The 143,635-nt window shown below is 43.3% G+C and overlaps 3 protein-coding genes and 2 non-coding genes across 7 annotated transcripts; 2 read left to right on the top strand and 3 right to left on the bottom strand.

Annotated features, from left to right (window-relative positions):
- Window positions 1-61,742: 61,742 nt before the first annotated feature.
- On the top strand, window positions 61,743-63,345 carry Rraga (Ras related GTP binding A). Its single transcript, XM_052716351.1, has one exon. The coding sequence runs from the start codon at window positions 62,000-62,002 to the stop codon at window positions 62,939-62,941; it is 942 nt and encodes a 313-aa protein (XP_052572311.1). The 5' UTR covers window positions 61,743-61,999; the 3' UTR covers window positions 62,942-63,345.
- A 1,833-nt stretch (window positions 63,346-65,178) lies between these two features.
- Window positions 65,179-107,230, bottom strand: Haus6 (HAUS augmin like complex subunit 6). Of its 2 annotated transcripts, XM_052716349.1 has the most exons (17): window positions 106,836-107,229; window positions 104,719-104,814; window positions 102,340-102,418; window positions 100,425-100,557; window positions 99,531-99,675; window positions 98,412-98,477; window positions 97,882-97,930; window positions 95,794-95,964; window positions 92,595-92,788; window positions 91,615-91,741; window positions 90,436-90,538; window positions 85,704-85,785; window positions 79,873-79,939; window positions 78,195-78,380; window positions 74,782-74,917; window positions 70,462-71,451; window positions 65,179-69,675 (listed from the first exon to the last, which is right to left on the bottom strand). In XM_052716349.1, the coding sequence occupies exons 1-17, from the start codon at window positions 106,961-106,963 to the stop codon at window positions 69,626-69,628; spliced, it is 2,802 nt and encodes a 933-aa protein (XP_052572309.1). In that variant the 5' UTR covers window positions 106,964-107,229; the 3' UTR covers window positions 65,179-69,625. The 2 variants fall into 2 exon arrangements, with proteins under 2 accessions (XP_052572309.1, XP_052572310.1); XM_052716350.1 differs by lacking the exon at window positions 104,719-104,814 and having other exon boundaries at window positions 106,836-107,230.
- Window positions 80,017-80,147, bottom strand: LOC128098065 (small Cajal body-specific RNA 8). The gene has a single exon (XR_008214097.1). It is a non-coding gene; the product is annotated as a small Cajal body-specific RNA 8 (non-coding RNA).
- Window positions 107,231-108,446: 1,216 nt separating the features above from the next.
- Plin2 (perilipin 2) lies at window positions 108,447-130,081 on the bottom strand. Of its 2 annotated transcripts, XM_052717814.1 has the most exons (9): window positions 129,963-130,081; window positions 128,591-128,648; window positions 128,311-128,506; window positions 124,469-124,551; window positions 121,789-122,074; window positions 119,784-119,965; window positions 118,072-118,206; window positions 116,673-116,963; window positions 108,447-108,823 (listed from the first exon to the last, which is right to left on the bottom strand). In XM_052717814.1, exons 2-9 carry the CDS (start codon window positions 128,618-128,620, stop codon window positions 108,743-108,745), a joined length of 1,284 nt encoding a protein of 427 aa, XP_052573774.1. In that variant the 5' UTR covers window positions 128,621-128,648; window positions 129,963-130,081; the 3' UTR covers window positions 108,447-108,742. The 2 variants fall into 2 exon arrangements, with proteins under 2 accessions (XP_052573774.1, XP_052573773.1); XM_052717813.1 differs by lacking the exon at window positions 108,447-108,823 and having other exon boundaries at window positions 116,078-116,963.
- A 1,451-nt stretch (window positions 130,082-131,532) lies between these two features.
- Window positions 131,533-131,696, top strand: LOC128098112 (U1 spliceosomal RNA). Its single transcript, XR_008214137.1, has one exon. It is a non-coding gene; the product is annotated as a U1 spliceosomal RNA (small nuclear RNA).
- The last annotated feature ends 11,939 nt before the right edge of the window (window positions 131,697-143,635 follow it).

Raw genomic sequence — 143,635 nt, 5'->3', positions numbered from 1 at the left:
AATTCTTCCAAATTAAGGAAAAAATTAAATCCCTGAGAGGCTGCGCCTACACAAACAAGAGTGTGTCTGCTTAAGCAAGCGCTTCCCTGGAGGCCAATAGGGCTTCAGTCCAACCACCTGGGACAAAACAGGCCCTTGATTTAAACTGATGATAAGTGCAGAGCCAACAGGCGGAGGAAGCCTCCCTTCTCACACTCTGAAGGTGCCGGCAGCTGTGCTGGGCTTGTTCCCACATGGTCTCTCAGTATATCCTTCAGCCAAAAGCAGCAAGCCTACACGCTTGAATTTTACACTCTTCCCAAGAACTCCAGTACCTTGTGGAGAAAGCCTACAGCTATGCTAAACATACCTTTTCAAGGCTTTCTTATAGGCATCACAAAAGCCCACCGAGGCCTCTTTAATCCCTATTTTAAAAGGACTCTCCCAACCCACTCCCCCACCCCCCCACCCCCACCCCTACCATCCCACTGCTAACCATGGTTGCCTTGAAGCTTGCGATTACTCCCATCACAGCCTTAGTTCCGTAATATTAAAAGTGTTGCTTATGGGGCTGGAGGGATTGCTTCGTGATTAGGAGCACTGGCTGCTCTTCCAAAAGACCTGAGTTTGGTTTCTAGCACCCATGGTGGAAGGTTCATAACCACCTGTAACTTCCAGCTCCAAAGGATCCAGTACCCTGTTCTGGCCTCCACAGACACTTGCACATGTGCGGCTCACACTCACACAAACTCTCACACATAAACAAAAACAAAAATAAACCTTAAAAAAAAAGTGTCACCCAGACTAGGTTCCTTGAGTGGAAAAGTATCTTGTTTACTAATAACCAGCTAAGCCAATACCTAGGACACTCATACACTAAACATTTTAGATGGATGAACAATTTGTAAAACATGCACAGTTCCTACAGCTTTGCTATGCCATCTTGACTCGTTCTTTATGCAGTTCTGAGATCTGGGCTGAGCATTAAGCCTGACAGACACATGCATATATACTGCCACAACCAATATCCCAGTCAAGGAGGCCAGGCCAAGAGGGTTCATGTCAGTATCGGAGAACCATCAGCAACAAAACCAGAATTAATAACTGTCTAGCTGACTCCCAAAGAGATACCCCTTTCATCCCACCCAGGATCATTCTGCGGAATGTTCAAGGGGATTTCTCAGAATATGATGCCTTCCTACATGAGCACGGAGCACAGAGTTAGGGATGTACGGTCCCTGGCTAAGTTACGAATGAATGGGAGCTGGTGATTGGGGACTTACTTGGAAAGCAGGGAAAGCAAACAGTTGAATAAATGCCACCATCCATAAAACCCCAGATGTTTGGCTTGCTGTGTCAACATGTTAAGTGTCTCATATAATTAATTCAGGTAAAAAAGATAACAGTTGTGCTAAACACCATGTTCATCTCTGGCAACCGCTAGGCATGCGTTTATTTGTTTCATAATTTCTCCCACCCCATGGGTTTTTTTCCTTATCTTGCCTAAAGAACAAAGCACTGCCCTTCTGTGCCCCCTGGGGCTACACACAGGGACTGGAGAGGCTCACCCAGCGCTGTCAGCGCAGAGATCAGACAACCCCAAGCAGGAGTTCATGAGATTTCTCCTCGTCCCCTGGTTCCTGGGTTTGGACAAATAACTGGATGTTCCGGGTGAATTTAGAAATAAGCACTGGCTGTAGGCTGTCCTGACCATTGGCACCCTTCCCCATCCGAATGCATCTGTGCTCAGTGGATACACAACCTTCCAGTTCTGCTGGCAGTTTCAAAAGCAAACCAGCAGCAACCTGAGTAGAGCCCAAAAGTCCCAAAAGCGTGACTTCAGAGGCGGCTGCCACCCTCTTCTGAAAAGTGTATCACTCAGGGTCTGTGCATCCCTCTGTAGGGTGCCATCATGCTTGTGATACCCTAATGTAGTCACTGAACGGCCTGAGAATCTGTGGGTGCCTTCAGAGTTATTGATCTTGGTGCTGGAGAGATGGCTCAGCAGTTAAGAGCATTTGCTGTGCTGCTCTTGCGTAAGACCTGGTTTAGGTTCCCAGCACTCACACGGCAGCTCTCAACCATATGCTACCTCAGTTTGAGGAAGTCCAGCGCCCTGTTCTGCCCTCCTCAGGCATCAAACACACATGCGGTGTACTTGCGTGCAGGCAGGCAAAACATCGCACATAAAATAAAGACAAATATAAGTTACTGATTTCAAGAACTTTATCAGACACTTCACAGGCCATGGACTGAGGCACCCAACATGGTGTCTCATGGCCATCCTGTCAGATGTTCGTGTTCCCAATGCCTTTCCATCTCTGAGCATGGGCATGGGCTCTGTCTCATACTGTGGGCAATAGAGAGAAATGGCTTTCTCACCACACACACACAGACAGACAGACACACCAAGCCAATCTGATCATCACTCTTCTACCCAGCAAATGCCTTTTCTCTGACCAGCCACACAAACACACACACACACACACACACACACACACACACACACACACACACACACACACAAAATACCACCTTTCCAGCAGTCAGTGGCAGACTCGGGCATGCAGACAGGAAGGTCCAGATCTAGCAGCCAATGGCTAATTCTAACAGTGGGATTTCTCTACTGCTCATAAGCCAATGGCTACTACCATGAACTAAACAGTCCCCAGGCTCCAGGGCTGTTTGCTTCAATTCTCAAAACCTTCACAGTATCTATTGATGGTCAGATTTCAACAGCTGTTGTATCCACCATCAAAAAGTACTTAGCAGTGCTAATCTACATCATTTTCCCCTCTGCCTCTGTGAAGAGTTTCAAAAACTGAGCCAAATCTCCCATAATGTCATTAAACCGAAAGAAAAATAATTTAACAATGAATGGAATGATTTTTAGGAAAATAGTCTTACTTCACTAAATTTATTCCTTGGAGTAAAATAAATACTTTTAAACAAGAATTTGATTCTTAGGGATTGAAGTCACTGTTATAAGACACCCCCAAAAAGTAGGAGACTGGACTTCAAGTTTAATTATTACCACAGCCGAGCAGATGGAACGAAATTACTTCCCTGTGCTGTGTGTTCATAATTCAATATGTCAAAGTGGTCTCTGATTTCATTAAAGATTTTTTTCTCTATTTCTCCCCAAATGTTTTGCCTAAAGGGAATCTTTTTAAATCACTTGCTTCCAATTGTACCTTTTCAATATATTACCTCTGGAGATTAATGTTTACCAGTGATATAAGCCCCACTCATTCAACAAAAGACAGCATTATAAAATACAAAGGCAACCCACTGTCTTATCTGCACATGCCCTGCTTTGGGCTAACTAACCAATCTTCAATAGCAGAAGACCCAGGTTCTGCTTTACTTCACATCCCTACAGGATTCTGGCCTAAGGAGATGAGCTAAGTGTGTGTCTGTGTGTCTGTCTGTGTATGTATATACGTTTTAACTAAAATGAGAACTTGACAAGCCCCTCAGGTTTTTGAAAGAACATGGAGGATTTAAGAATATGTCTTCCTGGATCTCTCAGATGCTGCCAAAGTCCTAGGGAATAGGGAAGTATTAGGAGAGACCAGGGACACAGGTGTTTGTGCCACTTCTGATTTCTGGTAGAATATATACCTTCTTTATGAGAAGATTTACAGAAGTAAAATTCTCTGTTGTGGAATATTATTTTAAGATGTGCTGCATTTGTTTATGCTATGGAACATTTGTTTTAATGATGTAAAGATGTGTGGCTGTTTCATCTTGCCTGTTCAAAGAGCTGAACGGTCAATAGCTTGGCAGAAAGGATAGGCAGGGCTGGCGGGCAGAGAGAATAAATGGGAGGAGAAATCTGGGAAGTAAAGGATCAAGAAGAAAGAAAAGGAAGAGGACATCAGGAACTAGCCACTCAGCTACATAGCAAGCCATGGAGTAAGAAGTAAACAAAGGTATATAGAATAGAAAAAGATAAAAGCCCAAAGGCGAAAGGTAGACAGGATAATTTAAGGAAAGCTGGCTAGCAACAAGCCAAGCTAAGGCCAGGCATTCATAAGTAATAAGACTCTGTGTGTGTGTTTATTTGGGAGCTGGGTAGTGGGCCACCAAAGAGCAAAGAGCCAAGAGTTAATTTAAAAAAAAATTCTCATCGATCCATGATGTTTCCAGTTACTCCTCCTCTTTTCCTCACCTCAGACCACTGAAAAGGCAACCATAACCCTCTTCTATTAGATCTCTGGAAACTTCTCCACAGGGTCTTTGCCCTTTGTTCATAAATATATGTACACACCAATAAGTTTGTTCACCTTGGAGAACAGCACAATAAATAACTGACACTTATTTTTGTGTACCTGTCTGTGTACCCAGCATAGTCCTTAATCTTTTGTCTGTATTAATCTAATCACTACAATAAATTCCTGGACTAGAAGGCTCAAAGCCTGAAGCTGGGAACCATACAGTCTTAGGCTATAAAGGACTGTCATAGAACCAAGTCTGCTGCAGCTGTGAGGGTATGAACCTGGGGTATTCCCACTAAACCTCTAAGCAGCCCCGTGGTCAGGGTCCCCCAGACTCTACAGAACCCCATCATTTTGCCCATACTCTGCCCTTTACTTTTCCATTTACCCACTCTTCCCCCAGTCCCCTCTGTGTCCTGGCTACACTAAGCCTTGACTCTTTCAGAATCTACATATACCACAAGTATTTCCAACCTGGAAGGTACACAAGACAATGCCCATTTAAGAACACGGCCAGCAGCCTTGGGCTCTCAACAATCCCACCCCCTAGGAAAAATTAAGAACATCTCCACATTCCCCGGCTTGCTGGGATCAGAGCACAAAGACACTCCCACTCCATTGCAAGAAAACTATGAAATCAAGTGTTAGGGCTTGGATATAAAGTACCTCTCAAGAGGCTCATGTGTCCCAGCTGTTAGCACTACTAGGGAGGTCCTGGAAAATTTGAGAGACGGGATCCAGCCAGGTGTGGCAGTGCACACATTTGATCCCGGCACTCAGGAGGTCGAGACAGATGGATCTCTGTGAGTTGGAGGTCAGTCTGGGTTATGTAGCAAGTTCCAGGACAGCCAAGGCTACATAGGAAGACCTTGTCTTCAAAAATCAAAACAAAAACCAAACCAAAAAAAAAGGTAGGACCTAACTGGAAAAAAGAGACATGCTGTGTGTGGGATGTCTTTCTGTATGCTGTGAATATATGCTGTTCCCATTGGTTAGTAAATAAAGCTGTTTGGGCCTATGGCAAGAAAGCTTACAGCCAGGTGGGAAATCCAAGTGGAGAGACAGAAGAAGGGCAGAGTCTGGAGAGATGCCAGCCACTGCCAAAGGAGCAGCAAGATGCCAGCAGACTGGTAATGCCACGGCAACATGGCAACTTACAGATAAATAGAAATGGGTTAAGTTATAAGAGCTAGCTAGCAAGAAGCCTGCCATAGGCCATACACTTGGTAATTAATATAAGCCTCTGAATGATTATTTTATAAGCAGCTTCGGGACAACAGGGCCTGGCAGACTGGAGAAATATGACGGGCGGGGTTGGGCGGGAACAGAGAAACCTCTGGCTACAGAGATAGGCCACTGGGAGCAAGTTCTTAGAGGATATGTCTTGTCCTGCCCGCCCCCCCCCCCCCCACGGTCACTCTCTGATTCTGAGCTAGCTTAGGCCACTTACTTTTAACAATAAGAGGTTCTGCCTCAAGAAGGGCACAGATTGACTCAACAGAGACAAAGACCACTTACTGAAACCTCTGGAATCATGAGCCAAAGTAAATCCTTCCTTCTTTAAATTGTTTGCTCGGCTATTTCACCATAGTGACAAAAGTTACCAACAGAAAACAGGCAAGGGGCTGGAGAGTTGGTTCAGTGGTTAAGAGCACTGACTGCTTTTCCACAAGATCCAGGTTCAATTCCCAGGACCCCATATGGTGGTTTACAACCATCTGTAACTCTAGTTCCAAGAGATCCTACATTATCTTCCAGCCTCTGTGGGCACCAGGCACACACACAGTGCACATACATACATACAAGCAAAATGCCCACTCCCATTAAATTTAAATATAAAAAGTTTTTTCAAAAACAAGCAAGAGAAATGGGGCTGGGAAGTAGTTTAAATGATTACTCCAAAAAAATATATTCCCAAAATGATACTAACCTAATAAGGCATTTATTTTATCAACATCATACATGTAGCTGCCATGGCAAGAATTGGGAAAAATTCATAAAATGATGGCTACATTTAAATATGCATGAAACTGCATACTGTTAGAAAGGACACATCCATTCTAAAGCACTAGCTCCACGCTGTGCATCCTGCACAGTCTCCATAAAACTGCATATTACTGTAAGTTGGACAGAGAGTCAACTGAAACTAAGACATAGATGGACAGAAGCTAGCTTCTCTGATGCACTGCCTTTGTATTAGTTCACACACACTTGCACGCGCGCGCACACGCACACACACACACACACCAATATCACACAAAATGAAGCGATCAAAAGCTTTGCTCTTTTAATCATCATTCCATCTCTTGTGAAAGGCTCCCTCGGGTGCCTTGTGCTATACATGTAAGAAGCCATCCTACCTCATCTGTCAGCTGACTCTGGAGCAGAGTTCCTTCTGCTCATATGACCAGAGAAATATACCCACTCATGGATTCTTTACACTGTAAACTTTCAAAGCTATTTGCTTTTAAAAAAAAAATTGAAACTCCTTCCAAAACAGACAATATTTTTGTCTAATCTATAGTATGTCCTTGCATTTTAATAGTTCCTATATAACATTCCACAAATTAAATAATGCAAACTAATTGTGTAAATTTGTTCATTTTCCCATGTATTCCTTCATATAACATCCAAGAATTTCCTAATATGGGCTATGCACTGAGTTGGGAGCTAGAACCAGAAGAAAAAAAAAAGTAATGAACATTTCTATCAGGAGTCAAGGCATAGCTCAGTTGGTAGAGAGCTTACCTAGCATGCATAATGCCCTGGGTTCAATTCTCAGCATCATTTAAAACTGGTATGTGATGGACAACTGTAGTCCCAGAACGCAGAAGATACAGTGAAGAGGGCCAGATGCTTAAGGTCATCCTCAGCTACATAGGAAATTCAAGACTAGTCTGGACTATATGAGATCTTGTCTCAAAAAAATAAAAGTAAATATCACTGCCCATCTCCCTTTTTTGACCCTGGTGCCCAATTTCCAAAAGATATTGGCAGCAGTGCACCTCCATGGTCAATAAAGGAAGCAGTAAGGGGTTGAAGGCACACCATTGGAAGACAAAAAAGACAGGCATGTCAGAGAGACTAGCTACATCAATTAAGTAAATGATGGGAAATAAAAGGAGCCTTGTTTCTCACTCTAAGAAGGTATTTGTATACATGAGATGAAGAGAGCTGAAATGCTGGGTAAGAATTATTAGGGGGCACTAAGTAGATTTCAAAACACATATACTCAGATAAAGAAGTAGTTATAAAAATAATTCTTTTCCATGCAATTTATATATGCTGTATATATTATGTGCAGGTATGTTTATGTGTATAGTAAGGTTTGGATGAAAAGTATACTCAAAAATTTTGTGCGTTGCATTCATGGCCCCAGCTGGTAGATCTAATTGCTGAGACCTCAATTGATTTCACCATAATTTCACAGTATTGTTGGCAGGTGGTAGAAATTGGAAGCAGGGCTAGTCAGAGGACATGCATTTGAATGTCAGACTTCTCTCCAGACCCTTCCTCACTCACTCTCTGCATCCCAGATGCCATGAGGTAATCAGCCATCTCTGCCATGTTTCCACCAACACGAGGTTCTGCCTTGCCTCTGGCCCAAAGCAATGGAGCCAGCCAACCATGGTCTCAAGCTAAGAACAGTAACAACACACACACACACACACACACACACACACACACACACACACACACAAACCCATCTCCTTTTCAGTTTGCTTTCCCATGAAGAAAATATAGAGAGGTAATGAACATAACAAGCAAACATATATTGGTTTCTAAATATCACCCTCCTCTTAAAGGAATCAAAGATGCTAGAAGGATCATTAATCTTAGGATTAGGGTGGGGAATATGAAAGATGAACCTTGGGACAACTTATGTCAGAAAGTCAATAAACGCCCAATGAATGATGAACATGTGTCAGAAAAACATGGGAGGAGCTCTGAGAACAAGTTTGATGTTAAAATGAATAATGATGACAGGTTAGAACAAAACAGACTATGAGTCTATGCTGAAATAAATACACACGTTCATAAATGAAGGAAAAGGGAAGTGCTTCCTTACTGTAAAAGAAATGATAAGAATACTTTCTCACTGTTTGGCAGCCATCGTGGATAGTGTTAGATTCATGTAACCATAGGTAAATGCTAAAGCTGATGGTAAAGAACATTAATAGATTATCAAGGAAGTCTCCATAGTAATCAAATACAAGGGGAAAGTGAGAAGATTTCTCTTACTGGGGAGAAATCCGGCAGACTCCCACATCAGAGGATCAAGGGTAGTGTCTCCAGTGATAAGTCACTACCAGGTGCCTCTTGATTTGATGCTTAAGAACTCAGCATCATTTCCACGGTTTCCTCCCAGAAGGAATGGTCAAGACTGAGTCTGATGACAAGGAAAGCTGGGATGGATCTTGTAGATTACGCTACAGAAAGGTCTGACAATGCATGAGACACAGAGGACAGATTAGAGGGCTATTCCGGTTTAATGATGCTGGCAAGATGTGAGGACTAAAGCAACCCACGTGCCTAGCGAAGGCCTTGACCCAGAAGAGGAGAAAAGTGACTTAGAACCATGCAATTGGAATGACATCTGGGGAGTCTGGGAGCAGTGCGTATCTATACTGACTCTTACAGGGCAGATTAAGTGATGGCCATGCAGGAGAGAGGGCCTTGTTTTAAACAGGTTAAGAAATAAGTCACCCTGTCTTAAACGTGTCAAGAAATAGGTCACCATGCCAGAAAAATGTGTGGTGTGTATGTGTGGGGAGACATAGGGGAGGTGACCAGGGAACAAAAGACAATTAGAAAACTTGAAAGTTGTAGAGATAACCGAATGTTTTGTATTAACGATTTTGTAGCTTGAAAGTTTTGATGTATAATAAAAAGGAAGCCATTGGCCTTCGAGTTACACTGATGAGTTTAAACTTTAATTCAATTATTTATTGACCTGTGGCATTCATGAGATAATCTGAGTCTCCCTCTGCACCCCTTTTTTAAATGTTAATTCTTACCTCCTCACAGAACTAGTGGACTTACTACCATGTGCTAAGATTTTCCCATAAACCTCCAAACAGCCTGACAGCATGATAATCAGGATTCCTGGTTGACTGAGACTACATCTCCTCAAGGAAAGAGGGCAGGGCTAACACCAGAGCCAGCTTCAAAGCCCCTCACTCTCTATTCCACTGGGGCTTCCCTGATGGGTGTGTGTGTGTGTGTGTGTGTGTGTGTGTGTGTGTGTGTGTGTGTGTGTGTGTGTGTATGTGTGTGTATACACAGAGAAATGGGGGCATAATTCAGTGAGCTACTAGAAAGGAGCTGACTTCAAGGGGTGTGGCTGAGGGCAAAACTATGGGAAGGCTTCAGTGGCAGTTCTCATATCAGGCATTAGAGGACAGGACAGCAATGGAGAAAACAAGAGACAAAGGACATTTGGGAGAAGCTAGGCAGGTGCAAAGTCATGTTGGTGTGACAGCATGGGTAAGAGGAACAGCGGAGGGGTGGTAAATGGTTCTTGACAGGTAAAAACGATCCAGACCAGGAAGACTCTACTATGCCAAGCTTGGAAATTTAGATGGCATTCTCTCGCCTAAGATGATGGGGAACACCTGCTACGATTCCCTCTCCCACACACCAGACATCAGTAATCACAGACTTTACTACACTCCAGACAGCTGCCACCACTCACCTGGAACAGGCATGTGAAATGGAATCGATGAGGGTTTAGAGGGCTTGCGGTAAGTGGCCAGTGTGATTTCTCTCTTTAACACAGCAAACTTTATTCTCTTGGTGGTTGATCAAAGAATAAACTGCTTTCTTGAGTTTGAGGCACAGCTAAGTACTGACTATAGTGGAAGCAATGCCGAGTGGAATGGAGGTTATCACTTTACAGGACTCAGTTTCCCTGAATCGAAAAGGAGAGGGCTGGCAACAGCAATACTTGCTAAACTAGTAAGGCTGACTCTGAAGTCAGAGTAGCAGGGAGATCTGGGAGAGTCCTTGTGATGGGCACAGGAAAGCCAGCTAAAATCTGCGTGATAGGTCCATGAGGGTAGCAACTCACATCATCTCCAGAAACTTGGTTACATGGCTGAGAAAACCGAAAACACATTGTAAGTGAAGGCCTGGGGAGCAAGACATTCTGCTTTAAGACGCTGGCTGGTTTTGAAATAAAACTTTAAAACGTGCCATAAAAAGCAACTATTCCACTGGGGAAAGAGTGGCCTAAAGTGTCTTTGATTGTAACGATAGGAAAGACTTTCATCTGTACTCTTTACGAGGTTAATTGTAACTCTCCCCCAGCCCAGAAAGGCTTTTCTGAACCTTGTGGTTGAAATCTTACACTGCATGATAGACCTTCACTCCTCAGCAGGCGCATTCCAAAAGGGTGAACCCGGTAGCAATCAAATGAGTGAAAGCTGATAAGAAACGCCTTTTGCTGGCGTGCATTAGCCATGTGCTCACACAGCCTGCTGCCCTTCAACTGCACTGAGTCCTCAAGTTTCGTCAGCCAGGTCTCCACCAGGCCATAGACCAAAGCAAAGTGAGGACTTAACGCAAGGCTTGGCATGGAGACAGCCTTCTGTGGCACGTGCCTATCCTGTCATCTCAGCTTTTGTGTCCCCTGCTGCCGCTGGATCTGCTCCTATGCCGCCACCACCACCAGAGACGTAGTAAGGGCCAGGACTCTTTGGAAGCTCTGTGTATACATGTGAGGTCTCCACCTGCATGATTCCCAGCTAGCCATCCACAGCACTCACACCACAAAAGAGCAAACAGGACCCCTCCCACCTTCTCGACCCAGAAGTCCAAGCATCTGCACGTGCTCCCTCAGTGGCCTGCTGAGGGGGAGGTGCAGTGTGGACTGTCACGACACACCTATCCCATCCTGCCTGAGCTCAGGCTCTGTTTTCAGGATCAGTGACGTCATCTGATGACTTCCGTGAGACCCCCGTAGGATCTCGTGAGTTACTAAGGACCATTGTGCAGGGTGAGCAGTTGAACTCGTTTTCATCTGCAGCTTCATGTTCAGATGCCCCAGTTTTCTCACTGAACCCTGAATCATGGCTAGGAAAACTGGTGCACATTATTGAATTTTCAGCCTGCCCACTATGTGCCTGGTACTGCGCTAAATGCCACCATCCACAACCCACACAACGGCTTAAGCGGGTATCATTTGCTGAGGGAGAGCCAAAGTCCTGTGAAAGAGGTAAAATAATCTGAGCTAGAGTCAAGAATTGATGCATAAAATCTTGGTGGCAAGGACCTTCATACCCAAGGCATCTCACCGGCCCAAAAAGTACTTTTGAATGCCAACTACTCAATTGCATTCAGAAAAAAAAAAAAGAAGGTTTAAGATACTAGACTAGACATCAGGGAGAGAACAAGAAGGGGACACTCTTGCCCTCATGGGTCTCCCGTTTGGAGCAGGTTACTGGGTAAATTGTTTAATGTACTAGAAAAGTGAGAGGAAGAGAATAAGGCACAGTGTGTTTTGTTTGAGGGGAACTCACATGGTAAGTTCAGATCTCATAGGAAATAGCCTGGGATGAGTGGATGTCTGCATGAGCAAGAGTGGACAAAGGTGGTGGGGAGCAACCTTAGCAAAGATTTGAAGAGGAAAAGTCACAGCCCCAACCCCCAGGAGCCATGTAATGATCCACAGCCATTTTCTGCCAGATCCCTTGGTCTGAGGTTGGCCCAAGGTTCAGGGCTGATCTAATACCTACTGATTCTCTGCTTAATTATGGGCAATGGGAAGCAGATGAAGGTTGTGGGTTAGGAATGATCTGATGAGCTCTATTTTCCAAGAAGAGTAGCCTGGACTGAAGGGCCAAGAGTCCAGAAGTGTGGACTCAGATTATAGCTGTCCATTAGGAGATAATGGTGGAGGGTGGAGTTGGAGAAGCCCCCTGACAGACAAGAGAAACTGTTTCCACATGAGGTAGTAAGAAAATTTTCCTGACAACAAAGGAAAAGATGTCCGGGTTTTGAACATTCTGATTTGCTCAACTGTTGATGCTTTAGAATTAACAAATTCAAATAATTCAAAATCTTAACTTGGGGTTAGAGAAATAGCTCAGTGAGTAAAGTGCTTCCTATGTGGGCATGAGGGCCTAAATTTGGATTCCCATAGTCTGTGTAAAAAAGAAAGAGAGGAGAAAAAATCCAGGTGTGGCAGCATATACCTATAAGCCGAGCACCGAGTAAAGAGGAGCCAGTGGATACCCAGAGTTTCCTGGCCAGTCTAGCCAAAGAGAACTCACTAGCCAAACATTTCACTGAAAAACTGTCTTGTGAAAATTGATGACCCATAAAGTCCACCTCTGGCCTCCATGCAGATATGAACTATATACACACACACAGTAAACAGGTAATTTTTTAAAGAAAGAAACCAAGAGGCAAAGGCAAATGGATCTCTTGGGTTTGAGGCCAGCCTGGTCTACATAGCAAATTCCAGGACAGCCAGGGCTACATGGACAAACCCAGTTTCAAGAAAAAAAGAGAAAAGAAACCAGGAGGGTGGGAGGTAGTCAAGGGCCACAGCTGAGCATCCTTGGACTCTGTAGTCTGAAAGGAAGCTTCAGGAAATGCAGTAGCTAGATTTTAGCAGCTCAGTAATCCTCCACAGAAGCTGATGTGTGACTCATGAAAGCACCCAGCTCCCACGGGAGGCCTGCACCCCAGTGCTATCCCACAGCTCTGCACAGAGGCAGGGACTGGGAGAAGTACACTGTGCTGGGACTGAATAGCCCTCATCCTGGCTGGGTCATGCTTGGCACTGCCATGCCTGCCTTTTGGGATTTTCCATGCTCTCACCCTCTTTAGTTTTCTGGCCAGTCACGCATTCTTTGAAAATCCTAATTTTTGTATAATATTAAGTAGCAGCACTACATTTGCTTTGTGAGGGAAGATACACATTTTTTCCGAAAGTCAAATCCATCATTAAAAGCATAGAAAGTACAAGAGGGTGTCAAGAAACAAAGGGAAGACGTTCATTTGAGTCCCACTATCTGAAGTTCAGTTAACGCTGTGGTGTGTGACCTGCTAAGTCTTCCCACTGGCATTTTTAACATAGCTGAGAGAATTTCATCTCTAAAACACAGGTCTCTTGGTAGAGCATTACCTGAGAGCTACAAAATACATAGACTTGTGAAATGGTCTGATCTGATGCAACACCTGACAGCGGAGCAGGTGTACTCTGGTAAAAAGCAACTTCAGAGTCTTTCCAGAGACCCTCTGGAAAAGGCTGTGATGACATCTACATGAAATCACTTTAACAGAAGGCGTCCATCTGCTTCTTGCTTCCTGGTGCTTTGTGGTGTAACATTTAAATCACTTGCTGATGGAAAGAGAGAAAGTCATACCTACCTATGACCTTCTTAGTCAGAAAATACTCTATTATAGCAACACTTTCCCATCTCCAGGGTGATGGCCCACATCCATTTTCAAGTGAGTCTGGAAATGTAGGCAAATAGAGGGCAAGGAACTCTAAGGTCATGGGAAGTGGCCAGTAACACAGGACACCCACCCCCCAATGTCTTTCCAGAAGAATCCCTGAGTAGGTCTGGGGAAGGTGACAGGTAACATTCCTCCTACGGAGTATGGTACCTCCAAATGAAGTGGTACTAGGAAGCTGTGTGTCACCAATCTGTATGAAAAGGCAAGGCCCGATCTCCCTCTCTGGGTATCCATGTGTATCCATGCAACAGTGTCCCCCATCTGTATGTCCATGTATTCCTCAACTGTGTGGTCAGAATGTTGTGCACAGATGAAAATAATGACCCTGAGAGCCTGGCATGTGCCAGGAGTGCTATAATGCACTCCCATCCAATTATCCTGCAACCGTAAAAGGATGACGAGATCTATATCACAAGTGATATACAAAACAAGTGAGCCAGTGCCAGCATGAGATGCCTGTCCAGCTCTGCCCAACTCGAAAACCTTTTCCTCTGTTTTGTCACACTCTCAAAGGTAAGAGACATGTAGCTCTTGCAAGCTAAGTGGGCTGAGCCCTGTCACTGGAGAGGAAGAAAATCTAATACTAATACCAGCACAGACTCCTGGATCTGCAGAACTCTCACAACCTACAACAGCCCTGTGCCCTCACAGGCAGACTCCATCCCAGACACTGGGAGTCCTGGAGCACAGGGCAGCTTGAAGTGTATTCATTCACAGCCTGAAGTGTATTAATTCACAGAACTTCTCCATCCAGCTCAGCCAAAACCAGGCACAAACCAAACAGGATACAGTTGTTCCCCCAAGCTGGAGATAATTCAGACCCATTGGCCAATTGTTTAAAGCACGGGGTGGGGGGGATCACAATAAAACAGCCTGATGGATTTAGATGTCATCCCTTTTGGAGTTCCATAGCAATTTTTATCAAGCAACAAAAGTCTCCAGGCCAGGTATTGTGGCGCACAACTTTAATCACAACACTAGAGAGGCAAAGGCAAGCAGATCTTTGTGAATTCCAAGCCAGCCAGTGCTACATAGTGAGTTTTCTGTCTTGGAGAACACACACACACACACACACACACACACACACACACACACACACACACACACACAGCTCTGCCACCCCAGGAAGGTATGTAATGTCCTGGGGAAACTGTGTAATAGCTTGAATAAAATGTATCCCCCTTATTCTCAGACATTTGTATACTTGGTCCCCAGATGGCGAGATCATTTGAGGAAGCTTGCCAGAGGAAGTGTGTCACTGAAGGTGGGCTTTGAATTTTCCAGAGCCACAGATCTATGTAGAGATGAACAGACCATCAGCTGAACACTCAATGGAGCTATGTGAGCATCATCAAGGCCATCCCAGTCTCCTGTATTAACCTGCTGCTCAGAGGTGTCTAAAGCAAGTTTATTTTCACAAAACCAAATGGTCACTGGTCACAAAGGACTACTTTCAATGGCTCACCCCGAAGCACTTTGGTAATCTTTCCTTAATTCATCCATTGAACACCTACAATCACTAACAGAGCTACAAATTAAAAGCTATAGTCTTTGAGTTGCTCACAGTCCAATCAGGAGAAGCAAGTACTTACATAAAAAGTACTTGCTTTGATGACTGTGTTTACATAAGCCTCTTGGGCACATAGGATAATGAGTACCTATGGAGAGGTTCTCCGTAAGAGTATCCATGAGAACCAGGAGAGGAAGTGGGCAAGGTTCAAAAATAATGCAGCATTTGGCCTAAGCAGAGTTTAGCCCAATGGACCATTATGCCAGGTCAGATATTCAAGAAATAAAGAAAAACAAGCATGATACATAGATACCTTCAAAATTGCCTTATATTCCAAGAGCATGGAATGAAAGAGATAAGGATGAACAAGAAGGAAGAAACCAGGGGCTGAAAAGATGGCTTAGTGATCAAGAGCACTGACCTCTTCCAGAGGACCCAGATTCAATTCCCAGCACCCAGATGGCAGCTCATAACTGTCTGTTACTTACCCTCACACATACATGCAAGCAAAATGCTAATGAACATAAAATAATTTTTTTTTACAAAAGGAAAAGAAAGAGGAGGAGGAGCAGGAGAGAGAGAAGGGGAAGGAAGTGGGAGAAGAGGAGGAAGAAGGGGAGGAAGAGGGGAAAGAGGAGGAGGAGGAGGAAGAGGGAGAAGAGGAAGAGGAAGAAGAAGGAGAAGAAGAAAGATGCCAAATCTTGAAGGACAGGGCCTTAATGGAACATGCAAAGGAGTTTTTATCTTTAACTCTGAAAAGGCTAGCCATTGTTAAAAGATTCCCCCCAGGCTCAACAGTGTGGGTCAATAAAACAGGACAGGAGGTCTGGTTAGAAAGTTGTTGGCCAAGTTCAAGTAAGGGGTGGGATGCTGAGTCGGGGGAGGATCCTCAGGGTGAGAAAACAGAACCGAGTAGAGGTTCCATTAGGAAGGAAGTCCAGCTGTCAGGCTGGGGACTTAGGGGTTCTCTTCAGTAGCCACAGCTTTTCACAAGCCCACACAAGCCTCCCGGTGCTGGCCATGCGAAACAGGATGGCAGGAGTTAACTGCACAGTTGGGGCGATGGTAGCCGGATTGTCCGTGAGGTAGGTCTCATGAGCAGCCACGGGCTTGGGTGGCAGGCCTCCCCCAGTTGTGCTCTCCTGGCACACTGCCCACGGAGGCCCAGACAGTACTTCAGAACGGAGCAGAGCGGGCCTGTTGCGGGGCAGGGAGGTGAGAGCACTTAGCCACCACTCAGGCCCCAGCCCTTGCTGTTCCGGCAGCCACATTCCAGAGCCTAATGAGAACAAGGTGCAACCATTTTGATACATTTCTTAGCCAAACACAACTTCTCTTAAAAAACACATAGACTACATGGCAGCGACTCCCTCGCGCAAGACACATGTCAGGGAAAAAGTATGAGAAAATTGGGCAGGTACGTCTAACATGTCAATAAATTAAAGCAAGTTTATTTTCACAAAACCAAATGGTCAGAATGGCCCATGGTTTCCTACCAAGGAGTAAGAATTACTCCCTCGAGAGTACTCAAAGTGCAATTAGGCCAGTCCTGGATTTTTTTTAAACGTAACTATCCTTTCTTCACACATGATTGCTTCTTCGTTTTTTAGCATAGATCCTTAACTTGAAGGCACCGAAATGGGCTTTCTAAGTTTGGGTCCTTCTGTGATAACATGATCATAAAACAGACTTTTTAGGAAAACCTATTGATTTCCAGTTCAGGCAAAATGCCCCTGACAATGTGTCCTTTCATCTGTTACTATAAAAATAATAGCATTACTGTTGGGTTCATCTATTCAAGGAAGGCAAACATGTTCTCCTAATAATGGCAATAATTTTTAGCCCCTAGGCAAGAATGTATCAGTCTTGAGGATACTATATCCAGGTCTTTCTTAAGTAAAGGCTTTTGAAGAAGAAGAAGAACTATTGTAGCCCCAGGACCCTGTTTTCCAAGTGTTCTCAGTGGTCAACAGAGGAAACCTCACCAAATGAAGGTAGATGACGTTTTGAAACAAACAAGACTGAGGATATATGAAGCTCATCTCTGAAGCCAAAAATGGCACAGACACTCTGAAAAAGTTCACATTTGATGAAGCTCGGTGCTGGGCCACTTGCCCAACATGAGCAAGGCCCTGGGTTCAATCCCCAGCAATGCAGGCAAAATAATACTTTCTTCCCCCCGAAACCTAACAACTGAAATCAAATCCAAAATTAAAATGAACCCCACAGTGTTTACAGAGAGTGGGAGAGTGGAAAGGTTTCTACCTGAGATCAAGATACGAGTTCAGAAGGATTTGATAGCAGGAGGCAAGGAAGAAGAAGTTGTCCCATACGCTTGTGCAGATTGTACACTGCACAAGTGTGACATGTCTGTAACGGCCCTGTTCACTTCAAAGGCGTCATCAATTGGTCATTTCTTTTGACACTTCCAGGGGAGAGCAGTCAAGGAGAGTGTTCTACTAAAATCAGCATGACAATTTTCTGACAGACAGAAGTAAAAGACGGAAGGAGGGTGCCTGTTTCTGGTTGCACAAAGGTTGCACAATACCGCAGCTGATGCAGAAATTATGCTTGCTGGCCGAAACATAATTCAGTTGGCTTTTTAGTATGAATTATTGTTTTGAACCAACTTCTCAACCCACTGACATTGTATATAAGTATCCATAAACCTTTATTAAACAGACAAAAAGCCACCAAGCAATTGCCAGCATGGCTGGCTCTGGGTATTAACCAGGATGATACTGCAGGCTGGGCTATGCCTTCGTGGCTATAGAGGGTAAGCCTCAGCATGAGAGGATACAGCAGACTTCAGACTCCATGCCTCAACCCACCAAGAACCACATTTTGCCCCCCCCCCCCTTCTTGTGCCTGGAAAACATGTCAGGAAGCAAACCTGTAGGGTGGCAGCATCCCTGGCCCCATGTCACAGCATGAAAAGAGCCTCTGAGTTCATGTGCTTAACAAACAAACCTTTGCTAGAACCAACTCAATGTCCCGGGTTGTTACTGTAGCGTAAACAAGCATTACTCGACCAAGATGAGGAAATGTGACCCCATTTCCCGTTCCATGTGTTACTAGGACTGCCCACCTGCCCAGCCTACTGTGTCCCCCTCTATTCAACAGTATGATCTGGTGAGAGAGAGAAGATGCAGGAACTCCATCCTCACTGCACCTGCCCAGGTGCAGGCTCCTGTAAGGGCCATGCTTTCTGGCTTTGTGATAGTTTTCTACAACAGTCATCCTAACCTTGACTACTGCTTTAAGAGCCCACACGTGACTTTAAGAGTTTCCCCTTACTGGAGGGGAAAATGCCAGGCTCTGGGGGATGCACTTAACACAGCAAGCCACAAGGCACCAGAAAGAACGAGTTTCTTTTTGGGTTTCACAGATGCCTCCAGCAAAACAGCTAGGAAGGTTGCAGACACATTCATCAGCGATAAAGAGTGAGCCAATGAAGGGTATTTATCACCAGTGAGCATCAGCATCTTTCCCTCCAAAGTGGACATAACCTTAAATGACCTTAAATAACCTTAAAAGGTTATGTACAGAATGAGCGTGTTACGGGACACATGGGAAAGCACTTTGGAGCAAGCATAGAGATACAGTAACAAAAGAAATACCCATTTGAACTTCCTCTATGTCTCCTGGGTCACAAGTCAGCCATACCTAAATACTTCCAAATTTGAAAGTGAGCACAAATATTCCTAATCCAGTAGCTAAGGATGCATGTCTACCGTGGGAGGCTAGACGCACAAAGCATCTCAACACTCTACATTTACTTCTGTTGACTCATAAGAAAGCAGTGCATTTTATGTGCTGAATGTACCTACTATGTGCATGCCCATTGTGTGTAACTATCAGTATAATATTTTTAAATTATACTTCTGTATATATTGCTGTCTCTTTACTTTGATATTTGTGGCCACATTTATGATTGATATGATGCTGAATGTTCAAAAATAAAACTTCTAATTAGAAACTAGACTTGGGCTGGAAAGACAGCTCAGTGGTTAAGAACACTGGCAGCTGCTCTTCCAGAAGACCCAGGTTTGATTCCCAGCATCCACGTGGCAGCTCACAACCATCTGTAACTCCAGTTCCGGGGGACCCAATGCCCTCTTCTGTCCTCCACAGGAAGTCCTTGCATGTGGTGCACAGACATACTTGCAAAACACCACACATTTAAAAGTAAATCTTTTTTTAATTCAAAAATTATTTTTAAGGAAAAAAACTAGACTCCTGGGGGCTGAAAAGACAGAGGATAAGAGTGTATACACTGTGTAAGACAAATTGCTAAATGGTCTTATTAATTAAAAAAAAACCCAGAGCCAGATATTGGGGTAAAAACTGAGAGATCTGAAAAGCAGATAAGCTTTATTAGGGTGCACAACATATTGGGGGACACAATATATCACCACAACACTGATCTCCCACAGGACCCAAGTTTGCTTCAGCACCCATACGCAGCAGTTCACAACTGCCTGTGACTCCAGCTCCAGGGGGATCCATCACCTCTAGCCTCTACATTCATAAGCACATACCCACACAGACATGCGCACACGCACATACCCACACAGACATGCGCGCGCACTCATAAACTAGACACCCACACACAAGAACACAAGATCTTTATGAGGATTCACCTGATACCAACTACCAGATGATATAGCAACTCAAACCACAGTGTCGGACACAGTTTATGGCAATAATTATCGATCAAGGGAAGGAAGAAGAACCTTTGGCAATTTCCTCTGTGTTTTGAACTTTGCCCTGTGAATACTATGGTTTTTTTGTTTTGTTTTGTTTTTAAGGAAACAAGGTCATTTGACTTTCAGGGCACAAGCTATAGTTTTAGAAAGAGTTACATCTGTTATATATAGTGAGGCATGAAAGGAACCCTCATACCATCTAGCATTACTTTCATGGAAAATGGCAAATATCCTACCTTTCTATAATGGAGTAAGGTGAGAATGGTGAAAAATTAATAAAGCAAATAAATTATGCTGAAACATAACATTCTATGCCTCTTTCCTTCCTCACCCCATTGCTTTTTAAGTGGAACTAGAAAATGTACTGCTCATCCGATACCAAGTTACTAATTCAATTAAGCTCCAGCTCAAGTCCTATAACATAGGGAGACATTAATACAGTCTGCATTGATGTTTATAAAGAGTCCTGTGATTTTTAGGTTATTGATGTTATCTGAACCCTAAGTCATCCAATAGTCATAGTTATTAAGACAGATTTATCATAGAGAACTTCAAAATATACATTTTGTATAGAGCTGGCCAATTCTAATTACAGAACATGAGCTTTGGGGAAATGTACTTTTTAGCTATTATGCATACATGCACACTACTCTTCAAACGTTGTAGTACTTTGGGGATTTGTAAAAGATAAATAAATAACCCCTAAGCAGAACAGCAAATTCACTTCAGCCCATGCTGGTGTAAAGTGTTAATTTGAAAAATGTCACTGGAGGCTCTGAGCCCATGGTGGTGTGCAGCTTTCTGCAGAGTTGAAGAATACAATAGTCTCTTTACATGCCTGAAAGTTACCTCCACTTCATGACTAAAGAGGCTGCTGAAATGTACAGGAGATGGGAGATAATGTGTTTATGTGCCACATAGAAAAGAACTCTTTACCCATGTTACCGGACTTCAACCTTAAACAGCCACTTAGATGGGTGGATATTCTAGGTGGTCACCTGGCCTCTTTGCCACACCCTACCCCTAATTGCAACTTTTGGAACTATTCAACAAGAGACAGTTAAGTTGAAAAGTGGTCCAGAGTCAAGAAAAGAAAAAAAGTCCACAAAATGATGGAACACCATTTACAAAGATCTCCTCAAAGTACCAGTACCATTAAATTATCAAAATAATCTAATAGGTAGGACTCATCATACCATTTCATTTCATTAAAAAAAGAAAAAAAGCCAGAGAAGAAGATGAATTCACTTGCTTCCTTCCCATGGTGTACGACCTTCCTGTAAGGCTTCCATTAAATGTGTCACATACTGGGAGAACTGAACTAAAAATGCATTATCTCATCACTTGTTTACAATTGTTAGTGTTATCAAAGTGATACCAAGGAGATGAGCTTCTGGACACGCCCATGGGGATTATCTGGGTTATATCTATTGAAGTAGGAAGACCTACCCACTGTGGGTGGCACCATTCCCTAGCTGAGATCTTGGTCTGTGTAAGAAAAGAAAAGAAGCTGAGCAGACATGTGCGTTCATTACTCTCTGCCTCCCAACTGTGAATGTGACATTAACCATTGATTCAAGTTCCTGCCATATTAGACTATCTACACCTCCAACTGTGGGCCAGAATGAACCCTTTACCTCTTAAGTTGCTTTTGTCAAAGTGTCTTATCACAGCAACAGACAAGGAAACTAAGACATAGTTCTAGGGGGTCTAAGGTGTGAGCTCCTTCTGGGGGCTGTTGGAGAAAATCCATGTCATGCTTCTCTCCTAGCTTCCAGGAGCCTCAGATGAATGTACAGGGGATGTACATGGGATCCTCTGCATCAGCCCATCATCCCCTGCCACTCTGTCTGTCTCTTAATCCACGCCTCACTTTTTTGATAAGGATATCAGTCCTAGTACACTAGAATCATTCTGGTGACCTCATATGACCTTGATGGCCTCCATGAAAACCCTTCCCCAAATAAGGTCATATTTTAAGGTTCTGAGGATTAGGCCTTCAACATTGTTTAGGAAGGAGAGTTGGGACATAAGCCAACTTCTAAAACACAGGAAGTATGCAGTCAGGTTGCTCTAATTAACCACTACTTTCTAAGCTCCATTTCCCTCCCCCCAGGTGGCCACACCTACCCAGGTGAAGAGCCAAGGGGCTCTCCAAGTGAGGCATGAGGGAATAGACAGACCAGGAGCAGCAAGGATGAGATGACAGCCATCTCAAACTGGAACTTTTTTGGTGACTTATGATTTCATTTTCAATTACCCTACACACTTGTGGGCTTGTCTATGATCACAGCTACTATGTGGGCAGCCCTGTGCTAATGTCCTATTAGGAACCTCAAGGCTCAAGCAGCCTTAGCATCTACTTTAGTGTTCAATCCAGTGGCTCAACCACCTTGGAGCATGACAGGTGCACAGATATGTGCCCTGTAATTGCCAAAGTGAAAGATATCCCCAAATAGGACAGATCTAAGGCATGGCACACCATGAAAATGCAGAGCAAGGACTGGTAAGATGGCCGGTGAGCAGGAGCACTTTCTGTGCAAACTTGAGAACCAAAGTTGGAATCTTCAACACCCATGTAAAATTCCAGCTGTGGCCACACATGCATCTGTAACTCTGGTACTGTAGAGGCTGGAGGCAAGAGGATTGGTAGAGCTTGCTGGCCTCCAGCATAGCTCAAGGTTCAGTAAGAGACCCTGTCTCAAAGGAGTAAAGTGGAGAGTGATAGGACAAGACAGCCAACATCCTCCTCTGGTATCCACCTGTACATGGACACATGTGCTTGCACATGCACGCATACCATATACACAAAAACAAAGAAAATGAACAACATGGCTTCCATTTCAACTCAGGGAGATGCTAAGAAAAAACAAGTTTTGCTATAGGTAGAATTTCAACTGAAGACAGCATAAAGCATTAAGAGGGCAAAAAAGACACCTACTAAGCACTTCATGAAAAAGTGGAAATTGTATTAGCTTCCATACTCAGTCTGTGAAGTCACTCCCATGTAGCAGGCATTTTTATCCCCAGCTTATAGAAGATGAAAGTAAAGCTTGGGAAATTCCAGGCAAGACAAGTTCAGAATCCCTAGCTCACCAGGAAAACCAAAGGTCAAGGGTGACACAGAACACAGGTCACTGGCTAAAGAGCTGAAGAGGATGTGGGATGGTCTGTATGTCAAATGTGTTGCTGATTGGTCAATAAATAAATCACTGATTGGCCAGTGGCCATGCAGGAAGTATAGGCGGGACAAGGAGGAGAATAAATCTGGGAAGTGGAAGGCTGAGTCAGAGACACTGCCAGCCACCATGATGACAAACAGCATGTGAAGATGCCAGTAAGCCACGAGCCATGTGGCAAGGTACAGATTTATAGAAATGGATTAATTTAAGATGTAAGAAAAGTTAGCAAGAAGCCTGCCACAGCCATACAATTTGTAACCAATATAAGTCTCTGTGTTTACTTGGTCGGGTCTGAGCGACTGTGGGACTGGCGGGTGAAAGAGATTTGCCCTGATCGTAGACCAGGCAGGAAAACTCTAGCTACAACCAAAGGTCAAGGGTGACACAGAACACAGGTCACTGGCTCAAGAGCTGAAGAGGAAAAGCAAGCCTGTGCAATGAGCGAAATCTATTCATCTTCTTTGCATTACTGTTACTAATTTAAATGCAAAAGTATGGATGGTCCAGATGGCAGAAATCAGAGGAATTGTATTTCAAAAATATCAAGTATGCTGAAATTCTTGGCAACAAAATAAAACACATTACTGTGGCCAAAGAAACATTCCAAATGGGCTATAATGGATCATATTTAAAAACAGAAGTTATCACGCAGCCAACTAGGGAAAGTACGCATAGGAGGCTGTGTTTGTGTATGTGTGTTTTTACATGCACGGTTTTTCCCTTGAGCCATTAAAACCTCAGGAAGAAAATTATGACAGCAATGTGCCACGTATGTAAAAGATGGATGGGTTGAAGGGACTGTTTTCTTAGGATCTGCCTGGTATTTGACAGCCACATACCAGTACGCTATCTGGAAAGATTTAGGACCTTTGCTGTAAAATTATTTATTAGTTGTTATTTATGCTACATGCTCCCTGGCAGACCACCCAATGCTGTAGCAATAAAGGAAGTCACGCTGCATCTCTCCAAAACAATCAAAAGACCAAGGGGGCCACCTTTGGGTACCACTGTTGAAGGATGTGGCTTCCGGCAGGGAAGTGTGTTGTGTACTTTGATGGTTCTACAGTGCTAACTGAGACCTGGGGAAATGGAAACCACCAGACCCAGCAGGAGACTTTTCTGTTCAGGGTCAGCACACCCCCTTTAGGGGCTTCAGCTCTGCCATCCATAAAAGGAAAGGCTGTTCCTACAGTCTCCCAGGTCCCTTCCCCGCTGAGTCCCGGGTTTTGAAAAGACTGGAACCTGTTAGCATATAACCCCAGGATGTGATCTGGGGCTGATCTCCGTGCCTGGGGCCTCAGGCTCTGACATTGCCAGCACCTCCTCTGCCTCCCAGTTAGCCAGTTAACAAGGCAAGTCTGAACATTCCTGAAGGCCTCGACAGAAAAGCTCCTCATACAATGCTTAATATTATTAGGAATGTCAAAGCTGTGGTTCCACCAGGACATCCAAGAAAGATCAAGTTCCCTTCTTAAAATGTCAGCCGTAACTATAGAATGCCTACTAATGCTGATTTAACTAAATATAAAATTGACTAATGAAATAAACACCTGCCTCCCAAACAACCTTTGGAAGTTACTTCTGAGTGATTTGTCTGAAATACCTAATGAACCTTAACATAAACACACAAATATCTTCTTTAGTACTTAAGAGTTATTCCACAGTAATCTTCCAGTGACCAACGTCACACCCACACCCCCAGCTGAAGACAGCATCAGCCGAAGTCTCATGTGTGGAATTCTTAACATGGAAGGCTAATCATTGGCCTTATTTTTCTGAGGGTAAAGTGGACCAGTTACCTATCCCACCAGGCATCTAGGCTGACCCTCTGATTAGAACTTTGGATTCCAAGTCCTGCTTTCACCCACTGTGGTGGTTTGAATAAGATTGGCTCCCAAAAGCTCATATATGAATGCTTAGAGGGACACTAGGGGGTGTGGCCTTGTTGGAGGGGGTGTGGCCTTGTTGGAGGGGTGTGGCCTTGCTGGAGGGGGTGTGGCCTTGCTGGAGGGGGTGTGGCCTTGCTGGAGGGGGTGTGGCCTTGCTGGAGGGGGTGTGGCCTTGCTGGAGGGGGTGCGTCCCTGGGCTGGGCTATAAAGTTTCAAATGCTCAAGCCAGGCCCACTGTCATTTTCTTCCTGCTGCCTGCTGATACAGATGTAGAACTCTGAGCTCCTTCTCCAGCACCATGTCTGTCTGCATGTTTCCCACCATGATGGACCAAATCTCTGAACTATAAGCCAGCCCCAATTCAATGTTTTCCTTTGTAAGAGTTGCCATCGTCATGGTGTCTCTTCACAGCAATGGAGACCCTAACTAGACTCCCACTGATACAGGCTGATGAGAGAGGACAAAGAAAACTGCTCCCGTTTCCTTTCTTAAGCCTTAACCTGATTGCAGCCCAGTCACTTCCAGGAACCAAGTCCTCTCCCAGGCCTCGTGAATCTGCACACAGGCCCTAGAGTGTTTTCAAAGCATCCCCAAATGTTTCACATATAGACAGGTCTGTACAGGGTCTGAGATGGCTCTGTGGATAAAGTACTTCACGTGCAAGCATGAACGCTGGAGTTCAGATTCCCAGACCCCGTGTAAATCCCACACAGATATGGTGGTCATCTGCAATTGCGGCACATACAGAGGATGCTCAAAGCAGGCTAGCTAGCAGAAACTGGTAAGCTCCAGTATCACTGAGAAGCTGGCTCAGTAGAAGACAATTGACACCACCTTGGGGCTTCTACACACAGACACACACACACACACACACACACACACACACACACACACACACACACACACACACAAAACCCATGTATGTGCACCCTCCTCCCCCTCGACACACATACCATGTATACCCACACACATGCCCAAAAAAGGGGGAAATACTGCATATTCACATTAAATACCTGATGAGTGCAGAAGATCTTACTTTGCTTCTGGTAACAAGAACAATACTTATGGTAAGAGTGAAATTTTAGATACAAAGAACACAAAGACATTCTTTTCTATGTTGGGCAAAAAAAAACTACAGTATAATTATGTTACCAAAGATGACAAAGTTTCCTAAAATATGGAAAATAAATGAATTAAAACAATGACTTTGAAATCAAAAAGGTATTTTAAAGGGTCATACAAACAAGAAAACTTTAATAAAAAAAATTTTTAATGTATTATGTAAGTTTTCACATAATATAAATAGAAATAATTATATGATAAATCCCTAACTATGCTTCACCATTTCTCATAGTTATTCAGATCATGCCACACTTGTCTCGATTCTTTTTACTTTGTTGAAGACTTTTAAAGTAAATCCCAGCAATCAAGATAATGCACTTTCATATGGATCTCAAGAGAAAGCATTTGATAATCTTTATTGATTAAAAAACTAAGTTATCAGCAAATTTTTATGACTGGATAACGAGCATACATGAAGACACCATGCAAACGTCAGACATGGTGACAAAAGACTAAAGACCTTCCTACAATCAGGAAAAAAAAAAAAAACCTGTTTTTTATAATCAGTGAAAAACCACTTCATCACTAGAAACCAACATAATACTGGAAGTTCTGGCCAGACACTCTAGGAAATTTAAAAAAAAGTAAAATCTTGCAGTCAGAAAGGACATAGAACTATCTCTGACCACAGCTACCATCTATCTATATATGAGATGCTAAAACAATTTTTTTAATCTCTTGGTGCTAACAATTTTAGAAAAGTTTCAAGATACAAAACACACAATGCTGCAGGCCACAGGAATATATCATAAGAACTCAGCTGGTTATGGCAAAGTCACTACCTGGAGGGATCAGGGAATTCCTCCAGAGGAAGCCAAATTCCAAGGAGTTTTTGGTGTTATTTGGCTTGTTATATATCAGCTGTATTCTGTTATGAAAATCATGTGTGCCTTCATAGTTTTTCCAGTTGACTTTTCCCTAGAAGGGCTAACAGTGTGGACTGATCACTCTCCGGACATATACATTCCAGGAATTTGGAGAACAGCCTCAGGAAAGACTTTCTCTGGAATCAGATATCTCCCTTAGCCACTTTCAAGGACTAACAGGAGACACCACCTAGGTTGACACCCAACTTTCAAGACTAACAGTGATAACAGCCCACATGCAAGTCTCCTGACTTAAGGTAAATTCCACAAGGAGACACCACCTAGGTGAGGTGGACGTTAAGTAATAGCTTTACACAATTTAGCTCAGACCCTCCCTTTTTATACCGGGACTTCCAGGGCACAGGATGAAGAAGAGAAAAGAGAATGGAAGAACTAGACGGGTAAGAACTTGAGAGGAACAAACTGAGATGGGGAAGAACTAGATTGAAGGGCTAGAAGAGAGTACTAGAGGAATAAGATGGAAGATGAGGAAGAGCCAGATGGGGAAGAACAAGATGAGAGAGAAGGAGATGAGAGAGAAGGAGATGGAAGAGGAGCTGATATAGGAAAGAACTAGATAGATGAGAACCTAGAAGAGATAGAACTAGATGAAGGAATTAAGATAGAACCTAGAGGGGACAACAGATAAATGTAAAGAGATGTTGGGCAAGAAAGGAGCTAAATATGAGAGCAGAGTATATGCTTGTAACTGACACAGAATAATAAAGTATATGGACTAAGGAACTTCATGTATATAGATTCATTTCTTTTCAAAGATTAATTATCAACTGGTTGTAGATTCTTCCCGGACCCTGGGAGAGGACTATCGAGGGGCTGGACCCCCATAGTCCCCGATAACACAAATCAGCAGAACTTACATACTCTAACAATGAATATCTGAAAAATAAGACAATTATTTTACTACCAAAAAAACACAAAATACTATGGAATAAATTTAACAAGGGAAGTAAAATATATACACTAAAATCTATAAAACATCACTGAAAGAAATTAAAGAGAATGCAGATAAAAAGAAAGACATCCCATGCTCATGGACTAGAAGACTTGATAATATTAAGATTACAATATGAGCCGGGCGGTGGTGGCACACGCCTTTAATCCCAGCACTCGGGAGGCAGAGCCAGGCGGAAAAGCTACACAGAGAAACCCTGTCTCGAAAAACCAAAAAAAAAAAAAAAGATTACAATATGAGGGCTGAAAAGAGAGCTCAGCTGTTTAGAGCTAAGGCTCATAACCAACACTTCAAACTGACAATACTAACAGAATTTACAGATTTCAATGCAAACCCTATCTGGCTTTTTCCCCCTTTCAGAAATAGAAACCCGCCGGGCGGTGGTGGCGCACGCCTTTAATCCCAGCACTCGGGAGGCAGAGGCAGGCGGATCTTTGTGAGTTCGAGGCCAGCCTGGTCTACAGAGCGAGATCCAGGAAAGGCGCAAAGCTACACAGAGAAACCCTGTCTTGAAAAACCAAAAAAAAAAAAAAAAAGAAATAGAAACCCAACCTAAAATTTGCATAGAATCCCAAGGGACCCCAAATAGCCAAAACAACCTTGAAAATGAAAAAAGTCAGAGGACCCGAGCTTCTTGGTTTTCAAAGCTCCCTGAAGTTACAGGAGGTCTGGGGCGTGACTCTGTAAGAAGCACCAAGTTTCAGTCTGGGCTGATGGGAAATTCTGGAAGGAGAGGGTGCTAATAGTTTCACCACATTGTAAATTTCTTGATGTCACCAAATTGTACACTGAAAATTGGTTTAAATGAGATGTTTCATGTCTCCTCTCTATATTATCACACTACACCTTCATCTCTGAACAACACAGACATTTTCTTAGGCTGGTGAGATATTTTTACATATTTTAGACCTGGTGGCTTCAAAACTAAGTCTGATTCAAACTAAGTTTGAATTTATATCAAATTTAAATTAAATTTGTATCAAACTAAGTCTGATTAGACTCCTCTCCTCTGGGTCCATTCCAGAATCTCATCCTGTGCAATGAATTTGCATCTTAGAAAATCCTACCTCCTTAGGAATAAGTTCTATAGACAACCACTAAAAATAGGGAGCTGTCAAATTATGGCCCTTAGACTAAATGCAGATTGCTACCTTGTTTGTACAGCTTAAAAAGCTAAGAATAATCTTTACGTTTTGAAATTGCTGAAAGAATAGAAAGAATATTTCACCACGTTTGAAAATATACATAATTCAAATTTCAGTGTGATGAGTAATTCTTCTCTGAAGCACAGTGCATGTTGCTCCCCGTGTGGCCCCTACCTGCTCCTCTGCAATGAGGGCACACTGCACAGACGGTCACGGTGTTCGTCAGTTTTCCCTCACTGTGATAAACATCTGATACAACCAACTTACAAAGAGAAAAGCTTTCTTTTGCCTCACAGTTTTGGAGATTCCAGTCCATGGTTGGATGTGCTTTTAGGCCATGGCAAGTTAATACACCACCACCAAAGCACATGGCAAAGCAAAGCTGCTCAGATCATGGTGTGATGTGAGAGAAAAGGACCACTTGCCCCAAACTTCCGGTTCATCATAAGCTTCAAAATGCCTTCTAGGTTCTTTTAGAAGTTCTGTTTTCAATTGGTGAATGCAAAGGCCACTTTACCTGGGAAGGGCCATGTAGCCCAGATCTTTACAAGAACAAAATGAACTCCTGAGGGCTGGGCAAAGAGAGAACCAGGCAACCGTTAGAAGGTTCAGGACCGTAATGGAGCTGAGAGAAATGGTCCCAGGTCTCATGACTTCTTGCCTCCTGTGAGACTATCACAGCAACCTCCTTCGACCCCACCTCCCTGGGACACTGGATGAAGAACAGCCGATCACAAGGAGAGAAGTAAGGCCCAGCCACGGGAAGGGACTTTTTCAAGGACAGATTCCGGGCTGCTGTGTCTGGCAAACAGGCCAGTTCTATGGAAGCCTCTCTCAGCAGGCATGTGGTTTAGCAGCTTGCTGCACAGTACCCAGGTGTATTCCCAAACTATAAGGGGCTAAATTGATCAACTTTGTCAGAAAATGCAAACTCACCCAGGCAGCAACCACATTCCTCAGTGAAAGCCCCCACTAGTTCCAAAGTAAAAAGCTTCATTTGAGTTGGGGTCATCACTGACAGAACAGAATCCATCTTTATTACCTACAATTATCCATCCATGATAGAGAATAGAAGAAACATGTAAACAAGATCACACTAAAACTACTTTGTGCATCTACAGAAATAAACATGATGACTTATTTTGTTAAAACTTCCACATTCAGGAAACACAAGAAAAATAGCAGCAAAATTGCAAAAGACAAAAGGGGGGGTAGTTAAAAACTGACTTGAATATCCCAAACCATTACAAGCAAAAGAAAAAAATATTCCCAAAATGACCTTGGATTTTAAGCAAAGGGAGTCTCCGCACTGCTGAGGTTACAGCTCTAGCTGAAACTGAAAACTTGAATAGCAAGACCCAGAGACACCATAGTGATGACATAAACAGCCCGAAGAGAAGCCCCGAGTTAGAAGACGTGGCAAACCGGACACTGCCGGAGCTTTTTGGCTCCGTGCGAACTCCAGAGACCCCAGGTGGAAACCGTGAAGTAATAATAGACACAATTTGGCATTTGAGTCTGCAAGGAATACACAGAATGGAATGGAACAAACATCAGGGAAAACTGAGATTCCTCGTGGTGTGATTCCCCAAGTGGACGCCCTCTGCCTACTAAAACAGCTGTGAGAATCCCGCCATGCTCGAACTCTTTCATGACCAAAGCCGGAGTCGCCTCCGCTCCAGGAACCTCCATCACTTCAAACAATGGGTTCACCTTCCGAGGAGTTGAAGCCTGTTAAGGGTTTTTTGAATTTTTAGTTTTTCACCAAAAAGAAAAAAAAAATCTATGACGTGGCAAATTCATTTCTCTGTGGACAGCCAATGCCTCATGCTCTGGATGGGTACCCCTGCACAGGGCCCTGCTGTCACTGAGGTTGGAAGCCACACTCTTTATGCTTCTGAATATGCCTCCCTATAGAGCTCACTTCTAGAGTCAGGTGAAGATGATTCAGGGGCCACTGACTGTGTCTGTGTAACTCGGTCCTCAACAAACTCCCCTTTTAGCCAAGATCATGCCTCTAGAAACCCCAGTCTTTTTTTTTTTTTTTTTTTTTTTTTTTGATTTTTCGAGACAGGGTTTCTCTGTGTAGCTTTGCGCCTGTCCTGGAACTCACTTTGTAGTCCAGACTGGCCTTGAACTCACAGAGATCCTCCTGCCTCCGCCTCCCTAGTGCTGGGATTAAAGGCGTGCGCCGCCGCCGCCGCCGCCGCCACCACCCGGCCCCAGTCTTTTTTTTAAACACAGCAACAAAAAAGCAAAAGGATTTTGAAAGCAAAAGGATTCTGAATACCCAAAACCATGAAGTCATCCCAGAGCCCTCCCTCCGTAGTCCTGTATAAACTCATTTGTACTTTTTTACTCTCTCCGCAGACAGACGCCCTAGCTAGGTGGCTTTCCAGACAAAAGCACTTTAAAAAGATAGGGTTGTCAGATGAGCATACTGTCACACACCCAGTGGAGGTGGGACCAAAAGAGCAGCCTGCGCTGTACCAGACCTGTACCGAGAAAGGTAGGGGGTATTGGTAAAAAGCAATCACAAGCCAAGTTTGGTGGCTCATGCCTACAGTACCGGGGAGGCCAGAGCAGAAGATCACAAATGTTGGAGACCAACCTGAGCTACACAGAGAAACCATCTTGGAAAATGCAACAAAAGAGCAAGCGTGCTGGTGTGAGGACAATGCAGGAGCTGCACACACAGCTAAGAAGGGGGTAAGGAGGGGGACTGGGCAGGAAAAAAGAGGATCAGCAGGAGTCGGGGTGAGAAGGGTATGGGTGACTATGACCACACTACATCATATGTATATATGAAACTGACAGAAGATTGAAAAAAATAAACAGGATCAAAGGTCCATAATTCTGTCTTCAGTATACATACACAGCTGTTTTAGGAAACCTTCAGAGCGATTAGCAGGATCAGTGAGGACAGAAAGGCTTCCTTCTCATAAGACTACAGAAAGGAAACCTTTCATTAGACCCAATTACCAAATGATGGACCCCACACCACTGCACGCCAGGCTCTGGGCTGAGCACTTTACATACATTACCTTACATAATCCCTTTCAAATACTCAGGAACTCTCAGGAAGATTAAAAGGAACAACTCGAGTCTGTCTAAGCTTTACTGCATTGTGAAGGCCCACACTGCTCTAGCTGTTTCTCAGAGCCGGCCAGTTGCATAGATTTTTTAATCCCTCCTAAAATAGGACTTCTCCAAATAACACCATGAACTCAAAGCCAGGTTTGAAGCACTAAATAGGCATTTAAATGCATGCTTCACTGCACTTTAGTACCAAATAACTCATTTTCTAACGGCCCTATTTCTCCAAATCCTATCAAGCTACTTAACGAGGCATCTGAGCCCACTCTCGCTTTCCACCAGGGAAGCAGGGATGGACTCGGTGGCAACCAACCACTTCAACCCTTGCGTTGGGAATGCAGGGCACAGATGATCTTAACATGGCCAGCTGAAGGAGACACACCTGGAACACATGGCCATTCTTCCAAGTGAGTTCATAAATAAAAGTTAAGAAAGATGTCAAAAGACATTCAAGTTCTCAGTGTGCCCAGAACTAGCCCAACATTCCAAAACCCAAGACTGAGTCAGTATCCTTTGTGGTGATGGGCAAATTGGTGGAAACTAGGGTAGAAAACAGGATATACACACACACACACACACACACACACACACACACACACACACACACACACACACATATATATAAAACCTTACATACGTTTTATGTGTATATATTACATGTGTATATATATATAACATGTATAAGTGTATATATGGGGGCACGTGTGTGTATAAGTGTATATATGTGGGGGACATATGTGTGTATATATATACATACATACATATAAACATACATACACATACATAGAGTATATCCAATTCAATATTAGCTTTACCTAGGATACCTAAGTTTAAAGACAATTTTTAGCTATTGTTTTTCAAGATAGGGTTTCTCTGTGTATCTCTCACTGTCCTGGGACTCATTCTGTAAAACACAATGGCCTTGAACTTAGAGATCCACCTGCCTCTGCATGGGATTAAAGGCATGCCCCACCACCTCCCAGCTTAAAATCTAATTTCTATCATCCAGATTTTTCTTCATTCTCTTGTTTTCCCTTTATTTCCACATTGTCATTAAACTGTTTCAGATCACTTCAAAATTAAGGGTGTGTTTGAGGGTAGCAGGGCACACTGGAGAAATGGCTCAGCAGTTAAATCTGCTTCCTGCTCTTGCAGAGAACCAGTCAGTAAGATGGGGTTTTTGCTGGCCTAGAACTCATGAAGAATTGACATTTTTTTAATGAGAGAAAAAAGATAAGGCAAAGAAAAATGTCTGTTTATTTTGGCCAAATACAAAGGAAAGAAATAACGAGAAGTGAACCCTGACTCTTTCTTCACATCTCTGTAGTCACCATCTGGAGATGGAACTAGCTCTGAATCCCCTCCTGAGGATCGACAGTTGGAGTTGCTGGGGGAGGGACAGGCATTTTCTTCAGTAGCATAGCCACATTCGCGACCCACACTCTTGCTAACAACCCTAATCAACTCACTGGGACCACAAAGAGACAGGAAGTGGGAGGGGGACTGAGATGAGAGAGGGACGATCATCAGGGTGGACACCGTCAAGACATACTTTATCATATATGAACGAGAGTCTCATAATGAAACACATTATTTTATATAGTTAATGTGTTAACTTAAAACATTTTTTAAACTAGTTTTCATAAACCTTTGAAATTTCTTCAGGTGTCTTCAGAGTTGTGGGGGGGGGGGTCCCTTGGATCCTGAGCCAGTCACAGTCCTGAGGCCAAATTATTAAAATAATTCTCAATAGATAAAATGGGAACAGCATCTAAACCAGGAAGTGCTACAAGTAACTGCAGCCTCACATGGGGAAGGGGGAGGCACAGCTAATGAGAGCTAAATCTGGACCTAGTACACAGGGTGGGTGTGGAGAGGAAGGACCAGACAGCAGAGGGGCGAGGAACAAGCTCAAGTTGCCCACAGCACCGCTAGAATACGGGGAGCTGGCACCAGCCAGGCAGTCCCTGGGTGCCAGGCTTGGCTATGTCACAAGGGAACCTTCCATGTCAAACTGTACCACTGCCCTCGTGTGGGTCTCTGATTTATATTTTCACTTGTTTTGTTTTGTATTTTTCTGGAAGAAAAATATGCTGGTTAGCAAAAACGAGTTTTCTGGGTCTCGGCAGCAGATGTGTCTCATTCTGAATCAGCAAACAGGCATCTGGGTTTACATAGCGTCTCCTCGGGGCCTAGTTAGTATTAGGGCATGCCTGGGGCTGCGTGCTCTGCCTCAGGATTCTACACCACAAAGAGCTAGGACACAGTGGAGTTCATAGAGTGCCCCTGCCTAGCAGGCCCATGGCTATGCGCTCCACCTCTACCACGGAGCTAACCTGGAGTGGTAGCATATGCCTGTGTTTCTAGTACCTGGGAGGATGGAGGGAAGAGGATCAGGTTCAAGGTCACCTTCAGCTACATAGAGATCAACACCAGCCTGGGCAGAATAAGACTCTAGACACACACACACACACACACACACACACACACACACACACACACACACTCACAGAGAAATGTTAGGCTGTGAGGCTATTTCTGTGAGGTGTTCCACCACAAAGAATTCTGCCTCACAAAACTCCTGTCAAATTTCTACAGCTAAACGTGTGGCTCTGAAGCTACATAATCAAAAAGTCCGTCCTGATTTCCACAAAGTAGCTTGTGGAGGTTTGGGAGCTGCGGGGGTGGAGGCAGAGGGAACCAGGCCCAAGGATGGGGTTAGGTTAGGGTGGAAATGTGGACCTAAGGAGCGAAGCACATACTGCATTCTGGTTGTGTGCAAACATCGGCGGGTGCCTGGACAAGTTAGTTCACCAACTCAAGACTCTCAGCTTTGTGGTGCCAGATGCTTTTACCGTTTTAGAGATTCGATCGCCCTCTGGTGGAAAAGAAGAGGATAAAGTTTCATGGTATTTCCCCCCTTACCTTTCACCAAGACCTGTTTGGAGAGGGCATGCCTGTCTTCTCAGGGCATGACCAGGCCACTTCCACTTACAAAAACAGTCACAATACTGCCATGTCATTTTAGTGTTTCAAGAGGATCTAGAAACTCAAGATTTTTTTCCCTCAGGTTTTGCATGATGTTAAAAAAAAGTCTACTTCTTTGAAAAAATATTTGGGACGTAGTTGGCATATTAGTGTGCAGTATGGTTTGGTGACTCTGAGTAGTTAATATAGGGAGTGTTGTCAGCAGCCAGGATGTTAGTTCAGCCAGCACAGTTCAGTAAGTCTGGAAAACAGGGTTCATGGGGATTGCATAAATGTTAAATCTACCCCAAGTCAATGAAGAACTATCAAAGGCAAAGATCTAGAAGGCATGGTGGCACACGCCTTTAATCCCAGCACTGGGAGGCAGAATCAGGTGGATCTCCATGAGTTGGAAGCCAAGCTGATCTACATATCCAGTTCCAGGCCAGCCAACGCTACAGAGCAAGGCTATCTCATGATGTGAGGGCAGGAGGCCTTCTATTTAAATTGACCGAGTCTCATGATCTTAATGTTAGAAAAAAAAAATGCTGTCATAAATAACACTATGACCAGTCCCAGCTAGGAAGGAGGTGAGATGGAACTGAAAGGCTGGGGATTTAGCTAGCTCGGTCAGTTCTTCAGAAACCACGTAAAAGAGCTGAGTGCAGTGGCCTGCACATGTTATCCTGGTACTGGGGAGGCAGAGACAGGGGGATGCCTGGAGCTTGCTGGCCTGTCAGTCTAGTCAGAGCAGTGAACTCCAGGTTCAATGAGAGACTCTGTCTCAAAAAATAAGTGGGGGCAGTGGTGGCGCATGCCTTTAATCCCAACACTTGGGAGGCAGAGGCAGGCGGATCTCTGTGAGTTCGAGGCCAGCCTGGAGTTCCAGGAAAGGCGCAAAGTTATACAGAGAAACCCTGCCCCAAAAAAAGAAAAAAAAAAGTGGTTAAGACAACTGAAATCAACCCTTGGCCTGCCTGTGCACACACATGCCTGTTTACCCGCACAAATGCACAAGCACACACATTCAGTTGAGCACTCAGGAATGCTTTAAACTGTACTGCCATGTTGGTGATGGAGTCACAGAAGCTCATAAGGGCCACAGCTTTGTCACGGGAATTACAGAAGGTGAGGTCCCATACACAGTAAGGACATCAGGCCTCCCACCCACAGGACGATTGAAGCTTGGAATGCTCAGGAGGTGCTCTTTGCTTCCTTGAGGGTGAAGAAGTCTGTCATTGAGATCACAGAACAGGCCTGTGAGGCCCAGAAAGCACTAGAACTACCTGGAGGGGTTTGAGCAATGCAATTGGGAGGTAGGGAGTTAAAATTCCCTCCCCAAGGAGTGAATGCTTCCCCAGGCTAGTCGGAGTTCAAAACAGAATACACTTCCTGCTGATGGAGCAGGAAATGCTGACTCCAAGCACTCCACCAGAACACAGAAAGCATCTTCACCTTGCTGCTTTTTATCAAGATCTGGAAGAACGGGAAATCTTAAAACTTCACCAGCTCTCTCAACAAGCACATCTTTTATTTTTGAGGTTATTTTGTTAATCCTCTCATTGAATTAGCCTCAGACCCATGAAATCAAGGTGTATGGAGACAGGGCCCAGCAATCTGTGTCCTTCAGATACAGATTTCCAAGGGATTCTTAGGACATGTAAGGTTGGGAAACATTCGTGTGCAGGGGAAGTCTATCATCATGACACAAGGAAGAGTCAAATAAGATCCACTCTCAGATTAAAGCCATCATCGCATGGCTACCAAATCATTATGGCTTGAGAAAGCCTCCAGTCCAGTAATTTTCAACCTCTTGTGATTCTGCCCCTCCCTAAAGAGACATTAGGCGATCGATGCATGTGTGGAGGACAACTTGCAAGTGGTTGGCTCTCTCTGCCTATCATGTTGGTCCTAGGAGTCAAACTCGGGTGTTTAAGTTTGGCAGCAAGTGCCTTCACCCACTGAGCCCTACAGATATTTTTGGTTGTCACAATCAGATGGACATCACCAGCATCTAACGACAGGAATACATAGCTAAGCCTCCTTCAAAACTAACTGCACAGGACAGGCGCCCAGAAGAGAAGTGCCCATGTGTGCCACAGATGAGCACCTTTGTTCAAGCCTAAACTGAGCCTTTCATTTGCTTACGTGGTATAAAATCAAACATAAATTCTTTTCATCAAGCCGTGTTTTAGCTGCCTCTTATCTGAAGCCCTTCTTTTGTGGAAGAGAGGGTCCACCCCTCTCTTCAGAGACCAGTGAGTCACTGCTGCTATGAGGTGCAAGCATGTGACCAAGACTGGACCAATTTCTAGTTCCCCTCTGTAAATTGTAATATACAAGGGATAAAGAAAAAAACAGGCGCTGCCCACATGACTCAGTGGATGAAATGCTTGTTGCCAAGCCTGATGACCTGAGCCCAGCCTCAGAACCCACATGGGGAAAGGAGAGAACTGACTCCAGCAAGCTGTTCCCTGGCCTCTGCATGCGTACTGTAGCACGTGTGTACACACATGCTAAATAAATAATGTAACAACAAATAACAAATTTTAAATAGGATTACAGTGGAGAATTCATAAGGACACTGGTTGTGTTGGGGTCATGCCCAGCATGCCCAGGGATGGCTCCAGCTACGGCATCCTCAGTGTAAAATGGGAGCAGCAGCAACCACCCCCTGCTCACTGGCTGGACTCTGAGCTGTGCCTCCCACATCCAAGCTTCTGCTGCTCTTCTCTAGACTTCCCAGAAAGTCTGCAAAATGCCCTACTGCCTTCTGTTAGTTTAAACCTGCTGAAATGAGTCACTGCCCATTTCACTTACTTCAGCTACAAATCAAATAACCATTGCAGGACCATTCATTAGTACCAGCACCACAATTTGAATATCTACACCTTGATCCAAAGCTGAAAAAGCTAAAGACACCAAGACAGAAACTTGTGGGGTGGCGGGTATTTGGCTGAGTGGTGGAGTACATGCCTAGTAATACTCAAGGCCCTGGGTTCAATCTCAACTACAAAAAGAGAGAGAGAGAGAGAGGAAAAGAAAAGGAAGAAGAAAGGAAGTAAGGAGGAAAAGAAAGGGAAAGGAAAGATGGCTCCACGGTTAAAAGTACTTGCTCCACCTGCAGAGGACCTAGGCCCAGTTCCCAGCACTCACATGGCAGCTCGCAATGACCTGTAACTCCAGTTGTAAGAGCTCCAACAACTTCTGGCAAGCATCAGTACCAAGTATACACATAATGCACATACATGCATTCATGCAAACACTCACATACAAGATAAAAACAAAGGAATACCAGAAACTGAAACCACACACAATTTCTTATAGGATGCACACTACACCGTGCAATATTAGGATAGATTTTTTTTCTTGTACCATACTATTTCAAGGTATTTATGGTGTTTCCTATTTTCTTGAGAAAAGAAAGCAACTTGGTAAAAATTCATTTCCTGTGTTTTTGTTATTTATTATTAGTGTGTGTGGCATGCATACAGAGGTCAGAGAAGTTTTTGTGAATACAGTTCTCTCCTTCCACCTTTACGTGGGTTCCAGCATATAGTTCAGGTTGCCAGATCTGCATGGCAGGTGTCTTTACTGCTGAGGAGCCACCTCGATGGCTTGTAAAATCCATTTCTAGATAAAGCAAGAAAGAAAGAAACAGAAACGCTTGATTCCTTAAGGTGCCTGCTTCAGGACTTGCTGTAGCTGACACCAAGAAAGGCTTCCAAGGCCTGAGCCCAGTTCAGCAAAGGCTTTAAAGTGGATACGAAGTAGGACATCACAGGCAAAGAAATGCAGGACATTCCAGCTTTGCAATGTAACACGCTTCAAAAAACTATACGCTGGTTATAACTTACAGCATGTTTCCCGTCAAAACATGCTAGCGTCTCTGGCTAGCCTGCAAAGGTGTCCTTCACATGAATGTGAGATGAGAGTCATGGAAGTGATGGGCGCAGCTTTTCTACGTGCTACCTGAAGGAGGTTACCAGAGGACTCTCAGAAAAGCAGGCTCACCAGTGGAAAAGGCTGATTCCACAGTAGGGGCTCCAAATAAATGGCTATGGTCTGAACATGTGTTTATACGTTAAAGATGCACACCTTGTGATCCCTGTAAAGTTCCTTGTTTTTTTTGCAAGCACACATGGATATCAGCTTATTCTTCATATTACATGTAACCACCCATTTTTCTTTGCTTTTCAAGTCCAATCATCATATTAAAATGAATGCTCATCTGCCTTTTCAGAAATCTGAGTTTCCAGTGTTAAAAGGGACCTGGAGACCATTTTGTCAAACTCCTGCCTGACACAGGATCCCTTTGTAAAATCCTAACCAGCCTGTGCTCAGCTCAGCGATCTGAGAAAGCCCCTGATGAGCTCCTGTAGTTCTAACTCTATGGAGTCTTTACTGACACTGATCCCAAACCAGTTTTCATGAAGTGACCACTCACTTGTTTCTCTCCCCTCTGAGCCACCTAGGACAAGCATAGGACCTCCCCTATAGACTACAACTTTAAAACAGGTCTTGACCTTCTGAGGTTTGAGTTTTATCACTTCTAGAAAGTATTCTCCATAACCCAGACATCCAGGTGATTTTGACCGGGCACTCTAGCTTGTCAAGATAATTTGAATCTTGATCTTATCATCTTCCATACTTGCTACATTCTTCCCATTTGGGGTTTTCAGCACATTTGACAAGGGTGCCCTCCTGTGTCTTCATCCAAGTTTTTATATATATATATATATATATATATATATATATATATATATATATATATATATTATATATACAATGAACAAGGTGAGTCCTATTGCCTCATACTGGAAGCACTCTTCTAAGTAGGTCAATAGCCATCAATGCTCTTTGGGTCCACTTGTTCAATGATTTGGGAATCCATCTAATTACACTATCATCCAACCAATCTTTCACTACCTATAAGAGTATCTTGGCAAGAGTCCTTGGAGGGCCAATTGATTCCTCTTCTGGTTGTTTTCCACCTCATGCCCTTATAAAGAGCAGCCCTGACCCGGCTCGTATTATATAACCCTAGGCCTCCAGGAACTCAGCTAACTGAGCCATGGGAAGGACCCTGGATGCCAACAGAATGATGAACTGACTAGACCAAGCCTCTTCCTTTTGGAATGGTGAAACAGAATAGTAAAATATAATCAATGTCTCCACTGGTCTAAAATTAGGGGCAATATGAAGCTGGAGCACCCACAGATGTTGATGTGTGGAGAAAATTAGTGTCCTGTGAAAACAGGCCAGACATGCCCAAAAGTCCTCAGGACCCATGAAAGATACATGTGCTAGCTGATCATTCAGAAACTTTCTGAAAAACATCTGTCCACCTCTATGACACAGTTCACTTTGTCTTCTCTTCCCAATAAGGTCACCAATAGAATCTCAGACACCTTTAGAGACTTGAGACAGAAATTATGAGCCTAGACAGTCACTATCATAGAGAGTGAAGGCAAATTCGTTATCTGAAGATCACTTGAGGTTTTTGAGTCAGGGTCTCTCTATGATGTTTAGGCCGACCTTAAACTCATCACCCTCCTGTTTCTGCCCCTTAAGTGACAGGATTGCAGTCAAGCACCCACATGCTCAGCAAGATAGTCATTTTTTTTTCAGTACCATGTATGGAACTTAGAGTCTTATTAATGAAGATAGCCATTTTTAAAAGCCTAAAGATGGGGCCAGCAAGACGGCTCGGTGGGTAAAAGCACTCGCTGCCAATGCTGATGACCTGAGTTTAGTTCCCAGATCCCACATGGTGAAAGGAAAGAGAACCAACTCTCTCAAGTTATCCTCTGACCTCCACACATGCACCGTGGTACATGCATCCACACACACTAAATCAATAAAATGTAATGAAATTTGTTGATAGGTAGTTCATCTGATTTCAGGGTATTTAAAAAAAAAGAATAGAACTCAAGGATGTTGAAGGCCCTGAATAGACTGATAAGGTTTACAATTCATCAAGCCCAGGGAGAATGACAGTGTTCTCCGCTCACCATCCCCTGGTACTTTCCCTATGCCCCCACAGCTGCTCTCCGAGTTAAATCGGGATTCAAGACTGAACCGTTCAGCTAATTCTTTGCTTTTCATGGTGAACTCTTGTTCACAGGTGTTCGGTAGATTTTTTTTTTGGAGAACGGAGTGGAAATGCACCATACTTGAAAGAGAAAATAGGTAGTTGCAGGAGACATGGTGACTTTTAAAAATAATCATCCTGTAAAGGGTAGCATTTCTGAAATTAAGCCATTGACCAGCACAGATGAAACCTAACTCGTTTCTGACATTACAAATTCAATTTGTTAACATTAGAATGAGAGGCTTTCAGATAACTGGATATTCAAAATATATGGATATATTTGGCTAAGTGGTTAACTTGACAGCCACTTAGAAATACTATCCTTCCCCTTCGGAGCAGTAATCACAGAAACCTTAATGTAATTTTGAAAGAGCCAGTTTTTTAAAAAAGGAAAAGGTGATAAAAGAGAATGGTAAATTGTGCTCTGCCGTGAGGATGGCTTTAATCCCCACAGTCATTGATTTTAAGACTTGAAAAGCTCTAACCCAAATAGACATTTCACTGAGTGTTTGTTCACGTCAATCTGAACTTGTAAAGTATAGTGACTATTAGGCTCAGGTACAGGCAGTCCCTGAGAGTGCAGAGGGCCTGCCAGTGTGTAAAAAGCGAATTAAACCTCACAAGTCAGGCCAGCAGGATGGCTCAGCAGGCAAAAGCTCTTGCCAACCAAGCCTGACTTCCCAAGCTCAATCCCCTAAACCTACATAAAGGTAGGAGGAGGGAGGAACACCACAAAGCTGTCCCCTCACCCAGACATAAAGTAATTTTTAATTGTGCTAAACCTTCGTCAACCCTTCCAATCTGCCAACTATAACCCAGCCCTCAATCACTGAACTACAATCCCTCTGACTGAACTTCTCTGTGGAGCATTTCTCACTATCTGCCAGTTCATCAAATTTACTCCCCTCTGCAGCACACGCAGTCTCCTGAGAAAAAGGTGGTGTTTTCCTCTCTCGGGGCTTCATCGCCCAGAATACATTTAATAACACTTGTTAGTTTCAACTTCCTAAGGACTCTCTGCTTACTTTACAGTGGTTCCACCCTCATGACAGTCCTATGATGCAGAGTCTACTCCTATGCCCATTTTACACGAGGCACACGGAAGTACGTGGTCGACGCGGTACAACCAGGCTGTGGAAAGGTAGGATTTGAACTCATGACCTGGTCCAGCATCTGTGCTTTTGATCTGTATGCTCTGCTGACCTCATAGCAAACCATCACTCCATTATTAAGAAAATGGAAGCTGAGTGTGGTGGCCCAATGCCTGTAATCTCAGAGCTCGGATGGGAAGACCCACAAATCTCCCTCCCAGGCATGGGAAGGAAAGAGGAGGGAAAGATAGTCAGAATGCTGATACTATACCACAGAGGCAGGTAGGGGCCCTGTGCATGGTACCTCTGGCATAGTCTCCCTCTTCCGGGACCAACACCTTTAGCAGGTGGCTTGCCCCACCTGCTAAGCACCACCTTTCCCTCCCCCACCCCTGCCTTCTCTGAGATTAAGGCTATCACCGCTACTGTACAAGGACAGCACAAGGCTAGCAGGAGCTCACAGTCAGGCAGAGCAAGATTCAAAAGCTGGGGTTCCTGGCTGCTTCCATTTCCTGAGTATTCAGCAAGTCCCTTTTTCTTCCTGTGGCCTCATCTCTGAAGCCCCCCAACTTTAATATGTTGCCCTCCTGTGTCTGAAGGTTCGCTGCTTTTCCTCTTTTAGACATGTCATCTTCCCAAACAAACTACAAATCCCCTGAAGGACTCCATCTCTGACCATCAGTGATGGGAATGGAGTCAAAAGCTACCCACCCACTAAGGAAAGTGGGTAAGGTGGCTAGTAGAGCAAGGAGCCAGCTGCAGAGAGGGGATCTCCCAAGGACAGGGAAGAGGAAAGACGGGGAAAGGGTACTCAAACACATCCATTCTCAGCCTACATGGTAGAATAGAGTGTTTTGACCAATGCTCTTAGAACTAGTACAAAGCTGTGGCCTATGCCCTTGGTGTAAGTTGACCGGTAACACATAGCCTATATCCAATACAAAAAGTGTATGTGAACAATTAAAAATCTGATATCTAGAAAGCCACATTTTTAAAGAGCCTATAAAGTAACAAGATGAAAAGTAGAGAAAACACACGATCAAAACACATCAGTGTTAGAGTGAAAGATTCCTCCCTTGTCTTCTACAAAAAGTCATCAGCAAGTATTTGTAAGCATTCTTTCTGCTCCTCCCTTCCCTTTCCCCCTCACTCAGAATTTATGAAGTCAATTTTATTTAAATTAAAAACAAGAATTCTTCTTGAAACATGTAATATCCAACCAAGTCCCCATTTTTTTTTTTTTTTTTTTTTTTTTTTTTTTTTTTGCCCTTCCTCTTAATTTGTAACAGAAACTCTAAGAAAATAAAATCTAAGGTTAAGGAAATTTCCATCAATGTGAAGAAAATATTTTCCAAAATTAAAATAACAAGTTCCTCCCTGGTTCACATAACTGATTTAAGTTGCAGATACATGGCTGCCCTGGAGATCACCTTCCTCCGCACGCTCCCAGAAACAGCCAAATCCACATCCTCCAAAGCAATTGGCCAGTCCTCTCTGGGGCTACCTTCTTTATGAGATGCTGCACATATAACCAATGCTACATAAATATTCCATGATACATTACCCCATGCTGGAATTTCCTGTAAGTTGCACAAAATCTTTTAAATGGTGCACAGTAAGCCATAAAAATAATCAGATATAAAAGTAAGCTATGTCGATCTCTTCGTTAACATCTACATTTCTTATCAATATTTTAGAAAAAGTAGAAGTACTATGTTCTAATCTCTAGAGGAAGATTTGCTGTTTATATTGCTTTACTAAAAAGCTTTTAGGATTGTTATTTTTTTACATCAGATAATACTCCTGGACAGGAGCCTTCTTATTGTAATCAATAGACAAAAAATGGCTCAGTGTGGACACAGTTCAGCCGTAGGGCCCTAGCCTAGGATATGTGAGGCCCTGAGTTTGGCCCACAGCACTAACAAAAATGAAGATGATGTATGTCAGGGACTAAAGAGATGCCTCCATGGCTAAGAGCATAAACTGCCCCTGTAGAGGGCCAAGAACAGTTCCAGCACTCAAACTGGGTGGCTCACAAACACCTGTTAACACCAGCTCCAGGAAATCTGATGTCTCTGGCCTCCAAGGGTACCTGAACTCATGTACACACACATGCATACATGCGGGTGCCCGCACACACACATACATACACACACACACACACACACACACACACACACACACACACACACACACACACATATGCACGCACGCACACACGCACACATACACACTTTTTAAAAAGTAAAAAGGGTATCTTTTTATAAATTTTTGTTTCTATTTTATGTTTGAGTGTCTATGCACCAAGTGGCTTTAAGAGGCCAAAGGAGGGTGTCAGATCCCCTGGGACAGGAGTTACAGATGGTTGTGAGCTGCCATGCGGGTGCTGGGAACCGAACTTGGGTCCTCTGTAGTAAATCCTCTTAACCACTGAGTCATCTTTTCCAGCCACTTAATTTTTTTTTTGCATTTATTTATTTATTTGTCTGGGGTGTGTATGTGTTGATGCACATGTGTGCCGTGGCATCGTGGCACATGTGTGGAGATCAGAGGACAGCTTGTGAGAGTCTGTTCTCTCCTTTCAGCATGTGGGCTCCAAGGATCAAACTCAGGTCATCAGGCATGACAGTCAAGCACCTTTCCCTGCTGAGCCCTCCTGACCACACTAAGCCTGGCATAGTGGTGCATGCCTGTAATCCCATCACAAGTTCAAGGCCAGCCTGGGCTACATGGGGAAACCCTGTTGGGAAGGAGAAGAACACAAAGAAGAAAAAGTGGGCCTGTATTATTTGAAATTACACCAGACTGAATTATGACACCTAGCCATATCTAATACACAGTTAAATGTGGACACAATTTCAACCTACTTCTTGTCCGAACTTAACAAGATACATCCCTCACCCTGAGCTCAGTGCTTCTGTTTCCGTACCTGTAGGCTAAGAGAGCCGAGGTCATCCAGGAGCCACGGCTCTGAGGGCAAGCTAACACCTGTGGTCCATACAGTCACTGTCCTGTCCTGACCCCCCCAGTGCTGATTTGGCATCAATTCCCAGTTTCAAATTGGGAAAGGACAGCTAAATCATCTAAAGAGCTTCCCCAGAGGAACAGGCTAAAGTGGACCAATGAAACCTCCTTCCTAAGTCATGGGTTCCCATGCTGACAACTACCATGATGATGAAAGAAATTGTCTGAATTTCTGAAAATCATAGAAATCACTCTGAACTTTTTTTTTAATTAAGAAAATTTTTTCATTCATTTTACACATCAAAGATCCCCCCCTTCCCTCCTCCCACCCACCCCCAGCCTCCCCTCACTCTGAATTTTCTACAGTCTATTAAGACTATAGAACATCCAAAGTGGCAATTTCTTGAAGAACAGGTAAAACTAGTGATTTTCAGCTGCAATTGGAAACACTATCCCCTCTTATGAGGTTACTTTACTAAAATATACCCACATGCATGTGTGTGCGCGCGCGCACACACACACGCACGCGCGCACACACACACACACACACACACACACACTGTAATTGCAGCTATGTGGAGATAAACAACAGCTGGATTTTTTTTTAAGTTGGCTTTACTGTCTTTCTGCAACCTATGAATGCTTACTTTTGCTTATTTGGTACTGATCATATTTAAAGGATTATAATATTCAATTGTAGAATCCCAGTTGCCAGTGTTTGATTGTTAAGGGAAGCTATGGAGTGTGTTTTGTACAGTGAAGTATGTCTGGTTTCCTTAAGCCAGCAAAGCTCACTAACAAGTGTTACGAGTGGTAGGACTCTGGTTGTACATATTTGAAACACCTTCATTCTAATCTGTATTCAGCTCCTTGAGGAATAACACCTTCCTCAGCTCTGCTGGGCCCTAAACGCTGACTAGTTGCTCACTTTAGAAAACTTTAGATAACCCTATTTAAAAACTAAAAACAAAGTTCAAGGAACTTCAGAACTCCAAAAGGTTTTGTTTTCCACTTAGGTTAAGACTGGCTGAACCGGCGACAAGGATTGGCTGAGAAAAGACTGCCATCTTGTGGCTGAACTTAAGAACTTACCCTAAGGACTTGTCCTTTGGTGGTTCCTTCCCAGGAGACAGAGGCTCTTTCGGATGGAAGCCTTCTGCCGATGCTGAAGCCTTCCCCCCACTAACGAGTACCATGTACTATAGTTGAAAGCATGATTAAGGAGGTATCCATGGTGGCACATGCTTACAATCCCAGAAGTGGGAAAGCTGAGGCAGGAGGGTCACCATTTCAAGGCTAGCCTGGGCTATACCACAAAACTCAAAAGCAAAAAAGAGGCTGGGAATAGTGATACAGGCCTGTAATCCCAGGACTTGGGAGGTAGAGACAAAAGGAGTTCAAAGTCGTACACAGTGTGTTTCAGGCCAGTCTGGGCCACACGATACTCTGTCTTTAAAAAGAAAAGTGGGAGGGAGAGGGGGAAGAAAAGGACGAGCAAAAAGGGTCTTAAAGAAATCTTCACTCTAATAAATGTGGGCTTCCTTCCCTCCCTAGAAGCCCTGGTTCTCAAAAGCCGTCTCTGGATTAAAAGGAGGTGGTCAGGTGACTCCCTCAGACCCTCCAGTCTCCCCTCTGCTGCTGGAAGCTCTCTTCCCCAAGGGAGTTCATCGCACAGACCTTTCCTCCAGATCCTGCCTTAACTTCTCTTGAGGTTAGAAATGCCAAAAACTCTTGCCAGGCAGTGGTGGCGCATGCCCCAGCACTCGGGAGGCAGAGCTGGGTGGATCTTTGTGAGTTCGAGGCCAGCCTGGTCTACAGAGTGAGATCCAGGAAAGGCACAAAGCTACACAGAGAAACCCTGTCTCAAAAAACCAAAAGAAAGAAAGAAAGAAAGAAATGCCCAAAACTCTTGACTTCTCAACTTCTAGAGCTTGAGAAGCCCTATAAAATCCATTCTACCCAGCCATCCTCCAAGTGGAGCTAACTGGAGTGGGGGCAGGGAAGGTGCAACCTTGTCCAGCAGAACTTTCCGCAGTGATGGATATATTCCACATCTGCAGTACAGTGTGAAAAGCACTTAACTCACGTTTGGGTTTTTAGTGTGTGTGTGTGTGTGTGTGTGTGTGTGTGTGTGTGTGTGTGTACTCGCACGCGCGCGCACGCCAGCTGGCTATGCTGGCACACACCTTTATCCCAGCACTCGAGAGGCAGACACAGGTAGACCTTTGAATTAGAGGCCAGCCTGGTCTACAAAAAGAGTTCCAGGACAGCCAAGGCTACACAGAGAAACCTTGTCTCCAAAACAAAACGAAGTCAAAAAAAAGGTTTCAATCAAATGAAATTTCGTGCACATGCACCAGCTATGTAGGGTGGCATCTGACTGTACATCCTGAGCCTCTCCAGTGAGTGCCCCTGCCTTCCTGTCTAGACTGCATGCTGTGCAAAGATGGAACTCAAAGGCTTCAAACCCAAAGCTAAGAGCAGAGTGGGAGCCAGGGAGTGGTGAGAAAGGCCCCCCAGAGGAGTCCTAGAACAAAACTGAGTTTTCCCTAGTGTGATAAATTAGCCCTGGATGCTGCCAAGGTCCCATCTGACAAACTGTGACAGCAAAGGCCATGCTGTGTGTGGCAGAGTTCAGAATCCTGGGAAAGGGCGGGAGGTATCTGCAGACTGCTGACAGGACCTTCCTTAGAGATTGTTCATTAAGCAGGAGCAATGACATCTGTGTGAAAGCCCCCAGTCGACTCTCATGAGCAGCCAGGGCTGCCATCTATTCACTGACTCCCGAGATGTCCAAGGTTTCTGTTTTCAGGGTGTCCCCTTACCCTAGTCTCCCAAATACAGTAATCATGTTATTTCATGGAATATGCTACAGTTGGTAAACTCTTTCTCAGATCTCGGGACACTCACAGGGTAAGTAGAATCCATGTGCAGTACTGGCACACAGTATCCCTTTATTTATAATAGTCCCGTGAGGGAAATACTCTTAAAGAAATGGGGAGCAGTTTAGTTGCCTTTCCAAGATGCTAGAGTTAGGAACAACCCCAGAGCCCACCCTCTTCGCTTTGTCTTAGCCAGAAGGCTGGGAAGCAATTCCAGAGCCCACCTTATGGATTACCCCTCTGCTATCCCCTGGTTGGCCTGGTCCCACAGCTCTCTAGCTGTCCTGGGAAAACAGACAGAAGGACCATCATCTCAGAGACAGCAGCCCAAAGTTTCTCCCCAAATCCCTGCTTTCACTATGCTTCACCACAGCATGGTCCTAAAGGCAAGTGACAGGAAGCCATCCTGCCAAGCTTGGGCAGGAGACTGCAAAATACTTGCCCCTGTGACCCTTGTTCACTCCAGCATTGCACCAACTGGTACCAGTGCCTGTGCTTCCCCGACAAAGTACCAATTTTTGTAAGTGAGGAATCCACCCCCATCCTAAGAATCACAACTGTACTGGCCATCAATACCTAAGAAGAAATGATGCTAGCCTCTCAACCTGGCCATGATTTCTAGCCTGTCAGCATGTAGACAAAGCTTGACCAGGCCCACTCTCAAGGTCCCTGAATCTCTACCGTGCAGGACGGACCACAGAAAAACGCCTGAACAAGGGCATGCTGATTCAACACGTGTGCATCAAATGCTGGTTGACCCCGACACAGCCTAAAAACCAGAATCCAGTGTGATGCGCCTGGGGAAGCAGCGGGATGAAGACTCTGGGCTCCCTAGGAAGTGTGAAAATCGAGCCCCCCTCCTCAGATTGTCCCTGGTGGGGCTACCTTACCCGCAGGAGCACAGATCGCAGATGCACTTCCGCTTCACCATCCTTCACTTCAGAGCGTCCACCACCGCAGGGGGACAGCAAGCACCCGAGTCCCTTGGTAGATGCCGGGTTTGCTCAGAAGAAAACAGATGGCCCTTTTGCAAAATTCTGTAGTCTATCCCCTTCCTGAAGCTGTCCTTGCACCAACAAGCATCACCGAGCACAGACAGCTTGAGTTTGCCATCCCGGCTCACGTCTGCATGCTGGAAGCACGCACATGCCACCAGCAGCCTGGCCCCTGCAAGCCGCAGGGTCCAGGACTGAGTCCTCTGTGACCTTCACAGAGGAGGGCATCTTTGGGTGGCAATGACATCACAAGGGCCTCTTGTGAGGTCAGACCTCTCCCACTGCATCACTGGCAGAGCCAAGACAGGGACTCTCCCACTGGACCTTGGAAGGAAGATGGAGGACATGTTGGAGGGCTTTGGGAGAGCCTCTGGGTTCTGGAGTTAAACAATACCATGGTCACATAATGCAAAGACACTGCAATGTATTTTTTCAGAGTGGTGCTTGCCGTCTCTAGGACACATTGTACTCCTTAAGGAAATGCATGCCCTGACCTCCAGAATGTTGACCCCGAATCGCGTTTCCAGATCCTCGTGGAAAATCTGTGCCTTGGCTGCCTGGGCCTTGGAATTGCTCTCAACCACAGGCCTCCCTCCCTTCTTGAGAACAAAGCCATTTCAGAGGGCCCAGCCCTTTATTGCTCAGGTGGTTCAATACTGCTCCAGCTGCTGGGAATGATGCCTGGAAGTCCCAGCTTCTCAAATGTTAGCAGCATCAGAACCACCTGGCTTGATGAAACCCAGATTGCTAGGCCCCACCCTGAGTTTCTGTTGTTTCTGAGATCTGGGTTCCAGATAAGATGCATTTCTTGCAAGTTCTTGATGATGATGATGCTGGACCACAGCCCACACTTCAAGGACCACAGCTTTGAAGATTCCATTTTGCCCTTTGACCTCTCTCCCTAATAGCTAACCTGGTCCTGAAAACCACTGCATATATCTGCCCTGGAATCTCCTATATCAAATAACCCCTAATCTGAGCACAACATGATGGCTTAGGTTGTGATCCCCATATACAGGCTGAGGTAGGAGAGTTGTCAAAAGTTCAAGACCAGCCTGGGTTGCAAAGTGAGACTTCACTCTATTTCAAAGAAGCAAAAACAAAACTAGTCTGGGAATCATGTTTTCCCAAGATAGCAGCTTATTCTGATGATAAAGCAAGGGCAAGGGCCCCTGCTTTAGAGCTGGAGATGGTAGCATGTACCTAGACTCCCCACACCCGGGATAATGAGGCAAGAAAATCACAAGTTCAGAACCAGCCTGGGCTGCATAGCATTTTCCTTTCGCATAAGCAAACAGAAAGTACAGTAGTACATTCTACAGTATACTTCTACAGTAGAGTGTTTGGATTTAAACATATTGTTTTTCTTTCTTTCTTTTTTACATTTATTTATTGCAGGTTCTGGGTGGAGAGAGCCATGTGTGGCATGACTCCTGGGGAGGTCAGAGGACAGCCTGCAGAAGTTGGTTCCCTATGGGTCGGAGGGCTGGAATTCAGATCGTCAGTTTGGTCTGTAAGTGACTGAGAAATCGTGGACTGCAGCAGTGTTGAGTTGTTGTGTGGTGTTTTAAGTTTTTCTTCCATGCCAGACTAAAACAGAAGTCAGCAAATCATTGCCGGCTGTCCAAATTCAGTTGGTAGCTAGTTGGTAGGGCCACTGAGCTAAGAATGTTTGACATGTTTAAATGGTTGAAAAAAATTAAAATAGCATTACATGATCTGTGAAACATAAAATTCTAATTTCACTGTCTATAAAGATTTGAATTTTGTCACATGCTACAGAAACATTCCTGATTTTGCCTCTTTACCCACAGAAGCTAAAATATTTACTATCTAACTATTTACAGTTTCCCAACCTGGGTTAAAGAAAGTCAAAGACAAACTCAAACAGGCACAATGCTTAACAATCCTTCTTAAGAACAGCAAAGCTGCTTCTTGCCTTTCTGGTAAAGAGGAATGTAGAAATGTGAGATGGAACCGGGGAGGAAAGAGGCCTCAGAGAGAGAAATAGGAACTTTTGGAAACCAAACCAAAACCTGCACACTCTGCTCATTGCAAGGAGAGGGTCCACCATGAGCATGTGCACACACTGTTCATTGCAAGGACAGCGTCCACCATGAGCATGTGCACACACTGTTCATTGCCAAGGACAGGGTCCACCATGTGCACACACTGTTCATTGAAAGGACAGGGTCCACCATGTGCACACACTGCTCATTGCAAGGACAGGGTCCACTATAAGCATGTGCACACACTGCTCATTGCAAGGACAGGGTCCACTATAAGCATGTGCACACACTGCTCATTGCCAAGGGAAGGGTCCACCATGTGCTCATACTGCTCATTGCAAGGACAGGGTCCACCATGTGCTCACACTGTTCATTGCAAGGACAGAGTCCTCTATAAGCATGTGCACACACTGCTCATTGCAAGGACAGGGTCCACTATAAGCATGTGCACACACTGCTCATTGCCAAGGACAGGGTCCACCATGTGCTCATACTGCTCATTGCAAGGACAGGGTCCACCATGTGCTCATACTGTTCGTTGCCAGGGACAGGGTCCACCATATGCACACACTTCTTTGTCAAGGGAATCGTCCACAATATAGTTCTTACAAAGTAACTGGTGCCGGAGACTGGCACTCTTTTCACTGCCACCTAAACCTTGTATACTTATTCATGAACCTTCTGGCAGAGGTGAAGCCAAGTTTTGAGGCAAGTACCCATTGCCCCACTCACTACCTTCATGTGGCTCTTGTCATCCACAATGATCAGTTAAGGCGTGCTTTTTTCACTACAGTGAGTATAAAGTTGTGATGAGCAAAGGGACCTCAGGCTGCCCTTCCTCTACTCTGTCCTTTAAGTTTGTCAGGAGCTACAACAAGAGCAAACCAACAGTGCTAAAAAAATAGCTGGAGGAAATGAAGATTTGCAAAACAGTAGAGCATCTCCCAACTATGCTCAGAGGTGAGGGACCAGCGTGATGGCTCAGCGGGTCAATGTGCTTGGCATGAAAGCCTTGGCATGCCAGGGTTCGAACCCTTGAATCCATGTAAAGCTGAAAGAAAGAACTGACTCCACAAAGTTGTCCACACACCACACCACACCACACCACACACACAATAACTAATAAGCATTCAGGATCAGAGATGAGTCATTGAGCTACAAAGCTCCTCCACTTAGGAGGAGAAGGTACCCACCAGTGTGATCCTCCATCCTCTATATAAATTTCTACATCAGCCTCTCAGTGAAATAGTCCTTTAGAGATGAGAATCATGGCCACTCTCCCATCAGCAAGGTAGTTCATGATCAAGTTCTTCTCTGACACCACAGTGGCTTCCACTGTTCACAAGCAGAGACAGGCTTTTGCATTGTAGCAGAATGTACTCAATCTTTCAAATTCAAATGAGAAGGGCATTGTGTAAGAAGAAGAAATATAGGGCTGGAAGGGGAGAGGAAAGGACCCTAAGAACAGACTCTCTGCTGAGATTCCCTACCAAACAGCCTTTCATTTGTTGGGGGGAATTAAGCAAAGCCTCTGCAAAAGACTCCAGGAAGGTAGCACCTGGTTCCCCGAGCCTTCATCCTGAAGAGCTCTCCTTGTGCTAGATTCTCTGAGTCCTCACTAAGCATTATAGCTGTATGGGTATTTGCTGAGAGCTGTGCATCCTCCTAGCAAGTCATCAGACCTGAGAGTGGTCAAGACCTCCTCAACAAAATGCAAAACAATAACCATTAGGGGAACAGAAATTGTGAACTCAGTGAGATCCCACTACACATCAACAGGAATGACTGCACTCCAGAATTGCCGCCAAGGACAACAAAGAAGTACTGAATCCCAGCTTCCTAGCTGGAGCATCACATGGTTCAGCCATTTTAAAAAAGACTTCGTTGAACTCCAACTATAATCCATGGCGATATGATAAGATATCAGAGGTTATTCCAATTTTTTTTGTATGTGTTAAGACTTGCTTTGTAACCAAGTATATGGTCAATTTTGGAGAAGGTTCCACGAGGTACTGAGAAGAAGGTATATTCTTTGGTGTTTGGGTGAAACGTTCTTTAGATATCTGTTAGATCTATTTGAGTCATAACATCTATTATTTCTCTGTTAAGTTTCTGTCTGGCAGAACTGTCCATTGGTGAGAGTGGATTGTTGAAGTCTCCCACTACTAGTGTATGGGGTTTAATGTGTGATTTAAGCTTTAGTAATATTTCTTTTACAAAAGTGAGTGCCCTGGTATTTGGAGCATAGACTTTCAGAATTGAGACATCATCTTGGTGGATTTGTCCTTTGATGAATATGAAATGTCCTTCTCCTCTTTTAATTTTGGTTTGAAGTCTATTTTGTTAGATATTAGGATAGCTACACCAGCTTGCTTCTTAGGCTCATTTGATTGGAAAATCTTTTTCCAACCATTTACTCTGAGGTAATGTCTATCCTTGACATTGAGGTGTTTCTGGCATGCAACGGAAGGATGGATCCGGTTTTTTTATCCATTCTGTTAGCCTGTGTCTTTTTATTGGAGAATTGAGTCCATTGATATTGAGAGATATTAATAACTGGTGATTAATTCTTGTTATTTGGTGGTGGTGGAGGTGGTGGTGGTGGAGGTGGTGGTGGTGGTGGTAGTGGTGGGTATAGGGGGGTATGTGTGTGTGTGTTTCCCTTCTTTGGATTTTGCTGATATGGGATTATTTATTGCCTGTGTTTTCATGGGTGTAGCTAAATTCCTTGGGTTGGAGATGAATCTAAGCCCTCTACATATATGTGACAGTTGTGTAGCTTTATCTATTTATGGGACTCTGAACAACGGTAGCAGGGGCTGTCCCTAATGCTTTGGCTGCCTCTTGGGAACCTATTCCTCACATTAGATTACCTTGCACAGCCTAAATACAAGGGAGGTGCTTAGTCTTACCCAAACTTGATATGCCATGCTTTGTTGATAACTATGGGAGGCCTGTCCCTGTCCAAACAGAAACAGGAGGAGTGGATTGGTGGAGAGGAGGGGAGGTCGGGAGAGGAAATGGGAGGAAAGGAGGGAAGGGAAACTTCAGCTGGGATGTAAAAAACACTTATAAATAAAATTTAAAAAAGAAAATACTTTGGCCATTTCCTTAAAAGTTACACTATTTATCATATAACCCAGAAATTCTATTCTTATTTATCCAAGAAGGATAAGAATTATGTTCATAGAAAAATTTTAATAAGTTAATCTCAGCACTCAGGAGGCAGAGGCAGGTAGATTTCTCTGAGATTGAGACGAGCCTGGTCTACACAGTGAGTTGCAGACCAACCTGGGCTATGTAGTGAGCTGGACTACAAGCATGTCTCAAATGAATAAATAAGAAGATCCTGTTGGATGGTTCAGTGTGGTAGATGTACTTGCCACCAGGCCTGTCAACCTAACTTCAGTACCCAGGACACACATGGCAAAGAACTGGCTTCCACAAGTTGTCCTTGACCTCCTTGCTGCCGTCTCAGAGACGAGAAGAAAGAGAGAGAAAGAGAGAGAGAGAGAGAGAGAGAGAGAGAGAGAGAGAGAGAGAGAGAGAGAGAGAGAGAGAGAGAGAGAGAATATCGAGCGAGCCCTGTTTTGAGCATTTAGGCTCAAGATTTCTCTCTTATCCAAATAAAGTGGCTGACTCAACACATGTCATTCTTTTCTTTATCCTAAATGCCACTAAAATAACCGCAGTGTGATGAGAGGGTAAATTCTAAGATGGGATAAGCAATAAGATACATGGGAACAGAAAACAAAGAACAGCAACTGACTGAGCTGATCACAAAAGCAGAATCCTGAACCAGTAGTGGGAAAATCCCAGAAGACTATTTTTTCCACAGAACAACCAGAATGCTGAGGAATTGAAGGCTTCACTAGGGATTGTAAATGAACACATGGAAAGAAGCTGTGTAATAAGCTGACTAGCTAATTAACCATCAATGCCAGGGGGTTCCAGGGCCTAATCACAATTTATCTTGGGCAATCTTTAGCCTTCTCATTCTTTGCCCCATTTGTATTGTAACTAACATCCTGACAAGCAGATAAAAACCTTTTTGAGTGTTAACAAAATCCTAGTTTTCCATGATTAAAAGCCTAATGGCGTTTTCAGACAGTATCCAAGCCCTATAGCAAAGCACTCCCATTTTGCTGTAACCACCTCTGACATTTTCATCAATGTCTTTTTTTTAATTCCTTGATTTATAACTTTCTTTATTCTGTTATTATAAAAATTCCAGGAAACTGTTTCCACCTTGAACATTGTATTTGGGGATACTTAAATCTATATTCCAAAGCCGTAGCCATACACATACGGTCCAGCATAAACTATCTCTTATTCCTTTGAGGTGAAAGCTCACACACACACACACACACACACACACACACACATACACACACACACACACACACACACACACACACACACAATTAGAAACAAATCTTTAAAAATTAAAAATAAACCAATCAAAGAAATAAGATCAGATGCATACATCTTAAGGCAGTAACATACGAACTATGAAAAATCAAGACAACATAACTTCCTCAAAATTCATTAACCCTATGGCAATGACATCTAGTAAGAAAGAGAACACAAGGACCTCTGTGCTTCCCACAGCAGAGGACAGCCCCAGGGAGGGGCATGGTGCCCTGGGGGCTCCAGGAAAATACCATTGTGTCATATCTGGAACTTGGCTCTTTATTCATTTCCTTTCTGGGACTCCCATCACAACTAAAAACTGGTATTACCCCTGCTTATACTAGCAAATGACTTAAGGAATTTTGCAATTTGTGTAATATTAATCACTTTACTGAAATCCCTTACAATCCACGGGGTCAGGCTATTGTAGAACGACACCTTCAAATACTTAAATGGCAAATATTAAAAATAAAAAGAAGGTATATATACTCACCTAAGTCCCCACAAACTATGCTACATCTAGCTATGCTAGCTTCAAATTTCTTTACTTTAAAGGATAATGCTTCTTCTACTGCCCAAAAGCATTTTGCCCTAAAGGAAACACAGCCTAAAGTATATGTTTAAGTGGAAAGATCTGGAAACTAATCAATGGAGAGGGCCCAATGTTGTTCTAACATCAGGGCAAGGTTATACTTGTATCTTTCCAGAAAATGAATAAATTCCCAGATGTCTCCTGCTCCAATGCATCTGACCGGGACAGCATTCCAGAGACCACCAATCAAATAAAACACCCAAAAATAGATTTCAAACCCATCAAGAGGAGATTTTCCAAGCAGAAGAATAAGGTACTGACCTGAGGAGATAACAAGGACACAATACTACTGACCCCAAAATGCTGCTGTTATGTTTACTCACTATATTACATGTTAATTCTCAGCTTGTCTGTTTTTTGGTTGTTTTTGTTCTTTTGTGGGGCCCACCACCCAGCTCCCAAATAAATCACATGTGGAAGTTTACTCTTAATTATAAATGCCCAGCCTACCTTGGCTTGTTTCTTGCCAGCTTTTCTTAACTTTAATTATCCCGTCTAGCATTTGCCTCTGGGCTTTTTCCTTTTCTTATTTCTGTATATTTTACTTTCACTCTTACTCCATGGCTGGCTGGCTGGCTGGCTGGTTGGCTGGTTGGCTGGGTGACCAGGTGGCCGGGTGGCCGGGTGGCTGGATGGCCGACCAGCTGGCTGGCACCAAGCGTCCTCCTCTCCTCTTCTTGCTCTTTCCTCTTCTTTCTTTTTCTCCTCTTCTCCTTCTATTTATTCTCTCTGCCTGCCAGTCCCGCCTACCCTTTCTCTTGCCTAGCTATTGGCCGTTCAGTTCTTTATTAGACCATCAGGTGTTTTAGACAGGCACAGTAACACAGCTTCACAGAGTTAAACAAATGCAACACATCTCTGCATCATTAAACCAATGTTCCACAGGATAAACAAATATAACACATCTTAAAATAATATTCCACGACACTTGTCAGTGCAGAATCCAAATCCTTTTGTCAGTAGGGGAATAAAAGGCTGTAATAGAAGACAATATGATGCTGTTTTCCCATGTTAAGGATTGTTTTTAGGCTTTTTTATTGTCAGCCCCAGAAATGATTACTGGAATACAAAGAGAGGCCTCAACAATGGTCTGTATGAATAGTAAAACTACTAGTATTACAACAAAACAATGAGAAGAAATTAATCAAGAGGTGGGTGAACTGAGGACCACAGTTTCACAAAATAGAACTACTTTAGATCATCTGTTGCGCAAGCACAATCTTGGGTGTCATCAATTCCCTGGCATGAACTGCTTTAATGTGTCAGATTTCTCTCATACTAGGGATGGTCAAATTAATGATCCGCATAAGGAGATAAAATCTCTCAAGTGATCTTTGAATGGTCATCACGGTTAAGGTGGCTTTCCCCTTTCCTTGGTCCTCTGTTAGCTATTCTTATAATTCTGTTATGTTTGCCTATGCAGTTAGACTAGCCGTGCGGGTAATGAATTCAACCTTGACCTCTATTACAGCCACAATTTTCTTTTTAAAAAATAAAAAGAGGGGAGGATGTAGAAGGCATGAAGGTCCTTGTGCTCACAGATAAACACTAGGGGAACCAGGAATGTTAAACACACAGGGTTGTTCCTTCAAAGGGAGGGATGTATAACCGACCTGTTACCAGCTCAGAAGGCTGGGAGAGAGATGGTTAACAGCCTGTTGACCTTTGTGCTAGCTGTGTGTGGCTCGGAGCACAGCAGATCCTCCTCCAGGTCCTTATCATGAGCTTGTCAATCTATAGAACTATCTTTATGGAAAGTGTCACATGTAATCAATCTATAGAAGCCATCTTTATTGGAAGATGTCACATGTACAAAGAGTTCTGAAGTTGTCATGTCATAAGCTTTATTGTGCACACAGGATTAAGTTAACTGTCACCAGGAAAGTTTTCACCAAATTTTGCTGTGCTTAAATATGCCCCAAATAAACTACTCAGTGTCAAATTCCCAAAGTTTGAACCAACACCAGCTATTTAGCCATGTTGAAGCAAACTACCTCTTGCAGTCCACCAATCATTACTTTGCTGGTCATGGTGGTTGCAGAGACCCCCGAAAGAGATAAATCAAAATAACGATTATAAGCATGTTCAAAGACATAAGCAAACCGCTGGATGACATAAGAAAGACAATGGGTGATGGAAAAAGAATTCAACAGAGATAGAAATACTGAAGAAAAACAAATTTGAAATATGAAAGTAAAAAACATAATAGGTCAAATAAACTGTGGAAATTACCAGCAAGAATGGATGGCAGAGGACAGAAAATCTAAGCTTGAAGACAAGATGGAGAAACCAGAATAATCCAATGAGGACAACAATAGAATAATAAGAAGGCTCCAGTGGGAATCCAAGATTTACATGATACTATGAAAAGGCCAGATTTATTGGATTACAGGCATAGAAAAAAAGAGAAGAATCTCATTCTAAAGACATGGAAAGTGTTTTCAAAAGAATCAAACAAAAAAATTCCCAGATTTATGTAGCATGAATCTTAAAAGGTCTTATTAATAAAAACAAACCTGGATCCAGGTACTGAGGTCAATGCTGCAAGATCAGAGAAGCAGAACAAGCCACAGCTACCTCACCTTGCCAATTCCTCTGCTGATCCTGTTTCCTCAGACTGGATGCCTCTCAGCTGAACTGTGCTGCTCAAAAGCCTAAAAGCTTAACCTGCCTAGTTCCTGGTCCTCACACCTTATATACCTTTCTGCTTTCTGCCATCACTTCCTGGGATTAAAGGCTCACTTCATGGGATTAAAGGCATGAGTCACCATGGCTGGTTGTTTCCAGTGTGGCTTTAAACTCACAGAGATGGATCTCTGCCTTCAGAATGCTAGGATTAAAGGCGTGCGTGCCACCATTTTCTGGCCTCTGTATCTAGTAGCTGTTCTGTTCTCTGACCCCAGATAAGTTTATTAGGGTGCACAATATTTTAGGGAACACAATATATCACCACAGATTTAGGGAAAGAGTTGCCAGTCCAGATACGCAAGGCATTTAGGACACCACACAGACAGATCAGAAAAATGACTCCTCTCACCACATTATAATTAAAATGCTAGGAACCTGGGAGAGAGTTCAGCAGTTTATCAACATTTCATATTCTTCTAAAGGAGTCAAGTTCCCAGCACCCAACTAAGGTGGCTCTCCCATTGCCTGAAACCTCGGATTCAATGCTCTCTCACACACCTGCACACATGTGGCATACACTCACACAGACACACAGGCAGACACAAAAATAAAAACAAAATAAATCTGAAAAAAATTAAAGCATTAAATATACAGAACAAAGTATATTGACTTTTTAGATGTATGTGTCTACTTTGGAATACCTATCAAACTCAGGAAGCTAAAAAGGGCCCACATAGGGGTGAGGGTTCTTAATGGATGAAGGTGTAATGGAATACATGCAATAGGAAAAGAGAGAGGGAGAAATGCTGGAGGTTAAAAGTTTAACCAGTGATGGGAGTAGAGGTACAGGGTGAGGAAGGGGTGAAGAGTTTGTTGACCAAAACTAAGGATGTAAGGAAAGCCCTTGTATACACACACACACACACACACAAAACAAAAAAACAAAAAAACCTTTAATCACTGGTACACAGCATGAGTGGACAATACTTCCTCCAGAAAATGTGGGTTGTTAAGAAAGAATCAGTTCCAGGCATAGTATCAGAGCCAAGAAAGGTCCGAGGCTCCCAAAACAACACAGGGTATTGCTATCACTCTTGGCTGGAACTGACCTAAAAACTTCCTCCCTACTGGCTAGTTTTCATAGTGCCAGAAGGTACTAAGCAGGTTGCAGGGGAAGAAAAGTCATCAGTGATGTTACCCAGTGGTGAACCCTGCATGCTACAGTATCAACTTGCCAGCCAATATAGATACACACATATATATGTATATATCATATATATGTATACACACACACACACACACACATATATATATATATATATAAAATAACAGCACAAAAGTTATGTGGGTGGTAACCAACTGCTTTTCGATTGGAGTTGAAGCCTGTTCCAAAGGAGAGAATTCATGCCTGATAAACTGTAAACTTGAGGGATCTACTACTGAAATCTTGCTAAATGAACGTGTCAAACTCTCTTCTAAAAATTTGTGTTTATGCACATAGATTAGTGCTGCCCTCAGCCACAAGTAGAGAAGATTCTCTCTGCAGTGGACAGCAGTTAATGCAGAGACTCATAATTGGTCAAAGTACTAAGAGTGAGTGATTATTGAATGGCCAGCCTTAAATAAGACATCTGTTTTAAAACACACACACACACACACACACACACACACACACACACACACACACACAAATGTATTATAAGGAGCAATGATCACTTTTGAACTTTCTTGCATATGTTAAATACCATTTATATAAATGGGTGTTTTGCCTGCATGTGTATCTGTGCATCACGTGCATGCAGTGCCCATAGAGGTTGGAAGAGGGCGTCAGATCCCCTGGGACTAGAGTTACAGTTTCAGGGAGCCATGGCAGGTGTTGGGAATCAAACCCAGGTTCTCTGGAAGAGAAGTGTGTGCATACACACGTGCCTTTGTGAGTTTATGTGCACCATATCTGTGAAGGAGGCCATAGAGGCCAAAAGAGGGGTATCATATCTGAACCCTGACCCTCTACAAAAGCCGAGAGTACACTTAACTGCTGAGCCATGTCTCCAGGCCCAACGTTCAATTTTTGAGTGAATGGGTGAGGAAATGTCTTTACTGGTACAGTATGGTACACAGCCTGAAAATGGCTTTACAGTAGTGTCCTAACTTAGGAATCTGAAGTGCCCTGGTGACCTACTGATTCATCCTCAATGTGCTGAATGCCACTGATTATCTCTCCTTGAAGATCAAAAACAGAGCTCTGCGTTTGAGGGAGGCAATGTAACCTCAGGCTAAGCGAGCAAACCCTGTAAGTCATGGAGACCCTTTAACCTCCTACGGTTTAATTTCCTCACTTGAAAATGGTTGTCCACACGGTTAGTGTGAGGATGTAGCTAATGCATGGTGTTCCATATTACCCTCTCCTCGGGTTCTGAATTCTAATTACAAATTCTCTAGTCGGAGATTATGAAAAAGGAACTCGTCTGGAAGTAAAAGGGGGGACTAACAGAACTCGGGATGTCTCCTGGTAAGGGTACTTCCCAGCCCCGGGCAGTTACTTAGCTTCTCGACGCCTTTTTGACGTTGGTTTTCACTTGCCATCCCTATGTGGGCTGACAAATTAGACCTTGCCTCCCCCTGCCTGCTTCTTACGCACATCTCTGGGGGAGGTGACTACGGCAGTGGTCGTGTGGGACTTCTGGCCACGCGAGGGCAGCATTCCCCCTGCCGGGCTCGCTCGAACCTTCCTGCAAACCCCTAGCCCAACCTGAACAGAACAAAACACCGCAGTGGGCGTCCCCTTTCCTTTCAACCCGCTGTGCCCGGCCACGACCAGCTTGCATTTAAGAAGCCGTTTCTCAGAATTCCACCGACTGTCAAGGCTCAGCCCGACGTTCTCGCGAGGCCACCACCGGAAGTGGGTGGCGGCGGGAACTCGGAGTTCTCGCGAGATATCGGCGGGAAGTGGGTGGCGGCCCGGCCGGAGCTGATCGCATCACTAGTCGGCTCTCGCTAGCTCGGAGCGGCTGCAGCCATTGCCTCCGGCGCTGTTTTCTGAGGACTCGCCCCGCAGCGGTCTCTCCTGCCCGGAGCTCGCGCGCTCGGCCTCCCGCTGCCCGGCGGTGCCCGTCGCCCAGCCCCCGGAGCCGCCGTCGCCGTCCTCGGTCGGTCCGCCGTTAGGCCGCACCTCAGGCCCAGTCCGTGGCGACGCCGGCAGGTGATGCCAAATACAGCCATGAAGAAAAAGGTGCTGCTGATGGGGAAGAGCGGGTCGGGGAAGACCAGCATGAGGTCGATCATCTTTGCAAATTATATTGCGCGCGACACCAGGCGCCTGGGTGCCACCATCGACGTGGAGCACTCCCACGTTCGATTCCTGGGGAACCTGGTGCTGAACCTGTGGGACTGTGGCGGCCAGGACACCTTTATGGAGAATTACTTCACCAGCCAGCGGGACAACATCTTCCGTAACGTGGAGGTTCTGATATACGTGTTTGACGTAGAGAGCCGCGAACTGGAAAAAGACATGCATTATTACCAGTCGTGTCTGGAAGCCATCCTCCAGAATTCACCTGATGCCAAAATCTTCTGCCTAGTGCACAAAATGGATCTGGTTCAGGAAGATCAACGTGACCTGATTTTTAAAGAGCGAGAGGAAGACCTGAGGCGTTTGTCTCGCCCGCTGGAGTGCGCTTGTTTTCGAACGTCCATCTGGGATGAGACGCTCTACAAAGCCTGGTCCAGCATCGTATATCAGCTGATCCCCAACGTTCAGCAGCTGGAGATGAACCTAAGGAATTTTGCCCAGATTATTGAGGCCGATGAAGTTCTGCTGTTCGAGAGAGCTACGTTCTTGGTGATTTCCCACTACCAATGCAAAGAGCAGCGTGATGTGCACCGCTTTGAGAAGATCAGCAACATCATCAAGCAGTTCAAGCTAAGCTGCAGTAAATTGGCCGCTTCTTTCCAGAGCATGGAAGTGAGGAATTCTAACTTCGCTGCCTTCATCGACATCTTCACATCAAACACGTATGTGATGGTGGTCATGTCAGATCCATCCATCCCTTCTGCAGCTACTCTGATCAACATCCGTAATGCCAGGAAACACTTTGAGAAGCTAGAGAGAGTAGATGGCCCCAAGCACAGCCTCCTCATGCGTTGAGTAATGCCAAATGCTCCTTAGTAAAATGCTGAATTACCTTTTTGTTTTTCTTTGCATCCCTGGTTTTTGATATTCATGTCGTGTGCTTAAAAGTGAGCTTTGAAACGTGTGCTTACTATCCCATCTCTTCCCTAGTCTTAGCATTGGACGCTATTTACTCAGCTACCCAGTAGAGCTTCAAGACGGCCTTTATGAAAAGTTGGTGTGGTGTAACACTAAAGTAGGTGGTTTGTGTGTGTGTTCTGGTTACCTGGTTATAATAGATAAGAATATTAAAGCAGTTATCTTCTGTATTATCAGATCACAAAGGTGGAATGTTACTATTTTATCAGCAAGATATTAAAATGTATTTCTAAATCCTTGGTTTCAATCATGAATAAACATTTATTATTAGCAATTTAAAATACGTTGTTTGAAATAATTAAGTAAAGATTCTGATTATCCACAAGTACTGTTTAACTGGCAAACTTCCCATTTTGCTAGTGTGGCCTCCACCACTCTGGCAGTGCTTCTTAGCAGCTGTAGCAGTGGTTAAGACTCAAAGGACTGGAGCAGTGACTCAGTGGTTAAGAGCACTGTTTTTCCAGAATACCTGGGTTCGATTCCCAGGATTCCCAGCACTCACATGGCAGTTCACCGCCATCTCTAACTGCATTTGTAGGGGATCTAACACCATCTTCTGGCCTCTGCAAGCACCAGGCACAAAACAGCCATACACATAAAAAAAAATTTTAATTAAAAATTGGATTCAAGGACTGGATAGTCATATAATGTAGCTCAATAGCAGATGGCTTGTCTATCGATGCACAAGATCCTGGGTTCAGACACTAGCAGCACATAAAAACGGAGTAGTGGTGCATGCCTGTAATCCCAGGTGAAGGCAGGAGGATCGGGAGTTCAAGGTCATCAGGAAGTTTAAGACCGGCAGAGATAACATGAGACACCCCCACCCCCGACCCACTCAATGGTAGAGTGCTTGTCTAGCACATGTGGAGCCCTGGTTCTGATCCTTTACTTGGAAGTTGAGCAAGACATTTGATTTCACTGTGCCTGTTCCCTTGTTTGTAGGTCCAATAAGAATACCATGACTGCCAAAAACTAACACAGAAAGCATCCAGAGTCGTGTGCCTGTAAGCTTTGACCAGAGCCATTCCTATGACTGCATGTGACATCTGGCTAAGTGTGAACCCTTTAAATGCTGGGTAGTAAGTACTTGGCATGCATGTATTTTAATTTATTAATTCATGAAGAAACTGGTGTGACCTTACTCAGGTGAGACACTTAGGCATTCTTACCAGACCCTCTGTCCTTCCTGTTATACCCCGCCACCACCATTAACAGAAAGGTTGTTTCAAAGAATAAACAAAAAATAAAAACCTAGCTTTTGCTAGGCATGGGCTCATTCCCTGTAATCCCAGTATTCAGGAGGCTAAGGTAAGAAGATAACCATGAATTTAAGGACAGCCTGGGTTACAGTAAGGTCTTGCCTCAAAAAAAAAAAAAAAAAAAAAAAAAACTATCATTTTATGTATAGATATTATCTCTTCATGTAATTCTAAATTCATAAACTGAAGAAACCAAGGCCCCAGAATTAGTATTTTGCCATTTGTATTTATCTGGAATTGCATGATACTGACCAGATTTGTAGATCACTTACTTTGTGGAAAAGGATTCTGAGGTGCCTAATGTGCATTAGTCATATTATATGGTAAAAACAATACAGACATAAACTGCACCATTCCAGTTCTAATAACAGCTTAAAGGCTGTGTTGAGTAGTTTCTTTTATAGCAGAGCCTTCTGATCAACTTGGAGCTTTTCATTTTACAAATGAGGCAATACATGTAAGTGATAGGGCTTTAAATTTTCTAAGGCTTTTTACATTATTTACTAAACACTAGCAGTGGGTATGATGACAGGTTCCCTACCCATGAAAAGCAAGAAGCTACGAAATGCATAAACTAGGCATGGTGTCACCACCTTATAATCCCAGCACTCAGGCAGGCAGCAAGAGCAATTTAGGCCACCCTGGGCTACACAGGAAGTTCCATGCACCTGCCTCAAAAAAATAAAATCTGCTGTAATAAATCTAGAGTCTAGGGATTAAAATACCAGTAACAAAGTACTCTTACCTGTATCACGGAGCCTTTCAAATTATTTTGATCAAATTGTACTTTTATATGTGATAATTTAATGGTCCAGGACATAACTCTTTTTGAAATACAGAGAATCCTAGACAGGTGGTACAACACTGAATATTTATTCTAGACAATAGTATGAGGAACACACTTATAAACAGTCCCTAGGAAACAGACATTTTCCACTTAAGAGTATGGACTCGCCAGCTCTTGGTGCATAAAGAAAAGTGATCTTTAGAGCAACCAGGCATCTGAAGTTTATACTGTCTTCACACATTAAACATGTCTTGAACACATTTTCTTTTAGTGCACTCGGGGAAAAAATAGTTTGCTTTTATACAGGTCTCAAGAATTCCTGTTTACACTTTAGATAAAATAAATGGCATGCCTTATAACTAAGAAAATATAGTAAAGGTTTCAAAATACCTGTTTAGTATATATACTAAATATATATAATAAACTAGATTTGTTAAACTGAATCCCTGCCCTCCAAATGTTCTTTAACTTCTCAAACTATTCTTTATCCTACTGGGTTACATTTTTCATGCACAGCAACATTACGTGCTTGCCCTCTTGAAACATTTAACTTTCAGGGACAGAGAGTGCATCCTTAGCACTCACAGGTTTGATCCCACCCCCTCAATAATAATTGGGACATACTTGCATCTAAAGTTTTACTTAATGTAGAAATCCATTTGAACAGCTTTTTAATCTTGGTGAAGAGAACAAGTTACACTCTATGTGACCAAAGAAAAAACTTATTTACCCCTTCTTTTATTCAGTCATAGAAGCACACAAAACTCCAATACTTAAGTATCTGTGACCCTTGGGATATGTATGTGCATGCACATGCATACCCCAGAGACATCTACATAGTTAAGAAGGTAGGTATCTAAGTTTGTACACAGCTGCTGTGATCAGAGATCACATACAATTTGGGGAGGTGTCTAATGAAGACACTAAGTGAAAGCTAGGCAAACACCTATAGTTCCAGCACTTGGGAGGCTGAGGAAGGAAGATTGCTGTGAGCTGAGACTAACCATGAACAATATAGTAAGACCCCCCTCTCCCCCTACCCCACACACACCAATATATATAAAACAAACAACAAAAGTTAAACAATACACTTCAGAAAAGACATAATACCATGGACCTAGGGAGGACAGATTAAGACTTCCAGGTGGAAAATGTGATTTGTTCTAAGCTTTGTTTTCCAGACAGGATCTTACTGAAGCCCTGGCTGTCCTGGAACTCACTATGTAGACCAGACTTGGAGATCCAAATGCCTCTGCCTCCTGACTGCTGAGATTAAAGGTGGGTTTTTTGGTTTTGGTTTATTGAGACAGGGTCTCTCTGTGTAGCCCTGGCTATCCTGTCACTCTGTAGACCAGGCTGGCTCAGAGATCCACCTGTCTCTGCCTCCCAAGTGCTGGAATTAAAGGCGTGAACCACCATGCCTGGCTTAAAATATTTATTAATTAAAGGGTTTAAGTGCTGTTCTGAGCTTTAAAAGGAACTATAACTGGCTGGAGAGATGCCTCAGTGATTAAGAGTATTGGCTGTTCATTCTGGGGTTCGAGGTTCAAGTCCCAGCACCCATATGGAAGCTAACACCAGTCTGTAACTCAAGTCCCAGGGGATCTGACTCCCTCTGTAGGCCTCCGTGGGGACCAGGCACTGAAGTGGTACATAGACATGCAGGCAAACATCCACACACGAAAACAAAATTTAAAAAATAACTAACTGGTATAATTAAAGGTTATTAAAATTTTCAAGTCAAAATAATGAAAGAACTGAGATGAGCTAGAAGGGCAAGGTAAGTACTCTAAAAGATCCCAGGGGAAGGAAGAGGAGAACTCTGTCTTTAAATTAGAACCCTATTCTAGAATGGACTTCTAAGCAAGGACCTGACATGATCAAAGTAATTCCTTATCATCAAAGGGAACCTCAGGAGATACTGGATGGGAAGGTGCCAAAAGCATTAAGTTATAATCACTTTGGAGAAATTACAAATTTGGGATTTTGTTCATGGTGCTGAAAACAGGAAATAGGCATGTCAGGAACATTCAGCAGATCATAGGTAAATTTCAGTGACTCATAACTCCAAAATATCCAGATACTTGATCTTTTGACTCTCATAATGAAGGGCTCCTAGAAAAATACACATACAATAGCATACCACTTCTTAAAGGTACCTTGAGGTGCCGGGCGGTGGTGGCACACGCCTTTAATCCCAGCACTCGGGAGGCAGAGGCAGGTGGATCTTTGTGAGTTCGAGGCCAGCCTGGTCTACAGAGCGAGATCCAGGAACAGCACAAAGCTACACAGAGAAACCCTGTCTCGAAAAACAAAAAGAAAAAAAAAAAAGGTACCTTGAGGCTAATATGAATCGCAACCTCTTAGCAGCAAACTATTGAAGAGATACTAGTCCATTCAAACATGTGGCTCTGGCAGGCCTTCCCTCACATTCCCTCTGCCTTGCTACAAAATACATTACATTCCTAAAGCTAGCAACCTAGGTCTATTTCCTTATTTGGCCACTTCCTCCTCCTGAGGCTGATTACCAAGGTCCAGTTACCAAAGTATTAAACCCAGCAATCAGAATCACATGCCCAATTAAAATTAAATACCTCATCCGAACACAGGGTTTCCCCCTTTAACTTTATAAACTGCCATTTGCTTATATGCCACATCTGTCTCCTCTCTATCCAGAGGCAGTCCTTTGTCCCTCCAGGACAAATACTCCTTCCCCCTTTCCCTTGTTTCCTTCCCCTTCTCCTTCGTAACCTCCTTTACCACCGCATCCTAGCCCATTCTAACACAGACCTCCCCTTTTTCTCCTCTTAACAATTACACCTGCAAGGTCATTTGCTGCTGTTTTCTGCAACCACTTTAGCTTTTCTTCCCCACTTAATAAAGGATCTCTATGAAAACAGGTGTTTGGGTATGGTTTGTGCCTAATCCAGGGTCCAGGAGGAAACCCCTACTATTTGAGGGTCTCCTTCAGAACTTATAAATTACCAGGGAATCATATCTGAGATGAGATTTCCAGGCCCTCTCATAGACAAGCATTTTAAAAAGGCATCCCAGATGATCCTAACACAGTTGGCCCCTGCATTCCACTCCAGCCTTTCATCTCCCTAGCTTCAATACCCGCAGGCTCGGCATACCTGCTATCTCAATTATGAAGGCTAAATAAACATGCATATTAAACACTTAGCTTTGGCTCTGGCGTGACAGAAGCGCTGACAGTCACTCCTCTTACCTAATATGCTACTCAGAATTTAGATACTAGGCTGTCTGTAAAGCAGACCGTACAGTCCCTGCTTTGCTGTATTCGTGAAACCCAGCACATTTGGAACTCGTCCTCTCTTTCCACTGCCAAGAAGGAGCTGTTACATGGTCCTCTGACACTCAACCACTTCCAGTACTCTTTCCTCCAACCTTTCTCCTCCCTCATTTTCCACAAGACTTGGGGACAAGATTTTGATAGTTACAAACTGAGGCTCTACACAGAACTGAAGGAGATAAATCCACCTTTCAGTGCCTCTTCTAGCCATTCTTATTCAGGCACATGTATTCATTACTTGGATGTTACCAAAAAAAAAAAAAAAAAAAAAAAAAAAACAATTTCTGGGCCAGGGGCCTGGACAATAAAGCAAAATGTTACAAAATGTACAAATGTTATAATTACTTAAATCCATGTTCATTTTTCTCAAATTATTTTTGGATATTCTGTAGGCACTAGGGAACTTTAATAGTTCTGACCAGTAACATAAAACTTACTGCTTTTCCCAAAACAACACCCACAGGCAACAAGAGTAAAACAGATTTGTGAATTTTTCATTTATATTTTTGTTAAATATAAACTAGGGTTTAATTCTCAATCTACATAAACAAAATAGTACAGTTTGACAGTGTTCTTTAAATGTCTGGTCATCTTCTACCTTTCCTCTTTTTCGCAATTCATTCTGTCTTGTCTTTACTTATAACATGTGTTTTATCCCATCAACATCATTCTTCAGGATCAATATACTTGGAATTCATTAAGCCTGTTTACAATTTCACAAACTTTAAAATCTGTTGTTCTTACTATACATCCAAAGGCACTACACTGCACTCATTTTTTCTTAGTACCAAAATATGCCATAAAGATTCAATAAAAAGGTTTGTTTGTCTAAAATGAAAGATGAGGCTCTTCAGTGGCTATTAGATTACACACTCACCCTAAGTTAATAACTGATATTTTAACACAACTATGACATTTGCCATTAACTTATGTTACAAGAGTATTCTAGGAATCAAAATAGTTTCCCAAAACTTGACATTTGCTATTTCTAAATACTTCACATTTCAACCTCATATATTTATCAGAAAAGAGCTAAACACCTAAAGACATTACAAGAGGCCAAAGTGCATCCGAAACTTCTTTGACCCTGGAAAAAGAGTATTATACTTCCAATGCATGTGTCTAGATCAGCTGCAGTTGAGTGACAAGGCTTCTGCTTTAGCATCACAGCTAAATTAACTGGAAACTGCTTCATCTTGTCAAATCAGAGATTCTCTTGCTTCAAGGCTCTTATTTGAGATTTCTTCTTCTGCAAAATTGATTTTTAAAGGAGGAAAATAAGCATTACAAAGAAAAGAAAGAACAATTCCAAGTAATAGCAAATTTCTTGATTTCGAGAAGGCTCACTTTGTGCAACACTCACTAATAAATAATGAATAAAATTACCATTTCTACTGAAATGCCTTTTCTCCAAAAATCAATACCCTTCTGGAATATTTTTCAAAAAAACTAGTGTTTAATTATCATGAGAAAGTCAAAGTGATATGCAAGGAATCAGTATAACAAAGCCTACCTCGGTCCTAAAATACTGAAATATAATTTTAGTTCTTTATTATACAACTTTTAAAACATGAAAATAAGAGAATTATAATTAATAAAATGTGCTGACTAGTTGGCTTCAATAACTTATACTAATGTAGGCTGAACTGTGCCCACCAAGACACTGTGACTATATTTGGAAAGAGACTTGGTCTGTCTCTCTCCATGGACATATATAATCATAGGGATTCTGAAAGTACCCATAAAGTGAGGGCTCATTCCTCTTACCCTAGATGAAAGTATAAAGCTTATATTTAGCACATTACCCATCATGATCGTGCAACATTCACTTTGTACTATATTTATGAAAAGGTAAGTGAACAGGAGGAGATTAGAAATAGCCTGGGCTACATGGTAAATTTGAAGCCAGCCTGAACTATACAGTGAGTCTGTGGCTAGCCAGAGGTACAATGCTGAGGTACTGTCTTAGGAAGGGAAAAAACAGTTGAGAGAATGGTTCACCTAGGGTGTATGCACGGGTCTGGTTAATGCTTACCTTTTAAGTTAGGCAGAAATTCCCTGAGACTACATGGTAACACAGTCCTCAATTTTTGCTCCAGCAGAGAAACTTTAGTTAGTGGTGATACAGACTGTGTTCTTTCATCAAGAGATATGTGGGAAGATGGCTTTGTGTAGTCAATAAACAAATCCTGAGTGCCCAAAACAGTATGTGGATCATCCGCTTGCATGTCTTTGGCTATAGGGCTCAATTCTAAGTTATGTTTTTCAAGTGTCTTGGAATGAGACAGGTGAGATTCTTTCCTTATCTTGTTAAGGGATTTCTTCAGAGTCTCCAAACTACTGAAAATAGCCTTTGAACTGGAATCTACTTCTGCAGTGGCTTGTCTTTTTCCAGCATCACCCGGAAAAGCATCACTGTGCACATAAATATTCGGTTCCAGTCTAAAACTGGTCTCTGAACTAGTAGAACTATTAAGACTTAGGTGACCAACTTCTTCTGGAAGAGTCTCATGCAATATTCCAATGCCACTCAACCTCTGAAAAGAGTCCCATAACAGAGTTTTACGTGTGGAAGGTTCACTGCAAGAAGCCTGTGAGTGGTCCGATACTTGAACAGAGTCCTCTTCACTTCTACCCATCACATCTATTCCACTGCCCATAGCACGGGAGAATGCCTCCATTTGTCCAGTGTCTGAAAGCCTGGTGGTTGCACACTCTAAATCTTGCTCACAAAGCATTTTCTCATTTATCAAGTCAGACTCATCTTCTGTTGGGGGTTCACCGATCTGAGTTGTCAAAGGTTTCTGAGGCACGCTCTTGAGCTGGTCTGGAACAGCTTTCTGTTCAGGTAAGTAGGACTGATCGAAATCTGAGGAAAAAATAGCCATGCTGAGGTCCCTCTGGCTGTGCAGTGCTGGTGAGGACCCTGGTGACATGTCTCTACCTCCGGCATCTACCAGAATCGCATCTGAACTTCTGTTAGCTCCAGTGTCAGCTTTTCTCCATGAGCTCCTGACTTCAGTTACTAATCAAGGTGGAAAAAAAACATCATTTACTATTTACATATTCCCAAAACATGGACATGCAACTAAAATCTTTATTCTAGTACTGCCTCAGTCCAAGTTCCATACACATGCCAACAGGATGACAAACCTGAACATCAGGAAACTTCATCTCCAAATGAGCAAACTCAAGTCAGTACATACAATAGCTGTTCCTGAAATATACCTCACCTCTACACAATACATGTGATTACATGCATGAAAACCACATTTTCTTGTCCATTCATGCCAGAAATGGGCAGAATTTTTTTTTTTTTGGATAAAAGATTAGATGCTAATATTTTAGGCTCTGTTGGCTATTTGATCTTCCACAACTCCTCAAATCTGCCACTGTAGCATGAAAATGGCTATAAACAATTTGTCAACAAGTGAGCAAGGCTGTGTTAAACATAATTAAACACACACACACGAGATACATGCTCAACTATGTTCATAGCAGCACTATTTGTAATAGCCAGAACCTGGAAACAACCTACATGCCCATCAACTGAAGAATGGATGAAGAAAATGTGGTACATATACACAATGGAGTACTACTCAACAGAGAAAAACAATGAAAGCATGAAATTTGCAGGCAAATGGATGGAACTAGAAAAAAATCATCCTGAGTGAGGTAACCCAAACCCAGAAGGACAAACATGGTATGCACTCATTCATAAGTGGATTCTAGATATAAAATAAAGATCAATCAGACTACAATTCACAGAACCACGGAGACTATATATATAGCATGAAGGTCCCTAGGACAACTGTAGCTTATAATAAATTTCGATTTTACTCAATTACTGAGCAAGCCTCAATGAAACATCTCACTATTAAGATAAGAATACATACTGTATCAAGATGATAATAGAAAAATTAATTTTAAACAAAAAAATAAAAATAAAAGAAAAATTTGAAATATTAAATAAACAAACAAACATTTTACTAAAGTAAAAAAAAGGAGAACTAGGGACTCATCATTCCTCTCCACATTCTATTCTTTCCCTTGTTTTATATATTTTAAATTTTTTATCAGTGGATTCTGCTGGAGTATCCAATGCAGATAAGCACTGGAGGGCTCCTGTTGCAAATCACCCTCTGGAGCGATGGAAGGCTCTTTCTACTAGCACATGGAGGAGACCCGATCTAGTGTTGGTGTGGGCCCGGGGTTCTGTTTATGTCTTTCCTTAGGACAATGAGGTTCCTCTTTGGATTCCTGAGCACTGAATGCACCCTGTGGCTGCTGCTGAAGCCCAACATGACAGAGACCTAATGGGTCTTCATGAAAAAAATCTACCCTTCTGATGCCAATGGAGATTGAGAGCCCAATATCACAAGCTTTGGCAAGCATTAATGTAAGCCTAGGAACTGTAGCCATGAGATTGGATTCTCCAGAAGAGCTGCCAGCTAAAGTCGTGCTGGGATCAAGAAAAATGGGCCTTGGCGGTTCGTGTTACTGGAGTTGTATCCATGCCAGTGGATGTCCACACACTCCAGAAGAGAATTTGACATTGCTGCTGCCGCTCTTGCTGTTATAGCAATGGCGGTCACCGCTGCTACTGTGTCTGGGATTACCATTTCATAAATGCTTACTACAGCTAGCACAGTGGAGACCCTGGCAACAAAAGTAGCTACCACAGTTAGTTAATCTTCCATTCTATTGGGCATGAGAAATTAAATTCAGTAGTTATATACATCTCGATTGGCTTTGAAAATTATAAATTTATAAACTCAAGTTTCAGTTGCTTTTGGGATACTATCTTACAAGGACTCCAACGTACAGTATGGCTCGTTAAGGAAGAGAATGGCTCAGTTGCCTTTAGCCTACTGGCTATGGGTGAGATAGGACCTCTGTTGGTCTTTTCTGTGTCAAACACACAGACTGCAAGCCCAGTGCCACTTTGAGATCTTTGGCAGCAGTTAACTCTGCAGCTCACACACTATTGAGCCTGTATGATAATGAGTATTCAGAGACGGGTAATGCCTGGGGGGCACTCACCAACCTAAGACAGAGCACCTGTGGGGCCTGGGCAGGCGTCTCCATGACGGGTAAGGTGACCTGTTGACGTCCCACGCAACCCAAGTCAGAAGCTCATTATTTAATAAAAGGGGGACCTGTAAGTCCCTGGCCCCTGTTTTGGGTAACTTGCCTTGCTTGTGGATCTTGACCTTGATATCCTCCCTATGCTAATTCCCTGCCAGGTTCCACCCTCCTGAATGCTTAAGGGAAGTTCCTTGTCTGTGTATCCTGAATAATGGGCATTAACAGCTTAGATGCAAGATTGTAAAACATCAGTAGCGAACTTCTGCCCTCCGGGGTTCTCCCATTGTGCTGTAAGCCTGTATTTAAGACCTCCTCCCTCCTTCAATAAATGACATTCGGCATTTAAAATTAAATATATATATAAAATTGAATGAATACTGCGAATGTAATCTATGAATACCACATTAATATCATGAGTGTAATTAATGAATATCATGAGTGTAATTTAAAAAATAAAAAAAAATTAAAAAAAAATAATTAAACACACACACACACTGCAGGACTCTATTTACTTCACTGGTTGTCATCCAAAGAACACCAACCTAGGCTGTCTCACTTCAGTATAAATTAAATCAGCAGCAAAGAAGAAACTATATTTAATCATTGAACCCAAACAATCTACATTGGTTAAATAAGGAAATATGTATCAGACATTTGCCTACACCAACTGTTATGTATTAAGGGGAAGCATTTAGCACTATGATTATTTTTGCCAAGTGGTAAAAATCTATGCAAGCAGTGTGATAGTTCTGTATGACTGCTGACTAAAAAACATAATCCCCATACTCACTAAACACATTTGTTTATTTAGAGGGTGTGTGTGTGTGTGTGTGTGTGTGTGTGTGTGCATGCACACATACTATGGTGCATGTATGAAGGTCAGAGGACAACTTCCAAGAGTCCATTCTCTCCTTCCACTCTGTGAAAGATGACTCAACTGGCCCCAGAATTTTTTTTTCAAGTGACCAAATAAAATATTTTGCAGAAAAATAGCCAAGTAACACAATTAAAACAAGATTATAATATCAGGACTGATTATGCTTCTGTGTGGGTACACTGAAGTCACAAAAGATTACTGATGAAAGACTGTTGTATAAATGTAAGTAATCACACTGTATACTTCAACAAAATTCCATTATATCAGAATAAAAAGCGACTGCCAATGAAACAAGAAATAAGGTTGTTTCCAAGTAACTGTCAGACCATAAGTGTAATAATGGTGACAGTGTCTTAGAAAGGGAAACCGGGGCAGAAAGCATTAACTTACTCAAGTTTTCTGGAGTTCGGGGAATTTGTTTCCTGGTTAAGAAAGGATTAGAAATCAGAGTGTCAATTAGCTCCTCCAATTTTACTTCTTTTCCTTCAGAGAGCTGTGGTGAATCAGATAGAACTACTCTGGCAACCTGCAACAGAAAAGAAAAAAAAAAAAAATGACCGAGCCCAGACAGAACTACGACAGAAACTCCAGTAGGAACCGTGAGCACATCACAGCCAGCAGCCCATGACTAGCAGACGGCAGATTAGACAACAATGAAGCTCCTGAGAGGCTGCAGATAGATAGTCCAGGCACCATCCTGCTGTAAAATGGAACACCAGAGTATTTCTTGTTGTAATCTTAAAGGGATAATACGAAAGAAGAAAGAACAGGTTAGACTCTTTATACTCTGCCAGGCATAGTGGTGCACAACTTTAATCCCAGCGCTCAGGAGACAGAGGCAGGTGGAGTGAGTTACAGGACATCCAGAGCTACATAGTGAAACCCTGTGAGTGAGTCAGGGAGGAAGGGAAGGAGGGAGAGAGGGAGGGAGGAAGGGAGGGAGAGAGGGAAAGGGGGAGGGAGGGAGGGAGAGAGGGAGGGAGGAAAGGTGGGGTCCTTTACACACAGGAAGACTTTGTTTTTGTTGTTTTGTTTTTAAAACAAGGTTTCTTTGTGTAGCTCTAGCTGTCCTGGAACTTACCTGTAATCCCACCATTTCAGACACAGACAGGAAAACCATCATGAGTTCAAGGCCAGCTAGGGCTACATAAAGAACTTGTCTCAAACCACTAAATATTCATTTTACTTTCAGTCTCATGAGATTTTAGGATTCTCTTCTTCTATCCCACCCTATTCCATTGTTGATATAAATTCTTTTTATTGTGTTTTGGGGTTTTTTCCTTAATTTTTTATATTTTTTTAGTTTTATGTGTATGAATATTTTTGCCTGCACACATATATGTATATGCACCACATGTACAACTGTTGGATGCCCTCAAACTGGGATAATGGGTGGCTGTGAGCCAAAATGTGGATGCTAGAAATCAAACCTGGATCCTCTGGACAGGCAACAAGTCCTCTTACCACTGAGCCATCTCTCAGGCCCATATTTTTTTAATTTGTTTTATTTGCTGGGACAGTCTCATGTAGCCTAGGATTGCCTGGAACTCATTATTTAGCAGAGAATGACCTTGAATTCCAGACCTTCCTGCCTCCATTTCCCAAGTGCAATCTAAATTCTATTAAATTGAAAATGTACCTTACTTTCCATAACTAGGAAATTCTGATTTTAAAAGGACTGATCATCTTTTTGTAGTCAATAAAGAGAATTAACAGAATATTAGAGACTTAGAAGCATTCAGAAACCACGAAATTGGCCTCATGCTACAAATAGAATTAATTGGCATTAATCCCATTCTCTGACATTGTACAGTGCTAATTTAGTAAGGTCAAAACTGATAAAGGAGACACTAAAACCCGAATTTATACAGTCTAAAGGCTATTTTTAAGTCCCTTGGAAATAAAGTGTGGTATACTATGACTGCTTAATCAAATATTAATTCAAATAATGCTAAATTATAAAACAAGATAGCAACAGTGAAAAGCCTGAGTATTTAATTTGTATAAACTGGCCTGTGGGTACTGATCAAGTCATTTGACATAAAAACAGGACTACCTAAGGGAATCAAATTAGAGGCTGGCAAGATAGCTTAGCAGGTAAAGCCACTTGCCACAATGACCTGAGTTTGGTTCCAGGGACCCACAATACAGAGAACCAACTCCTCCAAGTAGTCCTCTACCTCCATATACATGCTATAGAATACATACATGCACGCACACACTCACACAAATATGAACTTTTTCATTTAAAAAAAATTTAAAAAGCCAGAGAGAGGGCTCGGTGGACAAGAGCAGTTGCTCCTGCAGAGAACCCGGGTTTGGTTCCCAGTACCCACACAATGGCTCACAACCATCAGTAACTCTACCTCCAAGGGCTCTAACACCTTCTTCTGACTTCTTCAGACACTGCACACATGTGATGCACATACATACATGCAGGCAAAACATTCATACATAAAAAACAAATCAAAAAAATTTTAAATATTAAAATAATAGCCAGGCAGTGTTGGCACACGCCTTTAATCCCAGCACTCGGGAGGCAGAACCAGGTGGATTTCTGTGAGTTCGAGGCCAGCTTGGTCTACAGAGCAAGATCCAGGACAGGCACCAAAACTACACAGAGAAACCATGTCTTGAAAAAAACCAAAAATAAATAAATAAATAAATAAAATCAAGGACTAGAGAGATGGCTCAGAAACTAAGAGCATGCATTGCTCTTGCAGAGGACCTAGGTTCAGTTCACAGCACCCACATGGTAGATCATAACCATCTAACTCCAGTTCCAAGGGATCCAACACCCTCTTTCTGGCCTCCTCTGGCACCAGGCATACAAATGACGCCCATACATACATACATACATACATACATACATACATACATACATGCAGGCAAACACAAAAAGAATTTAACTAAACAAAAAAAATTTAAAGTCAATGAATTGATAACATCTTTAGTCACTTTGGAATATTTAGAAAACAAAGTCAACAAACACTCAATGGTATCACAGAATTTTAGTTCTCATATTTAAAAACAGCTAAGAAACACAAATAAGTATTCAAATAACTATAATTATTGAGGGCATTTACCTGAAAATTTATGGAATGGTTTAATCCATAAACTACTGGATATGTATTATGTTTATACACTGAATGATATTTATTATAGAATGGGAAGTAAAACTAATAATAATACGTCAATTTTAACTAAATATAAGAAATCTACTTTTACTTTTTTAAGAAGGCTGATTTTATTTTAGCCTTGAGTTTTATAAAGATTATTTTTATTTTTAATTATGTCTTCTATGTGCATGCCCATGAGTCCAGTGGCCAAAGAGGCCAGAAGAAAACATCAAACTCACTGAATACTGAGTTACAAGCAGTGGTGAGCCACCCAACCTAGGTGCAGGGAACAGAACTCAGGTCCTCTGCAAGAACAGTGCATGCTCTTAACCACTGGCAATCTCTCCAGCCCCTAGCCTACATTTTTATTATCCGTGACTTCCTTTACTTAAAATTACCCCTGCTACTCAATAACTGTACTCCATTTCTGATCCCAACACCATTTAGAAAATAACAAATATGAAACATGAAGCTGGGCAGTGGCGGCACACACATTTCATCCCAGCAGAGGCAGGCAGATCTCCGAGTTCAAGGCCAGTCTGGTTTACAGAGTGAGTTCCAGGACAGCCAGGACTACACAGAGAAACCTTGTCTTTTTTTTTTTTTAATCTTTTTTTTTTTTTTGGGGGGGGGGGGGTAAATAAATAAATAAATAAATGTATTTATCAATAATCTTTTTCTAACCTCTTCTACCAGATGATCTTGCTCTTTCTGGAATGGATCACTCTTTGTCACTGGCAGAGAGCCTCTGAATCCACTACTCTGTATGTTCTTTGCAGTATCTGATAAAGGAGAGTCTTCCATGTCAGGGTCTGGCACTTTTCTGGAAGTCATCATGGTTTTCTCTTTGAGAATTCTCATATCTGGATCCTGAAAAAGAGAGATACAGTATAACCTTAATGATCATGGCCAATTTTGAAGCTCTCTTCATCCCATGGGTTAAAGTGGGGCTGTTTTACTTTTTGAGACAGGGTCTTCTTAAGTAGCCAGGCTAATCTTGAATTGCAGTGTAGCCCAAGCTAGCCTTACCTGGAGACACTTATGCTTCAGCCTCTCAAGCACCAGGCTCACAGGAGTGTGTCATCACACTGATAAAAGACAATAAATACTATTTGGAAGTATATGTTCACTGGCAGAGCTAAATAATTTCATATTCTAGGGGCTGGAGAGATGGCTCAGAGGTTAAGAACACTGACTGCTCTACCAGAGGTCCTGAGTTCAATTCCCAGCAACCACATGGTGGCTCACAACCATCTGTAATGAGAACTGGTGCCCTCTTCTGGCATGCAGCATACATGCTGTATACATAATAAATAAATAAATCTTAAAAAAAAATAAAAATTAAAAATAAAAAATAATATCATATTCTTATTTAGCAATAGAATAGAAAAAGTACAAAAATGGGAAAAGCAACTTTGAATGTAATTAAGTTATGTCACCAAAAATAATATTTTATGCTAAATCACTATATTCACAATTAATTAAAACTGTTTTTTTTTTTTTTTTTTTTTTTTTGGTTTTTCGAGACAGGGTTTCTCTGTGTAGCTTTGCGCCTTTCATGGAACTCGCTTTGGAGACCAGGCTGGCCTCGAACTCACAGAGATCCGCCTGGCTCTGCCTCCCGAGTGCTGGGATTAAAGGCATGCGCCACCACCGCCCGGCCTTTTTTTTTTTTTTTTTTTTTTTTTTAATTTTTTTTGGTTTTTTCGAGACAGGGTTTCTCTGTGTAGCTTTGCGCCTTTCCTGGAACTCACTTGGTAGTCCAGGCTGGCCTTGAACTCACAGAGATCCGCCTGGCTCTGCCTCCCGAGTGCTGGGATTAAAGGCGTGCGCCACTTTAAAGCCAGGCATTAGACAGCTGTGTAATCCCAATCTGTGGGGAGGCTGAGACAAGAGAATTGCCATGGGTTCAAGATTGGCCTGGCTACAGAGTGAGTTCAAGACAAGAGCCTGGTCAATTAGCAAGGCCATGTCTTGCTGTGCAACACTCTTTGTACACTGTAAATATGTATTGCTCTTATTGTTAATAAAAAGCTGATTGGCCAATTGGCTAGGCAGGATTTTCGGGGCAAAGAGAATGCTGGGAAGAAGGACAGAGTCAGAGGAGTCACAAGCCAGACACAGGGGAAGCAGGATGTGTCAACATTGAGGTTAACAAGCCATGAGCCATGTAGTAGAACTTAGATAAGAAATATGGGTTAATTTAAGTTATAAGAGTTAACTAGTAACAAGCCTGAGCTATTGGCTGAGCACTTATAATTAACATTAAGTCTCTGTACGTTTATTTGGGAGTGGGTGCTGAGACAGAGAAATCTGACCTACAGTATCTCACAACAAAAATGAAAACTGTTTTACAATATACCTTTTCAAGTAGTGTGAAACTGTTTGTATCTGACGACGAAGGACACTGTAAGGGGAAAGTTGCAGGGCTGAAAGAAAGAAGACAGCAAACCCAAGTTATGAGTAGGGAGGCATTAACTAACTTGGTGTATCTGAATATCTAAGAAATTGTCTGCCCCGTATCTGTCCATGACGATTTCACTCAATTCGTCCTGGTCATCGAAAGGCAATTTATTCTAGGGAGGTCTAGTGACAATTAGAGCAGTACTTCTGCCCAATCTGTGTATCAATCTCCCAATTAACTCAAACTTTCTTACTTTATAATTTTTGTCAATAATATTTTTCACATGGTTAAATGACTTGACACACAACAATTTCAATACAACTTAAAACCAAATTCAACTAACTAGAACTGCATTATTACAATGTGCTCAGCATGTTAATACAATTTCACAGTAGAAGAGACCTTAATATTCTTTTAACCAGATGTGGTAACACACACCTGTAATATCAGATAGCTCACTGGCAAACACTCGCCATGTAAACCTGGCAACCTCAGCTTGATCCCCAGATCCCACAGTAGAGCAGAACAGACTCTCAAAAGTTGTCCTCTAACTTTTGCACACAGACACACTTGTGCCCCCACATAAACACATAATAATAAATATTTTTTTCCTTTTAAATATTTATTTTGGTTTATCATGAGGGGTGGAAGTTTTTTTTCTTTTTTTTTTTTTGGTTTTTCGAGACAGGGTTTCTCTCTGTAGTTTTGCGCCTTTTCCTGGAACTCACTTGGTAGTCCAGGCTGGCCTTGAACTCACAGAGATCCACCTGGCTCTGCCTCCTGAGTGCTGGGATTAAAGGCGTGCGCCACCACTGCCCGGCTGGGAAGTATTTTTTTAATAGCATCTACAGATTAAAATTCCATAGCAAGAATAAAATGTAAGTATACTGCCCTGCATGAAGTCCTGAAAATTCCAGCACCAAGTACTGAATTTCTTTAAAGAATAATATAAAGTCTTTTTAAATATGAAAAAAAGCAACTAGCAGTCCACCCACCTAAACCTCCAATGCCAGTGTGTCTGTATTAAATACGCTTTACACTGCTCCCTTTCCAGGCCATGAAAAAACACAATAGAGTAATTAAAATATGTATGTTCATGGAAGTACAAGTTTTAATAATAAAAACAGTAATTTGTAAGCTACTAACCTGTTTCAGAGATTAGACACACTAAGGGCTTCTTCCCATGTACAGAGATTCTTATTATTATCATAAAATTTTTAATTTTGTGGATCAGAATTTTTAACTAACAAAAAGATTTGGTATTTCATGATGAAATCAGTTTCTCCTGTGACTCTTGCTCTATGACAACTATGTTACATAGGGAATGAAACTGTTTGCTCAGAGTTCTCGTTTACCCCATTCTGCCTGTGCCTCAGTCTTTTAGATTCCCCTGCTCCTCTGCACCAACGTTAAAACGCCATGGTATCTTTTCAGGTTAATTAAAAACAAGTTATTTTACACTTTAAAAACCTTAAAAGGAATAACTTTAAAGTAACCTGGGATATGGATGAATGTGGATGAGGTTGGTATAATGTTCACATAGCATGCACAATCCTCAACACCCCATAAACAGGGTGTAGTGTTAGCCATGTGCCTGTAATTCTAAAACTGTAGGTTAAGACAGGAAGGTCAGAAGTGTGAAGAAGGCACCTGATACCTCATAATGCAAGCTTCACAAGCTGAGTTTGATCCCCAGGACCCATACAAAGGTGGAAAAAGAGACCCAGAAGGTCAGCTATCTACTGACTTTCACATGTGTGCTATGGTCCATGCATTTACAACCCAAGTGTGAGAACTCACAAGGTACACACAACAACAGTAAATAAACTTTCTTTAAAAACAAACAAACAGAAAAAGTAGTTAAGGATAGCCTAGATGATCCTTTCTACATAGCAAGTTTGAGGCTAGCCTGGCCTACAAGAGACCCAGTTACAAAAGAAAAGAGTAAGTCTCATCTTAATTTCAAAAGATCTTTTAAGTTCTAAGCGTGCGCGCACGAGAGAGAGAGAGAGAGAGAGAGAGAGAGAGAGAGAGAGAGAGAGAGAGAGAGAGAGAGGAGAGAACACTGCCAAGAGCAAGCACTTTGCTTACTTTTCATGACAATACAAAGTGAACAGCTTTGCTAATTAATCTGGTGGGTCTTGAGTTCCAGGGCAGTTAGAGCTATATATAACAGAACTGAGTTTTTCTTTTTCTCCTTTTTTTTTGTAATATCATGTGCAGAGTTTTTCTTTCTTTTTCTTTCTTTCTTTCTTTCTTTCTGTTTGTTTTTGGAGGTGGGGTGGTGCCTAGAGAGACAGCACAATAGTTAAGAGCATTTGTTGCTCTTCCAGAGGACCCAAGTTCAGTTCCAAACATGTACACAAGGCAGATCACAACCACCTGTAACTTCAGCTCCAAGGGATCCAACATCCTCTTCTGACTTCCCCAGCAACTATGTACATATACATATCACAAAAATAAAAATTAATCTTTTAAAGGGGTCAGGCTGATGACTCAGTGGGTAAAAGTACTGGCTGTGCCGGACTGGAGGTCTAAGCTCAATTCCTAGAACACCCTGGAAGAGAAAAACAATCCCCAAAGTTCTCTGACCTCCACATGAACACAATGCCATGTGCACACACACCATCACCCCATCATACACACACTGAATAATAATAAAATAAAATTTAAAACAAATCAATTAGTAATAGGTATAACACCCCCAGCAACTGGAGGAAGAAGAGTCTTGAAATTGGGTGGGTAGGGAGGTAGGGTAGATCCAAAAGGAGTTGGGGGAGAGGGTAGTGAATCAAAATACACTGTATTACATTCTCAAAAAATTAATAAAAAATATTTAAGGATGATGTATGAATATATAATAAACCATTATGTTTAGTCAACATATTCTAATTAAAAATATGTGTAATTTAAAAAAAAAGAAAGCCAAGACTAGAATCTAGTTTTTTACCTAAGTTTAGGAAGGATGTCAATATAAGGAAAGAGGAAAACATGGATATGATGTCACATCCCTTTTATTCCAAGACCCAGGAAGCAAAAATCAGGTAGAGCTCTGTGAATTCAAGGTCAGCCTGGTCTATATAGCAACTGCAGACTAGCAATTCAAAAAGTAAAAATGTCAAAAAGTAAATAAACAAATCAAGAAAACAGCATCACCATTATACACTGGAAATTTTGCAAAAAATTGCCAGAAAAAGAGTGCTCACAACAACAAAGGAATAACCGACTACTACTGAATATTGATTATTGATCAAGTACAATGCTATCTCTATCAGCTTACTCTAATCAAAACCAACAATAAAACTTAGGGTGCTCTGATTACCTGTGATAGTAAGTGAATGTGAAAAGGCCTAAAAATACTCTAAAAACTGTACTCTTTCTATGGTTTTTAACTGTTACTTTCAATTCATATCATTTTCCCCAATAATCTTCCCTTCACAATTTTCATAGGAAACTTATTTTTATCTGTTTCTCTTCCACTTGGGGAAGATGGACTAAAGAAATCTACATAAGCCAAACATCAATCAAATAATACATGTGGCTCTGGAGCTCTGGCCCCAAGCTTAAGAGCAGTACACCTCTTGCAGAGGATCCAAGCTCAGTTCTTAGCATACATACTGGGCAGCTCCCAACATGAACCTCTTAACTACAGCGGATCTGATACCCTCCTCTGAAGCCTACAGGCATCTGCACTCATGTGCACATACCCATACACATATACACATAATTAAAAACACTAAACACAAATCTTAAAAAAAAAAATGGAGCCGGGCGGTGGTGGCACAGGCCTTTAATCCCAGCATTCAGGAGGCAGAGGCAGGCAGGTCTCTGTGAGTTCGAGGCCAGCCTGGGCTACCAAGTGAGTTCCAGGACAGGCTCCAAAGCCACACAGAGAAACCGTCTGGGGGAGGCGGGGGGGGGGGGGGGGGGGGATAGCTAGGACTGGCAAGATGGCTCAGCAAGTAAAGCCCCTTGTCGCCAAGCCTAACGACCTGAGTCTGGGCCTTGAACTAACACTGTAGAAGGAAGGAATGAACCAACTCAAAATAAGTGTGAAAAACAACACAAAGGCTGCAGAGATGGTTCCTGGGCTTCCTGTACAAGCTGGAAGACCAGAGTTCAGAGCCTCAATAACCACATAAAAATGTCAGACATGGCAGCCCAAAACCCATAATCCTAGGAGACAAGAGACAGAAGGACCTCAAAGGTTCACTAGCCACCCAACGTGGCTGATTTGTGAGATCCGGGTTCAATGAGAGATCCTGTCTCAAAATATATGGTAGCGAGTAATAGAAGAAAACACCTGGTGATGACCTTTGGCGTCCACATATGCACACATGCATGGGTGCGCACATGGCACACACACTTGCATACACAAGCATAAAGCACACATGTACACATAAATCCAAGTATCTGTTCAGTGTACCTGTTTCACTGTTACATAATAATTCTTACTTGCAATAAAAAATATGTGGATTACGTACATTTAATTCAGAATTTTTTACTTTTTTTTTTTTTTAATTCACGGGGGGTTGTGCATTTCACAACACACATGTGGAAGTCAGTGGACAATTTGGGAGAGTCAATTCTCTCTTTTCACTATGTGAGTCTGAAGGATCAGGGTGGAACTCAGGTCCTCAGGCTTGGTAGTAAAAACCTCTACCCACTAAAGCTATCTCACTGGTCATCAGTTTCTTACTTTTTATCAGGCATTCATTGTAAGAGCTAAAATGGGTTAACAGAAAACGGGAAATAAAGAAAATAGAATTTCTAAAGGAAGTGGTAACAAAATAGGTTTAGGTTTTTCATATTAAATTTGGGATTTGAGTAAATTAGGTTTTTCATACTAAATTTGGGATTTTAGTAAATCAGATGTTGTCTAATATTTTTCCTAAGACTGTTAACTCTATAAAATATCAAAAACTTCGGTATAAGCCTGGTATAGTGGTGTATGCACACCTTTAATCCTAGCACTAAGGCAGACCAGTGTCTGTGAGTTCAAGGTCAGCCTGTATTCCAAGAGAGCCAGAGCTACACAGTGAGACCCTGTCTGAAACAAAACAAAAAGAATAAGAAAAAAGCCTTCAATACATGGGCCAGAGAAAGGCCTCACCCTCTAAGAGCACTTGCTCTTCTTCCAGAGTGTTTGGTTACCAGCACCTACAATGCAGCTCACAACCATAACTTCAGTTCCAGGCAATGTAGCACCCTTCTGGCCTCCAAGAGCACCAGGCATGCACTCAGTACACTTACATACATGCAAGAAGAGCGCTCATACACATAATAAAATACAAATTTAAAAAAAAACCTTTTATAATACAGATGAAAGCAGCAAACTGTGCAGGCTGCAGAAGGAAAGGGTGGACCAAATGAAGCTACACTAGACTCGGCCATAGCAACAGAAAGCACTAGTCTGTAAGTTCCCTACCAAACCAGATGACCTCAAATGCCCCAAATTTTAGATTCAATAGTTAAGAGTGATTTCAAAAATAGTTCACACACATAGAAAAAAAGGGCAAAAATTCCCAAACTTACCTTATGCAATTTCCAAATCTGTACTTTCTTCAAAACTCAGATGATCCCCATATAACCCAATATTCAAATAAATAGAAGGAAAAAATGCCCAGGCACAGCAAGTACTGAATGTCTTCTGCAATGTGGGTCTGCAGTAGGAAAAACCCTGTCTGGTTGAGAGGAAGAAGCTACACACTATTCTACCGTACAGAAAGCTCTAAACTGCTCAGGATGAGACTCAAATCAATAGTGAGCATAAAAGTCAAATGCTTTACCTGTTGGCTAGATCACACACACCTCCTGGGGTATCAGTTTCTCTTCCACTACCATTTTCTTGGTTATGTTCTTTATGTGTATCTAAGGAAGTGCAAAAATTATTTTTTAGTTATGTTTGTGTGTGCTAATATTTAAGGACCTCTAGAAATGGTACAACACCTATACTTTCCCCCTGAAACCAAGGTTCAAACGCAAGTTTTGTTAATGTTACATAGCTGCTCTATCATTGAGCTTCATGCCCAATTGTTTAGAATAGCTTCTAAATGAAAAAAAAAAAAAAACCAGAAGGCTATTATAAACACGAGTAAGGAGCCAAGGGGATAGCTCAGTGGGTAAAACAACTTGCCATACAAACTGAATACTTGGTTCAACCCCCAGAGCCCAAGGCATAGTGTATCTACAACCCCAGGACCCCTGCAGGAGACAGAGATACAGAAACTGGGGAACTGCAGGTCAACTGGCCTTGCAGAATTATAGAAAAGCAACAAGAGACCCTGCCCCATACTTACACACCCACAGCCACCACACAAGCAAGTTTTTTTGTAAACCTATCTAAGGCCAGTAAGGCTTAGCAGCTAAGGGCACATGCCACCAATCCTGACAAACTGAATTAGCTTCCCTACACCCACATGAGGAGAAAACTAACTCCCACAAGTTGGATGCTGGTTTCCACATGCACTTTGCAGTGAGCATGCATACACAAAATATTTGGGGGAAAAAAAACCCAACAAATTGTTAAGACAAAGTAATAAAGAAGTAATAGATTGCCTAGTAGCAGGCTTTTATAAAAAGAATGATGGCCGGGCGGTGGTGGTGCATGCCTTTGATCCCAGTACTCGGGAGGCAGAGCCAGGCGGATCTCTGTGAGTCTGAGACCAGCCTGGTCCACAAAGTGAAATTTAGGACAGCCTTCAAAGCTACACAGAGAAACCCTGTCTCGAAAAAAAAGAAAAAAGAATGATGTAGCCAGGCATGGTACTGTACTTCTACAAGCCCAGCACATGGAAGGTAAAGGCAGGAATTCAAGGCCAGCTTCCACTATAGTCTGAGGCCAGCTTGGGCTACAAAAAAAACCCGTCTTGAAACAAAAAAAAGGGGGTGCTAGATATGTTGTGCATGGCCCTGAGTTTGATCATCAGCACCAAACTCAGTTATATAATCATGTTTCATTTTTAAGTGAATAAATCATGTGCTAATATAAGCAAGCAAAAACAAAAGGTACTTACCATATTTCGATCATTTATGACGTCACTCAGCCTACACATTTTTTCACCATCCTAGCATTAAACAACTATGTCACTACCACACTAACACAGCAAAGAAACAGAATGTAGAGACTTTGACACCAAGCAGTTAGTCTAGGAGAGTGGTGACTGAAGTGCTCTGTTCTACTGCTACAGTAGTATGCCAGAAGTGTGTAAGAAAGCAGAGGATATACACCAGTCCCAGAGAAAGAGCAGAAAGAAGACATACAAGCACCAAGAGGGTAGGGTACAGATTTCATTTGCAAGAGCATGGGCCATGGCTTATGGTACTGAAGAGGAGATAAACACCACTGAGACATGGCAGGAAAGGAGACTGGCAAATCAAGCCATGGCTATATTACAGATGTGAGATTCCAGGGGCCCCTCCTTTTTCAACACATTAACACCTAAGAGTCTTTCCATACTTGAACATTTAACCAAAGTGTCACTACATAAGCCAATGCAAATGCTATGTAAAGATTTTTCCTTCATCTTATGGTAGTATTTTGTTTTTCAAGACAGAGTTTCTGTGTAGCCCTGGCTGTCCTGAAACTCACTCTGTGGACCAGGTTGGCCTCAAACTCAGAGATCCCCTGCTTCTGCTTCATAAGTGCTAGGATTAAAGGTGTGCACTACCACTGCCAGGCTCCACCTCAACCTTTTCAAAACCCTCTGCACCTGATTATAACGGAATCACAAAACATTCCCCAAATGAGAAGAAACACAAATATCACAAAACTAGTAGAAAACCATAAAAACAAACAAATTACTACACACCACTATAAATATCAACTGTTGCTGGTAGGCAGAGCTGAAACTCATCTTTCTGGCAAATAAAGAAGTTTATAACCAAGAGGTGGTGGCTCACACTCATAATCCCAGCACTTAGAAAGCCGAGTTCAGGACTGGAGAAATGGCTCAGTGGTTAAGAGCACTGGCTACTCTTCCAGTGAACCTGGGTTCAATTTCCAGCAACCACATGGCAGCTCACAACTGACTGTAACTCCAGTTCTAGGGCTTCTGACACCCTCACATGGACAAACAGGCAAGCAAAATACCAATGCACATAAATAAAAAGAAATCATTTTAAAAAGAAAGAGCCAGGCGGTGGTGGCGCACGCCTTTAATCCCAGCACTCGGGAGGCAGAGCCAGGCGGATCTCTGTGAGTTTGAGGCCAGCCTGGGCTACCAAGTGAGTCCCAGGAAAGGCGCAAAGCTACACAGAGAAACCCTGTCTCGAAAAACCAAAAAAAAAAAAGAAAGAAAGAAGAGAAGGCTGAGCTCAAGATTAGCTTATGCTACAGAGAGTTCCAGGCCAACATGGACTCAGAGACCCACCAAAGGTTGCAAACAAATATTGCAATAAGAAGTAAACAACTGGCAGGGCGGTGGTGGCGCACACCGTTAATCCCAGCACTCAGGAGGAAGAGGCAGGTGGATCTCTATAAATTCCAGGCCACCCTGGTCTACAGAGTGAGTTCCAGGACAGCCAGGGCTACTACACAAAGAAACCCTGGCTGGAAGAAGAAGAGAGAAGAGAGAAGAGAGAAGAGAGAAGAGAGGAGAAGAAGAAGAAGAAGAAGAAGAAGAAGAAGAAGAAGAAGAAGAAGAAGAAGAAGAAGAAGAAGAAGAAGAAGATTTGTATATATAAACAAGAATTTAACAGAGATGAACGACAGAATTAGATGTTCTAGCCACAAGTGATGGCACATACCTGTAATTTTAGCATTTGGGAAACTGAGGCACGAGAATCCCAAGTTTGAGGCTGGCCTGGTATGCAAGTTAGACACTGCCTAAAATAAAATGAGTAACAACAATGACAAAACAGAATCCTAATAGGATTTTTCTGTGGGTTGAAAGAAAATGACCCCCAAAGGGAGTGGCACTATTAGGAGGTGTGGCTTTGTTGGAATAGGTATGGTCCTGATGGAGGAAGTGTGTCACTGTGGAGAAGGGCTTTGAGATCTTATATATACTCAAGTTATGCCCAGTGTCTCAGACCACTTCCTGTTGTCTGATGCCAGAGATGTAGGACTCTCAGCTCCATCACCATGTCTGCCTGCATGCCTCCATGTCCCACCATAATAATGGACTAAACCTCTGAAACTGCAAGCCACCCCATTAACTGTTTCCTTTATAAGAGTTGCCATGGTCATGGTGCCTCTTTACAGCAATAGAAACCCTACCTAAGACAGAGTTCCAGAAGGAAAGGATTTAAAAATGAAAGACGAAGATAGAGATGGCTCAGCAGTTAAAAGTGCTTATTGCTGCAAGACATCTGATTACACTGTGTAAAGATTTGTCACTCTGATTGGTCTAATAAAAAGCAGAACAGCCAATAGCTAGGCAGGAATTCCAGGCACAGAGGATGCTATGAAGAAGGGCAGAGATGTAGAGAGACAGAGAACAAACAAGACATGCAGGAGAGGAAACAGCCACGAGGCATGTGGCAGCACATAGATGAATAGACATGGGTTAATTTGAGTATGAGAACTAGTGCTATTGGCCAGGCTTTCATAATAATAAGTCTCTGTGTCATTATTGGGGAGCCAATGGTCCAGTCCCAACAAAAAAAAGTCCAACTACAGCTTATTGCTCTTACAGGACCAGAGTTTGGCTCCCAGCACCCACATGAGGCAGCTCAAAAATGTCTTAACTCTAGCTCTGAAGTATTCGACACCTCTTCTGTCCTCCATGGGCACCCTCATACACATGTTCGCACACACACAAACACACATATATAAAATGTTTAAAAATTAAAGACATGTGATATTAGAAAAGACATAGGAAAACAAATTCTCGAACGTGGAAAATAATGAGCTGCTAGAAAACACACATACACAACCCAAACAGATAAAAACAAACCTACATTTAAGCATGTCCCAACAAACCTGCATAATATGAAAAGTCCTATAAGCAACCAGAAATTATAACCTAACTGTACAAATGAATGACAATGAGACAGACGGTCAATATGTCAGAGAGAACAGAAGGCAGGAAACCAGACTTTACCATTAAAGTCTGAGATGATTTGTCACAGCATTCAGTACTGAGTAAATGCCAGGTTTGCTGTCTCACATCTTTAATCCCAACCCTCAGATAGGCTCAAGCATTCATGTTTTGCAAATGATAGGGTTCTATCCTTTTTTCATGACATTTTTGTCACCAAAATTTTATGCTATATACATTTCACAGTAAAAATAACTGAAGAGCAGGCAAGATGGCTCAGTGGTAAAGGCACTTTACCACCAAGCCTGATTATCTGAGTTTGCTCCTAGGATCTTACATGGTAAAAAGAGAGAACCCAGTTGTACTATTATATACAATGAGAAATAAACCAAGTGCACACTTGTACTCCCTGCACTCAGGACAGAGGCAGGAGGACAGCTCCAAGTTCCAAGCCAGCCTGGTCCACACAGTACATTCTAAGTCAGTCAATGCTTTACAATTTACTTTCTTTAAAAGGGACTACGGGGAGCTTACCAACCTGGAAGTGAAGCAGGATACTTTAAAAGGACACTCTTTGCATATACTTCCTCTGACACAGGATCAAACGAAAGGGGAGACATGGGAGGCAAAAGATCCACAGCCTTGAAATACAGAATTCACAATAATAAAGTAAATACTCACAAACAACCACAATGACAAAGCTAAGTTCATCTATGAATGGATTGTTTTCCCCTAACAATGAATTACCAAACATTTATCCTGTGACTATTGTATTTCTTTATTGTTATGTGTATGGACGTTTTGCCTACATGTACATGTACTATCTGTGTGCCTGGTGCCCACGGAGGCCAGAAGAGGGTATCAGATACCCTAAGATTGGAGGTTTAGCTGGTTATGAGCCACCAAGTGGGTGCTAGGACTCAAATCTGGGTCCTCTGCAAGAGCAGCCAGTGGGCTTAACTGATGAGCCATCTCTCCCGGCCCTGCAAACATTATTTTTTTAAATCAAGGAATATAATATTTGTATAAAAAGTTTCAAATTTTATTTAATAGTATTTTTAACCCTCTGATTTTAAAATGAGTAACTATAAATGATAGTAGCTTGATGAAAAACTATTATATATTTAGGAAATTTATAGAAATTAATTAAAACATTTGAACTGCATAGCAGCACACACCTATAATTCTAGTATGTAGACAGCTTAGGCTCCATGTGTTCCAGATCAGCCTGGGACACATATCTACACAACAGGTACCTGTGTCTGAAAACCCAGAGCCAAGCATGGTGGTGCAAGCTTATAATTCTAGCATTTGAGAGCAGATGCAGGAGGATCAAGCAGGTCATTTTCATCAAGAGCTACACAGCAAGTTGAAGGCTAACCTGCAATACATGAAACTATCTCACACAAAACAGCTTGAGCTGATGATGGCTCAGCAGGTAAACGCACTTGCCAGGAAGCCTGAGAGTCTGAGTTAAATTCCAGGAACACAGGGGAAAGAGATGGATAGAACTGACTCCATAAATCAGCCTGTGCCCTCAAACATACAATGATTGAAAAAAAAAAAAAAACCCTGACTTCAATGTAAACACAATAAATACACGCATACACACAAATTTCTAGGTTACTGTAACATTATAAATTAAAAGACTGTTAAAACTTAAAGACAGAATTGCCAAAATTAAACTCTTCTCCAAACACAAGTCTACAGTACTTACTGAAGCCCCGCCTTTAACTAGACTGAAAGGAGACAGACCAAGAAATCCTTCCCACTTCTTATGCCATTTTCCTTCCTTTTCAACGGTAGAATGTCTTATTGCAGTGACGTTCTCTTTTAGTTTATGCCTATGATATCATAAGAAATAACTGTATTTGAAGGACAAATAAAAATACAGCATAGTTTAAGACAATAGTACTAGAGCAGAAAAGAATATAAAACAAAGATTAAACATTAAACTACATAGAAACTGAATTAACTTCAAATACAATTTTTCTCCTTTTAAAACAAAAAAGCAATCATACATCTACTACTCTAAAAACAAGCTTTTGAGACAGAGTCACATACAGTACAAGCTGGCCTAGGATATTTAGCAGAAAATGGTCTTGCACTCCACACCCTCCTCCCAAGTGCTGGGATTACAAGCTTTTGCCACAAGGTATAGACCCTGTCTCCCTCAGCCCCCACCCCTCACCCTAATATTCACTCTGAATTCCACTCCTACTCGATCAACTCCTAAAAGGAGACCAAGCTCATGGTCTCCCTATTCAAATGAGAATCTTTTCTCATGTTCAGTTTTCAGGGGAATCTCACTATATAGAGAAGGTTGGACCCAAACTCACAATCCTTGTGCCTCAACCTCCCAACTACTAGGATTACAGGCGTGTACCGCCATGTATGAGCTCAAGGTTAACCTGTTCTACATAGTTGAGTTCCAGCCAGCCAGGCCTACAAAGTGAGACTCTGTCTCAAAAACAAAAAGAATTATCATAAGGCAAATAATTTATTCCAAAAAAGATAAAAACTATATTACTTGTCCTTTTACCTCACATGTCTCTCTGGAAATTCATTCCATATAAGACTCTTAAATACCAGTATTTCTGAGCTTATTTGCCAAAGCTGAAGAATTATACACAACTTCTGCTGGGAAAACCACCCTATCCACCCGATAGTAACATAACAAAAGATCGTTCTGTATACCTCATATGCTTCATATCTGATAATCTTTCCCTCTGAAATTTGGTTTCTTTTTCAAGGTACTGAAGGTCTATTGTCAGTCTTGCTTGGCCAGCCTTACAATGTTCACATTTCATTACTTTCAAGACTTCATTTAACAACTGAATAATTGTTAAAAGGTTCAATTTTCCAGCCTCATAAACATTTCCCATCTGCAACTAAAGATTCAGAAGGAGAAAAAAAAAGCAAAACCTGTAGGTTCTTATGGTAATAAACTGTCACATACTTATGCTTTTCACTATTATAACATTAGTTTAAGAAATAAATCAAATACCACCAAACATAAAACTATATAATTTCAATCCAATGAAAACTATCAAAGAATTCACACATCCTTTTTCTATTATGCAAAAAGCTAAAAGAAAATAAATACAAATAGATGGAAAGAAAAATAGAGGGGCTGGAGAGACGGCTCAGCAGTAAAGAGCTCTTGGTGCTCTAGCAGGACTGAGTTCAGTTCCCAGCACCTTACAACTGTCTCTCCTTCAAGTTTGTCCTGGGAAACCAGATGCCTCCCTCTTCTGGCATTTTTGGGCACCAAGTGTACATGCAGTGTACACACACACACACACACACCAGAGGCAAACACTCATTCCCATAAAAAGTAAAACAAATCAACCTTTTTTTTAAAAGCCTAAAGAGAAAAAGCAGATTTGCAAAAAAGATCACAATTTCTTTTATTCTTTGAGACGGGTTCTTACTAGGTAGCCCAGCTGGGCTAGAACTTACTATGTCAACCAGGCTGGCCTTGTACTAAAGAGATCTGCCTATCTCTGCCTTCCAATTTATTTTTTAAGAAAAGTTGCAAGTGCCATCCAGCCTAGCTTACTTGGTGAGTTGCAGGTCACGAAGAGAACCTGTCTCAAAAGAAAAAGGTGGATCAGCACCTGGAAAACAAGACAAGACACCTGAACTGTCCTCCAGCCTCCACGTGCTCCTGTACCTGAGAACACCCACCCACACACACACACACACACACACACACACACAGAAGTGCACGCACACACACAAGAGGAAAAAAAGAAACAAATCAGGGCGCTAGAGAGAGAATTCAGTCCTCATAGTGTTTGCCATCCGAGCATGAGGCCCCCTTTCCCAGAAAAAAGGTGGGTATGGTGGCAACTACTTGTAATCCCAGCACTGGCCAAATGAAGACAGGAGCATCCCTAGAACTCACTGGCCAGCCACCCCACCCTAATCAGTGAGCTCTGGTCCCAGTGTGAGACCCTGTCTCCAAAACCAAGGTGGAAGCCAGGCATGGTGTTACAAGCCTTTAATCCCAGCACTCAGGAAGCAGAGGCAGGTGGATCTCTGGGAGTTCAAGGCCAGCCTGGTATGACTTCTAAGCTAACCAGAGCTACACAATAAGACCCTATCTCAAAAAAAAAAAAAAAAACTAAAACAACAAAAAAGTTAATAGTGATTTTTCTCTAAAGACATCACTACTTCCTTCCTTATCTGTATTCTTCAGCTTAACTAATGTCTTTTCTGATACCTGCCTACACTCTATAGGAATCTGAATTTATACGTCTTGAGTGTTACATACTATTAATTTGATGCACATATATGCATCCTAAAGTGAAATCTCTTTACAAAATATTTTATCTATATAACTTCTATGTACTACAATCAATACTGCATAGGTAGGAGGTACTAAATAAACTGTATTTACTAAGGAAAAAATAAGTAAGCCACACAATTAAAATGTCCCATACGAAGACAGAAATACACAGATGGTAGGTGGTGCTTTGGCTAAAGAAGAAAGACTAGAAATACCAGTTTAGTAATATCATATAGGGACCAGATGTTGTGATGCATGTATTTAATCCTAGCATTCAGGAAGCAGAGGTAAGTGGATCTCTATGAGTTCATATATTCAAGGCCAACCTGGTCTACAATGCTAGTTCCAGGCCAGTCAGAAACACAAATGAGACCCTGTTTGGAAAAAAACAAAAATAAAATTATTGATAGGAAGGAAGCTGTTGAAGCCATGGCACTGTTAAGAAAACGTAGGTAAATGACAGTGACAGAAAGAAAACTGGGCATAAAATATATACATAAATGGGGAGGACCAGGCATGGTGGTGTTTATCTTTAATTCCAACATTCAGGAGGCAGGCAGATCTCTATGAGTTCGAGGCTAGAATGGTCTACATAGCAAGTTCCAGGATAGGCAGGACTACATAGAGACTCTATCTCAAAACAACAACAAAAAAACACAAAAACAATAAGGAACCTGCCCTCCCTCTTAGAATTTAGATGGGGGAGGGGACCAATAGTGTGAAAACCCACAGGAAAACAGATAAGGGAAGAGAAGCAATTTGGGTGTAATCTCTCCCATGGCTTGTTTTCCAAAGTACTGAAGAACAAAATCCTTCTAAGGCTTGTAAAGAAACTCAGCAAAGCTTGTGAATGAAAACAGTTCCTAAGTCACATTCTGGTTAAAAACAGAGATGAGTTTAAGAGAAAAAAGAAATAGCCAGAGCATACAGAATTTATAAAATGCCATCTGGAAGCCAAGCATGGCGGTGTACACCTTTAATCCTAGCACTTGGAAGACCTGGTCTACAAATCCAGTTCCAGGCCTGCCAGAGCTACATAGCAGATCCTGTCTTAACAAGGACAAAGAGACACAAGGAGAGCTGGGCTTGGTGAGGCCCACAATCCCAGCTGAGGAGGCTGAGCAAGGGGGAAATTTATAAACTAATTCAGAGGGAGTTAAATGGCTCAGTGGATAAAGACACTTGCCACAAAGCCTGAGTTCAACCCCAGGATAAACATGAAGAAGAGAATAGACTCCCATAAATTGTCCTCTGACCTCCAAATACACACCATGGCTTGTGTGCATTCATACATGTGTATACACACACACACACACACACACACACACACACACACACACACAAATAAAGTATAAAGAACCAAAACAGTACTATCTTCAAACTATGCCATCTTCAGTTCTCTATACTACACAAAACTGTACAAAGGAGAGAGAACAAAAGTAAATGAATGCAAACGCACACACCTTTGACAGGACCCTCTGACAGCCTTACCAGAGACAATAAAGAACACAAATGCTGGCAGCAGGAGAAATCGCTGAGTTGACAGGAAGTGTAAGAAGCAGTGACCTTGTTTTAACACATTTCCTTAACAGCAAAGCTTACCTGACATATCTGCTCCTCGATTCTGTCAAGTAAGAGCCTTGGAATATTAACAGCAACATTAGTTCCATCCAAAGCATACTGGGTAACATGACTAAAGACTGAACTAACAACTTCTTTCTCCTTTTCCAAAAACACAGGAATCTCATTCACAGAAGTCCACAAAGACCGAACCTTTGAAAACAAAACAAAATATAAAATCCACACGTAACATATATGTACTCTAAGAAAGTGTTGGCATAAATGTGTTCACCCCTACTAACCAAAGAAACATATCGAAAAGAAAATTAAGTGACTGCAATCTAACTGTTTAAAGTACTGATATTATCTCCAAAGGGGCTTGAAAAAAATGTTTTTCTTGATTTTTTTTTCCCCCGTCTTGGGAAGAAGGGACTTGAGACAGGGTCTCACTACATAATTTTGGCTGGCAAAGAACTGGCTTAGACCACACTAGCCTCCAACTCGGAGAGCAGTCTGCGTCTAGTGCTACGATTAAAGACTTGTGCCACCACAGCTGACCTGAAGAATTTCCTAGGGAAAATATAGCTTATATAATTTTCAACAAATTTAAGAAATCTTTATACTACCATTCAAGAATTGTATTCCATATGGCAAGCTCAAAAATGAAGAAAACAAATGCCAGGGGTGTGGTTGCACGTGCCTTTTAAGGCACTCAGGAGGGAGAGGCAGACGGATCTCTATGAGATCTAGGCCAGTCAGATCTACATACTGACTTCCAGGACAGCTATGTATCCAGACCCTATCTCAAAAAAAAAGAAAAGAGGCCGGGCGGTGGTGGCGCACGCCTTTAATCCCAGCACTCGGGAGGCAGAGCCAGGCGGATCTCTGTGAGTTCGAGGCCAGCCTGGGCTACCAAGTGAGTACCAGGAAAGGTGCAAAGCTACACAGAGAAACCCTGTCTCGAAAAACCAAAAAAAAAAAAAAAAAAAAAAGAAAAGAAATGCAAGATGAAGTAAATAAGCAGAAGTCAGTCAGAAAACATTCACAGAAGCAAGTGAGAAACAGTCACAGCCTTTTCACAGTGAAGTTAAGCAAGTGTAAACATACGAACTTAGTTTCCTTTGAAAGCAATAAGGTCTTTTTTTAAATAATAATTTTCCTATTTTTTTAAATAATAATTTTCCTATTTATTTTAAGATTTATTTATTTATTATGTATACAGTATGCATGACTGCAGGCCAGAAGAGGGCACCAGATCTCATTACAGATGGTTGTGAGCCACCATGTGGTTGCTGGGAATTGAACTCAGGACCTCTGGAAGAGCAGTCAGTGCTCTTAACCTCTGAGCCATCTCTCCAGCCCCTAATTTTCCTATTTTTTTAAATAATAATTTTCCTATTTTTTAACATTTGACGACGACGACGACGATGATGATGATGATGATGATGTGTCTGAGTGTTTTGCCTGCACGTATGTTTGTGTACCAGATTCACCCACTGCTAGCTAAGGCCAGAAAAGGACATCCAATCTCCTGGGACTGGAGTTAAAGGTGATTAGGAGGGGCTCTATGGGTGCTAGAAGCTGAACCTGGGTCCTCCAGAAAAGCAGTGCTCTTAACCTCTGAGCCATCTCTCCTGCTCTTTCTTTTTTTTTTTGGTTTTTGAGACAGAGTTTCTCTGTGTAGGTTTGCGCCTTTCCTGGAACTCCCTTGGTAGCCCAGGCTGGCCTTGAACTCACAGAGATCCACCTGGCTCTGCCTCCCGAGTGCTGGGATTAAAGGCGTGCGCCACCACCGCCCGGCCTCTCCTGCTCTTTCTTATGTTCTTTAAAGTAACACTTTGCCCTCATATGCTAAAGATTCATTATAGAAAACTTAGAAAATTTAGAAAACATAACCTTTCTACCAATACCCTATTATTAACATTTTGTTATCTCCCATGTGTGTTTAAAATTACATTTTTAAACAAAACTAAAGTTGTTTTATATATGTATGTTCTTTGTCACTGCTTCTCACTTGGAATTATATTGTCATGTTTCTGAAATACACTGATCTAGAAAAATGCTACCATTAATACCCTATAGACTTTTACAATGAACAGACCCTCTGTTATTTAAAAAAATGTAGCTCACCTTTTGAATTTTCTCTTGTATATTACTCTGGTCATCACAGGGGTCCAGTCTAATAAAAAAATTAAACAACTGAATTACTCATAAAAAATTCACATCCAAGAAACCAATTGGTCTGCAAATCTACAAACAAGCATTTCAATTAAAAATAATAATGATGACGATGATGATAATAATAATAATGAAGCTCTCAGCTGGGTGCTGTGGTACATACCTTTAATCCTAATGCTCAGTAGGCAGAGGCAGACAGATCTCTGAGTTCAAGGCTAGCCTGATCTATATAAAGTCCCAGACCAGACAGGGCTACAAACATTGTGAGATTCTATCTCAAAAACAAATACAAAAAGAACTCAACCTCAAAGCAAAAATAATTTCTAAGAACTTTATTAAAAGTGAGAAAAAACATGCTCTAGTCCTGGCATCAACTAGCTAACAGCAGATTATTCTGTTTCTATTTTCAGTAGTTTCATCACTCGTAAAATTCAAGATCTAAACTTTGCGTGAGGTAAATTCCAGTTCTAAAAGTCACTTGCCTTTTAATTTGGTTTTGTAGGACCATGCATTCCGATCTCAAATTTCGTACTTGCTTAACACACAGACTGCAAGAAAAAACAGAAAAGAGCATTTCCGTTATAATGAACAGGTATGGCCCACTTGTTTATTTTCTCTTTTTGTAATGTTTTAATAGTAAAAATTAAAGGGACCGGCAAGATGATTCAATGGGGAAAAGCACTTGCCTCCAAGCCTGACATCCTGAGTTCGATCCCCAGAACATACAACAGAGGTGAGACTCAACTTTCAAAAGCTGTCCTCTGACTTCCTCTTGCACAATATGGAGTGTACACACAGACATGTTTATTTTTACATGTAAAAGTAAAGAGACAAACTATTCTGTGACAGTCTTGCCTGTCTCATTTTATGCTCTGACACCAGTGCACACAGAAAAAAAAGATTCGTTGAGCAGATAAACATATATAAATACTATAAACTAGAGTGTGCCACATGCCTGTAATCTAATCCTCCAGATGTAGAAGAGGAACACAGTTCAGTGCTAGCCTGGTCTACACGGCAAGGTCCAAGTCAACCAGGACTTCATGTTGATACCCTCTCAAATAACAACAAATAAATAAACAGATAAATAAACAAACAAATAAATACGGTGGTCTACTACAGAATGACTAATATGGAGTACTTGTTGAGAGGTATAAAATATCTATTCAAACTATGAAATAAACATTATAAATACATAACGGAAACATGGAAAAGTTTACAGAATGAATAGCACAATTAGAACTCAAAATTACAACTCGAGGACCAAAGAGATGGCTAAGCAATTGAGAGCACTCGCTGCCTTCAAGGACTCTGGTTCAATTCCTAGGACTCATACGGTGGCTCACAACTGTCTGTAACTCCATTTCCAAGGAGAACAAACAACCTCTTCTGGCCTCTGTGGGCACCAGGAACCTGTGATGTACAGACATGTGCAGGCAAAGCACCCAAACACATAAAAAAATAATAATAATTTTAAAAACTGTATAATTAAAATTCAATATTAATAGCCAAGAATTTGAAGTAGGCATAGGGTCTAGGCTTGTTTATATTGGTATTTATTTAAAAAGAAAACTATTTTCTAACTTTAAAATATTACTTACTGTGCATTTTCCTGGTATTTCTGGGTAACATAATGTTCTCTTTGCAAAATTTGTAAAAATCTGTTACGTGCTACATGGCTTCTGGCAATGCACTTATGCATATCTTGTGACTTTACATTAAATGTTTCTGCAAAACGTTGAGAATCTATATGGAAGACAAGATCAGACAGCATCACCATGAGCTCATCTTTCCAGTAAGACAAATAGGAGAAAAATAAAATAAAATAAAATAAAACCTGTGCCATTTTTTAAGCAACTCTTCACTTTGTTACTGATGACCAATGAAGAACTAATACAAACATATCAAGTCAGGTATTTATTTATTTGATTTTTATAAACCAATGAATTAAAAAATTTTGAAATAAAAATTATCAACCAATGCCAGTAATGGAACTAAACTTCTAACAATAGTCACCACACTGGATTAGATGCCTGATTTGTCTCAGTAGCTATTTCTAAGCCAAGCAAGATAAGAACGGATTTCTACAATTTTTTTAAAGGCATGTTCTCATTAGGTAATGTATGTTTGCCTGGAACTTGCTATATAGCACAGGTTCAACTTCCTAGTGCTAAGATTATACGCACGTGCCACCATGCTGGCAGTTTCTGTATTTCTAAAGCGTTGTAAAAACAAAACAAAATCATGTGGTCATAAAGCCTAAAATACTGATCTAACCCTCCTATGGAAAATGTACCCCAATCACTGCACCAGAACATAATAAAGTAACACAAATATTAACAGGCTCATTATGAGGTTTCCAAGCATAGATGAGTAAAATATTAACCATTTGCTTTTTCAAGCAAATGAATGGTTTAACTCAACTTGATCTTGATTTTAAAATTATGAACAATAACAATTCAAGAAAAAACAAAATAAAGTATAAGTAAACTTACCATAAGATTTTGTTTTAATATATTTGATCGCAACATATCTTGCAAAATGATACATCAGATGAATAAACTTAGGACCACCAGGAGAGAGAAACAGTGAGCCAACAACTTGAGGAAAACTACTCCCACATTCAGCCTAAGAGAAGACATGAAACGATTCAACCAACAATAACTACCACATTTTTAATCACTATTTTCTTTTAATTTTATTATTTTATTTGTATGGGAGTTTTGCCTGCATGTATGTTTATGTACCAGGTACATGCACTGGGAGCTAAGGCCAGAAGAGGGCATCAAATGCCCTAGAACTGGAGTTTACTGGAACAGGTGCTTGTGAGCTGCCATGGAGGTGCTGAGAATCCTCTGGAAGAGCAGCCAGAGCTCTCAACCACTGAGCCATCCCTCCAGCCCCATCACTCTGATTTTTTAAAGGGTGTGTGATGATCTTGCAGTGGAGGCCACACATGAGCTCCTCACTGTAGGACAGTAAACCATCAACATTCCCCCTTCATAGCACAGTGGCTTACAAAGATCAATTTCCATAGTGGAATACAGAACAGTCAGAAAACATAAAGGTTCAACCAGCTACTACCCCCAGCCCACTCTCCTACCACTTTTAAAAACCTAAGAAAGCCAGGTACAGTGTTATACACATAATTCCAGTGTTAGGGACTTTATTTTATGAGCTGAAGATCAGCCTGATCTACCTATCAGTTCCAGGCCAGCCAGAGCTACATAGGAAACCTCTCTCTTTAAAGAAAAAAAGAAAAGATTTCACTTTGGGGGTGCTGTGGGATGTCTTTCTGTATGCTGTGAATATGTGTTGCTCTGACTGGTTGATAAATAAAGCTGCATTGGCCTATGGCAAGGCAGCTTAGAGGCAGGCAGAAATCCAAGCAGACAGACAGGAAAAGAAAGGAAAGGCAGAGTCGCCAGCCTGCCACCCAAGGAACAACATGTCAGCAGATCAGTAAGCCATGGAACACGTGGCAAAACATGGATTAATAGAAATGGTTTAATTTAAGTTATAAGAGCTAGCTAGCAAGAAGCCTGCCATATGCCATGCAATTGGTAATTAATATAAGCCTCTGTGTGTTTACTTGGGTGTCAGTGGCTGTAGGACCACGGGTGAGAGATTTGTCTAGACAGTGGGGGGTGGGACCAGAGAAACCTTCTGACTTCATGGGGGCTAGGGAGATACCTCAGTAGATAAGAGACCAGAGTTAAAATTCCCAGAATCCAAAGAGAAGCCAGACAGACATAGCAGTTCCTGTAATCTCAGAACTCTGGAAGGCAGAAACAAGATTTACGGTGGCAAGCTGGCTAGCTAGACCAGCAATAACGGGCAAGCTCCAAGTTCAGCAAGAGAAGCAACTTTGGCCAGGCATGGTGGCACACACCTTTACTCCTAGCACCCAGAAGGCAGAGGCTAGCCTAGTCTACAGAGTAAGTTCCACGTCAGCCAGGACTACACAGAGAAATAAACAATAAAAGTACAATACAACAATCAAGTTAGACATCCAAAATCAACCTCTGGCCTACACAGACAGACAGACAGACAGACACAGACACACACACAGAGGCTTCATTTCACAAAAAGAATGATGTAGTTTAGTAGTCTGTCTTCTTGTTCTTGGTTTGGTTTTGATGGTTTTGTTGCAGTGCTGTTGATGGAACATGGGGCTTACACATGCTAGGCAAATGACCTACTACTGAGCTATATCCTCGGCCTTAAGGGATTTTTGTTGTTGTTGTTTATTTTTGTAAGACAGTCTCACTATGGTACTCTGGCTGGCCCGGAACCCACCGCGACGGCCACCATGGGTCCTCCTGCCTCTGCCTCTCAAGGCCTGGGATTACAGGCATGCCTGGACCTTCTTCAAGTGTGCACTTTCTACCTTACAAAGAAAATACTTACAGAAATCTCTTTTAACCATTCACAGCAATGTTTCCGGAATTCCGTGTCATGTTTTTGGTCAAATGGAGGCCAGCAATCTCTTAAAAACATAAAAGCAATAGACTAATGAGCCCTCCCAAAAATCAAACTTAGCAAAATTTAAAAGACATGAAATTTATTCCCCACAGTAGAAACATTAAGGCAAAATGAATTAAACCAGTATTCCTAGAATCAACTAAAAACACTATATGAGAAAATAGTTCTTTTTCTTAGGTCAATATTTGTAAGCTGAGTTCAGTTTATTATAAATAATTATATATTATTATAGAGATTTACCAAAAAATAGCAAGCCTTTAATCCTAGTACCAGGGAGGCAGAGGCATGTGGACCTCTGAGTTAAAATCTATATAGAGTACCAGGCCAGCCAGGAGTAATAGTGAGACCCTACCTATTAAAAAGAAAAAAATAATAACTTTACAATATACCTATTACTCCCTCGATAATCTTTTTTTTTTGTCCAATTATTTATTAGAGCATAAAAACTTATTTAAAGAATCAAGCTTTTAGCCCAATGTGGTAGTGCATGCCTTTAATCCCTGCAGTAGAGTACATGCCTAGCACAGGGCTGCAAATCCTATCCCTAGTAAAAAGGAAAAGAAAAAAAGTAACACAGGAGACAGGACTGAAGGCTGGAACATGAACAGTGATGTTCTCACTAGTGGGGTTTAGGAATGATGCTTATGTCTGTCTTTACATGTTCTAAAATACAGAATGAACCATGAAGTTTTTAATCAGAGGGAAAAAAATCAGAAAAAATTGCTTTTATTTGAAACCCCTAGTGGTGGTTGGAATAAGAATGGCCCCCATAGGCTCATATGTGATAGGATTAGAAGGGTTTAGCCAGATGCGGTGGTGCACGCCTTTAATTCCAGCACTTGAGGGGTAGAGGCAGGCAGATCTCTTTGAGTTAGGCCAACCTGTTTTACAAAGTGAGTTCCAGGACAGCCAGGGCTACACAGAGAAACCCTGTCTCAAAAAAATAAAAAATAAAAAAATAAAAAAAAAATGGGGGGTGTGGCCTTGGAGGAAGGCTGTCACTGGGGGTGGCCTTTGAGGTTTCACAAGCCCATGCCAGGCCCAGTTCTGTCTCTCTGTCTCTGTCTGTCTGTCTGTCTCCCCCTAGGGATCAGGATGTAGCTCTCAACTACTCCAGCACCACACCTGCCATGCCTGCCACTACGTTCCTCACCACGATAATGGACTAAGCCTTGGGAACTATAAGCAAGCCCCCCAGTTAAACGCTTTCTCTTATAAGACCTATCTTGGCCATAGTATCTCTTCACAACAATAGAACAGTAACTAAGACACCCCTATTATTTACAGTTGTACTATTATTATTATTTAGTTTATTTGAAATATTTTTTGAAGGCCAGCCTGGTCAACCTAATAGATTCCAGGTCAACCAGAGCCACATAATTGAGACTCTGGTCTCAAAAAAAAATAAATAAATAAAATAAGAATTTTTTTTATGTTTATTATGTGTATGGTTGTTTTGCCTGCATGTATGCACCACGTTCCATGCCTGGTGCCTTCAGAGACGGGAAAAGGGTGCTGGATTCCTTGGAACTGTAGATACAGATGGCTGTGAGCCAACATGTGAGTGTTGGGAATCAAACCCAGGTCCTCTGGAAGAGCAGCTAGATCTTAATCACAACCATCTCTCTAGTGCTCCCAGAATAAAAATAAGTGTGTACCAATCCATTAATTTTTAGGCCTAATTAAGACCATGAAGCTGATGTGGTGGCACACGCCTTAAATCCCAGCACTAGAGGTAGGTGGATCTCTATGTTAATGGCCAGCCTGGTCTACATAGCATACACAGTGAGTTCCAGGCTAGACAGAGTGACATAGTGAGACCATCTCAATCCTCACATCAGAAAAAGACCATTAAGAACAGCAGGAACAAATTTTAAACAACAAAATCTGTATTTATGAAATATACAGCTTTTTTTTTTTTTTTTTTTTTTTGGTTTTTCGAGACAGGGTTTCTCTGTGTAGCTTTGCGCCTTTCCTGGAACTCACTTGGTAGCCCAGACTGGCCTCGAACTCACAGAGATCCGCCTGGCTCTGCCTCCCGAGTGCTGGGCTTAAAGGCGTGCGCCACCACCGCCCGGCTGAAATATACAGTTTTTAAGATAAGCACACACACACACACACCCAAACCCCTCACTCAGCTACAAAAAAAAAAAAAAAAAAGGTTAAGCACTACATTTCTAAGGCTCACACCAGAATTTTATCACATTCATTTAAAACAAGATAATGGCTTACATAAAGAAAATAGTCTATTTTCAAATCTGAGAATAACTAAAAGAAGAACTAAATGAAATAATTTTTTCCTACCTGAAAACTTCTTTGGCAAGAGACTCATCCAGTGTTTGAAATAAAAAATAAGAAACTATATGAAAGGCATCACGGTTCAGCTTGTCAAACATGTTCCTAGTGGTTTAAAATGAGAAAGAAGCAAAGATAGATGATTAATAAAGCTGTACAGCATCAAAAACTGTCCAGACGTGGCACTCAAACTGGTATTTTTCATTCTCTTCAAGAGGTCAAGGCAAATTAATTTTTCTCATTCAGGTATACTTTATACTCCATTAAACACACACACACACACACACACACACAGTAAGCTGGAGAGATGGTTCAGCGGTTAAGAGCACAGACTGCTCTTCCAGAGGACTCGGGTTCAAGAGGATCATCACAAGCACATGGTCAGATGGGCGGAGTAAGAAAGACACTGTATCAAGAAACAAAACAAACTAGGGTAGTGGCTCATGTCTTTAGTCACAGCACTTGGAGGTAGGATCTTTGTGAGTTTTGAAGCCAGCCTGGTCTACATAGTGAGTTCCAGGACAGCCAGGGCTACATAATGAGAACCTGTCTGGGGAGGGGGGGGGACACATGACAGACAAAAAAGATAGATGGGGGCAACAGAAGATAACTAATGCATCCCAAGTTCTTCTTGCCCTTGGTGAAAAAGAAACTGCCTCCAGTCCTGTTTCTGGAAACTCCAAGCTGCAATACCCTATTAGGGTAGCATATGTGAATGTGAGGGTCCTGAAAAATGTAATAGTAAGTTTCTGAACATGCATCTGGTGATAAGCCAGAGGTGTTTCTGTGCTGCTTGCCCATGTTATATCATGCAATACCACCACTGCCTTGATTCCAAACAACAACATGCATGCACTCTGGACTGTGCAAGCCATCACTCAACCCCAGCAGCTACTTCAAACATCATGGTAGACTCAACACCACTGCATGTTGTACATGTTTTCACTATACAGTTCCCTGTTTTTACTGAGGCACAATAGTTTCATTATGGAATTCCTATTGTCATGCCTTAGCATGTTAAGCACCAAAAATAGTATGTCTTTGGACTAATGCTGAGACATGAGTGTTGAGACAGTCTCACTATGTAGCCATGGCTGGCCTCGACCCTGCAGCAACTATGCCTCCCAACCATTGGGATTATGGATTACAGATATGTACCACCACCTCTGATGGAATGCTTGATTTTAAAAAGTGCTGTCTGTGTTTCTGTGTTACTGTCTGGAATTTTATTAAAACACACACACACCGACCACTAAATGAACTTCCAGGATTCTAGTTCAATTCCCAGCACCCACACAGCAGCTCACAACTGTCTGTAACTCCAGTTGCAGGGGATCCGACACCTTCACACAGACATACACGAAAGCAAAACACCAATGCACATAAAAAATAGAAAGGAATCATTAAAAAAAAATTTAAAGGGGAAAGTGTCTGGAATCAGAATTCTAAGAAGCCCAGGTCTGAAGTTCACAAATTAAAAACAAAGTATTTTGTTTTGTGTCACAGCAATAACATAAGTGGCAAAAGAAAGGGTAGCTAGGGGCTTTAGATTTTTTTTTTGTTTTTTGTTTTTCGAGACAGGGTTTCTCTGTGTATCTTTGGAGCCTGTCCTGAAACTCACTGTAGCCCAAGGTGGCCTCGAACTCACAGAAATCTGCCTGCCTCTGCCTCCCGAGTGCTGGGATTAAAGGCGTGCGCCACCACCACCGGTCTGATTTTCATTTTAATATGTTTTGGGTTTTTTTTTTTTTTTTGTGTGTGTGTGTGTGTGTGTGTGTGTGTGTGTGTGTGTGTGTGTGTGTGTGTGTGTGTGTGTGTGTGTGTGTGTGTTGCTAGCTGTAGTAACACTGTAACATGTTTTGGTTCCCTGATTCGAAGTTAAACCCATAGTTAACTACTTGTAAGTCGTTTGCATGAGAGTTCCTCCGCGCCTCCCACCAGCTGCAGACCACAGAGGCAGGGTTGAGCTGTCCCCGCGGTACGGCCCCAACTGCAGGACACTCCTAAGGCGCTCCCCGCACCCCCTCCACTGGTGACGAACAGCCCCCGCCACAGGCCGGCAGCCGCGGGGATTTGCAGCCAATGACTAGCCACCCGGGACCGCGCCGCCGCCCCGGTCTCCTTACTCTCCAAGGCGTGCGTGAGACACCAACTTCCCGCCGACGGTGGTGCCAACGCTCGGATCCAAGCCCAGTGCCTGCAGGTACATCCAGAGATGCTGCTTCTCGAAATCCGCGTCCCAGGCCGAACTCATCCTCGCCGTAGGCACTGCGACGGCGACGGAGGAAAGCCGAGACCGCGGCGACCCCTGAAGACCCTTGCACTCCTCCTACAAGCCGCCCGGGGTGTCGGCAACCCCTCCGCTGCGGCCGCCCGCTACCTCCACGCGGAGAGCCATACCACCACAAAAGGCCAAACGCGCCCGGGAAACCAAGCCCGTGACTAGGGCGCTAGCCGCAAACCGAGACTCCCGCGCTTGCGGAAGAGTACACTGCGCCGGCGCCGGAGAACTTCCGGGACTGGGCTTCCTAAGAGGACTCTATCTCCCGCCATGCAATGCGCCCCCTGTCTCCCTCTGAGAAAACTACAAGACCCACAGAGCATTGCGTAGCCAGAGACTGGCTCCAGGGTCCGGGAACAGCTGTTTTGCTGACACCGCGAGGCATGGGTTCCGGATTCTTCGAGTTTTATTTTAGGTTCTGGTTGCTCCGGATGTGATTGTTTTTAGTTCGGTAAAAGCTACACTGTAGCCCCTTGTGAGTAACACGGGTGTATGGCCCTGAACAAGTCACCTTTTCCTTTGGGTTTTTTGGCTGGTCTTTTGAGACAGGGTTCTCTGTGTAGCCCTTGCTATCCTGGAACTAGGCACTAGCCTGTAAAGTAGGCTGGCCTCGAACTGACGGACATCCGCGTGCCTCTGCCTCCCGAGTGCTGGGATTAAAGGCGTACGCCACCACCACCCTGCCTTTTACCTTTTTTTTTTTTTTTTTTTTTTTTGGTTTTTCCGAGACAGGGTTTCTCTGTGTAGCTTTGCGCCTTTCCTGGCTCTCGCTCTCTAGACCAGGCTGGCCTCGAACTCACAGAGATCCGCCTGCCTCTGCCTCCCCAGTGCTGGGATTAAAGGCATGCGCCATCACCGCCCGGCACTAGCTAACTCTTACATTTTAAATTAACCCACAATTCTTGTCTATGCTTTGCCACATGGCTTGGTACCTTTTCTCAGTATGGCATGTCCATCTCTGTGTCTCTGCATCTGCTTGCTTGCGGCTCCTCTGACTCTGCCCTTCTTCCTCCCAGCATTCTCAGTTTGGCTCTCCTGCCTAACTTTGTTCTGTTCAGCTATTTGCCAGTCAGCTTCTTTATTAAACCAATCACAGTGACATATATTCACCCAGTGTAAAGGAATATTCCACAGGCCACCTCTAGAATAAGAGAAAGCATAAAGCTTTGACGGTCTGACCCACTGAGACCTCCAAAGACATGAGTATGCTGTAACCAAAGGAAGAGTGTCCTAAGAAACAAAAATTAGCAAATGTTCAGTTAAAAAAAAAACTCTCTGATCAAGGATTATACTTCCAAATTTTTATATTTTTATTGTGTGTGTGTGTGTGTGTGTGTGTGTGTGTGTGTGTAGGACAATTTGAGGGAGTCAATTTTCTCCTTTGTCATATGGGTCCTAAAGGGTCAAACTCAGATCATCAGGCTTGGCAGCAAACACATTTACCCACCAAGCCATCTCACAGGTCTACAGCCCAATTTTATTATAGTCATTTCAGTAATTAAGCATTAAAGAATTATATAAAATGATATGATGCTGAACAAGATCTCTTACAAAAGTTCATGTCATTTACAATTAAGATCAAACAGCCAAGAAAAAGCAGATTAACATTCCCCAAAGCCACAGGAATAAACACAGGTGTAAATATAAAAAACTGATACATAATACATTTTCAACAAAAGAGAGTCTTTCTTTGTGTTAGTTGGGTAGCATTTTGCCCTAAGAGGACAAGGCTGTGAGTGCACGATCATTGGCTCAGTCTTCTTCTTCCAAAGGTATAATATCAGGAACTTCATCAGTCTCAGATGTCAAGTCAACGAGAGTGAAATCAAGCATCTGTAAAAGAAGAACCTTAGATGTTGTCTTAGTTGGGGTTTCTATTGCTGTGAAGAGACACCATGACCACGGTGACTCTTATAAAGGAAACAGTTAATGGGTGGGGTGGCTCCCTTACAGTTTCAGAGGTTCAGACCATTATCATGATGGCAGGGCAGCATGCAGGCAGACATGGTGCTCCAGAAATAGCTGAGAGTCCTACATCTTGCTGGCAACAGGAAGTCACTGAGAGTCACACTGAGGAATTCTTGAGCAAAAGAGACTTCAAAGCCAGTCCCCACAGTGACACACTTCCTCCAACAAGACCACACCTCCTAATAGTGCCTCTCTCTTTGGGGGCCATTTTCTCTCAAACCACAACAGATGTGAAACAAGCACTAGCTTTCCTGTGTAGACTAGGGTCAAAGGTAGGACAAGCAGTAAAGAAGAGAAGTGAACTTTCAGGTCCAAAGCAGCTTTTGTGCCTCTACTGCCCCCCCTCAACCGCCCCACACACACACTTAAGGCTTTAGGATGGCTTAAGAGTGCCATTTGAACAATCCACCTTCTATATAAAGGACATAGGAAGGGAAGGGGCAGCTAAGAGCAGCCATTGTCTAATGTGTATGGTGAGTTTAAGTTCTAAGTTAGTGATCTTGCCTACCACCATTGCAGGGCTTTGGGAAATGCTTCACAGATCATTTCCCAGAATTAGAAAATAAATACCTGGGGCTGGGAGATGGCTCAGTGGTGAAGAGCACTGGCTGCCCTTCCAGAGGACCTGGGTTCAATTCCCAGCACCCACATGGCAGCTCACAACTGTCTGCTATCTGACTCCTTCATACAGACATTACATGCAGATAAAAACACCAATGCACATGAAATAAAAAGAAAATTTAAAAAAGAAAATAAATACCTGTTATGTACTGTCAAAGCAGGGCCATAAGAAGTGTTTTGCTGAAAAGGCCTATCAGTGATGGAAGGTGGAGTCAGCATGACATGCACCCTGTGACACTAAGGGGGGTAGTCGGAGATGCCGAATATTCTTTGCAGGCTGTTCACCATGCAACCCCTAGGGGGCACCATTCAGACAATACACAGCACAGATGCACGTACTTGTTACCACACATCTCCAGAAGATGGCACTAAACACATTGAGGATATGATGCCTTTTCCTGGCTATACAACTACAGGAATGGAAATGCTATCTGTAGGGGTTTAACCTGCTGGTAAATGTGTGTGGACAGTGCTAAAAGTTATGACATGGGTTCAGGAATTGTTTTGGGAACAGATTTTAAATAATGAAGCAAAAAAATAAAAACATAAAATTTGAGTTTGTTACATAAAAGTAGTTTAGATTTTTTTTTTTTAACTTTGTGCTTGTATGTGTACATGCACGGCACAGCATGTGGGTGGAGGTCAGAGAACAACCTGTAGGAGTCAGGTCCCTTCTACCACAGTGTGGGTCCTCGGTACTGAACTTGCATTTTCAAGTTTGATAGCAAGTGCCTTTACCGGCTGAGCCAGCTTGCTAGCCTATAGTTTGGATATATAACACAACAAAAACAACAAAAGATCATGCAAATATTTGAGGCAACCTCTCCTCATCCTTAATGGGCAGTCTATGAGCTTGAGGGTGTGCTTGCAGCCCAGGGAGGCAGGAACCATTAGTCTTGCCTCACTTGCTTTACCTTTACTGGACAATTAGGAACGGCTGAGTGGGCTGACACACACCTAACTACTCCCACTCACTTGCCCTAAGTGGGATGCTCTGCAGAGCAAGGCAATGGCAAAGTTCAACCTTACACTATGAGGCACTCAAATAAACATGACTTTGTTAATACAGCTACACACACTATATATATACTATATATATATATATATATATATAGTAACTGCTCTCATATTCACATTCTTTTTACCTAGTAAGTGTACAAAGCAGATTTTTTTCAGTATCAGTCCAAAATGCAGGCAATTATGATATGGGACCAACATCTTGTATCTGGCTCACTCCAATAGAACTTTCATGAAATGAGTACCACGCTAAATGTCTGGGAGGTCCACTCTCTACGAAGATGAGGCTCTTGTGTGAGATTTGAAGCTTTCTCTTGTTATACCCCGCTTCTTTCTATCCTGAGGGCCCAGTTTAAGCAAGTATGAAAGAGGAATCTTGGCTGGGCATGATGGCACATCCTATAGTCCCGACACTTAGAGGGTTGAGGAAGGTGGAGAGTGAGTTTAGTACATACTGAGTTCAAAGCCAGACTGGGCTACTTAGCAAAACCTTATCAAGAACAAAGAAAGAAAGTCGCTTAACTGCTGCCTCCTCTGAAACGTAAACATCCTCCTTCACCCTTACTTCCTGTCACTTGAAACGATCACCTAGCTGAATTTAATTTAAATTAAAAGGCTTCCTCAACTTGCCAAAGTGGTTGCAAAGGCCTGTATAATCCTAGCACTCAATAGACTAGGGCTGGAGGATTGCCATGAATTTGAGACTAGCCTAAACCAAAACCGCTGTAAATATGCCCTGAGCCTATCCCAGAATGAGTTGAGTTAATAAGTTCCACACACAGGGTGAGAGGATCGTATCGGAATTTCAGAAGTAAGAGGAGTAAGGAAGGTCTTTACCACGAAGCCATTTTAAAATGTTACAGAATAGCCTGTTTCACAGGAAACCTCTGAGGAAAGTGTATAGAGATAGTCTGAAGGTTCCCTTGAGACAAAAGTAATAAACACTTAAGCTTACTGGGTCAGAGACAAGTCACAAAACCATCACAGAGAAAGACCTCATAAGGCCATCACAGAGAAAGGCCTCGATATCGAGTTACTCCTGGAACTGGATCAGATCTGAGATCTAACTGGCCCTGTCCTGTGGGAGCCAAGAAAGGTCCAGCTGTCGAGAGAGGCTTTCCCTCCTCCCACACCTGTTTCCCAGGCACCAGTTAGACTGCTTCTTAAAGGTCTGTTCCCCTGCCTCCTCTTAAGCAATACTCTAAAAGGGGCATTGAGCAAAACCCACATTTTAGTTTCTCTTTTTACTTCACTAGCTCCTCAGTGCCTTTAATGTCTCACCAAAGGAGGTGTGGTTTCCTTAATCATGTCCTGGTATTATGTACTTACCTGAGCTGGCCAGTTAGAGAGAATACATGTCATTGTCCCACAGATAGTGTCCTCACACTCTAGTGCGAGCTAGTAAGGACCGTGCAGATAGATAGGTGTAGTGGTTTGTGTCTACTACAGTCTGAGCTTTTGAGGAAGATGAGGCAAAAAGACCACTTGAGCCCAAGAGTTTGAGTCTAGCCTTGGAAACATAATAAGACTCTGTCTCTAGAATTTAATTTTTTTTTTTTAAGACTGGGTCTCTCTGTGTAGCCCTGGCTGTCCTGGAACTCACTGTGTAGACCAGGCTGGCATTGAACTCAGAGATCCACCTGCCTCTGCCTCCCAAGAGTGCTGGGATTAAAGGCACGTGCCACCACACCCAGCCGAAATAAAAGATTTTTAAAGACACTTTGGTCCTCAATTTTTCCGCTTCCATCCATAGACGTATCCTTGGTCTGTAAAGATAAGAAAACTAAAGAGACGAATGGACAGCACTCCATATTCTCTTGAGGTGTGTGTTTGTTTGCACAGGACTAATGACAGAGTTCTTCTCTCAGGCTAACCCACCAGAGCTCATGCAGCCATTACTTACTACCCTGACATGGTAAGATGCCGTGTTAGGAAATTAGCTACAACTAAATTTTCTGTCAGTTTATGCCACGATGAACATTTGAAGACACCAGATACTGCTAAGCCGATGAAAAGCATGCTTGCATAAATTCTCTATACAGAGGCACGGGCAGACAAAACCACAACCAGTGTTCACAGGTCATGACAAGCGGCAGGAACGTCTGCTAAAAGTCAACTGCATTCTAGTCTGGCTTTGTTGCTTTGTTTTTGAGACAAGGTCTCTCTTTGTCGTTCTGGCTGTCCTGGAACTCCCAATGTAGACCAGGCTGGCCTTGAAGTCACAGAGATGTGCCTGCCTCTGCCTCCTGAGTGCTGGGACTAAGGGCCTGCGCCACCACTGCCAGCTCTAATCTGCATTCTGTTGCTCAGGAAGAATGAACTTCAGGCCTGTCTCCTTTTCATCATCAATTTAGTTAGCACTGAAACTCTTGTCACGGAGAAACACAAGAGTATACATTCAGAATTCAGTAACCAGCATTATGACACGTGCCTATAATCTCAGTCCTCAGGAGACTGAAGAGAACCAGAGCTGCGTAGCAAGATCAAACTCAACAAGAAAGAGCAGACATGTAGTTATTACATATGAATTCTCCAAGCCAGGTGTATATCACACACCTACAGTTCCTGTACCCGGAAGGCTGAGTCAGGAAGATTGCTTGAGTCCAAGAGTTAGGCCAGCTTGGGTGGCCCAATAAGACCCCATCTCAAAAACAAAACACATGGTCCAGTGCGATGACTCAGAGCGTAAAGGCTCTTACTATCAAGTTTGATGAGCTGAGTTTGATGGGGACCCACATGGTAGCGGAAAATGGACTCCCACAAATTGTCCTCTGACCTCTACACCCATCATGGCACCCATACACCCACACTAAAGCAAATAAGCATTAAAAAGAAACATTTTTATACCCACAAATACAAATATTTTCAAGTGAAATAAACCACACGCATACTTCTGAGGCACAAAATGGAAAGATAAGCCACAGAATGGCTAATTTGAACTCAGAAAAAAAGAAATTAAGAACCAGAGACTCATGAATAATCTATCTACCTTTCCTGAAGCCAGAAGGTCTGTAACTGCCAAACAAAGACAGCTGCCAGGATGCCAGCAAGTCCCAGACCCCCAACAAGGACACGGTGAAGTCACACACTCTTTCTTATTTTCTTGGGAAGGCATGAGCCAGGGAAGAGACCACCTTCTTAGAGTTTAGTTCTAGCAAAGGGCAGCCCTGCTCACTTCTTAGCATGGCCAGAGGAGTGTGTGGCTCTAGAATTTGCTTCCTTTTTTCTTAAACATTCTATTTTTAAAATATTACTTTACACATAGGAGCATTTTGTTTGATGATATGTACCATGTGCACGCTATGCCCAGAGACTAGAGGAGGGCTTCAGATCCCCTGGAACTAGGCTACCGGCAGCTGTGAGCCTGCCTGCGTGTGGGTACTAGGAATGGAAACCAGGTCCTCTGCAAGAGCAGCCAGTGCTCTTAACCAATAAGGCATCTCTTCAGCCCCTGGAATTTGCTATCTTGAAAATACTGGTTTTTCTATATCAAGTTCCGTGTAGTCCAGGCTGTCCCTGAACTCACTCCATAGGCATGGATGGTCTTGAACTTGTGCTCTTCCCGCTGGCACCTCCAAAATGCTAGGGTTCCAGGAGTGACCACACCTCGTTTATGAGGTGTTAGAGATGGAACCCAGCCAGGGTTTAGTGCATGCCGGGGAAGCACTCTACCAGCTGAGAGCATCCCAGCTTGCATTTACAGTTTTGAAAGTTTGATAAGACTGCAGCTTTGTGATAAGGAGTCTCTCGACCAGTCCTAAACGATGGGTCACCCTTAAAGGGACTAGAAGCCTGGCTACCATAGACAGATTGCTTAGATTTCTTCCTTCTAATTATTCTCACGTGGCTTCCTATGGGCATCTCACCATTGACTGAAATGGTTTTCTCACACAGAAATAGTTGTCCAGGCAAGTGGACACTGAGCAATCTCACTTGTGACTTATTTTTTAACTGGGCTCTTGGGAGAATAAAAAAGGCTGCTGTCTTTTGGGGAAAGTGGTGCAAACCTCCCATAGTTTCCTGTCCAGCAAAGCAGCCCGCGGTGACCAGGCCTTTCTACTGGCTTAAAATTCCCTTGGGGGAGGGGTGGCTGGAGAGAAGGCCCAGCTGTAGAGAGCACTGGCTCCTCTTACACAGGACCAGGGATCTGATTCCCCAGCACCCACATGTTGGCTCATAACTGTGACTCCAGTTCCAGGGGACCCAATGTCCTCTTCTGACCTTCACAGGTATCAGACATGTGTGTAGTGCACATACATACATGGAGGCGAAACACTCAAACACACATAAAAAAAAATCTAAAGAAAATGTTTTCAACTCCTCTCAGGGGTAGGTTAATTGGCAAATGAACAACTGCCACCTAATAAAATTCTAATGCACACGATTTTTGTCCTTTATGTTTTGTGTTTTTCTGAGATAGGGTCTCATGTAGCCCAGACCCCCAAACTCGGAGATTGTACCGTCTCTGCCTCTGGAGTGCTGGGATTAAAGTCATCACCACTCTGGGACTATTCTTGACCTTTGATTCTCTTGTCTCTATCTCCTACACACTAAGGTTAGAGGCATGTGCCACTGTGGCCCCACACCTTCCTTTTTGTTTTTGTTTTCTGTTGAGTTTTTATTTTTCCAGGCTCGAAAGAGTGTACAGAGAAGTATGGCCATAGGCTGTTTTCTGGCTTTTTAAAGAAAGTATCATGTTTTTATTTGTTTTATGTAAATGGGAGTTCTGCCTACATGTGCGTTGGATCCCCTGGGGACTGGAGTTTCAGTTCCGAGCTGCCATGTACATGCTGGGAATTGAACCCGAGTAGTGCCCTTAACCCTTGGGCCATCTCTCAGTCACCTCCCCCGCTTAAACAATTTATTTTTTAAAAAATTAAAAGACACTCCACACTTACATTGTGTTTTTGTTTTGTTTTGGATACGGGTTTCTCTATGTAGCCCTGGCTGTCCTAGAACTTGCTATGTAGACCAGGCTACCCTCAAACTTGGAGATTCACATGCCTCTGCCTTCTGAGTGGTGGGATTAAAGGTGTGTGCCACCATCCTCTGACCTGTGTGTGTGTGTGTGTGTGTGTGTGTGTGTGTGTGTGTGTGCTTGCTTGTGCATAAGGAACTCAGAGAACAACATTCAGAGTCAGTTCTTTCCACCTATCATGGGGTGGGTCTTGAACCTTTACCTGTTGAGCCCTTTTACTGACCCTTTATCCTGCTTCTATGATGGCTTCCCTGCTGCTCAGGCTGCTCTCTAAGTCCTGGGTTCAAGTGATCCTCCCCTATCACCCTCCTGAGTGGCAGTAACAATGTGTTCAGCCTCATATTAGCTTTGGATTTGTTTGAAAACTTCGGATCAGTCTCTGAATGCTATGACCCTGCTGACCTCCCCAACAGGCCAACTGGAATTCATGTATGTGCTTAACAAGGTCATGCAGGTCAAGCAGGTCAACGAAAGCGACACACAAAGCCCACGTGACAACAGCATAAAAGTGCTCCATCCTGCTGTGAATTTTATTGAGTCCAAAGGTGGCATTTCTTCATAGGGAATAAAAAAAGAAAACTAAATTCAAGTTGCACAAGCATGCGCCTGGAGGTGAACAATGATGAAGCCTGCTCAGAATATGCAGGAGCAGATGTCAGTTCAAAGCAGAAGCTACATGAATGAATCTTTATTCGGTACAGACAGACATTTACAGCCAACAGCACAAAGGCCACAGACAAAAATGTATAAGTACACCTGAGCTTTTAAGTTCTGGCTAGGCTCTCACATGCCTAACACATTCCGCTCACCAGCCAGGGAAAAAGAACTCATGTGCCAATGGCGGCCGGCCCCTTTACAGCACTTAATTCAGCCACTAATGACCATAATGAGGACCTTTGTTTGAACTAGCTGCTTTTCCAATCTAAAGTCACCTACTGGGTTAATTTCAAACTAGCAAAAGATGTCACCTGGCTACATCATGCACTAGTGACAAGGACAGGTTCAGAGAGTTTTGAGCTCGGACTGCTGGACCTCCTGGCTGGTCTTGTCCACCTGTGGATTCTGAGACTTAGTAGACTGAGGATAAAAGGGACCTACCAGCCAGTTGAGAGGCGTGTTGTTAACAAGGTAATCCATCACATCATCTAAGGACTCTTTCATTTTCTGCAGCTGCCCCTTGCTAGAAGTGAGGAAGCCATCAGACACTTCCTTAAAGGAGGCAGCATTGCGGAACACTGAGTAGAGGTCGCCTGCCATCACCCCCAAGTGGTTGGCCTGATCTTGAACGTTCTGTGGTAGCCCTTGGACGTTGGACAGGAGAGTCTGGCATGTAGTCTGAAGCTGCTGAGTCAGGTTGCGGGCGACGGCCAGAGTACGTGACTCAATGTGCTAAAAATAAAACAAACTCAGGAATTAGCAGTGGGTCTGACGGTGCTAGGTAAGATTTAGCCCAAACACAGTATGTTGGCTATGTACCCATACGAACATCCACTACACATGCAGCCTCTTTGACTCCTGAGGGTTTGCTTCTTTTTCCCCAAGGAGGAATGCCCCGTCACTGAACTAAGACCCCAACCAATTGGATTTTTTTTTTTTTTTTTTTTTTTCGAGACAGGGTTTCTCTGTGTAGCTTTGCGCCTTTCCTGGATCTCACTCTGTAGACCAGGCTGGCCTCAAACTCACAGAGATCCACCTGCCTCTGCCTCCCGAGTGCTGGGATTAAAGGCGTGCGCCACCACCGCCTGGCTCCATTTGATTTTTCTAATAACCCTTATAACGATACTGTATGCAGCAGCACTAATCATATTTCACAGCTAGGAATATATGCTTAGAGTTTAAGTAATTTGCTCCATTGAGAGCTGGAGAGTAGCTAAGTGGGAGATTTGAACTTGTGACTGCAAAGGTCATCCTCTTAAAATGAAGACTAGCAAGCAGGGGAGAGCAGACATCAAAGCGTAGACTCCCTGTTGTTAGCTGAATTTAGATCTTCTATTCTCAGATAAGAGGATGCAATATGAACCAACAATGGACACTGATTTCAGAGGCACTCTGGGTACATGGAGGACCATTTTGTGTGATTACGTCGAGCAAGTTCTGGAGCATGAATGAGCCCCTATCCTTTCACGAGTTTACTGTCAGCTCTCAGCTGTGTCCTGAGCTTCTCCAGAAACCGCCTTTGCCCATCCCAAGGCAGGTGCACCACTGAGCTACACCCCAGCCTGCTCCTTACTTCTAAAAATAATATTTCAACTACATTTATAGTGTGTACTTATGTAGAGGTCAGAGGAGAACCTGAGAGACTTGGCTACCTCCTACCATGTGGGTCGGAGGCACCTTTATCTGCCTACCCATCTCTCCAGCCCCTCTCTTTATTTTCAGATAGGCCCAGGCTAGCCTTGAACCTGTTATCCTCCTGCCTCAACACCCCAAAGAGCTGGGATTCCACGTCTGTGTGAGTCTTCACAGGGAAGCTGATAAGGAAAGACTTTCATCTCACCTCAGCACAGTGGGACTCGTCAGTGTCATCATAGCCGATGCTCCTCCTCCACTCCACCCAGGAGACATAGAGCTTATCCTGGGCACCCTGAATTTTCTGGTTGGCACTGTGCACATTTTTCCTGGCGAATTCAATCTGGGATGAAACAAAACAGGTGAACCCGGTCATCCCTTTACTTCCCATCTGCTTGTAGCTCCGTGGCACATGCAGGTGACGTAGAGACCACAGGTTGCTGTAAGAGTTTAATGACAGCTGCGTTTACCTATCGACCTGGCAGTCGGCCAGGTAGCAGTGGCTCTTCATTGCCTCTGTGCAACTATTAAATTGCTGATCCTGGTAATAGATCAGCAGGTAAATATACAGGTAAAACGTAATAGAGTTTATATTCGCATGAAGGGTAAATGAGAATTAAAAGGAGAAAAAGGCACGGGACAAATAAAGGAGAAAGAAGGCCAGGCACGGTGGTGCACGCCGGTAATCCCAGCACTCGGGAGGCAGAGGCAAGAGAATTGCTACAAGTCTGAAGCTAGCTTGGTCTGCGTATCAAGTTCTGGGCCAGCCTGAACTACACAGCAAGACTTTGTCTGGAAAAAAAAAAAAAAAGAGGAAGAGAGTTCAGCCTTCCTCTTCCTTGTCACCAGCCACTTGTTCTTCCAGGAAGAAACTGACGCTCAGTACTGTACATGCCACTCTTTAACTTGGCAATCTTTAATGGCTGCACAATAATCTATTGTGATGTTTTGCACAGACTCACCCCTACTCCTGCTGTGCACTGTATGGTCTCTTCCAACTATAAAGTAAAAGAAGTATCTGTAAGGCAAATATCTAACAGGAAAACTGCTCAAGATATACATTTATAACTTCCTAGAATAGCCTCAGTTTTTATTTGTTTAGGTTTTTTTTTTTGAGACAAAGTCTTTGTCTTGGTTGTCCTAGAATGTGCTATGTAAACCAGGCTGGCCTCAAATTCACAGATATCTCACTACTTCTCCCTCCCTGAGCACTGGGAATAAAGTAAGTGGTTTTTTTGTTTTGTTTTATTTGGTTTTTAGACTTATTTTTTTGGGTTGTTTTGTTGATTTTTCGAGACAATGTTTCTCTGTGTAACAGTTCTGGCTGTCCTGGAACTTGATCTGTAGACCAGGCTGGCCTTGAACTCACTGAGACCCACTTGCCTCTGCCTCCCAAGTGCTGTGATCAAAGGCATGAGCCACCACCGCCCGGCTTATTTTGATGTATATCTGCATGCATGTGTGCGCCCAATGTGCATGCCTGATGCCCTGGTGCCCTCAGAGGCCAGAAGAGGGTGTTGGACCCCCTGGAACTAGAGTTACAGGTGCTCTGAGCTGCTGTGTGTGTGTGTGTGTGTGTGTGTGTGTGTGTGTGTGTGTGTGTGTGTGTTTGTGTGTGTGTGCTCATGCGTGCTCACAGCAAGTGCTCTTAACTTCTAAGCCATCTCTTCGGCCCCATGGAAACTGTTCTTAGAGTTCTTCAGAAGTTCCCAACCCCACCTCTGGATCATTGCCAACAGCATCACATTCTGGACGTGCCACAGGACAGGGAACTGGCTGTACTGACACCCCAGAAGTTTCACTCTTTTCTAGTCATCTGAACACACTCCACTTGTCCACTGGACTATTCACATATAATATTGAAATCCTTAAATGTCCTGAACCTATCTCCTCTCATCCCTAAAATGACACTGTACTCACCAGATGAACGGTGGAATGGAGCTGAGCAATGGTCTCCTGGCTCTTTTGTTTGGCATCTTTAACCTTGCTGAGGGCCTGCTGGTAGGCCCGGGAGCGCAGCTTGCTGGACAGGGACCCCAGTCGTACATAGTAACTTGGCTTCTGCACCACATCAAAGCCTTCCACCTTTTTTGCTTCTATCTCTGGAAATAAAGGACAAAAAGAAAACGAGAAAATAAACAAGGGATCTCAGCTGTGATCCCAACAAAGACGTCTGGATTCCCTGAGACTGTTCATATCCACTGTTGGGTCGACCACCCTGATGTGCTACTGGATCTGTTACACACTCACACATACACACACGTGCATGTGTGTTTACATATGCTTTTCCCACCAGCATGAACTTCTTAGCAACATAGACCCCGGCACATAGAAAAAGCAGTAATGCTAACTAAGGACCACTAAGGCTGGTCTCAAACTTGCTATATAACCAAGAATGACTTGAAACTTTTTAAGATTCTTTTTTTAAGATTTACTTATTGCCAGGGGATGGAGAAATGGCTCAGTGGAAGAACCTGGGTTCAACTTTCAGGACCCACATGAGGGCTCACAACTCTTTGTAACTACAGTTCCGGGGGATCTAGCGTTACACACACATGTGATGCACAGATGTACATGCAGGGAGAACATTCATACACACAGAACAAAAATAAGTAAAACTTTTTTTTTTTCTGGTTTTTCAAGACAAATTTTCTGTTTTTGGAGCCTGTCCTGGAACTCACTTTGTAGACCAGGCTGGCCTTGAACTCAGAGATTCACCTGCCTCTGCCTCCTGAGTCCTGGGATTAAAGGCGTGTACCACCACCACCGCCCGGCCAAAAAACATTTTTTTTAAAAAGGCCAGAACTATGGCTCAGTGGGCAGAGGCACCTCTAAGCCGGATGCCCTGAGTTTGATTCCCCAGCAGCCACACTGTGGTGGTTTGAACGAGAATGGCCAGAGGCTTTCGGTTGAATACTTGGTCCCCGGTTGCTGGAACCGTGTGGGAAGGATTAAGAGGAGTCGCCTTGATGGAGCAGGTCTGTTACAGTCTTCTGAAAGACTGGTGCCATTCCCAGTGTGCTCTCTCCACCTCTAGCCTCCTAACCAAATGTGAGCTCTCAGCTGTCCCTGCCACCGTGGGTTTGCTCCACCATCAAGGCCTCTAACCCTCTGAAACCGTAAGTCCAATTAAACGCCTTCTTGAATAAGATGCCTTGGTCATGATGTTTTGTCACAGCAGTGGAACAGTGACTGAGACACACCTGCAGGAAGGACAGCATCAGCCCCTGCAACGTGTCCTTGGTCTTCCATGTGCATCAAGGCATGCGTGTCCACCATACATAAAATAACAAAATGTAGTCGGGCGGCGGTGGCGCACGCCTTTTTTTTTTTTGTTTTTTTTGTTTTTTTTTGTTTTTTTTGTTTTTCGAGACAGGGTTTCTCTGTGTAGCTTTGCGCCTTTCCTGGAACTCACTTGGTAGTCCAGGCTGGCCTCGAACTCACAGAGATCCGCCTGGCTCTGCCTCCCGAGTGCTGGGATTAAAGGCGTGCGCCACCACCGCCCGGCATGTGGCGCACGCCTTTAATCCCAGCACTTGGGAGGCAGAGCCAGGCGGATCTCTGTGAGTTCGAGGACAGCCTGCGCTACAGAGTGAGTCCCAAGAAAGGCGCAAAGCTACACAGAGAAACCCTGTCTCGAAAAAACAAAAAAAAACATAAAATAAAATAATAAAATGTAACTTGATTAATTAATTAAATGTTAATGGTAGCTTTGGGCTGGTCATGGTGGTGCATACTTATCCCTGCACTCGAGACTCAGCCCTGCATTGGAGAGGTAGACAGTCAGATCTCTGTGAGTTCAAGGCCCACCTAATCTACATAGAGAGTTACAGGCCAGCCAGGGCTCCATACTGAGATCTCTAAATAAATGAACACAGTTTTTAAAAGGGAATCAAAAGGAACATCAGCATAAAAGCACCATTACCCAGCTCCTCCTGAGTGAGAGGGAGGTACTGGTCTACCAGGAGCTCTGACTTGGCAAGTGCATTTTCCACTCCGCTGCTCACAAGCTGCACCATCCGACTCCCCAAAACTGTGTTGATGCTGCCGTTGACCGCAGACTTGGTCCTCTCCACACCGCCAGTAACTGCTCCTTTGGTCTTATCCACCACCCCTGTGATGGTGCTGGCTACAGAATCCTTGGCCCCGGCCACAGTAGTCGTCACTGCATCTTTTGCCCCAGTTACAGCACCTTTGGCATTGGCAACAATCTGTAAGAAAAAAAAAAAATAGAAGTCAGCTTGTGAGATAAATGGGCAAATACACACTTAACGCTTTTACAAAGGCTCCAGAGTTAAAGATGGATCTTTTACTCCAGGCCTTGGGCATAACATTAAGATTCAATGAGGCTCCATGTCTCTGTCAGGTCTTTGTCCTACCAGCCACTCCTTAAGGATTATTAGATGTGCAAATAAAATAAGCATGAAATCAATCAAGTTGTTTTGGTTTTGTTGTTCTTGTTTGAGACAGGGTCTTACAGTACACTGCCCTTGCTGGCCTGGAACCCAGACCCAATTGCTTCTGCCTCCTGGATGCTGGGATTAAAGGCATCACCATGACCGGCTTTGATCGGTTCATTAGTAATTTATCTTGGAAGCCTGGGAGGCCAGCCTGGTCTACAGCCAAGGCTTTGTGGAGAAACTCTGTCTCAAAAAACAAAAATAACAAAAAAGAATATCTCGTAGGGCTAGTCAGATGGCCCAGCAGACAAAAGGAAGTGCTCCCGAGCCTGGAGAACTGAGTTCTCCCCGGGACTCACGTAGTAGAAGGAGAGAATCACCTCCCTCCAGCTGTCTTCTGACCTCCACACACGCAATGTGGCACCAACACCCCAATTTACCCCACAAAAAAAAAAAATTAACTTACATACAGTATTTTTCAAACTTTATCTTATACTGAGTGTGGTGAATATGCTTATAATCCCAGCACTCAAGAGGCTGAGGCTGGAGTTTGAGTTCAATGCACAAGGAAACTTTGACTCAAAACCAAAATAAACCCAAAAACCCTGAGTTCAATCCTCAGCAGCCCCTGCCCCACCCCTCAAAAGAAAAATCCAGAGGATCTTTACAATGTTACATTTGCAGGTAGGCAAAAGGAGAGAAAACAGGCACTGAAGAAGGGTGGTAGGTGAGGAACGTGGCTCAGTTAGCAGAGCGTTTAAACATCGTGAAACACTGGGGTCGAGTCCTGGCACCATCAAAAGGGGTAGTCTGCAAGCCTACAGCCTCAACACTTGGGAGGTAGAGGCAGGAGCAGCAGCAGCTTGATGTCACCCTTACCTACAAAGGGAATTCAAGGGCGGCCTAGGCTAAGAGACCCTATACCCACCCCCTCCCCAAAAAAATAAACGAAAGCGGAAACTTGTTACCTATCGGTGAGATTATGTAACTTTGGATAGCTCGTTCAGAAGTCGCATCACTCCAGAAAGGACACTGCAGACCAAGATGAACTTGGTCCTCTAGGCCCTGGCACGTGGGGTTGTCCAGGTTAGAGAGAAGACCGATAGGGAGGGGAGAAGGCGGCAAGAGATTCAGGGGAGGGTGGCACAGAGCCACAAGGAACTCCAGCAACAGCAACCTCTGAATTACTTCTGAGTAAGAGCTCAGCTTACGAAGCTTTCAGTTTACTATCCCAACCTAGTTTTTTCTTTAGTCTGATATACAGTAAGTTGACTATTTTTGTTGTGGAGTTGCAGGTCAGACTCAGGGCCTTGTACACACTGGGCAAACCATGAGCTATATATACCCCCAGCTCATAAGTTATTCTGGGCATTATAAACAAGTCATCAAGACTCCTTTTTTTTTTTTTCTTTCTTTTTTTTTTTGAGAAAGGGTCTTACTGTATAGCCCTGCTGGCCCAAGAACTCGATATGTAGACCAGGCTGGCCTTGAACTCACAGGAACACCCTGCCTCTGCTTAGAGCCCTGGGATTCAAGTCATGCGCCACCATACTAGCCAACCATTCCTCAAAATTTAAACACCCCAAATGGAAAATAATTCCTATCCTTCCAATAGCCTCAAGCAACATAAGTGAACATTTTAGAGACACATAAAAGTACTCTAAAGGCTGCACGCTAAACTCATCTATTTAAATGGTGAAAGACACAGCCCGGTTTTCCCCTAACTATCATTTTGTGTAATGCTGTATTCTTAACCAGAAAGAAAATTTTAGAGCATTATCTGAACTACAGGATCCCTAGGGTGGATGAGGCAATCATTTTGCCCACACTGGCTAGCTGTCACGTATGCATGTGGTTCCTACCAGCGCTGCACAAAGCCAACCCAGCGCAGCTCCCAGTTAGTTGTACATACATCCAGCACCACATGGAACCAGTTATTTAAGGGCAGTTTCAGAGCCAGAGCCACGTTACAAACCAACAGAGACTGGCCTTTAGAACATTCTAACCAAAAGCGGCTAGTTCCTCTCTGCTTCTTGGACTCAACCCAACAGCAGTTCAGGAAGTTAGGGAGCAGCCATTACTCCTGCAAAACTAATGCTCCAGCTTAAGGGCAAGCTATTTGTGTGCTTGTGGCACACAGAGCCTGGGCTAAAGAGACCATGAAAACGCGCCAAGCAGCAAGCCTCAACACTGTCCCAAGCTCACCTCAGCTGTCGGCTGATTCAGAATAGGCAGTCTTTCCTCGATCCTGTCTAGCCCTTTGCAGGCATAGGTATTGGCAACAGCGACTGCAGGACACACAGGAAACACAGGTCATTGTAAGTACAGAACAAATACACACGACAATATCTTAGGGCTTTACTTAGCCTTATTACAAAAAAAAATAGCAAGAACGCAGTTTTGTTTTCTTAAAAATCACAGGATCAGCCTCCTGGTTTCTCTAGCTCTGTCTGACAGAAGGAAATTAGGCAGATTGCTGGCAACTGGCTACTTTCCTCTAGTGACAGGTAAATAAGGGGTTGTATAGGAAAAGCAGCTAAGGAAGAAGGCCTCCATGTTAGCAACAGAGTAGGCAAGCTTCCACTGAACCTTCCTTCACTCGGGAAATAAAGTAACTGAAAACTCTCAAAATTAGCATTTCCAGGCTGGGTTAGTCCCTGTCTATCTCAGTACACAGCTATATATTCTGGGGTCTCACCAGTGAACAGCAGCACCCTGGATCCCCCTAACGAGGCCCAGATTTCAGCCTAAGCTTCTCCCTTAAGGATAACAGGCCAAGCATTCACACCAAATTCATTTCAGAATTAGCACTGTTGGCATCTCAAAGGACGCTTAAATCCTTAAAATCCAAGGTGCTGTGGAATCATCTCTTTTTGTACACTGAGAGGCTATATCACTCTGACTGGTTTAATAAAAAAGCTCAATGGCCAATAGCTAGGCAGGATTTTGGGGGCAGAGAGGATGCTGGGAAGAAGGCAGCCAGACATGGAGGAAGTAGGAAAGCACATGGGTAGTACAGAGTAAAGGTAATAAAGTCACAAGGCAGAAAGTAAATTAATAGAATTGGGTTAATAAGTTATAATAGCTACTTAGAAGCAAGCCTAAGCTATCGGCCAAGCTTTCATAATTAAAAAGTCTCTGTGTCGTAATTAATAGATATGGGTTAATGTAAGTTACAATAGCTACTTAGAAACAAGCCTAAGCTATTGGCTGAGCTTTTGTAACTAATAAGTCTGTCATAAATTGGGAGCTGGCTGAGAAAGATTAGCTACACCAAGGCCCTAATTTACCCTTTGGAGACTGATTCAAATCTTTGTCAAAAGCAGTTCATGTTTTTGGAGAGATTTGATGGTAGGAGTGTAAAATAGCGTAGCCACTTGGAAAAACAGTCTGGTGATCCTTCTAAAAATAAAAAAACAAATTTAATGTGTATGGGTGGGTGTTTTGCTTGTATGTATGTCTGTGCACAAGTGTACAAGCCTGGTGTCTATGGGAGACCAAAAAAGTCATTGGATCCCCTGGAACTGGAGTTACAGATAGTTGTGAGTCACCATGTGGGTGCTAGGAATTCTACCAAGGTTGCCTAGAAGAGCAGCCAGTGCTCTTAACCCTCAGTCATCTCTCCAGCCCTGATTTCTCTGAAATTTAAACAGTTATTAAAGACCCAGCAACTCTACTCCTAAATACATACTAACGAGACTGAAAATATTCACCCCAAAACTTGTACATACATATCTTCACAGAAGTATTATTCATCACCTTCCCAAAGTAGAAGCTACCTTAATGTCCATCAGCTGATGAATGGGTAAAATGCTTGAAGACCAGAGTTCAGTTGCCCAGAATCCACACAGTGTGGATTACAAGCCATCTGTAACTACAGCCTCGGCAGAAACAGGAGACCCGGAAAACAAATGGGCTAGCCTGATAGCCATATCAGTAAGCTATGGTTTTTGATTGAGAGACTCTGCCTCAAAAGTGAGTGATCCAGGGTGATTCATGGCATCAGTCTCACACCTCCACATGGCTACACACAGAAACACACACTGTGACATAGGAAAAGGGGGAGGAATATTGCCCTGGCTAGTTTTTATGTCAACTTGACACAAGCCAGAGTCATCAGAGAAGAGAGAACCTAATTGAGAAAATGCCTCCATAAGACAGGGCTATATGCATGCCTGTAGGACCTTTTCTTAATTAGTGATTGACGGGGGAGGGCCCGGCTCATTGTGGGTGGGACCACCCCTGAGTTGGGTTCCTGGGTTCTTCTATCAGCCAGCTGAGCAAGCTATGAGAATCAAGCCAGTAATCAGCACCCCTCCAGGGCCTCTGGGTCAGCTCCTGCCCAGTCTGAGTTCCCGCCGTGGCTTCCCTCAATGGACAGTGACTCGGGTTATGTAAGCCAAATAAACCTTTTCCTCCTCTGGTTGCTTTGGGATTTATGGTGTTTCATCACAGCATCAGGAGTCCGAAGACAAATATTATCTACCCACACAATGTAATATTCCTTAATAAAAAAAAAAAGGGGGGGGATTAAGTACAGCTACAGCATGGCCATCCGCCATGGCTCTGAGGGGCACATGCAATGCTATATCACAGAGAAGTCTTGAAAAAGCTCTATGCTAAGTGAAAGAAGCCTGTGGTAGAAGAGTAAGTTTCATGACTCTTCTTGGACCGGCGGCCAGAAACAATTTCTATAAAAATAGATTAATAGCAACCTGAGGCGGGTGGAAAGAAGTGGGGAATGAGTGCTACGGAAACCGAGCTTGCTCCCGTTGTCTGCGGTTCCTGGGGTGGAACCCAGGGTCTCAGACATGCCAGGAAAGCACCCACCACTGAGCTACAATCATTTTCAATTTACGTAGATTCATTGTCCAGTGTTTTTCTTATCTCAATAATGTTACTATTAAAAATACAAAGTTTTGCCGGGTGGTTGTGGTGGCGCATGCCTTTAATCTGAGCGCTTGGGAGGCAGAGGCAGGCAGATCTCAGTGAGTTCGAGGCCAGCCTGGTCTACAAATCGAGTTCCAGGACAGCTAGGACTATTACATGGAGAAACCTGTCTGGGGGGGGGGGGGGAGAAAAAAGTTTTGAATAGAACTCAGTGGGTTGAGTGCTTGCCTAGTTCTATCCCCAGTACTGCATAAACCAGGCATGTTGGTTTAGGCCTTGAGAGGCTGTAATCCCAGCCACTTGAAAGGCTGAGGCAGGGGGATATCCTTGAGTTTGGGAACAAAGTCACATAGTGTATTCCTGGCCAGCATGAACTACAAAGTGCAACCTTGTCTCAAAACGAAAAGTTTGGGCAGGCAAGATGGCTCAGTGAGTAAGAGTGCCTGCTGCCAAGCCTGACGACCTGAACTGATCCCTGTTGTGCTGGCCATGGCCATGGCACGCACCTACACACAAATGCAGACACACATACGGACACAAAATAAATTAAAAATACAATAAAAGTTGTTTTTCAATTTGCACATATTGTATGAGAAAGCTAACTCAGTTCACCTCCCTGGATGATTCCTTTGAAATTTATTTTTTCTGTCTTTTTGGTTTGTTTTTTTTGTCTTGAGACAAGGTCTCACTATGTAGCTCTGGCTAGCCTGGATTTTGCTAGGTAGAGCAGGCCGACCTCGAACTTAAAGATCTGCCTGCCTCCACCCCCAGAGTTCTGGGACTAAAGGCATAAATCACCAGGTCCAGCCTATTTTATTTTCCTTCTTGAGACAGTGTCTCATACAGCCCAGGCAGCCTGGAGTTCACTATGGAGCCATGACTGACCTTCAGCTCACACTTCTCCACCTCCCCTCCAAAGCGCTGGGATGACAGGTATGAGCCACCATGCCTGGCTGGGAAGTTCCCAGTAGGGTGATGTGAGTCCACTGTCTGTCATGGCTACAAAGCAGTCCCTGGTGACAATGATGGTCACCAGACAGTTTCTACGTAGAGGCAGTTTCGTGTTGCAGGAAGGCCTGAGGGTTCCCTGGTGTTAACTCAGAACTCACCCTACCTAGTCCCTTGGGCTCAATACTGGCTGAAAAATCTGAACTCACTCTGTGGCTCCAGCTTCTGGATGATGGGCATGGCACTTGTCACGGCCACGGAGGTCACGGTCTTCACACCCTTCTCTGCCATCTCACACACGGATCTCAAATACGGATGCTGATCCTTCGTACTGACATAAGCGGAGGACACGAGGTCATAGGTAGAGCTCACCAAGGGCAAGTTGGCCACCCTGGTCACCACGCTCTGCAACCAGAGAGGAGTGGATATTAATGACTCAGAACAGAGAGGGGAAAGGGGGCCAAGAAACGGGTATTTAAAAAATCATACCGGTTGTGGATCAATTGCAACAGATGCCATTTTTTCCTCCTGGAGATAAAAAGGAAACCTGGAGAGAAAAGAAACTGATTTCAGAACACTGGGAAAGGATTCCTTCCCCAACCCAGGGAAGTTGCTCAGTTCCAGCTGATCAAGTTTCCGTTTCCCACCCTCTAACTCAGAGCCCTCTCCTGGGCCAACAGCCTGCTGTTAGGTGAGGGCCTGGAGCAGTTTATGCACTTTCAACAGGAAAGAGTAGTCACTGACATGCGTCCTGACTCTTAACCAGGACACTAGAAATACCTTTGAAGGGCAGCTTGTTTTCAAAAAGGCTAACCAGAAAGGCAAACAATTCAATTCAGACAGAAGACATCTTAGCTTCCCCACAGACCTGCCCTTGATTACTAGTTTTATTTTTGAGACAGGGTCTCACTTTGTAACCCTGGCCAGCCTGGAACTCATTATGTAGGCCAGGCTGGCCTCCAACTCGGAGATACGCCTGTCTCTGCCTCCCAAGTGACAGGATTACAGGCGTGCCCTTGATTTACTCTAGCCTTGGCCAGTCTAAAGCCCAGACTGACCCTCCTAACTCAATCTCCCTAGTGTTGGGCTTAGACCCAGGCCACCAAACCTGCTCACAGCCTCGGGACTATCAAGCTGCGACACTTGAGTGCGTTTACCGTCTGTATGAATAAGACTGGAAGCAGCAGTGGCTGCCTTATGCCGCCTGAGCTCAAGAAAGAGTCGCTCCAGCGAACTTAGGGACGTCTCCGGAACAAGCGCTAGCTGTAAAATTTAACATCCCCAGTGACCCACACCCACACGAAACTGCCCTCTGCCCAGAGCAGAACCTGTCTAGCCACAGCTCAGCCTCCTGCCAAACGTCCCTGTTCCACAAGAAATAATTGCCCTGAAGGCGGAAGCTTCGAGCAGCATCCATCTCGTAGTGCAACCCATAAAATACCACTTTACGACGTTTTCCAAGGGTATGGCGGTGCTGTAATGCCTGGGCTCTGAGGCAGGAAAGGAGCACGAGTTCAAGGCCAGCTTGGGCTAGAGCAAGCCCGCGGACAGACTTCGCTGTCGAGTGAGACACTAAAGGAAAATGAGACAATTCTCACTACGCGCCCCCATTAGTACTTCTCTAAGGTGTCTCTCTTTAAATAGAGCCTCTGCGGGACAAGCAAAAGTTGCTCCACCACAGCCCAGACGGAAGTGCAAGCAGAAAGTAAACCTCTAGAACAAAAGCGAAAGCTTTCCCAGCCAGCCCGGGACTGCCCGCGCCCGGCCACCACCGGCCAGGTCACCACCCGTTGCTGCAGCCCCGAGCCCAGAGCAGGCCGAGCGGCAGCCGCTGGGGGCCCTGATCTGATGCAGCACCCACCTAGCCGCCCGGAGAGCAGAACAAAGAGCAAATCCGCACGGTCCAGCCCGCAGTACAGCAGGGCGGCCCGGGCGAGCGCTAAATACCGCCTGGCTGCCCCGCCCAGGTCTCCGCGACACGTGACACCCTAACCGCCTGGGGCAGCTGAACGGAGCACCACCGAAAACCAGGCGGGGCTGGGTCTCTGGAGCCGCCCAGTGGGGAGGTGGGAACCCTGCCTGGGCGAAGAGACCCCAGCCTGATGCCAGGAGACACCAGGGACAAGCCAGGACGAGGGGACCCCAGCCTGATGCCTGGACACCAGGGACAAGCCCGGGCGAGGGGACCCCAGCCTGATGCCAGGACACCAGGGGCCTCCCTGGCAAGGGACTCCAGCCCAGTGCCAGGACACTGGGAGCCCTCGGGGTGAGGCCTTCGGCTGTCTTAGGTCAGGGGTCCTGCTAGTCATACGGCAAAGGCAGAGCCCCCTTTGGGGTTTTGGAATATGCAGACAAGCTAACAAGAGCTCTCAGAAAAGAACGCTTCAAAAATGAAGTCGTGGTTCTAACCTTTTGCTTTGGGCCCAGAAAGTAACAAAGATCTGTGAAATTCCAACACAATAACGACCTGTAGAGATTTCTGGTTTACTGCTCTTTTGGATTTAAACGATTCATGAACTGGATGTGGTGGTTCCCGTCTGTAATCCCCAGCATTTGGGAAATTGCAGCAAGAGTTAGTTGCGAGATGTAGGCCAGAAAACACCCTGTTCTCAAACCGAGACAATTTATCAAACGCTTCTAATTAAAGGTTAATCTGGATTTCCAAAAAACAAAGCTTGAAACTGCCTTCTGTGTTTTCTTCAGCAAGACAACTTCAAATCGCTCTGGAGTGATAGCAGCCAACAATTAAAGAAGACAGCCAACTTGGTTGTGATTTAGGCAATGTTTTTTGTTTTGTTTTTCTTCCAGACAGGGTCTCACTATGTAGCTCTGGCTGTCCTGGAACTCACTCTGTAGACCAGGCTGGCCTGGAACTCAGAGATCCACCTGCCTCTGCCTCCTGAATGCTGGGATCAAAGGTGTACGCCACCACTGCCTGGCATGCAATTTTTTTTTTTAAAGGGAACTTAGTCAACACCCGAAGTGTAGGATGCAGGAATGTGAACTGGGTTATTTGATCTCAAACGTTGTGTGGCCATCTGGAGTCAGAGAATGTCCTTCCTGGGGAAAGGTAGAGGTGCAGGCCTTCTGATTCCTTGCAAGGGAAACTAGAGAGAACAGGTTTAGGAAGGAAACTCTCTCATGCTCAAGGCATGGAGGTCCCCTGTCACCACGTCATGGACTAAGAGAAGCAGCAACTGTGCCAGATCCCACTAGGCAAGGCTCGTGGAAGCTGCTTTTGGAACTGTGGAATTTGAACTCTGGGCAGCCCTCACCTCCACGTCAGTCACTTAACTGATGCTGCCTGCACATGGGTGCTGCTTTTTGTTTTTTCAAAGGTTCAAAGGTCCAAATTAACTCATTAAAATGTATGCCTGGATCAATCACCAGCACTGTGAAAGACACCACTGAACAATTAAAAAAACAAACAAATACTTACCTGGCAGGGGAGATACCATGATCACTAAGGTGGTTTTCCCAGGGCGAGGCTTATCCATTGCACTCTGGATGTGCTGAACCCTGCAATTTCCCCAAATGCGGGAAACTCGACTGCATAATTTGTGGTAGTGGGGGACTGCGTTCGCACTCTCCCCTGAGAAAAAATTTTAAAAAAATAAAAATAAAAAAACAAACAAACAAAACAACAACAAAAAAAGTAAGCCATAAAATGTCTGGAAGACCAAGGAAGTTCTGAATGCTTTTTTTATTAAAGATTTTGTTTTGTGTGCAATAGTATATTTATGCAGATGCCTTCTAAGGCCAGAAGAAGACATTGGATCTCTAGGAACTGAAGGTGCAGGTGGTTGTGAGCCGAAACACTAAGTAGGCTGAGGCAGAAGGATTGCTACAAGTTTGAGACCAGGCTGGGCTACATAATGAGTATTAAGCCACTCAGGCTACATAGCAAGACCCTGTCCCCACAACTCCCATCCCCCCAAAAAATATTCTTATGATGATGATGATGATGTAAAAATAAAAAATGTGCCAGGTGGCAGTGGCACACGCCTTTAATCCCAGCACTCGAGAGGCAGAGCCAAGCCGATCTCTGTGAGTTCGAGGACAGCCTGGATTACAGAGCAAGATCCAGGACAGGCACCAAAACTACACAGAGAAACCCTGTCTCGAAAAACCAAAAAACAAACAAACAAACAAAAAACCGATCAAATAACTCCTTTCTTTTCGGTGTTACTCTAAGCAAATATCTGGTCTGCCCATTGTTATTCCACCCCTACCCTTATGACTTCCTTCTAATCTGACCTCTTTTTTTGCCCTTTCCCCTACAAAAAAGGCTCTTTTTACATTTCAAGCCTGTGAGTCACTTCCCCTCTTTCAAGTTGTGCAGTTTTCCTTCTGTTTTTATTTTCCGGTGAAAGACAGGTCCCAGGGTCTCAAACAGACTATCCTAACCCACAAAGCCTGCAACACACCAAATTTGTGCCTCATTCTACTTCACTTTCACCAGTGTGAGAACTTGGAGCCAGTGGCCAAAACACCATTTAGAAGTGGGAGGATTCACTAAAGTGGAATGAGGCATCCTGGGGATGGGCAGGTAAAGAGTCGGGGAACATTTCAGTCAGGAGTTGACTGGCCTGGGTATGGTGACCTAGTGAGTCCTCATCTCTGTCCATCTTAATCCTTAGACTCCAAGCACATTTCTTTATGGTCCCTGGACCACATTTTGCGGGGGGGGGGGGGGGGGGGGGGGGGGGGGGGGGGGGGGTTGTTTTTGCTGTTGTTGTTTTCGAGACAGGGTTTCTCTGTGTAGTTTTGGTGCCTGTCCTGGATCTCTCTCTGTGGATCAGGCTGGCCTCGAACTCACAGAGATCCACTCGGTTCTGTCTCCCGAGTGCTGAGATTAAAGGCATGCACCACCACCGCCCGGCCCCTGGACCACATCTTAATATAGGATTCCTTTGTGCCATTCTGTCTTTTTCAGTGGGAATTCTAAGAGCTTGGACAGATATCATCGCACACCCTCCTACCCCAGCAGGACCTCCTCACTGCTGCCTTTGGAATCTATAACTCAGAAGCCTTGCTTTGAGACTATACTTTGTTTGCCATTTTTTTTTATACAAAAGTTTGTTTGTGTGTCTTAAGATTTACTTTCTTTGTTTTATTGAGATAACTCTGGCTGGCCTGGAACTCCCTATGTAGACCAGGCTGAACTCAAACTCAGAGATCTTCTTATCTCTGCCTCCCCCAAGTGTTGGGATTAAAGGCATGAACTACCATGCCTGGCTACATAGTACTCTAATATTCCTTTTTGTTTGAGAGAAAAAAAAATTCATTTCCAGGGCTGGAGAGCCGGCTCATCAGTTAAGCACACCTGCTGCTCTTGCAGAGGATCAGAGTTCGGTCCCTTGCACCCAAGTGATGTGGTTTACAACAAAACCACCTGTAACTCCAGCTCTAGGAGATCCAAAGTTCTCTTCTGGCCTCTTCAGGCATGTGTGCTTTGTACCCACATGCACATACCCACACATTGACATACACATAATTAAAAATAACAATCTTTAAAAGTTCTTCTTAGCCAGGTGAGGTGTCCTGTAATCCCGGCATATAGGAGGTAGAGGCAGGAGCATCAAGAGTTCAAAACCACCCTGTCTCAAAAAAAAAAAAAAAAAAAAAAAAAGATTTTTCCTTTATAATGTCTTGACACATAATAAAGCCCACTGAAGCGAGGGATCAGTAAATACTTGTCAAATTAAATTTTCGTTTGAGTGATGAAATTTTTTTCTAAGAATCATTCTACTGTTTCTCAGATGTGATTTTGTTGTTGTTGTTCTGTCTTGAAACAGTCTTCCTATGTATCCCTGGCTGGTCTTAAACTCACTGTATAGCCCAAGTTGACATTGACCTTGAATCCCGTCTTAACTTTAGGAATGTTGGGATTACTGATATGACTGACGTGAACCACTATGCCTGGCTCTTAGATGCTCTTGTCATCTCCATCATCATCATCATCATCATTGAAGTAGAGCAAACAAATCTATTAAGAAAAAATGAGAAAGAACTCCGGAGAATAGGGGTGGCTTTAAGTTGCTTTTCTTTTTTTTTTTCTTTTGAGACAAAGTCTCACTCTGTAGCCTAGACTGGCCTTACTTAAACTCACCATGGAGTCCAGGCTGACCTCAAACTTGCAGTAATCCTCGTGCTTCAGATTCCTGAGTATTAGGAATAGAGGCATGAGCCAAGCCCAGGAAAAGCCATCTTTACAAAACTGGTTCTCACGGTCTGAAGACCCCTGAGTCACCTCATCAGAGGCTATTTGCCTCCTCCTCCTGATCTACTGAGTCAGGAGTTCCAGAACCTCACAATAGTGGGGATCCTCGGTGGCATGGAATTATCACCACCATTTTTTTTTTTTTTTATAAAGCAACAGTCTCAGGAAAGTCGCCTGATCTGCCATAGTCTAATGACCCAGCAGCAACTTGGCCAAGGCTAGATCCCAGGCAGATGACCTGAGCTAGCTGCTTAATTGATTTTTGTTTTGGTTTCTTCACCTGTAAAAAGGAGATAACAATACTTCCTGGTCTAGATAAAAGTTATTTGGCTGTTCCTTTAATTCGTCTTTTAATTTCTCTGTAGGCTCCTGCTTTCTTTTCTTTTCTTTTCTTTTCTTTTTTTTTTTTTTTAAGGCAGCATCTCACTGTGTAGCCTAGGCTACTCTCAGATTCATTGTATAGTTTAAGTTAGCCCTCAACTGCTGATCCTCCACTCCACCTCCAGAATGCTGGGATTAGAGGTGTGTGATCAGGATTACAGTTGCGTGACCGTGTGTGCTAAACTCTGGTGTAATAGGTAAAGATAAGGGACTGGCGAGGTGGCTTACTATGCCAGAAGGAGGTCCTGCATTGGGATCACATCACCTACATAAAAAGCCAGGTATGGCTGCCCAGCATTGGGAGGAGAAGGGCAAGATAGAAGAACCACTGGGGCTTGCTGGGCTCCAGCCTAGCTCCAGGTTTAGTGAGAGATCCTGTCTCAAAAGAATTAGGTGGAGAGTGACAGAACAGAACACCCTGTGTCATCCTCTGGTCTCTTGACACAGAGAGGTACATGCACCTGCACATTCATAAGCACGTACAACACACATACACACACAAAATAAAGGCATTGAACTGTGTGAGATGGCACACACCTGTAATCCCAGCACTAGGGAAGCTGGGACAAGAAGACTGCCAGGAGTTCAAGACTAGCCTGAGCTACCTAGTGAGTTCCAGCTGACCTGGACTATAAAGCAAGATACTATTTAAAGGGGTCAAGGGGAGTGATGCTAGGGCCTTGTACTTGACAGGCAAATGCTCTCCCACTGAGGACTCAGACCTTATGTTTTTTCTTATATGTACAAGTCCATAATAATGTTTAATTTATAAATTTGGCACTATAAGAAATGAACAATGACTAATAAGAGAATATCTACTTCTGCCATGCATGACTTCCAGTTCCCCCTCCCCACTTCGCCCCTTGTCAGCTTGAAGTAGCCTTGAGAATTCAGTGACCTTGTTCCCTTACTTGCTCCCATAACTCACCTCTTTTTATAATAATCAAATTGGAGGAATGCTAATATTCTGATCCACCCTTGAACTCCCACCCCTTGGTGCCAACCTGTGTCCTGACATAAAAGCCTCATTCTAAGGAAAAACTCCCCCCCCCTTTTGCTTTTCTTCCCATGAGGTGCACACCCTTGACTTCTCTGTGTGTGTGTGTCTCTCTTTCCTATATTTCTCTTCATCTCTTTTTTAAAATAAACTCTCCATGTAGATGCAGTAAAAAAAAAAGAGAGAGAATATCTACAATAATATAATAAAAGGTATATGAATGTGGTCTCTTTTTCTCTCCTCTCCCCACGCCCCTCACATTTTTCCTCTCTCCTGTCCCATGATGGGTTGCATACACAGTTCAAAGGGATGACTCATGTCCAGGGTAGCATGAGAGAGATGACTCAAATTTCATCTTCCTACTCAAAAGGGCAACTTGAAATTTGTGAGTTGTTGGGCCAGCAAGACGGCTCAGTAGGTAAAGGCACTCATGTATACACACACACACACACACACACACACACACACACACACACACACACACACAAATAATAGCTGAGTATGGTGGTATGCGGCGCCTTTAATCCCAGCACTATGGAGACAGAGGCAGGCATATTTCCAATGAGTTCCAGGCTAGCCAGGTCTACATAGTGAGATTCTGTCTCAAAAAAAATTAAATAAAAAACATGAGTCACTTATTAAACTTTCCAACTAATGTTTTTATGTTGTTACATTTTTATTATTACTCTGTGATCAAGTATATGTACCATGGCATGAATCTGTGGAGGTTCGAGGACAGCTTGGTGTACAGAGCGAGTTCCAGGACAACCAAGACTACACAGAGAAACCCTGTCTCTAAAAACCAAAAAGAAAAAGCTGGGTGTGATGGCTCATATGTGTAATTACACAGTAAGCTTCCAGGACAGCCTGGGATACATGAGACTTTATCGATAACAAAAAATGCTTTCTTACTTTGGTTTTCCTGTGGCTAGACCTTGATAACCAGTGACACATGCACACAATGGCCTCCAAGGAGGGCTACTCAGGTGATCAGAGACAAACAAGCTGTGCTTCTCAAGGGTGTTCATGTCCCTGTGGTCTTTAGGTCCTGAGGATGAGAACTGGCTTTCACCCTGGGGGCGGGGGTCAGTAAGGCTGAGTTGTAATGTAGTAAACACACGTCATTATCAAGGGCAATTCTTCACGTGAAACTGACTCCATTAGCTGACCTATTGCTGAGTTGTACTTTGTGTCCACCACAGAAGCCATGTGAAAAGTCCACCTACACCCCAGGCTGCCAGCTGTGTGCCTTAGGCAAATAGCTGGAGAGTCTTACTGAAATGCTTAAAAGTAGATGGTTTTTCCCCCTAAAACAGAGTCTTGTGAGCCCAAGCTAGTCTTGAATTTGTGATTCTCCTGTTACTGCCTCCTAAGTGCTAGGATTACAAGCCTCTAGGCCCAGCTTAAAGGCTGATTTCTTTCCTGGAACTCGCTTTGGAGACCAGGCTGACCTTGAACTCACAGAGATCCGAAAGGCTGATTTAATAACTAGACTTGTTTATTTTTTTATAGGTAGGATCTCACTATGTAGGTCAGGCTGGTCTCAAACTCACAATTCTCTTGCTTCAGCATCCTGAGTGATGAGACACAAGCATGTGCCATAACTCCAGGCTTTGCTGCCTCTCACCCATTTTCTTCCCCTCTTTCCCTTTTTCCCTCCCCTCCCCTCTTTCTTCCTTTCTTAGAGGTTCTCAGGCTTGAACCTAGGATCTTGTGTATGCTAAGCAAATGCTCTGTTCCTTCCAACCACCTTTCTTATTGTTTTGTTTGTTTGTTTGTTGTTTGTTTGGAGACAGAGACCCACTCTGTAGCCCAGGCTCAACTCTCTAGCCCACATTAACTTGAAATTCATGTCAATGCTCCTGCCTCAGCCTCCTGAGTACTGGGAATACAGATAGTGGGCCATCATGCCTGGATTCTGTAGTGTTTATTAATGTATACTGTGTCTTGGAGTGTGTCGGTCAGAACGACTTGCACTTCATTTTAAACATTTCCTTAAGGTGGTAAGTCAGAAATTTGGGTGATAAGCCAGGTTTGGTGGTACAGACCTATAATCCCAGTTCTTGAAAGCAGAGACAGGAGGATTGCTACACATTCAAGGCTAGCCTGATCTACACAGCAAGTCCCAAGAGAGATACCACCTCAGGTGAAGAAGAAAAAGGAGGAGGAAGAGGAGGAAGAGGAAAGGACAGATGGTGTGGTAGTTTGAAGGTAACCGGCCCCCATAAGCTCAGAGGGAGTGGCACTGTTAGGAGGTGTGACTTTGTTGGAGTGGGTATGGCTTTGTTGGAGGACGTGTGTCACAGTGGGGGTGGGCTTAAGGTTTCCTATGCTCAAGATATTGCCCAGTGTTACAAACCCCTTCCTGTTGCCTGCAAGATGTAGGATTCTCAGCTACTTCTCCAGCACCATGTCTGCCTGTACACCCACCATGCTCCCCACCATGATGATAATGGACTGAATCTTTGAAACTATAAACCTCCACCTCAATTAAATGTTTTCCTTTATAAAAGTTGCCATGGTCATGGTGTCTCTTCATAGCAATAGAAACCCTAACTAAAACAGACAGACAGAAAAACTCTGGAGAACATCAGAATCTACCCCCCTCCTCCCCTGGTGCTGAACCCAGGGCTTCATGTTAGTGCTTTACCAACTAGCTACATTCCCAGCTCTCCTAATAGGCTTGTGATAATTAATTTCTAATGTCAGATTGATTGGATTAAAAAAATGCCTTGGTCATTAATGAAATACACATTTGGCATGTCTGTGAAGGTGTTTTCTGTTTAGCTGAGATAGGGAATGTGAGTGGCAACTTCCCATAGGCTAGGGTATGGAGTAAGTCAAAGGGAAAAAGCCCTAGGCCTCATGGCACACATTTGTAATCCCAGAACTGGGGGGCGGGGCAGGAGGATCAGGAGTTCAAGGTCATCTTCAATAGTCTGGTGAGTTCTCAGACTGAAGGCCAGCCTGCACTGCAGAGCAAGACCTCTTCTCATAAGAGGGTTTGATGACTCACATATGCCATAGGGTCAGTTGGAAGGATGAAGCAGAGGCTTTGCTGAGAGTTGTAGGCCAGCCTTGGACACTAGTGAGTTTGAGGCCAGCCTTGTCTACAATTGCAAGTGAGATTCTATATGAAAACAACCAAAGTCTGTAAAGTTAAAGGATTGAAGTGAAAAAAATAATGTTAAAATTGGTTTGTGTACAAAATTGTGCTTGAGAAAACAGACAGCCAGTTTCTGTTTGTTTGGCTGGACTTCAACTCACAGAGATTACTCTGTCTCTGCGCCTGCCTCTGCCTACACAGTGCTGAGATTCAATCTGTGAACCATGATTAGCTTTTAAAAAAAGCCACTTTTCCAAACCTCTCCTTCTCCTCTTCTTCCTCTTTGTCTTAGGGTTTCTATTACTGTAAAGAGACACCATGGCCATGGCAACTCTTATAAAGGAAAACATTTAATTGAGGTGGCAGCTTACAGTTTCAGAGGTTCAGTTTATTATCATCACGGCAGGGAGCACAGCAGTGTGCAGGCAGACACGGTGCTGGCTACGTCTTGATCAGAAGGCAACAGGAAGTGGGCTGAGTGTCACACTGAGCAAAGCTTGAGCAAAAGAGACCTCAAAGCCCGCCCCCACAGTCACACACTTCCTCCAGCAAGGCCACACTGACTTCAACAAGGCCACACCTCCTAATAGTGTCACTCCCTTTGGGGGCCATTTTCTTTCAAACCACCATACTCTTCCTTAGCTTCCTTATGAGGCTGGAGAGATGACTCAGTGGTTAAGAGCACTTGCTGCTATTGCAGAGGCTGGGGTTCAATTCCTATGGCTTACAACCATGCATAACTACAGTGGCAGCAGGGGTTTATGCCTTCTCCTATAGCCATGATTTTACTGCCATGTCAGACTGTACCCCTAAATAAACCCCTCCCTCCTTAAACTGCCCTTATTTTAATTTTGCTTTTGTTTTTTGAGGCAGGGTTTCTCTGTATAGCCCTGCCTGTCTTGGAACTCGCTCTGTAGACCAGGTTGGCCTGAAGTCAGAGATTTGCCTGCCTCCATCTCTGAGTGCTAGTATTAAAGGCTTGCACAACCACTGCCTGGCTTAATTTTTTTTTCAGACAGGATCTCCTTCTGTAGCTTTTCCTGCCTCAGCCTCCTGAGTGCTGGGTTTATAAACATGAGTCACCGGTCCCAGCTGTCTTTACATTGCTTCTTGTCTAGCATTTACTTAGTCACAGCTACGAGAAAATAACTAACATATGTGCCAATCGCTGTTAATGGTTTGGGTCATTCCATTTACATAACCTTTTCTGTAGAATATCCCTTTCCACTGTGTGAATATATGTCATTGTGATTGGTATTATAAAGAAGTTGACTGGCGTATAGCTAGGCAGGATAAGGTTAAGTAGGAGAACCAGATGCTGTTTCTTCCCTCTTCCCTAAGAGAATACTGGGAAAAAGAAGGGAGTAGTCTTGGGAGTGGCGAGGAGAAGAAGAAGAGAGAAGCAAGATGAACTTGCCATACTAAAAAAAGGTACCGCCACGTGGGAGAGCATAGATAAGGAATATGGGTTAATTTAAGTTATAAGAGCTAGCTAAAAAACAAGCCTAAGCTATCAGCCGAGCATTTATAATTAATAATAAATCTCTGTGTGGTTATTTGGGAACTGGCTGGTGGGACAGAATAGTCTACCTACACTTTTCTGTGTATGTGTTTCTAAGAAATCATATATTTTGATAAAAATGGGTTCATGGAATATGTATTATCCTGTAGCTTGCATTTTACACTAAGCAACATTTATCCCAAATGCTAGCCCCACTATCTAGACCTACCTGTTCTGTTGGTGATGCAGCCTTAAAGGCACACAATTGCACTGCCATGATGGGATCCAGGTTTAAACTGCAGATTTTCAAACAGACATGCACAGAAGATTTTGCTCAAGTCTCTCATACATTGTAAGAATCAGGGACACTTGGGCAGTGAAACCGTACTGAGGTTTCAAGAAGCAATTGTTCATACTGAAGGTGGGTATGGAGAACCAGATAAAAATCCCCTTCCAGGAACACAGACAGATCCTTCCATGAAGTACATCCAGCACACAGTGGAAAGACATCTTGGTGAGGAGCTACAGGCCCCAGGAATAAAAATCAAGTGTGGTACCGGGAGGTGGTGGCGCACACCTTTAATCCCAGCACTCAGGAGGCAGAGGCAGGCAGATCTTTGTGAGTTCAAGGCCGAGTTCCAGAAAAGGCGCAAAGCTACACAGAGAAACCCTGTCTCGGAAAAAAAAAAAAAATCAAGTGTGGTGATACATGACTTAATATCAATGCTTAGGGGAGAGAGGGTCAGAACTTCAAGGTCATACTGCATGCTACACAGTCAGTTCAAGGCCTGCCTGGGCTACTTTTGAAAGAGTTTTTAGTAAGACTCTTTCTAAAAAGGGGTGAGGGGACAGTACTGGAGAGATGACTCAGCAGTTAAGAGCACTGGCAGTTCTTCCTGAGGACTGAGGTTCAAATCCCAGCACTCAAAACCACCTTGAATTCTAGTTCCAGAGAATCCAAGCACCAGGCATAGATGTGGTACATAGACAGGCAAAACACCATATATACATATAAAATTTTAAAATTCCCAACCAAACAAAAAGGAACACTCAACATCTGTAATTTCAGCACTTGGGTCACAAGTTCCAGGCCAGCCTGGGTACATGGCAAGACCCTGTCTAAAACAGGGTGGGGATGTGGGAGGAATGGGAAAGCCTCATCTGGGAGGAGGTGGGCAGGGCAACAGACGGACAGAAGGACCAACAAGCCCCAAGTCACCCCTCTCCTCAACCTAAGTCAAAGCGCACACACACACACACACACACACACACACACACACACACACACACCACACACACATACACATACCACCCCCTCCCTCCCTCCCCCACTGAACTTTCCAGGTTCACACTGGGACAGCTCTGCTGCCTGCCTCTTCTCCACCCTCGGGCCCACAGGTCCCGATGCTCTCTACTATCACACTGCTGCTTCTCCCTGTGCAGGACTGACGGTTCCACCCCAGTCCTCCACCCCAGTCTGTGGATTCCCTCTGATTCCCTCCAGATCCCCTCTGACAACCCTTCCCCAGGCTCTACAGTGAGCTAGGGTTGCTCCCTGCTGCCTTGCTCAGTCAACCCCTCTTCTTGGTCCTGGCCAGGGCAGATCTGCAGCTCCAGCCACTACCAGGAACAGGACTACGTATGCCTCCCCTTCTCTGACCTGCTATACCATATTAGGGGCCCTTTCCCACAGAGAGCAGAGTCTCAGAGGTTCAAAGCTAGTGACTAACCCTTATTTTACCTAGTCCCTGCGGCCTGAAACCTCTTGCTTGGCTTGTCAATATTGATAACGTAGTTTGTGCCTTCGCCTGAGCTGGCCTGCTGCCTCTGCCCCGACGCTCAGTGATACCATCTCTGAGGAGGCTTTCTCTGGACCCAGCCGGGACAAACCTGGAGCCAGTGCACACACCTTTGGGAGCTGTCTCAGGTGACTATCCTCCCCACTTCCCCCATCCTTGTGTGGTGTCTGCCAGGCCCTGGCCTCACAAACAGAGGAGCTTGTCACCGCATCTCTTCCATCTGGGAAATACACATCATTGAAAGACTCAAGAACAGGAAGAGCGTTTCCCAGAAAAGGAATAGAGACAGTGCTGGGGACAAAACTAGGACCTGGGGGCGCTAAGCAGGTGTTCCCGTTGAGGCCAGGCCCTCCCAAAGGGAACCCAGCACAGGTGAGTTCTCCTTCCCCTCCCCTCCTCCCCACGCTCCCCAGACCTTCTCTCCCCTCCTCCTCCTCCTCCTCCTTCTCCTCCTCCTTCCTCTGTCTCTGTCTCTGTCTCTGTCTCTTTCTGCCTTCCTTTCTTTCTCTCTTCCTTTCTCTGTCTTTCCCTCTCTCCCTCCCTCCCTCTCTGTCTCTCTCTCCGTCTCTGTCTCTCTGTCTCTGTCTCTTGTTCTCTCTCTCTCTCTCTCTCTCACACACACACACACACACACACACACACACACACACACACACATCTTGGAACACATACCTTAAACCATCAAGGAATCTCAGTTTGTAGTGCAGTTTCTTTTGGTCAGAGATTCTGTGTGGTTTAAAACACAATTTTGTGGGGTGGGGATTTAGCCCAGTGGTAGAGCACAAGGCCCTGGGTTCGATCCTCAGCTCAAAAAAAAAAAAAAAAAAGACACAATTTTGTTCAAAATCCCAAGGCATGTGCAGGGCATGGCAGCTCATGTTTTTAATACCAGCACTTGATGTTTTTAATACCAGGACTTGGGAGGCAGCTGCAGGCAACGCCAGGCAAATCTCTGAGTTTGAGGCCAGCTCTGCAGTTAAAAACTTAAACTGTCCTTTGGAGAACTTAAGATGCCCATAACTCCAGCTCCAGAGGGACCAAAAGCTTCCATGTGTATTACTCACATGCACATATCCCACATAAACACATGCACACAATTAAAGATAATAAATACCTTTTAAGATTAAAAAAATGAAAAAAGACAGGCTAATTTCTCATGCCTGTGATCCCAGCACTGGGGAAGTGGAGACAAGACCCCTGGAACTTGCTATGCAGTGTTGTGTGATATTTTGGTTGTGTTCTGACAAAGCTTGCCTGGAGATCAGAGGGTGGAACAAGCCACTAGTTAACCATAGAGGCCAGGTAGTGGTGGCTCACACTTTTAATCCCAGTACTTGGGAGGCTCATAACTTTAATCCCAGCACTCAGGAGGTGAGACTGTGGGGGCCCACAGAGGCTCCCTAGTAAGGTCTTACTCAAGGTCAGAGAAACTGAGCTTGCTTCTTTACCCAGCAGGGCTACATAATGGGATGATTTGGCCATGGGCATGGTTACCAGGTGTTTTGAAGGGTCTACACTTGGCTGTAC

This window comes from Peromyscus californicus, unplaced genomic scaffold, assembly GCF_007827085.1.
Source record: "Peromyscus californicus insignis strain IS unplaced genomic scaffold, ASM782708v3 Scaffold_5__1_contigs__length_169319896, whole genome shotgun sequence".
NCBI classification, from domain to species: domain Eukaryota; kingdom Metazoa; phylum Chordata; class Mammalia; order Rodentia; family Cricetidae; genus Peromyscus; species Peromyscus californicus.
Note: the sequence above shows the minus strand (reverse complement) of the source record. Positions and strands in the feature narration are given on the sequence as shown.

Bases quoted from the DNA above. Each gene is read 5' to 3' on its own strand.
- Rraga (XM_052716351.1), top strand. From the start codon at position 62,000: ATGCCAAATACAGCCATGAAGAAAAAGGTGCTGCTGATGGGGAAGAGC.
- Haus6 (XM_052716349.1), bottom strand. From the start codon at position 106,963: ATGAGTTCGGCCTGGGACGCGGATTTCGAGAAGCAGCATCTCTGGATG. The intron at 92,789-95,793 runs GTAAGCTTTGCT...CTGAATCTTTAG, and splicing joins TCGAGGAGCAGATATGTCAG to TTGCAGATGGGAAATGTTTA. The intron at 78,381-79,872 runs GTATATTGTAAA...TCTCTTTTTCAG, and splicing joins GTTTCACACTACTTGAAAAG to GATCCAGATATGAGAATTCT.
- Plin2 (XM_052717813.1), bottom strand. From the start codon at position 128,620: ATGGCATCTGTTGCAATTGATCCACAACCG. The intron at 124,552-128,310 runs GTGAGTTCAGAT...TGTGTCCTGCAG, and splicing joins CCAGAAGCTGGAGCCACAGA to TCGCTGTTGCCAATACCTAT. The intron at 116,964-118,071 runs GTGAGATGAAAG...TTTTATTTTTAG, and splicing joins ACGAGTCCCACTGTGCTGAG to CACATTGAGTCACGTACTCT.